Raw genomic sequence first — 144,179 nt, 5'->3', positions numbered from 1 at the left:
CCACTGCGCCCCATGGAAGGGGGCTCTCTCTGTGCCCTCCCAAGAGAGGGGGCCCTGGGTACCCCTGACCCCAGTGTCCTCAGAGCAACATTCCACAGCTCCACGGAAGTGTCTGGCATTCAGGCCCCCTGTGGAGCGGGCCGTCTGCTCGGTGGACTTCACATAAAGATGTGCCCACCCTTGCCAGCCCCCAACTCCACCCACCACCCCAAACATTCAAGTCCCTGAGGGATGCCAAGGCCCTGAGGGATGCCAACAGTGGAGAGCAACCCCCAGGGCCCCAGGTGAGGGCAACATGTGCCGTCTTTGCTGGTGGATAAGTTCGCTCATGTGTGAGAGTTGCAAATGGGGCGGAAAGTCACACCCTGTTAATGTCATGTGGTGGCAAAAACCACCAAAGGACATCTCCCATCTTTAAAAACCAGATTGCAGATCGGCCCTGCTTAGACAGCCAGGAGTGACCTTGCTGGTTACATGCAACCGTGTCTCTGAAAACGGTCACCTTCTTTTTTATTTCTTAGTGCAGGGGCTCCCAACCAGGGGTGATCCTGCCCCCAGGGGACACTCAGAAACTCGGAGAACATTGGTCATCATAACTGGGGAGGGGGGTGCTCCTGGCACCTGGTGGGTGGAGCCCAGGGACGCTGCTCAACACCTTACAGTGCACAGGAGAGTCCCCACCACAGAGAATGATCTGGCCCCAAATAACCCTAATGCCAAGGGTGAGAAGCCTGCATTAATGAGAAGCCATCTGAGTGCCACCAAAATTCCTGCTGACCGGGGCGGGTGGGGGCAGCAGTGTTTCCTCTCCCCAAATTCTCATGCTCTTGACGAAGGACAGGGCTTCCCACCCACAACCCATGACCCACTGTTGGTCCTTAGACCGACCAGCGAGGAGGCACTTGTTTTCAGTACGAGGCTTTTCTAACAGGGTCATGGCCTCTTCCTGGATACAAGCCAGGGCAGCCTCTGTGCTCTCTGAGAGGAGCAGGAGGGTGGGAGTTGACCCAGGTCCAGCCACACATGTGGCCCCTCGTTGTCCCCAGGGCCAGGCTGAGGACCTTGCTCTCTCACATGGAGCCCCCAGGTTTCAGGAGGCACAGCTCGTACGCAGCGTCTCTGTGAAACACGATCTCCTCCGCCAGCCCCTGCACCCACCATCCGCTCTCTGTCCCTGCCAGTGTGACTATTCTCAGGCCTCTTATGAGTGGAATCACATGGTATTTGTCCACCTGCATCTGGTGCCTCCCTGGGCACCCTGTCCTAAGGTTCACCCACGTTGCAGCATGTGTCAGGCCTTGTTCCCATTCATGGCTGCATAGTACTCCACTGTGGGCCCAGCTGTGCGTGCAGTCCTCTGTGGAGGGACACTCTGGGTGTCTGATGCATCCTATTTTTAAAAGTTGATCTATTGCATGGACCTGGTGCATGGCTGTTTTCCTTACTCTGGGGGACTGGCTGTCTGTTCCTCGTAGCAGATCTGCCATGATGCCGTATTTCAAAGCAGCGTTGACAGGTGTGTGTTTGACAATGTGACATTTTAAGTGCTGTGAAAACCAAAGAGGGCCAGGATGACAGTGTCGAAACCCCCTGTCTGCAGGTTTACGGCATCTGTTGAAAGACCAGGCCTGTTGCTGTGTTTCACAGTGACTCGCTGCTGCGCCAGCCCCCGTTTCATGCACAAAATGTCTGGCGATCCCCCTCCCCCCAGGCCGGGAGCCGGGGGTGGGCAGCTCCTCTTTGTCCTCAGCCCCCAGCACATTGGGCCGTCTTGGCGTCTCTGCACAATGGCTCCCTGTCACCCCCATGCGGCCCCGGTTTACCTTGGCAAGTTTGCCAGGAGTTGCTTGAACTCCTCGTGATCACGTTCCCTCACCTCAAATGAAAACCCAGGAGCTGCTGTAGCCGGTGTGTTTGCAGCGCGGCTCGAGGACCCGCCAGTAGCAGGAAGGGGCTGCTGCACGCGGGATAGGATGGGAGAGGAAGGGCACGGGGGTCTTCTCTGAGGGGCTGGACTAGCTACGCAGAGGCCGGTGTTGAAACGGCGGCAGGAGGCCACCATCCCCACCAAGGACGAGCCTGTCCTTTGCAGAGCTGGCGGTGATCGGATGCCTGACGGTCAGGCTACCCCGTGCACAGCTGGGATCGGCTCTCACAGCCCGGGGAGCCCTCCCGGTCTGCTCCAGTGGGGTCTGAACACCGTGCATCTGTCGAGACAGGCCTGGGGACTTCCACGGCCTCTCAGCATCCTTCACAAAAATAGCAAAGGCACATCCAATTTCCAGAATGTTCCACAGCATGCAACTATCTTAGAAATTAGAAGAAAACTGGATAGCTACTGGGAACAATTCACATGGGCATTAGGGTACCCTTCTGTGCCCACAAATAAGAACCCTGTTGTGGGCTTTTGTGGCTATTTAATTTCTACCAAAGAAAAAAGGTTTTTGGGAAAACACTGACAAGCTGGCACTGTCTTTCGGTGTCAAAGCTTGCGTGGGAGGTGGAGTCTCAGAAACCAACACAGCAGTGACTTCTTGCAAAAACGGTGGTGCGTGTGCACGGGAGCCGGCCCGAGTCCAGCTTGGAGAACCACAAAGATACATTAGGCCGCCCTGACATGTCCGGAGGCCCCAAGACACTTGCTTGGCGTCTTCTTGGTAATTATACACCTGGGTTATCAATGCTGTTTTCTTAATTGGAACCTTTGGCTGCAGGAGAAGTTTGTGCAGTTAAGGAAACACTGAAAAACAAATGGAAGCCGTGTGTCTGTCCATTGATTTTAATCTAATATGCCGGATTATCGTTACATCCAGATACCTCTTGTTTTCTAGGGGAAAAGTCAGAAATGCAGTTGAAGTAATGGTTTTATTAAGAAGAGCCTGCAGGGTTTTCAACATCAGTTCTGAGTTAGGTGGTAAAACCGCCTAAAATGGACTGGGTTAGGAGTTGGGGGAGGGTGCGTGGGGTGGGTGGTGATTTGGGATGAATTTAAAAAGCAAAACATTCGCCTCATCAAAACAAGGGAGGTGGGGAAGGGGCCCACTGGTCAGCAGGGGGGGAAAACCACGGCAAAGGAGTAAGTATTTCAAAACTCTGCAAAAGCCTTGGAAGTCAACGCCTTTCCACAGGCTACACTGCAGCCATGTGGCAGTGCGGGGGACAGCAATGACAAACACTTCAGGCTCTGCGCTCTCCTGTCACCGGCGTGGCTCTTCTGTCACCAGTGAGGCTCTCCTGACACTCACGTGGCTATTCTGCAGCTGGCGTGGCTCTTCTGTCACCGGTGGGGCTCTTCCCACCCCCAGATTCTGAGCTGGGCTGGGATGAGACTTTCTCCACCCACCACAGAAGGTGACCCAGGACCCTGTGAGGCTTCGCCACAGCCTCCATGTGAACCTGTTTGGGGAGAAAAACAACCGAGCATCTGTTGTGGTTTTACATGTGTTATGCATTTGGGAGATGATTGCGGAAACTGGGATCTGGACTGCGTATTCTGTGTTTAGGGAATCACTGATTTTCATAGGTGTAGTATAATTATTAAGAGCTGCACACTGAAGTGTTCTGAGCCATTGAAATCACTTTCAAATGGTTCAGGAAAAAAATATATATATATATATACACACACAGATACGTGTACGCGTACAAGGGTACTTCAAAAAGTTCATGGAAAGATTTGTATTATCTTCCAATTGTGTTTTTCCACTAACTTTTTGAAGTCCTTTGTATATACAAATAATCTGTGTGCATATGTATGTGGGGGGGGTGTATACACACATACAGAGAGAGTTAATGAATGAATTACAGGTTGAATTGTGTCCCCCAAAAAAGATACGTTGAAGCCCTATCTCCCAGTAGCTGTGAATAGGAGCTTATTTGGAAATAAAGCCTTTGCAGATATAATCAAGTTAAAATGAGACCATCCTGGACTAGGGTGGCCCTAAATCCAGTGACAGTGTCCTCACAAGAGACAGAAGAGACAGACACAGAGAAGCCACTTGAAGACAGAGGCAGAGACTGGAGTGATGTGGCCACAAGCCCAGGGACGCCTGGAGCCACCAGGAGCTGGAAGAGGCAGGAAGGAGCCTCCCCTGCAGACTCTGGAGGGAGCACGGCCCTGCCACACCTGGACCTCAGACTCCTGCCTCCAGAGCTGGGAGAGAGTAATGCCTTGTTTTAAGCCCCGTTGGTGGTCTGTTGCAGCTCTAGCAGAGTGACACGTGCACACACACACGGACACCGTGGTGTGTAGGCGAGACATCGTCATCCTGTCCTCCAACTTTTCTGTACGGTTGAAATTCTTCATAACAGAAAATGAGGCATAAAGAATATGCACCGCAGGTGAGCGATGTCACACAGCCTGGGAAATGTGTCCATGCTTCACAGACAGACGGAAACCTCAGGCCACAAGATCCTGAAACACTGCAGGGCCCACCTCACACCTCCCTGGCCCTCCCCTGTTCTCCAGCCATTCTGGAGGTTTGCACGTCACTGTGGTCCTTTTCTGCGGGTCTAAAGCAATATTAGCAAACTGTAGCTGATTGATGGAGGTTCTACCCCATGTGGGTCTTGTCACTGTCACCATTTTACAGATGGGGGAACCGGGGAACAGAGAGGTTGAGACAGCTGCCCCAGGTCACACAGCCGGCATGTGGCAGAGCTGGGATCGAAGAGCAGACAGCTGGGCTCTGGACTCGGTGCCCCCAGACACTGCATCATCAGGTCAAAGTCTTCGAGGATGCGCTGGCAGCGGAGGCCCCACGCCCCCGTGGCCGGCCACGGCTCTGTTCCTGCTGCCCCAAGACTCCAAGTCTCCCCGGCACCACAGTTTTGCCCATGCTGTTCCCTCTCCCGGCCATGTCCTGCCTCCACCCCACCCTGCACTCCCAGTCCCATCCCTGCTCCTCAGTCCTGCCCTGCTCTGACCTGTCCTGCTCCCTCACCCCCTGCCCAGACCACGGCTCCTCACACGTGGCCCTGAGGGTCCCAGGTCAACTTCCCCACCCAACAGGGAGATCTGAGGGAAGGCGGGAGGGAGGGTTCCTGGGCATCCATCCTCCGGGCGAACGCTCCCTGCGCCTGCCCTGAGCCGGCCCTGCTCCAACTCTGGGCATAAGCCATGGCCTTGGCCGACTGGACCCTTTGGGGTCCTGGTGTCCCCTGCACCAGAGAAACCTCTGCGGTCGGCTGGGATGTTCCTCTGAGACAGAACCACATTCTGGGCACCCACCTTTCTAGCATCTGGGTGAGGGGGGCAGTTTCTGCTGACAACAAGAATGTAAAACCTTAACCAGTGGTGATGATGGGCAGGTCCTGAGGCTTTGCACAAGCGTCACTCTCCCTCCTGCGCTGTTCACACGACACCTGCTGGGTGGGAGGATGCTGGAAGACACCAGGAGCACTTTCCACGGGAGCGCCACAGCTCAGAGGCCCCACTGTCACCCGGGCCTGTTGCATTACAGGTTGTACAGAAACCAACCGGGAGGCATTTGCCCGTTTTCTGGGAGTCACAGTCACTTGTTGGCGAGGTCTGGTCCTTTCAGTATTGGGTTCTAGAGCTTCTGCTCTTTCAAATCTTTTTGTGTCATCAATGAAAAATTCACATGACATGAAAATCACCACTTCAGAGTGAACAATTCAGGGACATTTTGTGTGTTCACCGTGTTGTGCAAACGCCACCCCTACTGGTTCTGGAACAGTTTCTCACCCCATAAGGAGACCCCACACCCATCAGCAGTCCCTCCCCATGCCCCCTCCCCAGACCCTGACAGCCACTAATCTGCTTTGTCTCTGTGGACTTGTCTGTTCTGCATGTGTCATATAAATGGGATCACACACTGTGTGGCCATTTGTGTCTGGCATCTGTCACTGAGCGTCATGTGTTCAAGGTTCATCCACGTTGCAGCAGGTGTCAGAGCCTCGTTCCTTTTCATGGCTGTGTAATATTCCACTGTGTGGATGGACCACATTGTGTTTATCCATCCGTCTGCTGATGGACCTTTGGGTGTTATGAAGGTTAATTCTAGGCCTCAACTTGATCAGATTAAGGGACACCTAGAAGCCTGGTAAAGCTATCTTTCTACATGTGCCCATGAGGGTGTTTCCAGAACAGACTAGCATGTGAGCCTGAGTGGACTGGGTGGTGGGAAAGATCCATCCTCAATATAGGCAGGAACCATCTAATCCACTGGGGCCCCAAGAGAATAAAAAATGGAGAAAAATGGAGACTCTTTATCTGCTGGAGCTGGGGTACACTCTGCTCTCCTGTGTGTGGACATCAGAGCTCAAGACTCTTCAGCTTTGGGTTCCAGGACTTATAACAGGGACACCTCGGCTTTCCTGGTTCTAGGGCTCCAGTTTGCCAACAGCCTGTCGTGGGACTCTGGCCTACCCAATCACGTGAGCCAGTTCCCCTGAGTCCCCTCCTGTATATTTATAACATATCCTGTTGGTCTGTCTCTCTGGAGAGCCCTGGCTGGTACAGGAGGTTTCCGCCTTCCAGCTGTATGAACACTGCGGCTGTGGACCTGGGTGCACACGTTTTCATTAACACCTGCAGCCATTTTTCTTGGGTACATCCCTAGGAGTGGGTTGCAGGACCGTAGGGTGACAACACGTTAACTTACGGAGGGACTGCCACGCTCATCCCTTCTCTGCCGTGGGATTGCCTTGTGCCCGGGTGTGTGGTGGCTGTCCACATGCACAGCCCTCGCACGGTGCCTTTGCTCAACTCTGGCTAAACCCTGTGCTGCTGGCCTCCTCCCCACCTCTCCGAGAGCTTCTCAGGCATCCAGTGAACGGCAGCTCCACACCCAGATGGCAAAGCCATCCCCCACCCCAAAGATGCCATCTTTCCGACCCAGGGGATGTTTTCCTGCAGAGCTTTTCCATTGCTGGGATCACAGGACACTTGGTGGCTTTCTGGGCACCAGAGCACTATCAAGACACCCCAAGCTGACAACAGGCTGCTGCTCCTGAGTTTCCTACACCTTGTGTGCCTCACTTTACCTACCAGACCGTCCTGGGGATGGAGGCCAGGGACAGCAGAGAGGGGCCCAGGAACACTCATGGCGGGGGTGGGAGGAGTGGAGGTGGCCTCAGCACTGTACCCCTGATTAGAAAGTGTTTGGAAGAGCCTAGTCTCCCGTGGTGAGGAGCCCAGTGTGGCCCGTGGTGGGTGCTGGCAGAAACAGAGACCTGAGACCTCTGCTGTCTGGAGCTGCTGGGGGCCACCGAGAAGGCAGGGCCACAGCCAGCCAGCAGGATTAGGGGTTTCTTTGCACACAGGGGGACACCCCATCGGGGACTGCTGGCCTCTGTACCCCTGACAGAGTGACTGGAAGAGGGCTTCAGTCAGGCTCAGCTCCTGGGAGGGAGGGGACAGGAAATCCAGGAGCCTGGGGAAATCCAACCTCCAGGGCTGGAGGATTCTAGGCAGAAACCGAAGGACGTCCCATCCACCTCCCTCTCTTTCCCCCCTCCTTCCTCATCTCCCGTCGCCTGCCCCTTCTCTCTACTCCGCATCCGACACTGTGACCTCCGTGGGTCCACATTGGAAGTTCACTTTCCCGTCCTCATGCTGCCCAGCCTTGGGCACATTGTGCACAGCCGACCGCCACCTCCTCACGAGCACTCTTTATCTGACCCACTGCACAACCTCCTCTACAAACTCCCCACTGTGGAGTTTCGGGGGCTCGAGCTCTGCCTTCCTCTCTAGTCTCCCTGCAGACTTCAAAACCATGCATGTGAAAAGACAGGAGGTGCAAGTGCTGGCTGAGGGTGTGGGGGAGCCAGAGCACCACCCATGTGGGCAGGAATGCAAAATGGGGCACAACTTGGGAAGAAGCTCAGCAGCTCCTCAAAACGTTACCCCTAGAGGGACGCAGCAGTTACACTCCCAGGCGTGTGCCCGGGAGAACTGAAAACACCTGTCCACACAAAAACCTGTACACGAATGTTCACAGCAGCAGTACTCACAATAGCCAAAGGCAGAAACAACCCAAATGTCTGTCCACAGGTGAATAGGTAGACAGATATGGTCAATCCATATTGTGGAATATTATGCAGCCATGAAAAGGAATGAAGTTATGATTCACACTGCAACGTGGACGGACCTTGAACACATCACACTCGGTGAGAAAGGTCAGACACAAAAGAACATGTATTGTACCATTCCACTTTTATGAACTGTCCAGAACAGGCAAGTCCACAGAGACAGAAAGTGGATTAGTAGTTGCAGGCCCTCCAGAACTGCAAGAGAATACATTTGGATTACTTTAAGCCACTGAGTCTGTGGTAATTTCTTACAGCACTAATAGCAAATTTAAACAGGGAGTGGCAGGTAACGGCTGTGGGATTCTCTGGGGGGCTTTGGGAATGTTCTGGAATTAGTTGTGGCTGATGGTTTCACAACTCTGCACATGTACTACCACACTGAACCATACGCTGTGAAAGGTGAATTTTATGGTCTATGAATAATATCCCCATAAAGTGTTGTTTTTTAAACAGTTAACCTTGCCACTAGCATGTCTTAAAAATCGACCTGTTCATCACTCTGAACATTCTCCAGATGAAATCTCTACCCCAAGCTCCCGAGTTATGTACCCAGCGTGCGGCTCTACCTCCATTCACGGATGTGTGGCAGGCATCTCACGCTGAATTAGAACAGTCGTGCCCTTCCCCATCTTAAAGTCTCTTCCCCCACTCCCCAAAAAAGAATAGCATCACCTTCACCCCTCGATGCTCAAGCTGAGACCCCAGCGGAAGTCAGCCCTGTGCGCTCTCTCCTCCCTTACAACCCACACCCAAACTGCCGGCAAGCGTGGCCATGGCCACGTCCACAATACGTCCATCCCTACACTCAAAATACATCCCACGCGGACCACACTTGCCATCTCTCCCTGGAATGCGAGACAGGAAAGAAAATGACTTGTGCTGCCTCATTCTATCTGTGACTGGGCTAAGGGTGCCCAGGTAGCTGGTCAAACATTATTTCAGGATGTGTTTGGGAAGGTGTTTCTGGAAGAGATTCGTGTTGGAGTCAGTAGACTGAATAAAGAAGATTCACTCTCACCAATGTGCGTGGGCCTCACCCAACTGTCAGAGGCCCAGATAAAACAAAAAGTCAGAGCAAGGGTAATTCATTCTCTCCCCTAAGCTGGGACGTTTGTCTTCACCTGCCCTGGGGCATTGGAGCTCCTGGTTCTCAGCCCTTCAGACTCGGACTGAATTACACTACAGTCTTCCCTGGGTCTACAGCTTGCAAATGGCAGATTGTGGGACTTCTCAGCCTCCATAATCACTGAGCCAATTCCCGTAATAAATATCTTTTTATATATGCAATTGGTTCTACTTCTCTGGAGAACCCTGACTAATACAGAGGTCACTGAAGGGTGTGTTATGCAGACAGTTCCACTGGGGCACCTGGAGTTAGCCACACGGGGGACTTGGGGAGAAGCCACATCTCAGAGCCAACCCTCTGAAGACCCAGGGCACAGGGTACTTATAACCCCTGCCGACAGCCCATGGTTGAGAACGACTCCTGAGGATGGAATTAATTCCATGGTTCTCCCAACCTGCCTGACTGGCTTTCAGTTCTCAGAATGCACCCTCAGCTCAGAGTCTTTGCACATGCTGATCCCTCTGCCTGGATTGCTTTTCCCTGCACATGGCTGGCTCTTCCTCGGGCCTAAATATCATCACCCCTTCAAGGATGCCTCACAACCGCCTAAATGGACACCTTTGCTCCACCCCAGCACAACAACCCATGCGCTCACTCCACCCCAGACAACTCACCACAAGCAGCAGTTATATATGATTTTCTTTGCTCATTTCTGGTCTCTCTCCTGCACTAGAGGCACCAAGTCTCACTCATGCCCCATCGTACACCTAGCACTAGGCAGAACTCCTGGGCTACAGCGAACACTCAAGAAACATTTACTAAGCTGAACTTGGCTGGGGTGGGAGGGCTATTGAAAGAAGAATTTTATGGGATGATTCCCCAGGGACCCGTCCTTATGCCAGAACCACTTCCAACCTGCATTTTCCTTTCCTGACTCCAAGGCCATGCACATGGTAAATCTTTCACCAGATCCGGGGCCCGCAGGTCAGAGCCAGCAGCCACCTACATGGTGTGGCTCAGGGGACACCAGGAACACCCCCACCCTCCCACCCACATTCAGAAATACTTCTCACCCCAAACAGGCCACAGGTGCCCGAAACGCCCTGCTTTCTTCTTCAGGGTGAGAAATGAAAGGCAGCTGTCAAAACAATCGTTTTGTCTGGGGGCGAAACACATTTCACAGGGGCTGGCAATGAACGCCCTTGCCCCAACGAGTTCATCGGGATCCCCCCAGCAGGCCCGGGAGGTCTGAAAGGTCCTGAGAACCAGGGGAGGAGGGAGGCAGGGCGGGCAGGTGTTATGAGAGTCTGCAGAGCGAAGGTTGTCCCCTCGGGCCACTGGCTCAGGAGCCCCAGCCTGGGCACAGCAGGAGGGGCCTCTGTCTCCCCAGACCGTCTCCAGCTGCCCCTCGAGAGACCCCAAGCCCAGGCCCATGCACTGTGCAACATGACAAGAAAAACTCAGAGACGGGGTAGCTTTGAGAAAGGTAACTCAACCTGAAGACTGACACCTAGTGACCGGGTTTGCGCCAACCCATGGCAGAGGGACGGATACTCAGCAAACGTCTCAGCCACATCGCTACTTAGGGCAAAAGCATCGGCTACAGACTCACCCCACAAAAGACAGCAGAGTGAATGTGTGTGAATGAAGGGCTCCAAGACAACATGAGAGCATAAAAACAACTCCAAGAAAACCCACAAGAATGTTTCTGAGCTTCCCACACAGGGAAAGCCTTCGAAATGCAGAAGGCATGACTCACGGTTTGGTAAATTTGATGACACCAAATTTCCAGATGCCCAGATGTCCATAAAATCACAAGGCAAATAAAAAAGTAGGGAAACTTTTTACCAAAGCTGTTTGTGATCAGTATATAAAAGAGCCACGTGTGGTAGCAAAAGAAAAAAGACAGAGAAAGATTCCTATGGACATTGCAAGGGAAAAAATACAACACACCAAAAACATAGAGGAACAGCTTAACCCCACTGGTGGTCCCTCAAAAAATGTAAAGTAAAGCCACACAGAGAACCTGTTGTGAGTTGGGTTCTGTTCCCCAAAATGATGTGTTGACATCCTAAACCCTGGTACCTGTCTATAAAGCCTTATTCAGAAACAGGGTCTTTGCAGATGTAATTAAGCTAAAGATCTCGAGATGACATCATCCTAAATTTAGGGTGGGCCCTAAATCCAATGATAGTGTCCTTAGAAGAGACAGAGGAGGAGACACAGACACAGAGGAGAAGCCACGTGAAGATGGAGGCAGAGACTGGAGTGATGCGGCCACAAGCCCAGGGACACCTGGAGCCACCAGGAGCTGGAAGAGGCAAGAACGACCCTCCCCTGGAGCCTGTGGAGGGAACATGGCCCTGCCACACCTGGACCTCAGACTTCTGCCTCCAGAGCTGGGAGAGGACACAGTCCTGTTGTGTGAAGCCCCACCTCGTGGTCATCTGTTACAGCGGTCCCGGGAATCTAATAGAAAGCCCGTTTTCAGTTATGGAGTCGGCATCAAGGAAGCAGTAACAGAGGAGGACTCACTGTTACGGTCTCTGGGGCGGCCACAGGCTGAACCCTTCTGGGTGACGAGTCGGGTGCTGAGGACCAAAGACTGTAAAAAGTTTCCCCCTTGACTTCCTTCCAGGAATTGATCCCAAAGTCATAAGCCAGAGCTGTGCCCAAAGAGTCAGGCCTGGGCATCTCCTCACTACACAGCGTAATTTATAGTGTTGAATTTGGAAACATCCAACACCAGGAAAATGGTTGAATTCAACTTCTGAACGGCCACATCATGAATGATGATTTTTAACTTGAAAAAGAAAAACTGTTTCCATCGAGTTCTGCAGGAAAGGGAAATGCTCATCACACAATTTAAGTGGAAAAAATCTGGATATAAAAGCACATCCTGTAAATAGGGTGACATCCCCGTTTATAAAACTACTTGTAGCTGACGGTGTCGCTGCTTAGCCAAAGACCAGGAGGCACCCCAGAGAGCACTTGTACAGTCCCGCTATCTCCAGACACCGGGGTTATTTTCACCTTTACGTTTTTCATGATTCTCTCCAATTTCTGGCTTTGTTCCGTTGTTGTTTTCCCGTAAGGGATTTTCTACGAGGAGCCTGTCTGGATTGTCTGCAGTCACAAAGGAGCACCTTGTTATTTTTAAAACCCCAGAGAGGAGTTTCAAGATGGCGGCGGCTGCGGCGGCTGGCGCGGAGTAGCTGAGGTGGAAAAGGTGGCCACTGGGCCTCAGGCAGCCGGGAAACTTGTGGACCTTCCTCTCGCCATCTCTTAAGGGAGGACTGCTGCTGCTGGCCGGTCGTGGGGGCTCAACGCCACTTTGCCCCCGGCAGGAGAGGCTGCCTCATTTACAGGCAACAGCTTTGAAGTGTGGAGCAGGAAAAGAACTGATTCTTAGCTGCAAAAGTGAGTCTTGAAACAGGGAACACGGCGCCAGGGCTGCTGTGGATGCAGCCAGGATCCCGGAGGCTGGGGCCGCACTGAAGGCGGCCAGCTGCCCTATTCAGGATTCGAGGTTTCAGGCCGGCATTAAAGAAGATTCCTGGGAGCGCCCGAGCGGCGCCGTGACTGAACAGCCCGAGGCGGCAGCGCCGAGAACACGGAAGGCAACAAACCAGAGACAGAGCGAGCGCCCGACCTGGCACAGCACTGTGAGTGATCCCTGGCACAGCTCTGTTCGGGGGGTGAATGCCCATGCGGCTTCCGCCTGCACCACCAGGCCACTCACTGCCCCGGTGCTGCCTCCTTTTTCCCAGGTGCGGGCAGCTCCGCCCTGCTCGGCCATCACTGAGCCCATTTGCTTGGCCTGGCGCGGGGCTTTCCGGACCCTGCGGGCCGACCTCCTCTCCCACTCCCTCCGCGGTTCTCTGGCAGGACTGGGGGTGTGGGGCGTCCCGACCAGTTTTGGGAGGGCTAGGAAGTACGGGCGGACCAACTGTCACTCCACCACACCCTGGACTCCGCCCTGGTAAACTTCCTGTTACTGGGAGGCAGATACCATCTCTGCGACCACCAGTTTGGAAAAAAGCCTAACGAATTTCTGGTTGGGAATAGTGTGTGGTAGGAGAGTTCCCAGGTCCGCTTGAACCTGCCGGAGAGCAGGCTGCAGGCGGGCACTAGACTCGGTTTATACCAGGGGGATACAAAGGTGAACAAGACCCGAGAAAGATCTACACAGTGCTACAAAGGCACCCAGAGAGACCGGTCGTCTGTGCCTAGCAGAAACCTGGTAGACTTCCTGGGCGAGGCGGTGCTGAGCAGGGTCTTGAAGGCCCAGCTGATAGACGAGGGGTGCAGAAGACACGCCCCAGCCCAGCACAGTGTGCACAGAGGGGGGAGACGTGCGGCCAGGGAGGCGGAGTCTCGACAGAAACCACACACCCGGTGGGGTCGCCACTGCACGATCTAACAGCCTGGGCCAGAGCACACGGAACGGGGAGAAGTCCTGTACAGAAAGTGAAAGCTCAACAGAGATCACACACCCTGTGGTACGTGATCCACCAGCCCAGCAGAGTACAAGCTGACCAGAAAGGTGGATCCCCGGAGAAGCCCAAGACCCGAGGCAACCACACACACAAGACACTAGAGGCCAACTGAGCAGTCACAGCGGGAGCCATACCAAATTGGCAACCACAGCAACATCCTAGTTAGCCATTAGTCTTAAACCGGTGGACTGTGAAACCCCCTGCAACAATGAATAAACACCAAAAAAAAGACACCAGAAATACAAAAAATCAAGAAAGTACACCAACAAAAGTTAATAAATCTCATACTCTAGATCCTATAGAACAAGAAGCCCTTGAAATAACTGACAAGGAATTTCGAGTGATAATTCTAAGGAAACTGAATGAGATACAAGAAAACTCAGCTAGACATCATGATGAAATGAGGAAAAGTATACAGGATCTGAAAGAGGAAATATACAAGGAAATCAATGTCCTGAAAAAAAATGTAGCAGAACTTGCTGAACTGAAGAAGTTATTCAGCGAAATAAAAAACACAACGGAGAGTTTAACCAGCAGGCTTGTCGAAGTTGAAGAGAGAACCTCTGAACTTGAAGATGGGCTGTTTGAAATAACACAAGCAGACAAAAAGAAAGAAAAAAGAATCAAGGACATGGAAGAAAATCTGAGAGAGATATCAGACAACCTCAAGCGCTCAAATATCCGAGTCATGGGTATTCCAGAAGGGGAGGAAAATGGAGATTCCATTGAAAACATATTCAAAAAAATAGTGGCAGAAAACTTCCCAGGTATAGGAAAAATCACAGATCTTCAGATCCAGGAAGCTCAACTATCTCCAAACGTATTCAACCCAAAAAGGCCTTCTCCAAGACATGTCATAGTCAAATTGGCAAAACTCAGAGACAAAGAGAGAATCTTAAAAGCTGCAAGAGAGAAGCGTCAAATCACCTATAAGGGAGCCCCAATCAGGTTAACATCAGACTTTTCATCACAAACCCTAAAAGCTAGAAAGGAATGGGATGATATTTTCAAAATACTAAAAGACAAAGATTGCCAGCCAAGAATACTCTACCCTGCAAGGCTATCCTTCCGAAATGAGGGGCAAATAGTATATTTCTCAGACAAACAAAAACTGCGGGAGTTCACTACCACAAGACCACCCTTACAAGAAATCCTCAAGGGAGTACTGGGTTTGGTTCCTGAAAAATAACTACCACTGCCATAAAAACCTAAGAAAAATCTAAACCCGCTAGTACAATAAAAATGGCATTCATGAAGAGAAAACAAGCTAACAAAAACACTATCTACAACCTAAGGAACCAACAAACAAAGAAACCAAACAGTAAATCAGAAAGCAAGGAACAAAAGACACCTAAGACAACCAAACAACCAATAAAATGCTAGGAATAAATCAACACCTTTCAATAACAACTCTTAATGTTAAAGGCTTAAATTCCCCAATTAAAAGACACAGACTGGCTGACTGGATCAAAAAGCAGGACCCAACTATATGCTGCCTACAAGAGACCCACCTCACCCATAAAGATTCACACAGACTAAGAGTGAAAGGATGGAAAAAGATTTACCATGCAAACAGAAAAGAAAAACGAGCTGGAGTGGCTATTCTTATATCTGACAAAATAGACTTTAAACTAAAAACCATAAAAAGAGACAATGAGGGACACTACTTAATGATAAAAGGACTGATCCATCAAGAAGACATAACAATCATAAATATGTACGCACCCAATGTTGGAGCAGCCAGATTTATAAAACAAACTCTATTAGACCTAAAGAAGGAAATAGACACTAATACCATAATAGCAGGGGACCTGAACACCCCACTGTCAATATTAGACAGATCATCTAGGCAAAGAATCAGTAGAGAAACTCAAGATCTAAACAAGACGCTAGACCAATTGGAATTGGCAGATATCTACAGAACATTCCACCCAACAACCTCAGAATATTCATTCTTCTCATCAGCACATGGATCATTCTCCAGGATAGATCACATATTAGGTCACAAATCAAGTCTCAGTAAATTCAAAAAAATTGGAATTATCCCATGTATCTTCTCAGACCACAATGGATTAAAACTAGAAATTAATAACAAATGAAACTCTGGAAACTATACAAACACATGGAAATTAAACAGCATTCTACTTAATGACATATGGGTCCAAGAAGAAATCAAGCAGGAAATCAAAAAGTTTATTGAAACTAATGAAAACAATGATACATCATACCAAAACCTGTGGGATACTGCAAAAGCAGTATTGAGGGGAAAATTTATTGCATTAAATGCTCACTTCAGAAGAATGGAAAGATGGCAAGTGAACAACCTAACACTTCACCTTAAAGAACTAGAAAAACAAGAACAATCCAATCCTAAAGTTAGCAGACGGAAAGAAATCATTAAGATCAGAGCAGAACTGAATGAAATTGAAAACCAAAAAACAATTCAAAAGATCAACGAATCAAAAAGTTGGTTTTTTGAAAAGATAAATAAAATTGACAAACCATTAGCATGGCTAACAAAAAAAAGAAGAGAGAAGACTCAAATAACAAAAATTAGAAATGAAAAAGGCGATATTACAACTGATTCATCTGAAATACAAGGAATCATTCGAGACTACTATAAACAACTGTACGCCAACAAATTTGAAAATCTGGAGGAAATGGATAAATTTCTGGACACACACAAGCTCCCAAAACTGAACCGTGAAGACGTAGAAAATCTGAACAGACCAATAACAATAAAGGAGATTGAAGCTGTTATCAGAAGGCTCCCAACAAAGAAAAGCCCAGGACCAGATGGATTCACAGCAGAATTTTACCAAACATTCAAAGAGGAATTGACACCGATTCTTTACAAACTATTCCAAAAGATTGAAACGGACGCAAATCTCCCAAACTCATTCTATGAAGCAAACATCATCCTGATACCAAAACCAGGTAAAGATATAACCAAAAAAGAAAACTACAGGCCGATATCCTTGATGAATATAGATGCAAAAATCCTCACTAAAATACTAGCAAACAGAATACAGCAACACATACGAAAAATTATTCATCACGATCAAGTGGGATTCATCCCAGGGATGCAAGGTTGGTTCAACATACGCAAATCAATAAATGTGATACACCATATTAATAAACTCAAACACAAGGACCATATGATCATCTCTATAGATGCTGAAAAAGCATTTGATAAAGTTCAGCACTCATTCATGACAAAGACCCTCTATAAGTTAGGTATAGAGGGAAAGTATCTCAACATAATTAAAGCCATATATGACAAACCCACTGCCAATATCATCCTGAATGGGGAAAAGCTGAAAGCTTTTCCTTTAAGAACAGGCACTAGACAAGGATGCCCACTCTCACCACTCCTATTCAACATAGTGTTGGAAGTACTAGCCAGAGCAATCAGAGAAGAGAAGGAAATAAAGGGCATCCAGATTGGAAAAGATGAAGTCAAACTGTCCCTGTTTGCAGATGACATGATCCTATATATCGAACAGCCTAAAACCTCTACAAAAAAACTGTTGGAATTGATAAATGATTTCAGCACAGTAGCAGGATACAAAATCAACACACAAAAATCAGTAGCATTTCTTTTCTCCAATAGTGAACATGCAGAAGGAGAAATCAAGAAAGCCTGCCCATTTACAATAGCCACCAAAAAAATAAAATACTTAGGAATTGAGTTAACCAAGGAGGTGAAAAATCTCTATAATGAGAACTACAAACCACTGCTGAGAGAAATTAGAGAGGATACAAGAAGATGGAAAGATATTCCATGCTCTTGGATTGGAAGAATCAACATAGTGAAAATGTCCATACTACCCAAAGTGATATACAAATTCAATGCAATCCCCATCAAAATTCCAAAGACATTTTTCTCAGAAATGGAAAAAACTATTCAGACATTTATATGGAACAATAAAAGACCACGAATAGCCAAAGCAATGCTCAGCAAAAAAAATAAAGCTGGAGGCATAACACTACCCGACTTTAAGCTATACTACAAAGCTATAATAACCAAAACAGTATGGTACTGGCATAAAAACAGACACACGGACCAATGGAATAGAATAGAGAATCCAGAAATCAACCCACACACTTACTGCCATCTGATCTTTGACAAAGGCACCAAACCTATTCACTGGGGAAGGGACTGCCTCTTCAGCAAGTGGTGCTGGGATAACTGGATATCGATATGCAGGAGAATGAAACTAGATCCATACCTCTCACCGTATACTAAAATCAACTCAAAATGGATTAAGGATTTAAATATACACCCTGAGACAATAAAACTTCTTAAAGAAAACATAGGGGAAACACTTCAGGAAATAGGACTGGGCACAGACTTCATGAATACGACCCCAAAAGCACGGGCAACCAAAGGAAAAATAAACAAATGGGATTATATCAAACTAAAAAGCTTCTGCACAGCAAAAGAAACAATTAAAAGAGTTAAAAGACAACCAACAGAGTGGGAGAAAATATTTGCAAAATATACATCTGACAAAGGATTAATATCCAGAATATATAAGGAACTCAAACAACTTTACAAGAAGAAAACAAGCAACCCAATTAAAAAATGGGCAAAAGAGCTAAGTAGGCATTTCTCTAAGGAAGATATACAAATGGCCAACAGACATATGAAAAAATGCTCAACATCACTCAGCATCCGGGAAATGCAAATCAAAACCACATTGAGATACCATCTAACCCCAGTTAGGATGGCTAAAATCCAAAAGACTATGAACGATAAATGCTGGCGAGGCTGCGGAGAAAAAGGAACTCTCATACATTGTTGGTGGGACTGCAAAATGGTGCAGCCTCTATGGAAAATGGTATGGAGGTTCCTTAAACAATTGCAAATAGATCTACCATACGACCCAGCCATCCCACTGTTGGGAATATACCCAGAGGAATGGAAATCATCAAGTCGAAGGTATACCTGTTCCCCAATGTTCATCGCAGCACTCTTTACAATAGCCAAGAGTTGGAACCAGCCCAAATGCCCATCATCAGATGAGTGGATACGGAAAATGTGGTACATCTACACAATGGAATACTACTCAGCTATAAAAACGAATGAAATACTGCCATTTGCAACAACATGGATGGACCTTGAGAGAATTATATTAAGTGAAACAAGTCAGGCACAGAAAGAGAAATACCACATGTTCTCACTTATTGGAGGGAGCTAAAAATTAATATATAAATTCACACACACACATACACACATACACACACAAACCGGGGGGCGGGGAGGAAGATGATATAACAACCACAATTATTTGAAGTTGATACAACAAACAAACAGAAAGGACATTGTTGGGGGGGAGGGGGGGAGGGAGAAGGGAGGGAGGTTTTGGTGATGGGGAGCATTAATCAGCTACAATGTATATCGACAAAATAAAATTTAAAAAATAAAAAAATAAAAATAAAAAATAAAAAAAAAAAAAATAAATAAAACCCCAGAGCCTGTTTCTGTCTTTGTGGGGATGACGGTGGTCTGAGATCTGCTTCCCCCGTGCTCCATGGCTCCCGTTTCAGGGGCACACGTGGTCAGAGTGGTCGTGATAGGATGAGACAGAGCCGGACACCTCCCGAGCCTCCAAAGGGAAAAAGGGGGACCCCTTGGAGAGATGAGCTACAGGATAACCCCACTATGCTACTTGGCAGACAGCAGACCATGTGTGGGCAGGCGGTGGGTCTGGGATTAGAACCCCAGCCACCACCTCCACGGCCACCATACACCCAGAGCCATCCAGCCACGTCTTGCATCTGTGCTGGGCAGGCGCCCCCGCCCAAGGTCGCAGACACTCACCTTCTTACAGGAAGTCGACAGCGTCCTGTGTGGGGAGGTGGCCTGCGAGGCTTCAAGAGGATTAGCACATCCCAGCGTCATCAGACGTGGGCGGCTGTGGCCGAGGTGGCCCCAGCCCAGGCAGAAGCAAGCTGTTTGCTTAAACACAGTCCTTGTGATGTGGGAGCCAGCGCTGGTGTGTCCAGGAGACGAGAAATAGCTCCTCAGCAGCATTTGTGGGGAAGCAAGATCTAGCCTTTGGCTCGGGGCTCCAAGGCCACTAAAGAAAGACCACGGCTTCTGGCTGTCAGGAATGTGGCAAATAACAGGACTGATGGTGTCTGCTCAGCTCTCTCCGGGTGTCCAGAGAGAACATCGATTTGGGGGAGCAGCATGGGGTCCAGCCAGTGTCCCAGCCCAGCCTGATCTACAGGGCATGTAGTATCCCTGGATGGCCTGTTAGCAGCAGTGACCACAGCTGGTGGACACAAGGTTAAAGTTAAAAATTAAAATCAAAATCCATGGCTGCCGGGCAGTCAGGCAATCAGGCCTCCATACAGGGCTCTTCTTGGAGAGGGGGTAGGCTGAGGATCAGACCCCGATGTCGGTCTCCGAGGGGCTCAGCATGGACATGCCACAGAGGCTGGACGCTCACCCGGCACAGGCCACGCTTCCCACCGTGGGCTCTGAAAGAAGTTCAGATGCAGGAGGGAGTCGACTTGAAATCGGCCACAGTGGGTCACCTCTGTTCTCTCAAAACCAGCCCCTGGGCCAGCCCTGGGATCCACCTCTCTGAAGACACCGGGAGGGAGGTTGATTCGGACTTCACTGGGAGGTCTCAGGGGAAGGGCTCATTCCCCGGGTCAGACGCAGCCCTCAGTGTTCCGCAGACACTTCTTAACCGGTTGATGTGGGTCTGTCCCCAGGTGTGCACAGCTCTGCTGAAAAGCTGCCTGGGCCTGAGGAGCAGACATGGCCTGGGGATATCTGCAGGCTCATAAAGGTTTCCACCTGCCCCTGAAGCACTATTCACAGGCCCACCCACCCTTAGCAGTGATGGCCCCTTCCTCCCATTTCTCCCAAATCCCTGGATGGCGTGGAAAGCAACACGGGCACGCGCATCCCCTCAGATCTGCTGGAGATGTGCGGAGCTGGAAGGTGACTCAAAGCCATGTTTGGGAATAACGACCTTCAGGGGGTGGAGGAGTCAAACGTTAAGCAAGAGGCTGAGGGAAGACAAGAGATCCGGGACAGAATGAGATGTGGTTTGAAAATTTAATTTCCAGTCTCTGTATCTTTTGGGGTAAACTGTATTTTTTATCCAAGTGTAAGGCTGGGTCACAGACCCTTCAAACCCATTGTGCAGACTGGGTCACAGACCCCTCATAGGCAGGTCGCAAGCCATGTAGTTGGAAAAACATCCTGGGAACCACTGGAAAGGTTGACTTGCTTTATTCGGACACAAGCTCAGCCCCTCAGGGCTGTTGTCTTTTATACCAGAGTCAGATACCAAGAAGCACCTGCGCGCACATGAGCAGTTAATGTATTTACATCAGACGGGCACAGTCATGCTCAGCCGGATATGAGGTGAGGGACCTGACCATTCTGACTCCACTGTCCTCACACCAAGCATCCCCTTTTGCATTAAAAAAAGGTAAACGCCACAAGGATATACCACCTCACACCCATTAGGATGGCTATTATCAAAATAGGCAAGTGTTGGCCAGGATGTGCAGAAACGGTGGCTCCTGTGCACGGTTCGTGGGAATGTGAAATGATGCAGCTGCTGTGGGAAATGGGCAGTTCTCCAAAAAGTTAAACATTGAATTAGCACTTGGCCCAGCAATTCTCTTCTGGAATTCCACCCCAAAGAACTGAGGCATGGTCTCGAGGAGATACTTACACACCCATGTGCATTGCACTGTTCACAACAGCCAAACGTGGAAGCAGCCAAAATGTCCACCCACGAATGAATGGACAAACACAACGTGCTCCATCTGTGCCATGGAATATTACGCAGCCTTAAAAAGGAGGGAAATCCCGATGCGCGCCACAGCGTGGAAGAACCTCGAGGGCTTTACACTTGGTGAGATAAGCCAGACAGAGCAGGACAAATACTGTGTGATTCTAGTCACATGAGTACCAAGCACCAAAACTGTAGAGACAGAAAACAGACTGATGGTTTCCAGGGGCTGGGGATGCAGAGTTAGTGTTTAATGGGGACAGAGTCTCAGTTTTGCAAGATGAAAATATTCTGGAGATGGATGGAGGTGACGGTCACACAACGAGGCGAACGTACCAGACGCCACTGAAATAGAAAATGCTTAAGATGGCACGTTTTATGTTATGAATGTTTTATCACAGTAAACAAGTAACAGAAAAAGGCGCGAGCGTTAGTTAGCCACTGCGTAAAGACCAGGCACGTCTCGTTTGCTTTATTTCCTTCTTTCACCTGTATCTAATCTTAATGACAGATCTGCAGGGTCACGGTTCAAATCCATGAGTTTCAGGTTTTACTTTAATGATATTCAGTACGTGGCTGCTGAGGTACAATTTTAAAAAGCAAGCAGATTGTGTTGTAACATTTGGATTTTTTTTCCTAAACTTAATTAGAGGAATTTAATTTCTTTTAATTAAATGTTTTTAAAAGCCCATCGCTTTCATTGCTGGGTGATTTATAGCAAAATAAGTACTATGGGTAGTGATTTTATTCTCACCTGTAATAAACTCAAAAAAGTAAACACAATCACAAAACTGGCAGACTGCTCTGAAAGGCTAAATCAAGTGTACACATGAAAGAGAGTCAAGTTCTGTTGTGTCTGGAAAGACGGGGCTGGATGAGGGGACAGAATGAGACTATAGGAAAAAAATTATTGAATATTTGATGTGTGAATTGATATTTCTAGATGTTTCTTTACCAGCTACCATTAAGTATATGGCATCGACTAATATAATGTTTTAGAAACATGGGAAACCCCAAAGCAAATTTTTTGTTTTAAAAGATGACCAGTAAGGGGATCTTAACCCTTGACGTGGTGTTGACAGCACCGCGCTCTCCCAGTGAGCAACCGGCCATCCCTATACAGGGATCCGAACCCATGGCCTTAGTGTTGTCAGCACCGCACTCTCCCAAGTGAGCCACGGGCCAGCCCTCCCCAAAGCAGTTTTAACCACAACTGAGAATGTTAACTCTTCATGGAAAGCAATTTTTTAAATTATAACTGCCCTGTCGCATTTCAGAAAATGTGCAATAAAAAATCTCCTATTCAAACAAATAAATTAGTAAGCTCGGGGCAATTGTTTTATAAAGTAAAACAAAGCAGGGCTGGCCGATTAGCTCACTTGCTTAGAGCGTGGGGCTGATGACACCAAGGTCAAGGGTTTGGATCCCCATACTGGCCAGGGACCAACTAATTTAAGAGGGAAAAAAAAGTAAAATAAAGTACATCGACAGCACTCTGGAGTGAGAGCGGAAGCTCACGTGGTCCGTACAGCAGCGTTCAACACCATTCAGGTGTCAGTCGGAAACCACCGCAGCTCTTGGCTTCCTTCAGACTTATCTTTTCATAGGAAAAGTGTGCATTGTTGTGATGAGTTGAATTGTGTCCCCCAATAAGGTACGTGGATATCCCCACCCCCAGGACCTCATAATGTGACCTCATTTAGGGTCTCTGCAGAGGTAACATGAGGAGCTGAAAGAGGCAGGAAGGATCCTCCCCTGGAGCCTCTGGATGGAGCACGGCCCTGCCACACCTGGACTTCAGACTCCTGCCTGCAGAAATGTGACAGCATAAACTTGTGTTGTTTTAAGCCACCAGTTTGTGGTACTTTGCTGTGGCAGCCACAGGAAAGATGCAGTTGTGTTTTGCAGTTGATTAATTACTCATGTTTTGTCAAAGACTGTGATAGGTGCACTACGGAGGCAGAGCAGTTAACAAAATATCCCCTGAGCAGCCGGGGCTGCAGGACGCAGGATCACCCCAGCATCTTTCTACCAAGGCCTTCTGGAGTAAAAGCAGTGGTGTTTAAAGTGTCATGTAGACCATGAATACAAAGGCTCCAATGCAGATCAGTTTTTCCATCATCCAGTACCTCAGATTCTATCATTTTGCTAACTCCCAACTTTTACACCCACCCATGAAATGTGTCACCCATTCTACATCAAGGGATATTAAAAAGATATGGCAGCAATGTTGGGGGCCATCTCTCCAGTGACTACACGGGGACAGGAGACTTCCAGTTTTTCGACTTGAAGCCTAGAAAATTCCCTTTCATTGCTTGCTTACTTTTCAGATTTATAGCACAGGCTTCAACGTGTGCAGCCAAAATTCCATGGTTGGGTATAAACTGGGGAGAGAGAGTGTCCCCCAGTAAGTCATGGCCTTAATTTATTAAAGAGACTCACTCACTGTCTGAGAAGGTTAAAAAGTTTATCTTTCTTACCTCAAATCTCAAGCAACAAGAGGAAGGTAAAGGTTATTACATCCTGTTGACAGAGAACAGCCGAGAAACCAGCAACAGAAAACAGAAGCTTCCAACTTGCAGCCCTCTGTGTGTCTGGAGCAGGCGTGGGTTAGTTGTGTGTGGACGAGGCCGGCCTGACACCATCCCGTTTCTGTTGCCCATGTTTTTCTTGCTTTGGTTAATTTACTTTCTCAAAGTTGCACATTGCATCACTGGGAAGAAGTTATCTCAAAGTGGACTATTGCAACAGAGAGAAAACTCATTCATGGCCATGAAGATAGAGGCAAAACCTGGATTTAAGCAGCCACGTCTCGTTGGATGGCATCTGAAAGAGAAAAAGGTCCAATTGGCCCGAGTCACGTGCGACAGAGAAAAAGCAACCTAGACAGCCCCTCTGTCGACCCTAACCCTCACCCTCACCCTCACCCTCACCCTAACCCTAACCCTAACCCTAACCCTAACCCTCACCCTAACTTTCTCAAAGGAAGCCTCAAAATCATCTTGCCCCGAGCAGAGATCTTGTGTTGGTCCCCCAGGAGCTGCAAGACCTAAAGGGACGGAGTCTCCCCCGTAGGTGACGCGCCTCCCCGCCAGCGCTGGCGGCCCCCGCCCCCGTAACCAGCTAACAGCCCGGGGGCAGGCGGGGGGCGGTTCAGAGCCCCCACACGCTGCTCTCTTAAACACACTTTTATGACCTAATAAAGTAAGAGCACATTTCCAATACCTCACCTCATTCATGGATGCAGGAAGCCGCAAACATTTATTGGCACGGGGAGATTAATAACAGAATGTTTATTAGCATTGGGAGGGAAATAAGGATTAGTAGTCAGTGCGCTGAACTCACCCAGGCTTTTGTACGCAGCAGGAGATCCAGGAGGCTGGTCAGGATGGTTACAGGTAAGCATGTGGCTTTTATGTGGTCTGACAGTAAGAGGGGGGCAGTTTGAATAGCACCCCAGTAATCTCTTTTCCCAAGCCAGCTGAAAATTTCGAGGAGAAGGCAGAATGGAGTGCTTCACCCCAGCTTTACAGTGAAGGAAAAGAAGCTGAGGTCTTCCTGGGGAGTCAGTGGTGGCCACTGCTGAGCAGCAGAATTAATTCAGCCAGACTGTTGTCCACACTCTGCAGATTACAGTGTGGGCCCTGGACCTGCTCCTGGGAGGTGGCCTGTAAGCCTTTGGATGTCCCATCTGATAAGAGTATCCATGTACACCATAGCCCTCGGGCCATGCCAGATAGTCTGTACTGGCAGTGAGATTTACAGCGGGGGCCTCAGGCCACATGGAATCAGTCCTGGAGGGGATGGAGACCACGGTGGGTCAAGCCGGTGGTCACCTGTGCCTGTGTGACCACCCCCAAGTAAAAACCCTGCACGCCGAGGCTCAAGGGAGCCTCTCCGTTTGGTAGCACCCCCTGCGTGTTGTCCCAGGCTATTGCAGGGAGAATAAAGCACTGCCTACACTCCAGTGGGACAGGACACCTGGACGCTCATGCCTGGTCTCTCCTGGATGCTATCCCCCACACCTCTCCCTGCGCTGATTTAATCCGCACCCTTTCACTGTAATAAACCACAACCGTGAGTCCAACAGCTGAGTTCTGTGAGTCCTTTGTGCAAATCACTAAGCCTGAGGTGCATCCTGGGGACCCCTGAGCCACAGTCACCAACAAGGTCTGCCCCTGAGTGTGTTCCTTCTGCTCATTAACAAGGAGGACTGCAGGTGCCACTCGGGTTGGGGAGGCCACCTGGGGCACCGTGTGGTGAGGCTGTTGGCTAAACCGTGGTGCTTCCCACGCAGGCAGAACAGGTGAGCTGCACGTCCAGCCCGGGTGCTCAGCGAGGTGGCGGCAGAAGAAAGTGGGTCACGGGCTACTCTCTGAAGCGTTCATTCCCCAGGGGATTCCAGATAAGAACTGGGAAACATGTGACAGAGGATGGGTTTGGGAGGCCAAAGACAGGCACAGACCACAAATACTAAAGAAGGGGACAAAAGCTAGACACTGAAGGCCAGGAATAATTTAGGAACAAGAAAAATAAAAGGAAGGCTACCAGAGTTTTCAAAAATCTGAGCCAAGGCTTGCTTACGGGGACAGTAAGAGGCTGGGCAGATGTTTCATTTGCAGGAGGGAAGGATGGTGTCAGCAAGGAGGACGAGGCTGCATCAGGGAGGGCTGGAGCAGTCAAGTAACCTGCCTTGGGCAGTAGGGAGCCATCGAAGGTTCTTGATGAGGCAGGTGCCCAGAGGCCAGCAGGAGTTGGAGAGATACCAGGAGGCGTGGTGTGTGGTCTGAGCTGAGGCCGCTGAGGTGACAGGATGGAGGAGCCCTCGCTGGAAAGCAGAGACACATAGCAGTGGGGATCATCCTTGCAATAAACAGAGACTAGGCACCTTGCCCCAGGAACGCCACGCTGTCCCAAGTGCACTCCAAAGGACAAAGCAGCCTCAGAACATGGTCCTACAGAACCGACGTAAGGAAGACTGAAAACAGCAGATGCCAGATTGCCCACAAGGTGTGTGGTCCTGGAGGAAAATAATAAATAATGATAATAACACTATTAGCAGCAGCTGCCGTGCACGGGGCACCCACCCGACCACTCCACACACTGACTCTGACCCTCACCACCTCCCAGCCACGGGGACCATGAACACCTCACTTCAAGATGGACAAACTCAGCACGGAGATCACTGCTGTATTAGTTTCTTTTTGCTGCTTTAACAAATGACCACTAACCAGGAGGCTTTAAACACATGTTTACTCTCTCCCAGCTCTGGAGGCAGAAGTGTGAGACCCAGATGTGGCAGGGCCGTGCTCGCTCTGGAGGATCCAGGGAGGATCCTTTCTGCCTCTTCCAGCTCCTGGTGGCTCCAGGCGTCCCTGGGCTTGTGGCTGCATCACTCAGTCTCTGCCTCTGTCTTCACGTGGCCTCTCCTGTATGTCTGAGTCTCCTCTTCTGTCTCTTATGAGGACACCTGTCATTGGATTTAGGGTCACCCTAATCCAGGATGATCTCATCCCAAGATCCTTCACTTAATTACACCTGCAAAGACCCTACTTCCAAATAAATTCCCATTCACAGTTTTCGGGGGTCATGACATGGGCTTTTGGGGGCCACCATTCAACCTCTTACAATTGTATCGAACTCCCTCCTGAGGCTGCAGGGAGGATCCTTCCTGCCTCTGCCAGGGCTTGGTGACATGTTCTCCATCGCCTCTCTCCCGTCCCTCATCATCTGGGGTCCACCTTCTCCCTGGAAGAAGGGAGGTGATTTTATCAGCACCTCCACCTGCTCCCACCAGCCCAGTGAGCATTACAGGACAGCACAGCTCGCCTGGTCTGTATGGACTTTCCCAGCCACCTCCCGGGGCATCTCTTCTCCCAGCAAGGCAGCCCCACATCTGGGGCAAAGCCCACCAGGCCAGGGACAAGCGTCCTGGAGATGCCTGCATTTCAAACATCCCAGCAGCTGAGTTCTGAAAAGAAAGTCCAGAGGCTGTGAAAAGTCTATGTAGAGTTTACAAACACAACAGAGAGAGTTGCCTCCAGAAAGGCAGGCGCGTGGGCCAGATACAGACCGGGGAGTTCACAGCTGCCAGCGAAGAGAACCCGCAACCTCTGGAGGGCTCCTGGGAGGAGAGGGTCTGACAATACCCCAGGTTCACTCTCAAACCCACATGCTTGGCCACCCTGGGTAAACAAGGCCACCCCACATACACCCAGGGCTGTGGGTGAGTAGTGTACCCCCAAAACTCATGTTCATCTGGAACCGCAGAGTGGGAACTTATTTGGAAATAGGGTCTTTGCAGATGTAATAAATTAAGATAAGATCATAGTGCATTAGGATGGGCTCTAATCCAGTGACAAGTGTCCTTATAAGAGACAGGAGTCACAGACACAGAGGAGAAGCCACGTAAAGGTGGAGGCAGAGACTGGAGTGATGCAGCCACAAGCCCAGGGACACCTGGAGCCACCAGGAGCTGGAAGAGGCAGGAAGGTTCCTCCCCGGGAGCCTCCGGAGGGAGCACGGCCCTGCCACACCTGGACCTCAGACTTCAGGTCTCCAGAGCTGGGAGGGGATGACTTCCGGCTGCGTTAAGCCCCCAGTTGGTGGTCGTTTGTTGGGGCAGCCCAGATTCTTCAGCCTGTTTAGTCCTGACCACAGCGAGTGGTTTCTCTTCCGCTCTCGCCATCTCCCTTTGCACGAAAAGTCATAGACTCCAGCCTGGTTGGGAGCTTCCTGGGGAGTCGGCCAGTTTAGGGTCATCTGTCACCAAACAGGTGCCCATCACCCCAACTTGCTCCTTGCTTGGAGACATTAAGTAGCAGCTCCTCCGGACTCTGTATCAATCAGAGTATTGCTGGTTTAACAGCCAGGATCATCGACAGCGAAATCACAGAGCCTGGGGGCTCCTGAGGGACAGGGACCCCGACCTGCTCCTGGTCCCACCCCACGACCTACTCCAGGCCCCTGCAAGTGGCGGTCGGATCCAACCTGGACCATTTATGCAACGTTTGAATTCACACCTCATAGAAACAGTTGTTGGAACAACTTCCCACACGTGGGTGTCCACATCACTCAGTACCAGGCTGTGCTGCACTTGTTCTGTTTCATCCTTCCTTAAATAACGCGCCACAGTTACCAGCAGCCTGTGAGCACGTCGTCCTGCCACTGCACGTCCACACCCACGACAGGGTCCAGGTCTTGGGGGTCAAAAGGGAGCCCTATGGGGCTGGATTTGTTAACATACATTGTTGTTTTGTGTGAACCAAAACCATATCAAATCTTATTGGGAGCTGTTCCTGATGTGCCAACTTTTTTTCTTTATTATTTGTACGTAAATACCCTAAATAGGGTATACAATATGATCTCTTTAAAAAATTCTACCAAATATTCACTTTTAATTGTAAAAAATTGTAAACATTTATTGTGTGCAACGTTTTGAAATATGTACACATTTTCAAATGGCCAAATCGAGCTAATTAACACACGCCTCGCCTCACATACTTGCCATTTTTGATGGTGAGAATATTTAAAGTCAACTTTCGGGGATTTTCAAGAATGCAATACATTGTGATCACTGTGGTCACTGCGTCTCGGAACACGGTCCTCCTAAGTGAAAATGTGTATCCTTTGACGTGATGCTGTAATACACACATACACAGTGAAATGATGTCTACAGGTCACCAAATTAACATCCCCACCTCACATAGTTACCTCTTTGGTGATAAGAGCACCTAAACTCTGCTCTCTTGACAGTTTTTCTACACTCAACACAACGTTACGACTACAGTCCTGCAGCGCACGTGAGACCTGAGGACTAACTCATGCTACCTGGGTGCAGGTCGTGCCCTCTGACCAACATCTCCCCATTTCTACACTAAAAATACCTGCACCCCGTACTCACCGCAGCGTTATTCACAACAGCCAAGATGCGAATCAACCAAAGTGTCCACCAGCAGATAAAAGGATAAACGAAATGTGAATATTACCCAGACCTTAAAAAGAAGGAAGGCCTGTCGTTTGTAACAACATGGATAGACCTTGAGGGCTGAGTGACATAAGACAGAATCCAGGGGTAAATGCTGCTCAGGCCCTCCGTAACCCCCTGCCCAGGGTCCTTTGGGGCTGATCCACCCAGCCTGGCTGCTTCCCCTTTCCTGGGATCTTAGACATTCCAGGACCGTGTGACAGTCTTCCATGGGACGGGACCTGGTTATTTCAACCCGTGCAGGTGCCAGGCCCCATACGTGTGGTCTAGGATATTCGGAGAGGTTTGGGGTCACACGTGGGATGGTATCCTGGATCCCTGTGAGGGGATCGTGTGAGGGAATGGCAGCCCCCATTTTGCAGAAGGACCCCCCAAGACTGGATGTCTCCTTGGCCCGTGCCACATTTGACACCCATCGACATCGTTACTGCACAGACACCTGAGCATTCAGCTTCCGAGAAATCCCTCTACGGAGTCCACAGTTTCTCTGAATGCCTCAGCCTCCCTCTCGGGCTAGCGAGCATCCCTCCCGCTGACAAATGCTCCCTGTGTCCTGGCATTCCGACTCTGGAAAATGCAACATCGGCCACTTTTCAAAGGACGCTAAAGCCACTCCGTTCAACCATGCAACAGTTCAGAGAAACGGATAGACACATTTTGTCCAAAGCCTACGCTGAACGTTCAGGGACGGGTCTGCCACGTGCTGCTCCGTCCTGGCCTCAGAAGCCAGGGATGCCTGACCCTGGGCCCCTCTCTGTGACCCAGACAAACTGACCCACAACTATTTGTCCTGTAAACGCACAGACTTGACCCAGACTCATCCCTTTCCTTAGCCTTCCGTTAGGCTTCTGCCTGTGGTTTTGAAAATTGAAGGCAGACGCTGTCTTTGAAACATCTCATGTGTCCCCGTGCTCAGGATCTGTGGGGCTGTGTGGGACTGTACAGGACACATCACAAAACCTCCCTAAATGATTGATGAAGGAGTCATTTGCCAATGCAACGAGCACTGTGCCTTGCGATGGGACCGTTCACAACTCCAGGCCTTGGCCACAGAGTTGATTTATGTCCATGCGGGCCTGGCCCCAGCTGACCCATTCCTATTTATAACCCCCGGCATGTCCCAGCAACCAGAGCTCAAACACAGCTGCACAGCAGAGGCAGGTGCCGTGGGGGTTTCAACGCGCAGATCCTCTTTCTGTCGATGAGCCCAAAAAAAAAGACCCACGCCAAGGGGTCGGGGGAGCTCTGGGCCCAATGGCCCCGGCTGGCAGGCGGCTGGATTCTCAGCGCTCACCACAGAGGGCGTGGAACCGGAGGCAGAAGAGAAGCTGTGTCATGGTCCTCCGCAGGTGGTGTCCAGTTCCCTTCTAATTCGGAGGGTGGCACATTCCTCGAGGCTGAGGTCACAGTCACGCTGGCCAGCCTGGTGACAGGTCTCCAGTCATCATGGCCAGGGGCCTGGCACAGTGGCAGGCTGTGGTTCCCAGTCGCTTTAACCCTTCTTCCCTTTCAACCCACCAAAGAGAGCATTTCGCCGTGGAGACCCCAGAGCTCCTGGGCATCTCCAGCGTTTGTCGCCTGTGCCTTTAAAAGGCGCGGGACCCGCTGTGCCCGCCACTATCTAAATGCGGGGCTGAAGCTCGCATTTCTGCTGCTAATCTTGACCTCGAGCTAATCCCCTCCAGGAGCCGGCTTTCTTGGCTCGTTGGAATGTGTGAACAAAATGCTTGGACCAGGTGAGGGTCTCAAACCCCCTCGCCGGCACCTATTCATAGCCACAGCTTGACAGAGCGCTTTGGTGGCCTGGGGAACTGCGCCAGCCCCTCCGAGCCTGTGGAAAGCAAGAGCTTTGGAATTCCTGGCGGGGCGCAGGGCTGGCCTCCAGAGAAGTCGGGGCCACAGCTGTCCCCAGCCACTGGTTAACTCTTGTGTTTAAATCTCACTCCTGGAAGCCTGTTCTCTTTCAGTCTCACTCTGAGGTCGTCAGTGACCCCATCCTACGGTGGCCACGATAATCTACTCTCCCTTCCGTACACTGAAATCCTTTTCGCTCACCTGATGCCTATTTCCAGTTTCATAAAAGAAGGGACCACAAGCTCCACACTCCCAGCTCCGTCCTGTCTGGTCGAAGGCAGCACCTGAGTCCTGCTGGCCAGGCCGACCTGGGGTCATCCTCTGCCTGGTGCCCACATCCAGACCTCTGGCAAATTCAGGGGCTCCAATTCCCAAAGGTACCCCAAGTCCAGCCACGTCTCACTCTCTCCGCCATCACTCTGGGGTCCAACCTGCCTTCAACTCGCCTGGGCCATGGCCCTCGGCCCCCTTTTCCTCCCCCACACACGCTCCACGACTGTCTGGTCCTGTTGGGAGCCAGAGTCACATCCGGCCAATCCACGCAAAATCCTCCCCTGGTCCCAAGAGCCAGAAGCCACCCAAGTGTTTATCAACTCGATGGACAGATAAACAGAATGTGGTCCATCCACACAGTGGAATATTACTCAGCCATGAAGAGGAATGAGGCTCTGACAACTGCTGCAACGTGGACGAACCCTGAACACATGATGCTCAGTGACAGGCGCCAGACACAGAAGACCACACAGTGTGTGACTCCATTTACATGAAGTGTCCAGAACAGGCAAATCCACAGAGACAGGAGGTGGGTCAGGGGTTGTCAGGGGCTTGGGAGGGGACTGGGGAGGGACTGCTGATGGGGACAGGGTCTCCTTTCGGGATGATGACAATGTTTTCGAAATAGAGGTGACAGTTGAACAACATTGTGAAAACACCAAATGTCACCAAGTTACGTACTTTTAAATAATTACCCTTCCAGAAAAAAATCCCCCACAGCCCTGATCTCACTCAGAGAAAAAGCACAAGTCGTCAGCAGCCCTGAGAGGCCGCACCATCTGCCCAGGCCTCCCCCAGCACCTGTCCCCCACGCCCCGACCGCTGCTGGAGGGCCTTTGTTCCTGCTGGTCCCTGTGCCTGGAATGCTCCGTCCCTGATGTCCACATGGCTCCCTTCAGATCTCTGTACACAAGCCACTGGCCATGCGTTTGCACACACACGCACACACACGCACACACACATGTGCGCACACACATGCACACCTGCACACAAGTGAATGCATGCACACGGACACACGCACATGCACACACGCGTGCACACCTGCGCACACGCACACACACCCTCTTTCTACGCCTGTGTCCTGCTTTCTTCTTCTTCATAGCACGAACGTCCACAGTGGATGGATAGATGGGTAAATACATAACGAATGGAAAGGTAAACAGATGATAGATGGACAGATGTCTGAAGCGGACAGATGTCTGAAGCAGACAGTCCATAGCCTGGGAGAACTGACTGGGGTATTTTCCCCTCTCCCCACTTTCAAAGCTTCCCCCAGAGCCCCCAGATGATGGTCCCCGGGCCTCCACCTCCTGGAATCCCTGTCCTACAGCAGCTCCAAAGTGAGTGGGTTTCCTGAGAGAGGGACAGCGTCCGGGTCACCCCTCACAGAGTAGAAGGGCCACCACCCGGGGGGAGGAAGCAGGAAATGTCACCGGGCGGCAATAGCAACGTCCACAAAGATGGATCAACAAACCCCACAGGCCCCTGCAGTCAGGAAGGAACTGCCAGGCCCCCGCGGCCTCTGGGGTCACGCCGCCAGCTGTCCACAGCCCCAGCAGCTGCTCACTCCCTGCCATCGCCTCTCCTGGGCCACGACCCAGGTTGGAGAGACTTTGTGTTCCTGTGAGATACAGACACACCCAGATTGGCGCCGCGCCCCACATTACTGTCCTGGAATAAGCTGATGTTTGGGGACAGGGTTAGCAGAGGCATTGGGGCAAAAACATGAGCTAGCGTGTAAGGACACTCCCGAGGTGGTCAGCCAAGGTCTCCTCTTAGAGGGACACGGTGGCCCAGCTCAGCTCCTGTGCAGGTGTTCCAGGTCCCTAAAGAATTTGATGCTGACAACAATAGAGGGGTGGAGCCGGGCACAGCCACTGGGTGGCGCCGACCTCCACCGGCTGCCACCGTGCTCCCGGAAACGCGTTTGTTCTGTGGCATATTTTTGAGCCTGGCACATTCCCCATCTCTAAAGGTGACAAGGAAATGAAACGAGATCATTAATTAGTGAAGCATTGAGCAAAACAGACAAAAATGTAGTTGACAATAAGAAATAAGTTCACAGTCCCACAATTTCTTTTTTTCTTTTTTTGCCAGGATGGGGATCTAACCCTTGACCTTGATGTTACAGCACCGCGCTCTAATCAACTAACCGGCCAGCCAGTCCCACGGTTTCTACCTGAACTTTTAAAAAGTAAGCTTTATCGTGCCCTGTTGGAAGGGATGCGAACGGTGCAGTGGCAGTGCAGATCAGCACGTGGTTCCTCAAAACGTCGAATGTACAATTCCCGCGTGACCCAGCAATTCCGCTTGTGGGTTTGCACCCAAGAGACCTGAAAGCGGAGTCTTGAAGAGATGTTCGCACAAACCGTGCTCACAGCAGCATGACTCACAACAGCCGAAAGTGGAAGCAGCCCGGGTGTGTATCGACGACTGATTGGATATTCAAAACATGGTCCATCCACACAGAGGTGTGTTAACCCACCTAGAAAAGGAAGGACTTTCTGACGCACGCTGCAATGTGGGTGCATCTTGAGGACACTGTGCTCAGTGAAATAAGGCAGACACAAACGGACAAACGCTGTAGGATTCCACCTAGATGAGGTCCCCAGAGTCGTCAAATTCAGAGAGACAGAAGGTAGAGCAGTGGGTGCCAGGGGCTGGGGCAGGCAGGAATGGGGCGTTAGTGTTTCATGGCGACAGAGTTTCAGTTTGGGATGATCATGGAGATTTTGTGCAGATGGATCATGGGGTTAGTCACACACAACGTGAACGTACCTAGTGCCATGAACTGTACAGTTAAAGATGATTACGATGGTAAATTTTATGCTGCGTACACTTTGCCACAATAAAAAAAGGTAAGGGATACTGGATTTTCCTTCATTTTTATAATAAATATTCACTGAATTATGTGCTTCTCATAAAGACTTCAGAAATCACAGAAAAGAAAAAGAAAGAAAAACCGCATACATCTGCACCCACGGAAGCACCTGCGGCTCCGAGGACTGCACTTCTGAGGACAGACCGTGTTTGGAGACTGGAGAGAAGTTGGTTTGGGGGTTGCCCTTTCTTCTGACTCTCTGTAGGAGCTGAGCTTCAGGGCATAAATCCCAAAGGCAACCCCGCCCAGGAGGCAGGGGTCTTGAAAGGTTCTGCACAGCAACTTATCAATCTCTCTGGAAAACCTGAATCTGTCGAGACCTGAAAAAAGATCCTCCAGAATCTGGAGAACAACATGCCTCCCAGGGTCCCCACGTGGCCTCTCTCCCTGGGAAGATATTGATGCCTAATAAAGCCACACACGTACACGTCACTGTGAACAGGATCCTGGAACAGATGAGCAAGGACTTCATTTTCTGGTATCTTCTAAGAATCTCTGATGTTCTTCTGAGTTCCATGGTTCGCCCAGGTGGCGGCTCTGAACATGTCTATTCTGGGGCTTGTCTAACAAACTCTCCTCAGTAGACGTGCCGTGGTTTAGCTCCACAATTCTCAGCTACAGGTCGCAACGCCGGCCTGATTCTGGCCTGAGCAAAGGCGAGTTGACGTTAACTGAAGAGGAGCAGGATGGGTTGGAAGGAATGTGCAGGAAGGGAAGAGAGAAAACTTCTGTTTCCTGCCCTGGGGGTGACAATTAAGTCGAAGATCAGCAATCTGCCCTTTGAGAGTCAGCTTTCTTTCTTTGCTTTTAATTGGACCTATTGAGCGTGTACGACTTGATGATTTGAAAGGTGTATGCATTGTGAAATGACCACAAAATCAAGATAATTAACACACCCATTGCCTGACATCGTTACCTTTTGTGTGTGTGCAGTGAGAGCTAAGAGCTACCCTATCAGCAAATGCAAAGTGCAGCATAACACGGTATATCGGCTACCTACAGACACTGTGCTGGACATAGGTCTCCAGAAGTTTTTCATCTTATAACTGAAATTTTGTATCTTTTAAGCAACATCTCCTTATTTCCGCACACCCACCACAGCCCCTGGTAACCTCCGTTCTACTCTCTGCTTCTACGAGTCGCGCTGCTTTAGATCCCACAGATGAGTGAGATCGTGCAGCATTTGTCTTTCTGTGCCAGCTTTATTTCCCTTAACCTACTGTCCTCCAGTTTCATCCGTGTTGTTGCGAATGACAGGATGCCCTTCCTTTTGAAGGCTGAATAATATTCCATGTGTGTATATGCAAGAGAGTCGGCTTCTGACAAGGACAGTTGTTTTACCAGTTGTGCAGCCCGTGCCCTGGAATCCAAACACATCGCCCACCTCAACCCACAGGTTGAAGCCCTTCTAAGAATCAGAAGCTGCTCTCAAGCCCCTCAAAGTGGCATTAGGATTACCGCTTTTTCTGGAAATATCCTTTTAACCACTTTTACAACCATTTGGTAAGAAGCCAGTTTTCCCCCAAAGGGACTAAGTAAAACCACCGGGATTTTAATTCTTATCTCCTTCCTTTCATTCTTCTGCCCCCATATCCCAAGAAAAGATCCTTCTGGAATCTTCTGGAAACAACCAAGACATCTCGGTCTTCACTTAGTGAACCAGCCGGTCTTCTCTCCTCTCCGCATGGGGCCCTCCCTAGCTCAGAATCTCATAATAGTTTCTACGAGCCATTCACAGGACAAGAGCGTAAAGACTTCTCTCTTTTATATATATTTATATATTTTTTAATTATTATTTTTTAATTTTCTTTATTAGAACCTAGTTGATTGCACGTATCTGTGGGGTACAGAGTTGAATGTCAATACCTGTGTGCACTACGTGATGCTTGAATCGGGATAATCGGTGTATTCAACATTGTGCAATGTAAGCGTTTTTTGTGGCCCTTTACCGATTCCCCCCTCACCCTCCCGACTTTCCTACCTCTGTGGCCTCAGTTCAATCTTCTTTTGAAAGTTCAACATATTATTGTGTTACTGTGATTGTTGTATCTTTCTTTCTTTCTTTGTGTTTTTATTTATTTTTAGCTCCCACTTATGAGTGAGGACATTGGTGTTTCTCTTTCTGCACCTGCCTTACTTCACTTCACGTGATTTTCTCTGAATTCCTCCATGTTGCTGCAAATGGCGGTATTTCATTCTTTTTCATGGCACAGTAGTATTCCACCATGTAAAGACTTCTTTTTCAGCATGAGCTGAAGCTGAGAGAGTTGTTTGGTTCATGTTGCGGAAGTGATGGTCTAACTGGGAACCCAGAGGATTTGTCTGAGGGCAGCAATGGGCCATATGTCTAACCTCATTTATATTCTTAACACTAAAACTAGCTGCTTTTAATATTATGACTGAAACCGCTTCAGAACAAACACCAGCAGGAACGTTCCGCTCTTCCTAAGTCTTTGAATGCACCATGGCCCGTGTGTGGCCAGCAGATTCCCAGATAAAAATTCAGCCCGTGGGTCAGTCCTGACACCTCGAATCCTCCTGGCTGTCAAACACTCGCATCCCACAGTCAAGACAGCTGTCCTGGGCCCCGAGGGCTTGGGATTCTCCGGGTCTGGAAATCTCACCTGACCCAGAGTAATTCTTCCTGACAAACCTTCTGCAAACCCCAGCAGAGGCTGGGCTCATCCATCTGGGTGTCGAGAACTGGACACACCCTCACAGGACAGCTGCGGTGACAGGCGGGGCCAACTCTTGGATGAAGGACCCACACGTTGCTTCTGCTCAGCAGCCTGGAGACCCCCACTCAGCGTCCTGCTTTATCCAGCTTTAAAAAGGAAAGAAGCGTCCAGGTTTGATGGGAACAGTATCTGTTTTACAAGATGAGAAAGTTCTGGAGATGGCTGGTGGTGGAGGTTACACAGCAATGTGAAGGTCCCTCGTGCCACTGGCATGGACATTTAAACAAGGTTAAGATGGTAAATTATAGGTTATGTGTATTTTACTACAATAAAAAATAATTCTTTTTTAAAAAGGAATTAAGTTCTGACACACAGTACCACACGGATGAACCATGAGAACGTCATGCTGAGTGAAAGACACCAGACTCAAAAGGCCACATGTTGTGGGACTCCAGTGACATGAAACGCTCACAAGAGGCAAATCCACACAGACAGAAAGCATATTGGTGGTCGTCCAGGGCTAGGGCGATGGGAAGAGAAGGGTTTTGGGGGTGACGGAAAGGGATGTACAGTTTCTTTCTTGGGTCATGAACATGTTCTGAAATCCACTGTAGTGACGGTTACACATCCCTATGAATACACTAAAAAGCCCTTGAATTGAACACTTGAAGTGGGTGAATTATTAGGTGTGTGAGTGAGATCTCGATAAGGCTCTTTTTTAAAAAATCAATCAATGTTGTACACTGTATTAATAGAACAAAGGACAAAAGCCACATGATCCTCTCAACAGATGCAGAAAAAAATGTTTGGAAAAAAGCCAACAACTCTCATGATAAAAACTCAATAAACCAGGAGGAGAAAGGAGCTTTCTTAACCTGATAAAGGGCCTGAGGATTACCTGGGTGCTGAGCCTTGGGAGCGTCCCTAAGCCCCGGGAATAGCAGAGACCACACATGCTAAGCAGACGGGACAGGCAGTGACCCCTGGTCAGTTAGATCATCAGACACACAACTTGTCAGGATGGGTCCGAGGATGCGGGACTTCACAGAGAGGCACAGGCGTTCCGTTTCCCTGGCCTCGCATACGAGTGCTCAGTCCTGCGGTCCCAGAAATGCCAGGTGCCCAGGGAAGAGCCCAGCGGTTTCCCGCCCTACAAAAGAAATGCCGTCGCCCTTCCAAGCAAACGGTACGTCTTCACTGATTTTGACTCATCTGCAACGTGTTTGGCAGAAAACACGACTTTGTGACTCTGAATAAAATAACATCCACGAAGAAAATGAACCATGTTTTACCTAAAACATGTAACAAAGCAAATGTTAAAACAGACTATTTACAACGAAGCACTTTTCGGTTACTTTAAAAACAGATGACACAAACGCCTTCAGTACGTTTTAGATCAAACGGGGAAAATAAATGTTGGTTAAGGGGCTTTTTTGGTAGAACTTTTTCCCATTAAAACAGTTAGGTTTTGTCTAGAATTATTACCTCCTTGAACAAAAAGCACATTTTTGTCCCAGGGGGGAAAAAAACAATTATTTTGTTCAATTTGTGGCTACAAAGATGTGCTGTAATATAAAGTAATAAAAAAGGAAAAGCGGTGTAGAGTCAGTTAGACGATTAAATTACCTAATGGAACACTGAGGGGGAAGCGAGCTCACTTTATTGGGACAGCTTTTACGAACGTGTAATCAATAATAAAGTTTATACGTCCTGTCTTATGACTTGATTAAAAAATTCTTCTATTTATTAAATAAGCCTACGTTATTTTGAGAAGTACTGAAACAGCTGGAATGGATCTGGGATCATTTTTCTTTGGAAGAACAGTCGGGATTTCCGCACATCCCTCCCACATGTGGGTGTCCGTCTCTCAAATGCTGACCCTGAAGATCGGGATCATTCAGGTTTATCTCAACAAGGACTTAATTTCATCCCTGTTTACATTTATTGAAGGAAATGACCCAGAGAAACACAGCTGCTGGAGATGGGACTCCTGCGCTATCCAAATGCTGTCATTTCTGGAAATAAATCACCTGGCTATGATTTAGCGCAATTTCTCTTTCCAACCTGTAAGAAAATAATAAAGAGCTTTAATAACAAAGGGATTCGATATCTGAGCTGGGGAGCTGCCCAGACCCAGCCCTAAGTCCCCAACCAGAGAATGCTCAGGTTGCATTTTTAAGATGTAGTCACAGGCCCCTACGCATTCCTTAGCGGGTGTTTGTACCATCACAAAACTGCTCAGATTTGCACAAAGCTTCAATGACCCTAGGTTTGTACGATGGCAATAACACGTGTGTGGTTCCCACCCACCCCCACCCCGGGTTCAGGAAGAACCTGCCAGCCTCAGCCCGTTCCCTGCCTCACCCGCGCCGGTGGCGACTTCTGGGGAGAAGGGCAGGTGGGAGCTTGGGAGGTCTAACAGGGAGAGCGCCCGTCTGTGCACGGGTCACAGGCCTGGCGTCGGATCTCAGCTCACTGCCTTTTCTGAGGGGTGCCGGCCTGGAGGGGGGCACCATCCATTCACCTGTGAGGGACCGGCCGGGTACACGAGTCACGCAGCCGCTCCCCCGCCTGGCCTGTGGTGGGCTTGGCCTCCACGCCCTCACTGAGTGTGTCAGAGAGGGAGGGGCCAGCGCAGGTTCACCACAGTCTCACCTTGGCAACCCCCTTCCTGCCAGCCCAGCAACACCACACACGCACACACACACACTCACACACACACTCATACCTGTACATACACACACCCACAGATACACACACACAGATATTTTATTCCTGAAGCAAGGGCACAGGTGGAAGGCACCAGTCAGCAGGGAGCTTCCAGGGTGGTGTTTCCTGACAAGGAAGACACTGACCACCAGCCCTACAGGCACTGTCCCCACCTCACCTCATCCCAAGGAGGGCAGGGACACTCCATGAGAGCAGCACTGTCGCTCCTCCGAATGTTCCAGAATGTAGATAACCATGCAATGTCATGGGAGCATCCCACAACATCCATCCATGAGGAGATGGTGAAAAAGATGTTCCATTTTCATTTACAAATACACTTCCCTCTTTTCCCAACTCACTTCTGTTGCCAAATGAATTTCATTTCAGTGCAGAGTGAGGGGTGGGCTTGGGCGTGCTGATGTCTGGCTTGAGCAGGTCCCTCGCTCTCTGTACACGAGGCTCGTTGGAAGTGTGCTGGTCTCCCCAGCTCACCTGAGAAAGGGCAGGGACACTGCTGAGCTGGGAGAGACCTCATGGCGGCACTCGTTAGCATTCTCTGCAGAACATGCAAGCCCATCTCCCTCCTCTATTCATGTGTTGATCAAACAAACGTCCATTACAAACCTACGCTGGGCCAGGCACCACTGTAGAGCCTGGGCTCCCTGCAGGAGAGAAGCAGAGTGAGTCCCTGTCCACAGGGGTGGCACTCTTGTGAAGGCTGGGAGCTGCTGTTGTAGATACTTCACATCCAGCGAGTCAGCAAACACCCACTTAATGCCACTGCACTGACATCCTTCTCTATAAAAGCTTGCACCAGGACTTCTGCTTCCAGCCAAGATGGAGTAATAGGGACCAGATTGGCTCTCCCACTTGAAACATCAAAAGTGCACAAAATACAAGAAACGATGGTTTTCAAGGTGCTGGTCATTGGGTAGGGAAGAGTAGTGATCCCTGCCAGGTGGGGAACAGGCCAGTTGAGCCCCCGTATGCTTCAACTTGTTACTGGAGAGGCAGTCATGGTACTGCAAGGGGGATCCAGGTGGAGTAAGAGTGTTGAGAACCCCAACAAAGAGTCAGAGAGACCAAGGAGCAGAGATTTCCCAAGACAGACAACCAAAGAGGACAGAGCTGTGCACAGAGAGAGAACCCAGGATCGGTGGAGGATTCCCCGCGAGCCTTCAGGTGAGTGTTGATAAGTGCACACAGGGGAGGGACCACCAAGATGGGGGAAGAAAACACCAGTGAGGATCAGAGAGAGCAGGGACTGGTGCTCACCCAAGGCTGGGGACAGTGTATGTGCATGTCCCCATGAGCCAGGTGAGGAAATCCTGTAATTCCTGGGGCATTGGGAAGGACAGTCAGAATGATCTTGCCCCAGTATTGGAGAATAATTAGCCCTCAACTGAACACTGTTTTGGTACCACCTAACAAATCTTAAAATCAAAGCCCAAAAGGATCAAACCATTTCTAAGTAATTAAGTGTACCCCAGAAAAAATCTCAAGAATATGTTCAGGCATACAAAAGATATCCAGCACCCAACAAGGTGAGATCCACACATCCAGCATCCAGTGAAAAATTACCAGTTATACACAAAGAAGCAGGAAAATATGACCCATGTGAGGGGGAAAGTCAATTAACTGAAACCAATCCAAAACTGTCTCAAATGGTAGAATCAGCAAAGACATTAAGACAGTTATTCTAACCAGAATCTATATGCTCAAAAATTAAATAGAGACAAGAAAAACATTTTTGAAATACCCAAATCAAACTTCTAGAGATGAAAACTACAATTTCTGAGATGAAAAATACCCCCAATGGGATTAATAGCATATTAGACATTGCAGAAGAAAAGCTCAGTGAACTGGAAGATGTTGTAATAGAAACTATCCCAAACGAAACACAGAGAAAAACTAGAATTTTAAAAAATGAACAGAGCATATAGGGGTGGGTTTAGAGGGAGACAAAAAAATATTTTTAAAAAACAGTGGCCAGGAAATTTCTGGACTTGAAGAAAACTGTTAACCCAAGATCCAAGAAGCCCAATGAAACTCAGGCACAAGAAACATGAAGAAAAGTACACCAAGGCATTTGGTCATCAAATTGCTCAAAAGCAGTGTTGAGAGAAAAGCTTAAAAGAAGTCAGGGAAAAAAAGGCATCTGACAAACATAGCAACAAAGGCCAAAATGACAGCAGACTTCTCCTCAGAAACTGTGCAAGTGAGAAGCTGGCGGAACACACCTTTAAAGTATTAAAGAAAAAGATGTCAACCTGGAATTCTATACCCAGCAAAGGTATCTTCCAAAACATGAAGGCAAAACCAGACTCTTTCAGGCATACAACAGCTGAAAGAATTTGTCTCCAGGACATCTTCACTACAGAAATGTTGAAGGACAGCAATGATATCAGAGGGAACTGTGGATCTAGTTAAAGAAAGTACGAGTGTGGGAAATGGTAACTATGTGGGTAGATATGCACGCTACTTTTCATATTTAAATCCCTTTAAAACTTTCACCAGCATGGCTGTTATGAACTAAGTGTTTGTGCTCTCCAAAATTACTGTGTTGAAGCTCCAACCCCCAGTGAGATGGTATCTGGAGGTGGGCCCTTTGGGAGGTGATTAGTTATTTGAATAGTGCCCCCATGATAAGATTAGTGTCCTTAAAGGAAAAGAAAGAGACACCAGAGTGCTCTCTTTTTCTCTCTCTTTCTCTCTCTCTCCGTTCCCATGTGAAGACACAGCAAGAAGGCACCACCTGCAGAACCATCTGAGTCCTCACCAGACGCTGAATCTACCACGCCTTGATCTTGAACTTCCAGCCTCCAGGACTGTGAGCAATAAATATCTATTGTTGAAGCCACCCAGTGTGTGGTATTCTGTTATGGCAGCCCACATGGATCATGGACTTTGAAAGAAATCTGGTAAAATTAAATGATCAAAAGATCGCCTTTTCCCATCTTCAGTCTTTCCTCTGAAATTGTTGGTAAGCAGTAACACTCCCTAAAAGCCATCAGAGAAATGAGAATAAAATATCAGGCATAAATAAATGACCAACTGCCCAAGTCATCCCTGGTTAAAGGATTTTCCAGGAGTTTGGCAAACTCCCAGAGTTTTTCCAATGTTCAGTTGTCCCTGGAAGTGTCTGGCTTTGCCCGTCCCTTTCAATGTTGTATGCACGGCTGCCTTCATATGTGGGGTCTTAGTTTCACCAGGTTCTCCTGAGCACCTTGGCCCTATAGTCACCCTGTCCCGTGAAATATTCTATGAGTTTCCTGGGGCTACTCTAACAAAGTACCATAAGTTGGGTGGCTTAAAACAGCAGGAATTTAGGCTCCCACAGTTCTGGAAACCAGAATCCCATAGTCAAGACATTGGCAGGATCTGGTCCTTCTGAGGCCACGGGTGAGAATGAATTCCACACCCCTTTCCCAGATTCTGGTGGCTCCAGGGGTGACTTGGTTTGTAGACATATCACCTCAATCTCTGCCTTCATCTTCCCCTGGTATTCTCCTTGTGTGAACACCTGTGCCCAAATTTCCCCTTTTTATAAGGATGCCAGTCATATTGGATTAGAGCCCACCCTAATGACCTCATTACAACTTGATTACGTCTGTAAAGACCCTATTCCCAAGTAAGGTCACATCCTGAGGTCCTGGGCATCAGGACTTCAATGTATGGATTTGGGGGTGCACAATCCAGCCTTTCACAACCATAAGCTACACCCACCTCTTTCCTACATTCATGCTGCTGCAGAGCCGTCTCTTCTTTCTGGAATGCTCTTGTCCCAGCCACTCCTCCCGGCCCCTTCCCTTCTTGGGCTCCGTGGCACCTTATCCATGGCACTGTAACAGCAGACAGTCCCCCACGTTAATGTCCACCTCTGCATCTGTCTCCCACCAACCACGAGCTTCAGGAAGGCACATCTCGCAGAGTCCTGCATCAGCACACAGTAAGTGCTCCACTGGAGTGTCGGAATGCTCTGAGACCCTGAATCACCAGGATCATTTTATTCCTTTAACACAAGAAATGATGTTTAATTGCACGTGCTTCTGTTAAACATGCCGGTCTGTCTGGGAACCCAGGAGGACAGCGGGGGTGAGTGTGGGGTGGTGGGCACTGATTTAACATAGAGCAAGGGTGAAGGCTGCTATCCTTGGGATTTCACATTTTTTTTAAAAAATCCTCATGCAGGAAAAGAAAAAATAACACATTTTTGCTGTAGTTTTGTGCTAGAGAAGCTATTTATCTGCTTTTGCTTGAGCTAGCTCTCCTTGGGGTTTATGTGAGAAGATGATTTCATGAGCATCTCTGAAATTCCCATTGGACTACAGTGGTGGAAGAAGGACCAGGATGAGAATTAAGACCCAAAGAAGGTAGATCTTTGGGGAATTGTTGGCCATCAGAAGCAGCTCTGCATCACCAGCTCAAGATACAAACCTGGGCCACAAGTTATCACAGATGAGTTTGCCGGGTGGGAAGGGGAGACTTACCCATAAACGTTGGGTCGGGCTCCACTAGATTTATTGCATGCCACAAAGGGTCCCCCCCAGTAAGTGAGTTAGCATGCCAGGAAAAGTATGGGAGTCAGCCCCCGAATGCACAGCAGGAAAACCCAGGGAGCCCTTTACAACCTGGAAGGAAAAATCTTAATCTTCTGCCACAAGAGAAGGAATCGCCACTACCAAAAGCTGTCTCAGACAGTAACTCCATCCCAGCTGTCCAACCCTCACAGCAGGGGCTTTTTGCGTCCTTTCATAAACTGAGTGGAAGAAAGCTAAAAAAAAATGTGAACAAGGCTAGGAATCCCTTCGTCTTCCCGCCCGTAATAGCAAAACCACACCAATTCATCCTCCCCACCAGCTGCCCTGCAAAAATAGAACAGCTCATCAGGCCACTATCAAGTGACAGGCACCAAGGTCTGCCCGAAAAATGCCATCTACACGCTGTGCACGGGATGTTTTTAGAGTGTGGATTCTAGTTCCCTTGTCCTGCCACCAGAAATAGCCTCACCTACCCAGTGCCTGAGGTGTCCTAGGAGAGGTGGGAAGGACATCTGGTCTACCTTGTTCCTCTGCACAGATGTGGCAGAGTGCAGAGACCATGCCCTCCATCCCGCAGCCTCTGACAGATAACACTGGAATCGGATCCATCGGCTGTGTCTGGACATTAGCTGGTTCATGTGGACGATGTCACACTGGCTGTTTTCAGAGGGTTTTTTTGAGTCTTCTCTCCCCACTCCCCCTCTGTGGTTCCTTTCCTGTGTCTCCAACATCACCTTTTGTTCCACGCAAGAGCTGAGCTACAGCTCAGGAGACCTCTTGCCTCTCGGTGTCCCTCAAGCGCTCTGTGCTCTAAGCTCCAATGGCACACTGAGGCTTTGACCGCTGCACTTAATTACACCATGATTATGCATTTGCATGCCTGCAGCCCCTGCCAAATGAGGCGCCCCGATTACACCCCATCACAGACTTTAGCATATTACACCATGGCTGTCCACACAGATACACTCCCCACCAGGAGAAGAGAGTCACAGTCTCCCCCATACGCTCAGAGCACACAGGACGGGGTCCACCAACTGCTTGTGGAGGAAACTGCTGACCACAAGAGCAGGTGAACACTGCTGCTTATGAGTGGAGGATTTCAACTTTCCGTGAAAAGTCGGTTAGTAAAAGAGGTGGACGCAAGGCTTGGCCAACAAGCAAGCATGCTGCCCGTGTGCCTTGTGCAGCCCGTGTGCCTTGTGCAGCCCTGCGGCCTGCAGTGCAAGTCCTAGTGGACGCTCGCTGGGCACGCCAGCCTCTGGAGTGAGTGGCTGTCTCAGTCCTGCTCCTGGTGAGGCCTGCCCGGGCCATGTGTTTCTCTGGTTCTCTTCACTGCAGCCCACCTGCAAAGCGAGCCCACCTCTCCCCGCACCTGGAGGTATGGCATAGCTAGCACCTTACACCTCTAGATTCAAGCGACATCAAGCAACGAAGAAAGACAGGAAATCTCTGATGGGCGAGACACAGCCCGGCCCCAGTGGAGGGGCCGCTCCTGCCCACCGCAGCCCAGAGTGGCCCTGGGGAAGGTCAGCTGCTGGAAGGCTCTGGAGAATTCGCTCTGTGGGACAGGTGTGAGGTCGAAATCCATACTTGAAACTTTGAAGCCATATTGATAACTATTTGGATTATAAGAGCAATGCAAAAAAAAAAATCGAATTCTATAATATCGTATAATATGTTGCCTTGTATTACATATTATGTATCATAATATCATGTTCATATTGTAATACATTATACACGTGTACATAGATGTATAAATAGTACAGTATTGTTAATAAACGTATATAATCAAAACAGTATTATCATATTATACCAAGCATATAATGTATGTATATATTATATGTAGTTGTGTCATATAGTATGTTACATATGTTCTATCATGTTACAGAGGCATTATAGAATGTAACATGTCACTAGAGTACACATCATTTTATGTATCTCAGCAAGCCCCTGGTTGTCTCCTGACAGTAACACCTCTGTTTACAGCTGGCAGATGTTCTCCCAGGCTCTTCTCTGTCCGCAACAGGTGGCACACACATGTTTACCTTAAAGCAAGCGCAGTATGCAGACCGCTGACAGATCCCTTTTCTCACCTGCAAGCTCTCTACCCACACCCTCAGCCCTCCGAGCCCCCGTGGGTCCACCTCAGTCTTTTTCCTGTGTGCGTAACGTGCACCCCAGTTCCAGGAGCACGGCTCTGTCCTGCTCCTCTTCCCTCGGTCCTCTCTTGGCCTCCCGCCCCGTCATGTGCTGGGACCCTACCTCGTTCCTGCTGAATCCTCCTGCTGCCCTCCCAGACCTTCCTCCTCACAGCGCATGTTGAGGTCAGGGGCTGTGTCCTGAGACGCTCACATCCTGTCAGTCATTCTATCAATTCATCTGTCTTTTGACTATCTGTTTGTCTGTCGATCATCTATCATCTATCTCTCTGCCAACTATTTATCATCTGTCTATTCACCTATCAATCATCTACAACGGTACTTCAAAAAGTTCATGGAAAAATAGAATTGAAAGGTAAGATGAGTCTTTCCATGAACTTTGGAAGTCCCTTATCTGTCATCTATCTCTAGCTGTCACTATCTATGAGTCACCTCCCTATAGCCTATATATATCTGCCTCCCTACCTATATCTCCTGACTTATCGGTCACCCATCTATGTATCTTTCACCGATGTCTCTTATTTATCTTCTTTCCACCTGTCTATCATCATCTACCTTCCTTCCCCATGTCTGCAACGAAAATCAAGGTCACAAATCAAGGACTGAAGTGTCAACCATCTCCATGCATTTGCAGAGGGAGAACTTAAATGGTTTGGAGCAGTGAAATCAGGTCTAGGTTTAAAATGGGTCAGAAAGCAACCCCACTTAATAACCCACTTTGTGTAACCCAGTTTTGGCTCTGCCATGCCCCCCATCATTAGAAAACAGCAATTCAACAGAAAAGTTCACTGAGTATAGAGCAAGCGGTGTCTTGGACCATTTGCCCCTAACAACTGTGGGAACATGACTACGGGGATTTCCTTTTGCTCCTGAGGAGGGCAATTACAGCTAGAAACACCAACAACTCTTAGCAAGCTTGATACCGCATCCCCAGAAAGGCAGGGCCTCTCCCTCGCCACTGAAACCCATCTCGTCCATCTACGTGACTGTGCTTGGCACTGTAAGACGGTTCCACAAACACCACCTGTGCTCTGAATCCATAACAGTCCCTGCGTCTGCCTTGACCAGTCAAAGGCGCATAAAACCGTGCATTTCTGTCATGAAAGTGCTTGGCGGTGGCTTGAAGCTGAGGATTAAGAGTTCATTACATACCTCAGATTCTGGAGCCAGACAGTAATGCAGCTTTAATACCACATGTGGCTGTGACTTCCTGAAATGTGCTGGGACATAACCTCAGAGGCATGGACAAGGGCCCTAAAATAGCCCAAGTTATGTGCTGCCAAAACAGGACCTGACTTCAGCTGTTCCCGCAGGGGCATCCTTCCCACAGCGGTGTCTTAGGAGAACACACACGCCAGCTGGATCCTGCTGAGTCGACGTCCTCTTGGACCCTGGGTGGGGAGTGGCGCGGACAGGACCACGGTGCCTGGGGCAGCCTCTTCCAACCAACGTGCGGCAAGACACCCCTCTGCGCTACTTTAGAACGTCCTCCAGGACTTGTGCTCATGCAGGTTGAGGTCCCATCACAAACTCTCCTACTGTGTGTGTCCTGGGGGCTGCCATGACAAATGACCACAAATTGGGGGCTTAAAACAGCAGGAATTTATCCTCTCCTAGTCCTGGAGACCAGAAGTCTGAGATCCAGGTGTAGCAGGGCCGTGCTCCCTCCAGAGGCTCCAGGGAGGATCCTTCCTGCCTCTTCCAGCTCCTGGTGGCTCCAGGTGTCCCTGGGCTTGTGGCTGCATCACTCCAATCTCTGCCTCCATCTTCACGTGGCTTCTCCTCTGTGTCTGTATCTCCTCTTCTGTCTCTTATAAGGACACCCGTGATTGGATTTAGAGCCATCCTAATCAAGGATGAACTCATTTTAATTAATTACATCTGCAATGACCCTATTTCCAAATAAAGACTTCCTACATACCAGGGGTTAAGACGTGGGTGTATCTTTTGGGGGACATGATTCAGCCCACGACACCCACTTAATTTTCAGTCATTACTTCATGACCAGGTAAAGACATTCAGAGGTTTCTCGAGCACGCGTGCACACACATACTCCCCCAGAGCTGAGCAGCCCACAGCCCCAGCTCAAGTGTCCACATCATGTTTCAGTAATGCTCACCGACCACGAGCCTGAGCAACTCACAGACACGTTCCTTCACGCAATGGTTACGGAAACCTCCACCACAGTGAAGCTAACATTTCAGGCGGTGCTCCAGGGTCCCCCTTTGCTGCAGCACCCATTGCGGGAGCCCTGAGACCACCACCTCTGAACCCAGCCCGTTTCCGTCCACCACTCCCCCGCCAGCTGCCCACGACCACGTCCAAGCCATATCATCTTCCCTGGACATGTGGCCATCTTGTCAGCACTCTTTTTCCCTGGTCTCATCTTTTCTTCTTCTAAACAGCTTTACTGAGATATATGACATATAAAAAGTCTGTGGAAAACTGAACTAAAAGATTATTTGGATCCTTCAGTGACCTTTTCGAAGACCCCTCATAGCCCAAAGACCATACCGTTTGCCTACGTACGTGGGCAATCCAGCGGTGTTCAGAGCATTCACAGACCCGTGCAACCACCCCCACAGTCAACTTCAGAACATTTCATCACCCCCAAAAGAAACCCCGTTCCCTTGAACTATCACTCCCCTACTCCCCCAGCTCCCAACCCTCAGAAACCACTGCTCACCTCCTGTCTCTGTGGATTTGCCTGTTTTGCACATCATATTAATGGAATCACACACCCTGTGGTCTTTTGTGTCAGGCGTCTTTCATTGGGCATCATGTTTTCATGTGTCGATGCCTTGTTCCTTTTCATGGCTGTATACTACTCCACTGCATGGACAGACCATGTTTTGTTTATCCATTTGTCTGCCGATGGGCATTTGGGTTGTTTCCACTTTTTGGCCATTGTGAATAATGCTGCTATAAACACCCACCTAAAAGGTTTTGTGCAGATGTATGTTTTAATTTCCTTTCGGTATATGCCTAGGAATGGAATTGCTGGGTCACATGGTAACTCCGTGTTTAAGGGTTCAAGGAGCTCCAGACTGACTCTTGTCCCCTCTTAAAAATGCAAATCAGAGGTCACCCCTTTGTGTCAGATTTACTGGTGGCTTTTTGTCCATTACTACAAGGTCACACTGACCAGCCCAGGCTTACTGGTCTGGACCTCACCTCATCTCCCTCTCTCCAGCCTCCAGGCCATGGCTCTGCCAGATACACCCAGTTCACTCCAGCCTGGGGCCACTTGCCTGGCTATTACCTCTGCCTGGGACCCTTCCCCATATTTGCGGGCTGACTCCTAGGCCTTCGTATCTCTGGACTGTCTTCTGAGCCACCAGCTGAGAGGAGCTGCCGACACCTTCTGGAGCACACCGCAGATTCTCATCTGGCTGGTCATCTTCTCCCCTGGAGAGGGGGACTCGATTTCAGCCTTCACCCGTGTGTGCAGTAACTGGCCAATGTCCTTTATTACAGTGATTAATGAAATCTGGAAGAAGAGCTGAGCCCACTGTCTTCATGTCTGGATGGGATCCTTACTGGTGAATTTTTGTCCTCTTTATACGTTATCTACATTTCCCAAGTGTTCTCCAGTCAGCACCTACAACTTTTGTAATCAGAAAAAAAAAAAAAAGTTTTTTGTACTGTAATGATGTTAATCACAACTACTGGCTATCAGAAATACAGCTCTGTGTCATTAAGAAAGCTGTGCTTCCCACCACCTACAGGGACTCAAATGTAGGTCTTAAGCAGGAAAAAAAAAAAAAAAAAAAAGAGGCTTCTACTTAACTGAGTAATCCAGCCCCTGTTTCCAACTTACTTAAAATTGTGCTGACTGAACAGAAGAGTGTCACTGCTGAGATCCTAAGAGTTTCTGCCTCATTTAAGTTTAGGGGGAAAATGTATTCCATAGCCAAAGTCCTATAGCTAAGGTTTTTAGTTACAGAATTGTCTAGAAGACGTCTTTTTTTCTTAAAGAAAAATTTGTAAATTATTTTCTAGAGCCACGCATTTCCGACAACAGTAAGACTGTCTTCTCCGCTTTCATTTACTACACTTATTTATAGTCTAACCTTTTCCAAAGTAATTTTCACATAGACTTATTTCTAACTCATGAGGGTATCATTGCTTAAGGTTTGGAAGGTTGTGACCCATTCTGACCTACAGCACTCCTCACACCAAACGTGTGGTTTTCCCTCCCCCTGACCAATTCTGACCATCTCTGGATGTCAACTGGGTGTCCTCCAGTTCAGTTCAGTTCTGACACCGTCTACCTAGAGTTAGCGCAGACCACACAGGTTAAGGGCTCAGTCCCACAAGACCACAAGACTGCCACCCTGCCCCCAATGCCAATTGCATGGCCCTGGTGCCACCTGCACTTCTAATTGACTGGCTATAAATGTGGGGGTCCCACGGACCCTGCTCAGCACTTCAATGTATTCACCAACCCAGAAGCTTCCTCCCACAGTTCAGGGTTTTTATGGGGGTTCCATTATGTAGACATGATTGTTGACATCACTGGCCAAATGGGGATTGAATTCAACCTCCAGCCCCCTCCCTTCCCAGGCCCTCTGGTCACGCCTTGGCCTTGCTGGAAACCAGCGTCCCTTCTGAAGCTTCCTGCCCCACCCCCACCCCCAGCCATCATCACCTCATTAGCATAAAAAAGTCAGTCATCACTCATGAGATTCCAAGGGCCTTAGAAGCTTTGGTGTCAGAAACCCGGGGCTGAGACCAAATACCACAACGACAACGGAGATGCTCCCATCACCCTAATACTCGGGAAATTACACGGATTCAGGGGTTCTGTGTCAGGAACCAGGGCTGAAGACCAAATAAAGATATATTTCTCATTCATCACAACACCACAAGGTTAAGATACTTTTAAAATCACTTCTCAACTCTACCACCCTGACAGACATGATTTTCTTTTTTGTGTGTTATTTTCCAGTCTTGTCCAAAGGCTATTCTTATGGAGGAAATGTTCTATTCTGCTACTGACCTTTTTTGCTCCTATAACAAATGCACGTACCATAGGGCTTCCTTCTTACTCTCTGCAGCACGGCAGAATATTTTGAGTGAATACACTGTAACTTATTAGACCACTCTTCTATCACTGGTCATGTTCATTTCTTTCCATTTTTCCTTGTCATGGATCATACAGCGCTGAATGTCTGTGCTCACTTTGCGGGGGCTATTCCCTTAAGAGAGGTTTGCGGTGAGGACTATTGAATCACGGAGCATGAATATCTTTACAGCTGTCAAAACATTACGAAGTTGCCTCTGAAGGGGTCTAAAGTAACATCAAAAAGGGGTACAATGTGTTAAAGTAAAATGGAGGTTGTCTCAGTCTGTTTGTGCTGCTATAACAAAATACCATAGACTGAGTAATTTATAAAGAACATAGATTTATTTCTCTGGGTTCTGGAGGCTGGGGAGTCTAAGATCAAGGCATGGCGCTGGTGTCTGGTGAGGGCTGCTCTCTGCTTCCAGGACAGGGTCTTGCTGCTGCGCCCTCACGAGGGGGAAGGTGGACAGGAGCAAACCCACTCCCTCGAGGCCTTTTTACAAGGGCCCTAATACATTCATGAGGTCAGAGCCCTCACCATTAAATCAGGACACTTAATCACTTCCCCAAAGTCCTTACCTCTTAATCCCACCAAAATGGGGATTAAGTTTCAACATGAATTTTGGAAGGAACATGTCTTAGTCCATTCCTGTTGCTTATGACAGAATACTTGAAACTGGGTAATTTATAAAGAAGTGAAATTTATTTCTTACAGTTTGGAGGCTGGGAAGTCCACAGTTAGGGGAACACATCCAGTGAGGGTCTTCCTCTTGGTGGTGACTCTCTACAGCAATGCAGGGTGTCACATGGCGAGAATGGGCTGAGCAAGAGAGAGCTGACCTGCTCACTTGCTGTCCTTGTAAAGCCATCAGAACCACACCCATGACTTCATGAATGGAACAATCCATTCACGTGGACACAGTCCTCATAATCCAATCACCTCTCAAAAGCCCCACCTCTCAAATACCATAATTGGATTTCCCACCCTCTTAACACTGTTACAATGGGGGTCATTTCCAATACATGATATTTGGGGGGACACATTTGGCCCACAGAAGATCACAAGCAAACCATAGCAGATGTAGACCTTGGACTGAGACAAGAGGAAAACTTGCTACCACTAGGTTAGTTAAATTCTGTATATCGTCCTTGTCAACACAGGGTGATTAATTCACAGGGATCTGCAGGGGAAAATGGCCTGGAGCCTTTGAATTTGTCACCATGCTATGATCTGAGTTAATGATTCAAAGTCTATCCTTCTTCAAGTGGGTGATATGGTCTGAAACTTTGTGTCCTCCCAAAATTCACATGTTGAAACCCTCACCCCCAAAGGGATAGTACCAGGAGGTGGGGCCTTTGAGAGGTGACGAGGTCATGAGGGTGGATCCTCATGAATGGGATTAGTGACCTTATAAAAGAAACCCCAGAGAGCTCCCTTGCCCCTTCCACCATGTGAGAACACAGAGAGAAGGTACCATCTATGAACCAGGAGGTAGGTCCTCACCAGACGCTGACTCTGCCACACCTTGATCTTGGACTTCCAGCCTCCAGAACTGTAAGCAATAAATGTCTGTTGTTTATAAGTTACCTGTGGTATTTTAATCAGCCAGAACAGATTAAGACAATGGGTAAGTTAGTTTATACAATTCAATTGTATTTTTTGGCTCAGTGTAATGTATTCATATAGAAAACATTTTTTCTTAACAGCCTTTTCTTACTGACTTTACCTAATGACCCCTGGAGCTCACAGTGGAGTGTCTCCTACCTTCTAAGGGGGACAGAAGGGACTAGAGGTGTTGGTGCTGGTGAGTGAGGGCTCATGAGTCTGCATGTCCCATGGCCAAATGGAGATGCTGCTGTGCATGAGACTCCTGTGGCTGCTGCAACCAAGAACCACAGACCGGGGGCTTAAGCAACAGGAATTGATCCTGTGCCAGCTCTGGAGGCAGACGTCTGAGATCCAGGTGTGGCAAGGCCGTGCTCCCTCCAGAGGCTCCAGGGGAGGACCCTTCCTGCCTCTTCCAGTTCCTGGTGGCTCCAGGCGTCCCTGGGCTTGTGGCCGCATCACTCCAGTCTCTGCTTCCATCTTCACGTGGCTTCTCCTCAGTGTCTGTCTCCTCCTCTGTCTCTTCTAAGGACACCTATCACCGGATTTAGGGACCACCCTAATCCAGGATGACCTAGTCTTACCTTAATAACATCTGCAAAGACCCTATTTCCAAATATGGTCCAGGTGGACCTGAATTTTCGAGAGACATGATCAAATCCACTACTGGCAGCGTGTGTTCAAGGTCACTACCTGCAAGAGAGGGACAAGCAGTCCGGAAAGATGAGGGAATCCCCAGGGCTCAGAGCTGGCTCACCCACGGGTCTCAGAGACTCAGAGGTTGGGCGGCTGTGAAGGTTTCGGTTGAGTCAAAAATCCACTAAAGAAGCAGAATGACCCAAGCAGGGTGCCTCACACAAGGCTCAACAGGACATGCTTCCTCGGAGGCAGATGTGCAGTGAATCACACTCTAGCACTCAAGAGAAACTTCACCTGGAGGACCTCTTCAACAGGAGGTCATATTCCTACCCTGTACCAAGAGCTGTTCTGAGGGCTTTTCCCAAGTCCGCTCATCAAATGCTCCTCAGAGCGCCTTTAAGGGAGGACAGTAATAAAGGCAATGTCACAAATGGGGAAACTGAGGCTCAGGGCAGGTAAGTCAGAGCATGGCTGCCAGGTGGAAGGCAGTATGACAGCAGAATGAACCGCTCCCTATAAAAAGAAAATTCTTCCACAGAAGCACCATTCATAACAGCCAAAGAGCAGAAACAACCCAAGTGTTCACAGGCAGGTGGACAGGTAACAATTGTGGTCCACTCATGCAGTGGAATTGTCTTAGTCTGTTTTCTGTTGCTTGTAACAGAATACTGAAACTGGGTAATTTATAAGAAAACGATATTTATTTCTTACAGCTTTGGAGACTGGGAAGTCCACAGTCTGGGGGTCCTGTAGATTGACTGAATCGTGTCCCCCATAGTCCATATATTAGAAGTTTAACCCCCACTGTAACGTTGAGGGTGGGAAATCCTATTATGGTAATTGAAAGTTGGGGACTTGAAGAGGTGATTGGATTGTAGGACCTGCAGTAGTGAATGGATTAATAATGGTGGTTCGAGGCGTGGTTCTGAGGGCTTTAAAAGGAGAGCTTATGAGAGTCTCTCTCTCTCTGCTCCACCACTCTGCCATGTGAGACCCCTGCATTGCTGTAAAGTCACCACCAAAGAAGACCCTCACCGAATGTGGTCCTTGGACTTTGGACCTTCTAGCCTCCAAAACTGTAAGCAATAAATTTTGTTTTCTTTCTAAATTACCCAGTCCCAGGTATTTTGTTATAAGCAACAGAAACGGACTAATACAGGGAGTGCATCTGGTGAGGGTCTTCTTCTTGGTGAGGACTCTGTACAGAGCCCCATGGTGATGCAGAATATCACGTGGAGAGAATAGGAGAAGCCCATATCATGGGCTCTTCTTATGAAGTCACCAGTCCACACCCATGATAACCCATTAGTTCATTAACCCACTAATGGGTTAACCCATTCATGAGGGCCCTCAAGATCTAATCACCTCCTATGTGCCCCACCTTTCAACACTGCCATGTTGAGGATCAAACTCCCAGGTGAGCTTTGGAGGAACAAACATTCAGACCATAGCAGGAATATTACTCAGTCATGAAAAGGAATGAAGCTCTAACCCCTGCTACAACATGGATGAACCTTGAGGACATTATGCTCAGTGACAGGCACCAGACACAAAAGACCACCTAGTGTATGATCCATTTATAAGTGTCCAGAACAGGCAAATGCACAGAGACAGGAAGCAGACCGGTGGTTGCTGGAGCTGGGGAGAGGGGACGGGGAGGGACTGCTTCATGGGTACAGGGTCTCCTTTTGGGGTGATGAGGATGTTCTGGAACTAGACAGGTGGTGGTTGCACAACCTTGTGAATGTGTGAATGCCTCTGAACCGTTCACTTTAATATGGTGAGTTTTATCTTCTATGAATTTTACCTCAATAAAAAATTTAAAACAATAGTTTTAAAAACAAACTGAATGGTGTTTTGCAGTATCATCGTGTTCTGAGTAGTGGACGAGAGGGAGGGGTTTATTAAAGGATATTCCACAGCCAAGGGAACTGCAGGGAGGGATGGAGACCGGGTATCCCAGGTCGGCACAGATAAGAACAGTCAGGGTGGCCCATCCACAGAAGCTCACTTGGACCACTGAGGCAGGGATGCTGGGACGAGGTGGGGGTCTCTGGACATGACCTCTCACCCATAGGGTCTCCCCACAGTCCTGTTCTGCTACCCTGGATCACATGTCAAGCCCAGGAAGGAAGGTGTGAGGAGCAGAGGCTTGGCAGCCTGGACTCCCACCTGTGCCCAGGTGAGGGGGGGCAGGGCAGAGCTGTGTATGGAAAGAAAGAAACTGCCGGGCAGCTCGTGTACCATGGAGGCAACTGAGGATGGGCGTCCCTGGCCCAGACCACTCTACCCTTGATGCCACCTCTGAGTCTGCAGGGATGAGCGCCACAGTTTTGGGACCTCAGATGGGCATTCCCCACATCCAGATGAAGACCCCCTGTGACAGGCCAGTCCCATGTGTGGAGATACAAGAGTCTGCTCGGCCATCGAGCCCAAACAAGGATGAAGCTGCTCTGGCACCCCCACTTTTGTAGCCAAGAATGCTGAGGAAATCTCACCTACCTCAGTGGCACGTTGGGAGGGAAACAGACATTTCCTTCTCAAAATACCACCTGGATACTCACTTTCCTTCCCTAAGCTGCTCATTTGCACTTTATCTATCCTCCAAAACGTCTTCAATGACAGGAGAATGGAAAAGACACACCCTCACGCCGAGTATTAACCAAAGAAAGAAGAGAGGGCATGTGGAAAACATGTTCCCAGAAAGCTCCTGAGTGGGTCAGGTATAATCAGAGACATGCACAATGTTAGTTATGATCGAGTCTTCTCAGTCTTCTAGGTTGCCAACTCTCTGCAGGTGCAGCAGGATTTATAAAGAATGGTGAGCTTTTAATTCTCCATTACCATGAAAGAACTGATCTTTCCACTTTCCTAAGCCCTTCTTAGGGAAGGCTTGGCGGGATCATTAGGTGCAGTAGCTTTTTCCGATTCTGATGGGGACCTGCTCCCCTCTGCAATCTGTATTTGTTCACCTAAATGGTGGCCCTTGGTCGACTTTGCTATCCGCAGCTATTCCATTTTACACGTTCTCACTCAAATTAATTCTTAATTTTTGACCACACTTCCTTTTTTTTTTCTTTTTTACAATGGAGATGTTACGGGTAAGGTAATAAGAGAAAGCCAGGGTCCCCGCGATGTAATGTGCATTCCTGCACCTTATGAGAATATTGAATAGACCTCATTATTCCTTTCAATACCAGTGCGCATTCTGCCATTTGATTACCCGAACCACGAGCATTTCGATATGCCATCCATCACCCTGGCCAACGCAGAACACTGAATATTCAGATTAAATTGGAACTTTTTCCCTATGAATAAGGAATTTGATTCTATGCTATAATATACACTGTCTCCGGGGAGAGGAAATTGAGTTGAAGGCTGCTGAAGGCAAGTGAGAAAATTGTATTATCCAAATACAAAATTCTTTCCCTTATCATCTAAACCTGAAACACAGCCGTGGGGAATGAAGGGGTCAGGGGAGAATTCAATCAGAGATGAAAATGGAAAAAGGGGCATTTTTCAACGTACCTTTTATTTTTCCAAACAAGGCAGCCAGGAGTGCACAGGACAGAGGGGATCTGTCAAAGGCTTTGGCTTTCTTGAAGATGGATCAGGAAGCAGATGAGTTGTAAAGAAACACTAAAACATCCACAGGGCACACTTGCTCCAGAGAGCTCACGAAACCCCCTCGTAGACCCCAGGGAAAACCCGTGGTGAAGCACACATTTTCTTTCCTGTCTATTGGGGTTTGCAGAGGAGGCACGCGTGAGCTCAGGACCTGCTCCTGCTGCAATTAGTGTCCTAAATGTTCGTGCAGCACAGAGGGGATGCGCCTGACTTTTTCCTTCCAGTTCCCTCAACTCAGGCAGTGGAAAAGTAGGAACCTGTAGAACATAGATCCACAACTACTTTTAAAAAACAGACAAACAAACAAAAAACCCTGTGCACCCTCAGGAGATCAGGCATGAGGCTTCCTGGCTTTATTTGGAAGGATTGATCTCCTTTGACTTGCACCCAACATTTAAAATACACCAAATTAACAAAAGAAACTCATTAGGCAGAGTTTCTCAGAGCACTCTTGGGGGCTCATCTCTCCAAGGCTGAATGAGAACACAGACTCCTGGGCCTTATTTCACCAGAATCTGCCAGTTTTAACAAGCTCCGAGTGTATGAATGTCCTGGGTCTGTCATAACAAAGTACCACAAAATGGGAGCTTAAAAGGAATTCATCCTCTCCCAGTTCTGGAGGCAGAAGTCTGAGATCCAGGTGTGGCAGGGCTGTGCTCCCTCCAGAGGCTCCAGGGGAGGATCCTTCCTGCCTCTTCCAGCTCCTGGTGGCTCCAGGCGTCCCTGGGCCTATGGCCGCATCACTCCACCCTCTGCCTCTGTCTTCATGTGGCTTCTCCTCTGTGTCTGTGTCTCCTCATCTGTCCCTTATAAGGACACCTGTGATTGGAGGAAGCACAGCCCTGCCACACCTTGATCTCAGACTTGTGGTCTCCAGGACGTGGAGAGATAAATTCCTGTGGTTTTAATCCCCAAGTCTGTGGTACTTTGTAACAGGAGACAGACACAGGTTGTTTCTTGGGCTGTGTCCTGCCACTGTGTGCGCCTAGAGAAACATCAAGCCATTCATCAGGTCTCCCCCGGCTTGCATGTCTGGACACGGCCTGCTCCTAGGTGTGATCATTCCACACCAGAGAATCTGTAAGAAATAGAGTAATGATCTGTCTCGCCAGAAGTGTGGACAAAGAAGCACACACCAAGTTGACCGCTGTGACTATTTAAGAGTCAGTGCCTGGAAACAACTTGCATTTGTCTCTTGTTACAAAGTACCATAGACTAGGGGCTTAAACCCACAGCAATTTATCTTTCCCAGTCCTGGAGACCAAAAGTCTGAGATCCAGGTGTGGCAGGGCCATGCTCCCTCCAGAGGCTCTAGGGGAGGATCCTTCCTGCCTCTTCCAGCTCCTGGTGGCTCCAGGCGTCCCTGGGCTTGTGGCCACATCACTCCAGTTTCTGCCTCCGTCTTCACGTGGCTTCTCCTCTGAGTCTGTGTCTCCTCTTCTGTCTCTTATGAGGACACCTGTCACTGGATTTAGGGTGATCCTAATCCAGGATGATCTCCTCTCTAGATCTTTCCCCAGTTGCATCTGCAAAGACCGTATTTCCAAACACAGCTACCTTCACTGGTTCCAGGGGTTAGGATATGGATATATATTTTGGGGGGACACCACGGAACTCCCTACACCCAAGCTGGTGGGGGAACAGAGCAGTCACACTGGCTTGTGTACTTATGCTGGGTTTACACTCACACAACCTCCATGTAACACCCCCTGCAACTTTCAACTCTTTTCAGATGCCTTGGTTTCCTCATCAGTAAAACAGAGCTGGTTAATCAGACCTACATCTCCAGATGGTGTTAAAGATTAAATGAGAAATCCCATGCTAAACACACAGCAATGTGGGAATTATCAATGTGTATCACTCGGAAACCTCTAGTACCCACAAAGCAGCAAAGAACACAGAAGCAGAGAAAACGGTCCCAGTCCCAAGATGGGCATTGGAACGTTCATGTGCACTTGTCTTGATACCCGCCCCCCAGGCACCCTCTGATGGAGGCCTCTCTCCTCCCACATCCTTCTCTGATTCCACCGATGCCTCTCCTTCCTGCTCCTGACCCAGGGTTTCTTTCTCGGATGTATTTAGTCCGTTTCTGTTGCCTATAACAGAACACCTGGAACTGCGTGATTAATAAAGAAATGAAATTGATTCCTTAGTTTGGAGGCTGGGAAGTCCAAGGTCCAGGGAACACATCTGGTGAGGGCCTTGCTGTCGGTGGTGACTCTACAGCAATGCAGGGTGTGACATGGCGAGAACGGGCTAAGCAAGAGAGAGATGACCTGCTCACTCGCTCTCCTTATAAAGCCACCAGAACCACGCCCATGACTCCATGAATGGATCAATCCACTCACCAGGGCACAGTCCTTGTGATCCAGTCACCTCTTAAAGGCTCCACCTTTAAAACACTATAATAGGATTTCCCGCCCTCTTAACACTGTTACAATGGGGTTGAGTTTCCAACATGTGAACTTTTGGGGGACACATCTGACCCACAGCAGATGCCTCTTGTTTCTTCTACATGCATCCCCCACCCCAACTTTTTTTAATTGAGGTAAAATTTACATAACATAAAATTCACCATTTTAAGGTGAACAATTCAGGGGCACTTAGCACATTCACAATGTTGTGTGACCACCTATCTAGTGAACCTCTATCTAGTTCCAGAACATTCTCATCACCCCAAAGGAGACCCCATAACCATTAAAAGTCATTCCCTCCTCTCCCCTCCCCGGTCCCTGGAGAACACCTCTGCTTTCTGTCCCTGTGGATTTGCCTGTTCTGGACTTCATATCAATGGAATCGTACACCATGTTCCCAGACATTGGACTTACTTGACAGACTTTAAAGTGATGGCCTAAAATATGCTCAAAGAACAAAAGGAAACCAGGAGAACGGTGTCTCACCAAATGGAGAATCTCAACAAATAGAAAAAAAGTATAAAAAGGAAGCAAATAGCAACAGTCTTTTCTCTGCTTCTGCGTTCTTTGCTGCTTTTTGGAGTGTTGAGATTTTCAAGTAGTACCCATTGCTCATGTTTATAGCATTCATTCATTGTTGCCAAGCCCCCTCCCAAAGCCCACCCTGGGACCCTACTATGGGCTGAATTGTATCCCCCCAAGTTTATATGTTGGAGACCTGAACCCCAGGACTTCAGAATGTGACCTTATTTGGAGATGGGGTCTTTAAAGAGGTAATTAAGGTAAAATGAGGTTGCTAGGGTGAGTTCTAATCCAGCAGGACTAGTGTCCTAGTAAGAAGAGGAGATTAGGACACACACACACAGAGGGATGACCATGTGAGTTCTCAGGGAGAAGACGGTGTCTACAAGGCAAGGAGAGAGGCCTCAGGAGAAACCAGCCCTGGCACACCTTGATCTCAGACTTCCAGCCTCCAGGACTGTGAGAGAGAAATGTCTGTTGTTTAAGCTGCCCAGGCTGGGGTACTTTGTTATGGCAGACCTAGCAGGCTGATAAAGAGACTTTGCAGGTATGATTAAAATAAGAATCTTCTGATGGGGAGGTTATCCTGAATTACCTGGATGGGTCTTCAGTGAAACAGCAGGGCTCCTCAGAAGTGGGAGGCAGAGGGAGATTTGACGACAGAAGAGAAGGCATGAAAAGGGATTCCCCCCACAGCTTCCAGAAGGGACCTGCCCCGCCAACACCTTGACTTTAGCCCAGTGAGACTGATTTTGGACTCCTGAACTCCAGAACCGTGAAAAACATGTGTGTGGTTTGAAGCTATGAGTTTGTGGCACTTCATCACAGCAGTCCTAGGAAACTAAAACAGCCTCTAAATCCCAACTGCCTCCTAATGTATTTCCAGACTCCATGCCTCTAATTAATTGATCTTCCTCCTTGCAACCAGAGTTAAATACCTCCAAGGTTATTTCAACCTTGGGCTTGAAAAACTTTGATGGCTTTGCATTTTATGTATCAGTCAGCTGAGGGTGCGTAACAGCCACCCCCAATCTCAGCAGTTAAAATCACCATCATGAACTTGAGCATCTACACCGTGACTAGGAGCTGGCTGATCTGTGCTGGCCTTTCCCCCTGAGCTCAGTTATAGGAACTCTGGACATGTCCAGCTTCTTTACCTTTCTGGCAGCTCATGTGTCCAACCTCAATTTTTTCAGAAGTCTTAACAAAGGGGGGTTCATCTGCATTTGGTCTTTTTCCCAATGTTGTAATGGATTCATCTTTGATTTGATGAGAAACCCACTCATCTTCCAACCCTACAATTGCTGGGCCTGTTTTCTAAATTCTGCATGCAAACTGGCCCATTTCTTTTCCTTCTTGTGGTAACATATCAAATGCAATCAGAAACAACTGGGCTAAGTTTCCGCTTTCAGATCCTTCCCCAGCACTACAGATACATACCTGGTACTTTTTCTGCTTCCCAAGCAACAGTTTCACCAAAGGTTTTGCCACTATGTAACACGGATCTCTATTATTCCAGTCTCCTAATTTAATTTTGTGTACATGACGAAGTCCAAACTTCTTTGCAAGGCACAGAAGCCCCTCACAATAGAACCTCAAAAGATCTTTCCAGCTTCCTTTGCTATGTATCTCTTCCATGCATTCTACTACTCAGCATCAATCTGCCTTAAAAATTCTTCATACACAGCACCACCCCTCTGAGGCTTACCTTCCCTCCCTCTGGCATTTCTTCCTTTTCCGTGTTTCTATTACAAATTCCACATTGTGCCATGAAACCGCACAATGAATTACATAACTCCCCCTCCCACCCCATTAGATGCTGAAGTCTTTGAGATGGCAAACTGTTTGTTTATATCCTTGGGCTTATAGCATACACTCATAGGACCCGATAGGAACCCATTTAATTGTGCTGTGTTTCAGTCTGTAAATAAATTAAAACAGACTGATAGAGGCAGGTACACTGATAGAAAGAAGGTACAGCTAATAAGCGTTACAGCTGAAGGCATACAAAGACCATAAAAAGTCCCAGAACCCACAAAAGTGCAGTTGTCAAAGGCCATTTGGAGAAGGTCTGGGGTGCTACGCTGCTCCACAGCATCTGAGCTCCCAAGCCCCCCAAACATCATGTTTAAAACTGGGGAGTTTGAATAAAGAAAATGGGTTGACAGTAAATGGTAAAAAACCACACACGTTCACTACTCCTGTAAAACTCTTTCCTCGTTAACAAAGGTAAGGCAAATTTGAACACTCCCCATTTTTTATTTAACATTTGGGATTTTTTGGTTTTGTTTAGTTTGGTTACGATTGCTATGAGTTAGTTTAATTTTTTCTCTTTTGCTCAACACCCTTATTCTTGTAAAGCATATGTACACGGGTGCTAACAAAATCTTTTCTTAAATGATCAAGTCCATATGGCATTTTATGTAAAACACTGCTTTAGATAAGAAAGTTTCAATGAAGGTTTTTTTCCCCCTCTTTTTTGTCCCAGCAGCAGCATGGATGTGTAAGAAATCACTATAAAACCATCTTGGCTGAAGAAAAAAAAAAAAAAAAAACCTTCAAAGGCCATTTGATCCATTAAACCCATCACCAAAAACCACTCTGCTTTTAATCAAGTGAAAAGCAGTCTCGCTGGGTCCTGGGATTGCCCGAGTCTGGGAAGGAGGGGGGTGCAGGGGTTACCGTGGCTCACAAGGAGGAAACATTTCAGCGACAATAATGCAACGTGCAATATTCCGCTAATAGAACCCATCTGTCAGTCAGCTCAATCCGTCTGTCCCACCTTTACATACAAGTAAAGACAAAAGAGCAAATTCCTCCACTTTAAAATTTCACCAAAAGACCTTTTATGGAGCAACAAACAAAACCACATGTTGAAAAGGAAATCTATCAGTAAATAAAGGAAAGCAAATGAAAACGAGGAAGGGAAGAGGGAGAGTCAGAACTCACCAACAGCAGCAAAACAAACCAGTCAGTAAAGACCCTAACACAAAACTTTATTCGACTCCTCATTAGCTACCTGTAGAAGGAATCACTTGAAATGAAATACACGCACATTTGTGGACGTCTTGGAGTCAGTTTTAATGGGAAACAAAGATGAAGTAAAGAAGAAAGCCATTAGGTTGAACATGATATAAAGATGATCATCTCTTGGTCTGTAGCTGCACACACCGAGTAAATCTGGAGCTTAGGGTCAGCCCAGGACCAGAGAGATCCAATTCCTAGGGCACTTTCTCTCCAGAGTCTTTCCAAGTTTTAGTGTGCTCCAATCAACCTCCTGGGGCTCTGGTGAAAAGGCAGACTGAGATCCAGGTGACGGGATGGAGTGTGTGATTTTGCATTTCTGAGCAATCCCGGTAGGGTGTGGGGCAGGACTGACACTGCAGGTGTGCGGACCACGCTTGGAGGGGTCCTGTGGGCTGTAGACACAGTAGCCACAGAAGGGATCTGGGCTCTCGCAGGAAAGGAGCTGCTCTCCCTCTCCAACCATCCTCTTCTCCCACCTCCCTGGGATCTCACCCAGAGAAGCCATCCCAGCCCTTGTTGCTAAGCTCGGTGTGAGAGTCCTCTGGAATTTTCTTCTCCACTTGCACCCCTCCCCACCCCCGCCTTTCTTTCCCTAGGACCGCTCGGTGGTCTCCTTCCACCCTTGCAAGATGGCACATGGAACGGGCAGAGCTTCCATTCTACCACGAGCCAATGAGGATTAAGGCCTTCAGCAGAATCCTGCTCCTGTTTCAGGGCGAACTCTGTACATCCCAGGCTCGCCTGCCTCAGGGTCCCACAGCACCTCTTTGTTCTCCCAGGGCAGGGCCTTCACCAGAGGGCCCCAAGGCCCAGGCCCAGGCTGAAGGGGCATTCTGTTTCTGCCCCCAGTTCATCTGTCAGCCTGAGCACAGGCACTGCCTGAAGCCCCACCACTGTGCTCTGGGCATACAAAGCTGTCTTGTGCAGGAGCTCAAAGAAGCCCTTTACCCCCAAAATCACACTGATGAATCCAACAGTGACTTACAGCTCACTTAAAAGACCCAGAGTGAAAAGCACGTTTGTCCTTTGCAAACATGTCTGTATGTGATAAACTCAGGCATTGATCTGAACTAATATTTACTTCCCTCCAGAAATTACAGCATGGCACACACAAACATTTGCCTCCCAATTAATAAAAATAACTTCATAGCATTCCTGCAGTGATGGCACTCTCAGGACCAAGCATACACGGGTTTCTATCTCCAGTCATGAAACACGGCTAAGTTTGAATCATTGCACATACAAAATAAAACCATCGTTTCAGTCATTTCAGTGAGACTAGTTGGATTTAGGCTGCTCATAAATAGGACAATCTAGCTCATAAAGGACCTTGAAATTACCCTTCAAAACGGGTCAAAGCCAGCGAAAACATTTCTTATAAAGTTGTTAAGAAAAAGGAAATATCTTACAAAAAAAAAACAAAAGCAATAAAGCGAGACGTGGGGAAAGAGGTGCATCCGCGTGCTGCTAAAAGCAGACACTGCGATAAGCTCGCCCTCGGGCAAAAAGTCACTTCCCTTAACACAGACTATGTTTGCAATTATCAAGGCAGCTAATTCTCATCCTAAAAAGCCACTGTTTAAAGGAGTCGCACTTCTCCGGCCTATCATCACTGCTCGATAAACAAAACTAACCTAAAAGGGAGCCTTGGGGTAGCGCAAAATTACATTTCCAGGGCTCGCACGCGCTCCCGGCGCCCGCAGCGCGCATGCTCGCTCCGGTACTCGGCAGGCACGCAGTGCGCACGCCCGCCTGCTCCCGGAGCCACTCACTGCGCATGCTCACTCCCGTTCCCCGCTTCACTCTCGCTCGGACAAAGCCGGGCCTCTTGCTCGCTCCCGGCGGGCACGCACTGCGCACGCTCGACCGACAGGCCTCAGAATCACGCCTCCACGGGCACGCACCGCGCATGCCCGCGCGCTCCCGGGGCCATCCGTTACACAAGGTCGCTCCCGTTCCCCCTCCCTCCCGCTTTCTCTCGGCGGGCACGCACTGCGCACGCCCGGCCAGCTGGCCCCCAGAACCCTGCTTCCATGGGCACGCAGTGCGCATGCTCGACTCCGTATCCTGCCCCCCACCCCACCAGTGGGCACCCACTGAGCATGCTCAACGCAGCGGCTGACCCCTCACCCTCTCCGGCGGGCACGCACTGCGCATGCTCGCACCTCCGCGCCCTTACGGTCTCGTCAACGGCGTGGGCCGCACCCATAAAAATCCTAAAAGCAGAAAGACCTCGAGTGGGGACGCCGCCACCCCACAGTCCCCGTCCCCGTCCCCGGGCCCCACTAACGCCCCCTACAACGGCTCCAAGGGCAGACAGGATCTCGCGCGGCGGGCGGCGTCGTCACCGCTGTGATGACGTCCCCTCCGTGATGACGCACGACGTGGGCGCCCTATTTGGCGGCGCGGTCGGCGCGCCCGTTTTGAAGCCGCCCTCAGCGGGGCGGGCCTCGCGGTCTCCGGCCGCCGCCCCCCTCCCAGGCCCCGGGCCCCCACGAGTCGGCGCGGCCCCCAGGGGAGGGGTGGGCTCGGGCCTGTGCCGGCAAGGGGCGCGGGGGCCGGGTCGAGCCGCCGCGATGGCTCCCGGCAAGGTCCTGCAGCCGGTACTGAAGATGAAGGTGGACGAGCTGTTCCTGCGCTGGCTCAGCGAGGCCGGCACGCAGCTCATGCTGCAAGACTGCCTGCGCAGGATCCAGTCGTCCGGGCCAGGCGCCGGCGACGCGGGGCTGCCGGGGCCCTGGACCCCCGCCTCCGGGCCCAGCTCTCCCGACCCGCGGGGGCCGCCCGTCGGGGCGCCCAGCCCGGCCCCTGCGCTCCCCCTGGGAGCCCCCACGAGCCCCAGGAATGGGCCCCACGCGCGGGGCACTCGGAGATCCGTCAGCGCGAGAGTAGTAAGTCACCGTTCTCTGATGCTATCGCAGGGCACACTGGGCTCCTGGCCAGGGCGCCCCAAAGTTGATACCGAACTCACAGGTCCGCTGCCTGCCCCCAAAGTCAAATGTTGGTGGAAATGGAAGTCACCTTTTGTTTCGGAATACTGGTGACCCGAGGAGAGATGTTAGGCTAACCCATCTCTCCGGTAAACCTGAAGGGGACGGCCAGGCTAAAGGCATCTCCCCAGAAAACCAGGAGAAGGGTCAGGCTAAACCCGTCTCAGAAACTCAGGTTCACAGAGGGGTTCCTGAAGAGGGGAGTGAGGAAGGGAACGTGGGGAACGAAAAGCAGGAGGGAAGGTATGTGAGCGGCGAGGGTTTCGTGCAAGTCTCAGGTGCAAGGCCTCGCCGACACTCGTGAATGCTTGCGGCCTTATTTCAGAGTCTGCTTAGTAGTGCAAGTGCGTAGCTTCAGGCTGGCTGGAAAACAACTTTATATTCCCGTAAATGATGTCATCTTGCCCCATAACCAAGCTTCGAAATATGAAATAACCATGGGGAAAGAGGGAACTCAGAGAAATGTATGTCAAGAAAAAAACTGCCCTTTTAAAATTTGCCTACAGCCCATTCGGTTTTAGGTCCCAATACGGTTTCAGTCCTGCTCTCTGCAGCGGTACCACAGGTGAACGAGGCTGTCGAGAGAACGTGAGACACGACACGGTTTCACACTTAGTCTGTCCCTGTCCCCGACCCCAAGAAAGCCCTATGTACTGAACATCTTATCACTGGCAGTTGTAGTCCCACGTGGGAAATCCTCTAGGTTCGTTTTTGTTACCCACTTCTTAGCAGTTTCTTTTCCTCGGCTTACCGAGTGAGCCTAGAGGTTTTATCCCTAATGTGTCTGGTATTAAATCTGTGATAATTACAGCTGGACATCAGTGTGTTTGGGGGAAAAAAAAGATGCTTTCTGTCATTTAATACCTAGTCAGTTTAAAGTATGAAACGTTGTCTCCAGATGTTACAGAAGAATGTACAGTTGGTGTATGTTGTATGTCCAGAATACTTCTTATTTTTTTAAAGATGACTGGTAAGGGGATCTTAACCCTTGACGTGGCGTTGTCAGCACCACGCTCTGCCAAGTGAGCAAACCGGCCATCCATATATAGGGATCCAAACCCGTGGCCTTGGTGTTGTCAGCACCATACTCTCCCAAGTGAGCCACAGGCCAGCCCTCAGAATACTTCTAAAGCATGAAATAGTAAGGATATTCCTTTGGAACTTGTTGATAACATCGACAGTCTTTCAGTTCGACGTCAGCATCCCACCTACAGCACTAAGCATATCATGAAGCTGTATTTATGTAGTCTAGTAGTTTCCCACCCCAGATGGGCTGTCCACTAAGTGGTGAGCAAGAAGTGGGTGTCAGTCCCAGGACAGCCACTTTTTCCCCCAACAGTTTCTTTCCCTGCCATCTCTGCTTCCTTATTCTGAGAGGGGCTCCCTGCTCTGCATTCATTCTGACCTTAACTTTTTTGGTTGTAAGTTACTGGTGGTTGTCTGACGTACTCTAATGGATCTTAGAACATTTTCCAGAAAGTAAGTGTCTGACGATAATGTGAAGTAGAGCTGGAGGCAGCCTTGGGGGCCATCTGGCTCAGGCCCTCCACCAGTGTCCAGAACAGGGCTTGACTGGACCCACAGGAGCTCATGGCCCCAGGACCCCCTGCAGCTCTGACCCAGTGCACTTTCCCAGTAATAAACTGCACAACCCTGGCACTTTAGAGAGTCCTGCCTAAATTCCTCACTTGCTAAGGAAGTAGGATGTGTGAGGAGGGCCAGGGCTCGGAAGGCTTACTCTGATAATGATGGCCCCCCTTGATGCTTACTCTAGTGATGACAGCCCCCCTTGCTGCTTACTGTAGTAATGACAGCTCCCCTGCATGGCATACTTACTCACTGGGGTCGCTAATAAGCTGCCCCTTTTGTCATTAAATATTTCAGTGACAGAAGTCCAGACACTAAGGCAAATTCTTGTATTTCATGACCCCGTGACTTTGTGTGAATCCCCTTAGGGCTGGAAATATTCTCAGAAGCTCAGCTCTGTGAAAGGAGGGCAATTTGGATGTGTGTGGAAAGATCATGTGTTCTGCAGAGTGGAAGTTAAGGGAAATGAAGTTCCACAGGTGTTCAAAGCAGGGAGAGGTCTTTTTTCTGTGGGACTTGGGGAGTGTAGTGACACTGTGCCTGGTAGAAATGCTACCTGTTGAGTGAATGTTTGTTAAAAGTTAAGGTCAGGGGCCGACCCCGAGGCGCACTTGGGAGAGTGAGGCGCTGGGAGTGCAGCGTCGCTCCGCCGCGGGTTCGGATCCTATATAGGGATGGCCAGTGCGCTCACTGGCTGAGCGCGGTGAGGGCGACACCACGCCAAGGGTTGCGATCCCCTTATCAGCACACACACACACACAGAGTTAAGGTCAGAATGAATGCAGAGCAGGGAGCCCCTCTCAGAATAAGGAAGCAGAGATGGCAGGGAAAGAAACTGTTGGGGGAAAAAGGAGAATTGAAAAATTTTTTTGACCATTGACTTAAAAAAAATCAACCTTGTTGAGTTGTAGTTGACACAGTCAAAAGCACTGATTTAAGCATGCAGAACAGTGTGTTCCGACGAATGTGTAAGCCTGTGTAGGTAGCCTCACAGTCAAAATACAGAATCCCTCTCTCCCCAAAAGTCGCCTTGTGTCTCTTGGCCCCAGGCAACCCCTAGTCTGCTTTCTGTCACTTTCTGTACTCTTATGTCACACAGATATTCTAATTCAGCATAAACTGTGTGAGATGCAGCCCTGAGGTTGATCATTCTTTGTTCCTTTTGGTGGCTGAGTAGCATTCCATTGTGTGTCTGTTCCACAGTGTATCAGTCCAGCGTTGATGGCCGTTTGGGTTGTTTCCACTCTTTATTATGAATCAAGCTGTGTGAACATTTGTGCGTAGGTTTGTGTGAACAAATGTTTTTATTTCTCTTGGGTAAATACCTAGGAGTGGAATTGCCAAGTTGTATGGTGAGTGCATGTTTAACTTAGAAAACATATGCAAACTAAAATCTTTAAAGAGCCCCATGCTATTCCAAAATGCTCTTACCACTTAATGTTTCCAGCAGCTGTGTGTAAGGGTGCCTGCTCTTCCACTTCCTCATCTGTGCTAGTCTTGCTAGTTTCAGCCGTGCTGATGAGTGTGTGTGCCTCATGATGTCAATGTGTGCTTCCCGGTAGCTGTGCAATGTTGGGTGTTTTCTCATGTGGCCGTTCACGTGGCTTCCATTTCAAAGCATCTGTTCACATCTTTTGTCTACTCTTTAAATTGGGTTATCTTCTTACTGAGTTGTAAGAGCTCTTTATACATCATCTGAATACAAGCCCTTTTAAGATAATACATTTTGCATATATTTCTCTTGAGTCTGTAGCTTGTGTTTTCATTTTCTAGTCTTTCAAGGAGCAGAGGTTTTAATTTTTTAGTTTTTTCTTATTTGATTCTTACTTATGTCCTGTCTATGAAATGTTTGCCTATCCCAAAGTCTCAAGGATTTTCTCTATTTATCTTCTAAAAGCTTGATGGTTTTAGCTTTTATACTTAGGCCTTTGGTCATTTCGGGCAGATCTTTGTGCGTGGTGTGAAAGGAAATGTCCAGGTCCTCCAGCACCGTGTGTTAAAAACTCTTTCTTTTTCCCATTGAGTTGTTTTGTTGAAAATCTATTGACTGTGTATGTCTGGGTCTGTTTCCAGACTCTTCCTTCTAACCCACAGACGTGTGTGTTTATCCTCTCACCAATGTGTCACTATTTTTCAATCTTTTTTAAAATTTATTTTTATTTTCTCTTTTTTAAAATTTTGCCTATGTGGCACTTTGTAGATTAATATAACTTTACAGTAAATATTGAAAGCAGGTAATGTAAGTACACCTTCGTTCTTTAAAAATTGCTTGGGCTATTCTAAGCCATTTGCATTTCCATATAAATTTGAAAATCTGTGTCGATTTCTACTCCACCTCACCCCCAAAAAAGCCCATTGGAATTGGATGGGGATTGTGTTGAACCTGTAGATCAATTTGGGATAATTGATACCTTAAAAATATCTTCCAATCCATGAACATGGGATGTCTTTCCATTTGTTTAGGTGTATCTTAATTTTCTCTCAGCAGTGTTGGGCAATTTTCAGTGTACAACTCTTGTACCTCTGTTTTGCCTCCCACAGATTTGTCACCCCTTTCCCCCTGGGTGACTGAGCTGCCAAAGATTTCTCAAAGCCCATCTCTTCTAAGCAGTGAGAAGCCCCCAAAAGGGGTTAATCTCCCAGAGCTCTCAAGATAGAGGCATTCATTCCATTTGGGAAATTAACCATGAATTGGGGTTCTCTTCCTGCATTTATTCTCCCAACCAGGAAGTTACAGGAAGAGAACATAGGTGGGGTTTTTGCTAAGTACAGTTTAACAAGTTTAACAATAGACATTCCTTAAAGCAATTTTCAAGAAGTTAAGTTGATCTACCAAGAAAAGCTTGATCTTAGCAAACATTCCCTTCTTACTACAATTTCCCAGGATCTTTACATATCAATCAGTAACTTGTCTGTCTTTGAGCCAGCAACCTTGCTCTGTTACAATTCTATATCTTACAACAGAGGCTATAGTCTGGGGAAAATTTTCTGTCTTTTGCAAGGTCAATATTTGAAATTGCAAGGCTTTGGAAAACCAGGCCCTGTGAAGTACAGTTGCTTTATGCATACTTCAAATACCTCCTTGGTTAAATTTATTATCCATGTATTTAGATCTTTTTTAATTTCTTGTAGCCATTGTGTAGTTTTGGTATTCAGTTAACCCTTGATTTTATCAGGATGTGGGCCTGCATTTTAAAATGTTAGAATTGGGCTATTTGGAGGTAAATGTGTGCCTGCCTGAGCACACACATACACACATATGTATTTATCTTAATGTCTCATCTACATGTTCATGTAATGTTTCATCAACATATTCATAACCAAAGATGTTGGAAGACAGAAAACTACCTGAAAACCCTTGGGACAGGACTGGGATTTTGGAAGGTTTCTGAGTGGGAGCCTTGCACTTGCTCTGAGACTGTTACTTTTACATTAGGTTTATGCCTGGCTATATCCAATTCCTGTTGGCCTTTTCACAATGATCTGTTCATATTTTTCATAGTCGGCACTGATGAGCATTTCTGTGCAAGTAGGAGGGAAAATGCTCAAAACCCTTTTCTGTAGCCTTCAAAAATCTGCAACCATTGAAATCGTTTACAGATCTAATTGCTCTCCCTTTTCTTTTATTAAGTGGAATGATGAAGTTTCTTGAGGTAATGTGGGTGGGTTTTGAGTCCACTGGAGCCTTTCCTCTCAGGGCCTTGAAAAGAGGGAGGAAGCTCCGCTCTGCAGACTGTGCCTGCAACTTGAGGTCAGGATGTGCTCACCAAGAGGGCACATCAGCACGTTACCCACTGTGGTTGGTGACTGAGCTTCAGGGCTGCTGTCTGGAGCTGCCATTTCCCCTGCACCCCATCTGGCCCTGCTGTGGGTTCTGAGGTGCCCTAAGGGCCTGGGATACAGATCCTGCCGCAGTCTCCCTTCCATCCCTCACTGGCTTTCTCATACACAGTGGGAGCTACCTGCTGAGCTGTATGTCCACGTCTGGGCCAAGCCCTCCTTGCAGTGGCAGCAAGCTCTTGAGTTCCTTTGGGGATACCTTCTGCAGAGCTGGGTCAAAGCCCCTGGGGCTTAGAGGGGGCCATTGTGGAGCCTCGATCCTCACTTGGCTGTCCTGAGGTCCCAGGGGTCACCACCTGGCAGAACACAGTGGTTTGGGAGCCCTGGTTTAGGAGGGAGGTTGGAGGTGAGGCCGAGAGAATCTAGGGTGGGCTCTCCAACTAAGACAGAGCCCACAGCCACTATTCTCTGACCCCGCAGTCCCCAAAGCCTCTGGGAGCTCGAGCAAGGCCGTCCACCCCTGTGTGGGTGAGTGGAGGTGTCACCTAGGGGCCTACAGAGGGCGTCAGAATCTGAGCTCTCATCCAACAGAAAAAATCCCGGACAAAGACATGGAGGTTTGATGTCCCCCACTGGAGGTCATGTCGCGTTCAGCAGTTACGTAGATCCCCTCAACTTTCAGGAAATTGTGTTCTTTGAAGAGATTTTAATGACTGCTGACATTAGAAAAGAATGGTAGACCCTACCCCCACTCTCATCCCCCAGTTTGCTGATATTGCTGCCCAAGACTTAACTTTTTATTGGCTTATACATACAGAGTGTTCTTTCATCAGCAACTCAAGGCAGCTTTATGGGAAGGGCTCAGGGTTTGGGGCTGGGCTGATGGGTGCTTTCAAAACCCATCACCTGAGTGTTTTCAGAAAAGTTCCACAGCAGAGACCTGTAGCAATCTCTCATCTCCATTGGGACTGTCTGTGAGCTCTTGGGCACACGTGATGTCGGTCTTATGACTATCCCTTGACCCAGCCTGGGCTCTTACCCAGGCGAGCATCAGGAGCCCTGGGAGGGCCTCTGAGACTAGATGGGGACACTGGGCAATGTATGGGAACATTTTTGGTTGTGCTGCTGGCGTCTGGTGGGTGGAGCCCAGGGACACTGCTCAGCATCCCACAGCACACAGGACGGCCCCACCACAGAGAATCATCAGCCCCAAATGTCAGTAGCACTCAGGCCGAGAAACCCTGGTCTGCAAAGGGCCTGTTCCTATATACTTTTATGTAATTTCTGTAGTCACACTTCTGGGTCTGCGTTGGCCTTAAAAAGATACCAGTGTCAAGAGATGTGTTGATCATATGCTCAGATTCTGGGTCATCTTCATATTTCATGGGTTTACCTATTACTAATTATGCTATTAGGTTTGGGTGTTCAGAAAAACATTTTCTCACAAAAAGTAGGTTCCCCGTGATAAGCCTTTCAAATGTAGAATGTTCCAAAATAACATATGTTTGCTCACTGATTTTTTATTCTAAAATGAGCCGTTTGAACAAATACACTTCTAATTAGAAGATGATGAAAACTGAAGAGACTTTAATGAATTTTCTGTGTAGAGGTCCTCTGGGGACATGAGTTTCAGAGGTCGATGGTGCAATTGTTTTGTGTCCCCACAAGGAGTAGGAGAGCAGAGTCATGGTGCTGTTCTTGCTTTCATCTGCCAAGATTAGAATTTTGTCTCATCAGTGGAAGAATTTAGGGGAACCACCAGCTTAAGAACAATTCTAACAGAGTCTGTGCTCCTCTGTCATGCAGAGGTAGCTCTATCACTGCTGGTGGGTGCAGGGCTCCATCAGGAGGTGGGTTGCGGGGGGAGTTTCTGTCAGGAGATGGGGTATGGGGGGCTCCATCAGGAGGTGGGGTTTTAATGGGTATTGTGTTGATCTCAGATCGTTTGGGGGAGAGCTACTGTGTTAACAGTACAGAGTCGTCTGTCCACAGACATGAACATCCTTGCGTATATTTAGGTCTTCTGTGTGTTTTCTCAGCTGTGTTTCTAGGTCTGTGTACCCATCTTGCAATTCCTTTGTTAAGCAAATTCCTGGAGTGTTTTGTTCTTGTTGATGCTATTGTGAATGGAATTGTTTTCTCAATTTAATTTTTGCCCTGTTCATTGCTAGTGTATAGAAATACTATTGACTTTCCATATTGATCTGCATCCTGTGAACTTGTTGAACTCGCTGTGAGTTCTAGTAGTTGTTTAGAGAGTCTGCATTCAAGATGGTCCTGTCACCTGTGATTAGAAACCATTCTCCTCCTGTTCTAATCTGTGTGCCTGTGATTTCCTTTCCTCACCTAATTTCTCTGCCTGGGCCCTCTAGTTCATAGTACTGGACCAAGAGTGTACACATCCTCACCTTGCCCCAAGCTTAGGAGGAGACATTCAGTCTTCATCATTAAGGAGGATGTCAGTTGCGGTTCTTTGGCAGATGCCCTTTATAGTTGATGTGAGTTACCTTTTATGCCTAGTTTGAGAATTTTTAACATGAATGGGTGTTGAATCTTATCAAATTTTTTCCACATGATTATTAATGTGTTGTTTTGTTTATTGGCTTTTGGATGTTAAACCAACTTTGCTTTCTTTGGATAAACCCCTTTTGGGCAAGGTTAATGTTTTTTATGTGCAGTTGGGTTCTGTTTGCTAATATATTGTTTAAGATTTTGTGTCTGTGTTCGTGAGGAATGTTGATCTGTAGTTTTCTTTTGTTGAAAAGTCTGTGGTATCGGGGAAATGCTGTCCTCGTGAAATGTGTTTGGAATTTCTCTTTCCTGAAAGAGATGAGACAGGATTGATGGTCTCTCTTAAAATGCTTTCTAGAGTTCAGGCATCTGCTTCTCCATTGTGTCTGGCAGGGGAAGTCTTACCTTCAGTTTTGAAAGCTGCTTGTGTTTTCCTGGGTGTCATATCCTAGACCACAGAGCAAGTTTGAAAAATGTGAGGAACTTGCTGTCATACAGACCCCATTCTGTAATCAATGTGATTTATTTTTATTTTTACTTATTTTTTGTGTCTGGCTAGTATGAGGATCTGAACCCTTGACCTTAGCGGCACTCTATCAATGTGATTCAGAAATCAGTGTTGAAAGATAAATTCAAAGACTTAAAAAATGAGCTTTTAAAAACTTATTGGTGAAAAAGGAAGTCACGGTGGGCATTGTAAAACTACTCAGAATTGCACAATAATGGAAACATTTCCTCTCTCCTATCATATTCCACCCACTCTTCTAGAGCACGTAGCCTCCCTTCCTCCTTTGTCCTTCTGTTTAGGAGCCAGAGGGACAGGAGATGCTGCCAGAGCCAGGTGACCCGCTTGGGCAAATAGTGTGACTACATACAGTCATCTTTAGATGGGTCTTGGAGCTGATTTTTGGCAATATTTATTTCATTTACAGTAAATTGTGGGAGATAAATCACTTCTTAGTATTTCTGGACAACACTTGGCTCAGTGCTCAGAGGATCATAGAATGAATACCTAAGGAAAGGTAAACCTGTGTTGTGTCTATTGAAAGCCTAGGGAATTTCGTGCCTGCAGAGGGCCTCAGGAATCCCCAGTCTGTGTTGTCAGTCTCAGGGTCTCTCTGTTGTCACAGGTAGTGGGCCAGGTCCAGACACAATTAAATAATTTTTTCACAAGCATTTTTCCAGCGAGCATCTGCCTCCTGTTGCAATGGACTCTTCCTGCTTCTTGTGATGACGTTGTCTTCAGAGCAGCTCATGGCTCAGGTGTCTGACATGTGTTGGCCAGGGCTGCTTTAACAAGGTTTAAAAAATATATATGCAGTGAGTGATACGCTGCCCTTTCATGCGTTGAGTTTCTCCATGTTTCTGAAAGCTTAAACAGTCGTGCAGCTTTCAAAAGTAGTCACTACAGGGGGAGGTAGATGTTCTCTGTTTGGCAACGAGGCCTTGAGACCAGGGCCACCGGCCTGTCCCCAGTCCAGCTCCAGCCCTGATAGCTGAGTGTTAGGAAAATAGCATGGTTTGGTCAGGACCCTCGCCCCGTCCCGCTGGGTGTGGTTTTAGCACATCCATTGTAAGCAAATTGTGTGTGTGTGTGTGGAGTTAGTGTGCATGTGCGCCAGTGTATCTTTTTGGTTTTGTTGCTGTTCTTGTGTTCTTGAAAGAGAGAGTCAGAGAGGTAAAGGGAGAGAGAGAGAGTGTGTGTTTTAGTGAAGCAGGCGGGCAGGTGTCGGCCTCGGGTGTCTGCCCGGCACGGCCATACTTTTCCAAACTTACGGCTTCCAAGGATCTTTTGGCTGGTTACCTAACTCATAGACCTGCATGAAGGGGTCTGGTGACCCAGCCTGGCATGTGAGGGGTCTGAGGACCCAGTCTGTGAATGGGCTTGAGGGGTCTATGAGCTCCAGACCCAGCCTTAGCTCGACAATCAGTCCAGTCGGTGCAGGATTACCAGCAGGTAAGAGAGCACCACAACTGGCATAGGCATCACAAACAGGATTAAGAGCTAGACAATTGGTGCTGTGAGGATTCCAGGCCTTAGCCTAGCCAGACACTGAGTGACTTGGGCATGGCATTTAACTCCTTTCTGCCTCAGTTTCCTCGTTTGAAAGTGATAATGTGACCTACCTTCTGGATTGTGCTGAAGGTTTAGGATATGTCCTTTCCAGGGATGCTAACGGCTTCTACTGACGGTGGCAGGATCTAGGCTCTCGGGGGTAGGGCAGCTCAGTGAACAAGTGTGCAGCAGCGATTACAGCTGTTCCCAGCACTGGGTTTGCAGTCGCTTTTCGTGAGAAGCATTTTAAAAAGTAAGTCAGAAGGCGGGGGCTGGGGGTCTTAATTTCTGTCTCTTTCCTTCTCTCTCATAAATGACATTTGAGAGTTTGAAGAACCACAGTCTTTCCCCAAAGTTTATTTAGAAGTGGATTAATGAGTGCAAGTTTGTTTGTTTGTTTGTTTTAATTTGGATTTAAGTTCCTGGTTTGTAGCACAAATTTAATTGCACACATTTGGTTCTGTCCTTTGCTGTTTCAGTCAGCACCCTCACTATTCTAGTTGGTGCATATGTGCTCACACCAACTACAGAAACTTAAAAATAGGATTAGAGGAACTAAATTCGTATGACAAAGTTTTACAGAACCTGGCGATGCTGTAAACGGTGAACTGTGACCAGCTTGATCCTCTGGCTTGGTTTCACTGTCTGTGTCTTGCACCATTCCTCGCACGTTTATCGGCGTACCTGTTAGCTCTTGCTGTGTAAACACATCACCCCCAAGCTTACTGACTAGAACCCGTTCACTGAGCTCACCACTCTGTGGGCAGGCAGTTTGGACCAGGCTCAGATGGGCGATCTTCAGTTGGGCTGCTGCTTGTGTCTGTGGTCAGGGGACGGCTCTTCTCTGCTCCGTGTGGTTGCCATCCCCCAGCCCTGTGCACACACAAGTGCATTCTAGGCACAGCAGGAGGACGTCCCACATCCAGGAACACCTCCAGGCTCAGCAGCCACCTGTTGGCCAGAAAGGTCCTTGAGCCAAGGCCAATTTTGAGGGTGAGACATGGACTCCACTTTCTGGTGGGAGGAGCTGCAGAGCCACGTGGCAGAGGGGCTGCGAGTGGCATGGCAAGGGCCAAGCTACACAATAGCATCTCTTCCGAAAGGTTTGTGGAAAAGAGTACAGCACAGGAATACGGTCAGCAAGGGTGGCCTGTCTTTGGCAGCTCATGGCACACAGGTGTAGAAACCCCACATGGCACAGCAGGTCACTGCCTGTGAGAGGTGTGCCTCACTCACCCCTGCACACCCAGTTTTGTTGATGTGATCATTGATGTGCGTCATGAGGTCACAGTAGATTGGCTCCTGCATCTGGCTCATCCCAGTGTGTTTGGGTGGCCGGCCCGTGTGTGGTGTCTGGTCTGAACAAAACAGACAGGACTTGGGTGCTGTGTGCTCGTCCACCTCACGGTTTACTCGGTGCATTTTGTTTTTAATTGTCACCTCGTAGTTTGAATACATTTCCCCTGGTCCTGTCTTTCAGCTTCTGTTTGGAGAACTCAGAGGGGTCAGAGGCAGAGGACAATAAAGAAATGGGGAAGACGGCTGGAGTGGGGAAAGAGACGCAGAGGAGAAAGAAACGCGGGAGAAAGACCTCCTCCTCCTGAACAGGAGTTTGAGAAGTTAGTGAGGGGTGGGGGTTATGCTTAGGGGCAAGAGACAGTGCCAAAGATTGAATGAAGAAAGAAAGCCAATCCGAAAAGGCTACGCACTGTATGATTCCAGCTATAGGACATTCTGGAAAAGGCAGAATGGAAACAGGAAAGAGTCAGTGGTTGCCAGTGGTTGGAGGTGACGGAGGGACCAACAGGTGGAGCACAGAGGGTTTTTAGGGCGGAGAAACTACTCTGTCTGTAGTGATGGGGGATACATCATATGCATTCGTACAAACCCATAGAATGTTCAGCACCAAGAGTGAGCCCCAGTGTAAGCTGTGGACTCTGGGTGATGATGATATGTCCATGCAGCAACTATAACAAACGCAGCACAGTAATGCAAGATGTTAATAATGGGAGAAACCGGACAGAGGGTCCTCAGTATTCCTGTAAACCTACAACTGCTTTAAAAAAAAAAGTCTTAATTTTAAAAGAGAGAGAGGAATACAGGAAGGTGGATGAGGAAGTCTCTGTGCTTCGGCTTATGCTTTGCGACTACTCAGGGTTGTGTCCTGGGCATTGTCATCCCCAGGGCACCAGGAAGGGCTGTGTCTGCTGGTCAGGCACTTAGCTGTGTGCTAAGCCCAGGTGAGGTGTCGTGGGGGCACTGAGACTTCTGGGGGGGCTTTTCTGATGCTTGTGTGGGATGCTGTTCCCACCAGGCCGTGCTGGTGAGGCAGATGTGACATCGTCATTGCTGACCAGAGCACAGCCACGCACACAGATCACGTCATCCACCCTAACAGGTTCTCTCTCTGGTTTTTTTGTTTGTTTTTTTGGTAAAGTCTCTCAAGTTTACTATATCCTTACCCGTTTCATTTCAGGCAGGACTTTTGTTGCATGTGAGTGAGGACTGGTCCCTGAAGTTCTGCTCTGCTTTGGTGTTGCGTGTGTATTAACATCTGTCTTAGTTTTGACCCAGACCTTGAGTGAGTCTTCTGGAATCCAGTCACTAGATGGGCCCTTCCAGGCTTTGTGTTGACAGCACCGAACGTGGGCACAAGTTCTATCAGCTTCTATGTCTCCTCTTCCTTCCTGGTGGGCAGGAAGGTGGATGCACCTGGAGTGTTCTTTCATCCTCACCTAGAGTTCCTAGACCTCCTTTTCCCACTTCCCCTGCTTTCTTGTTTTACATACGACCGCAAACAGGTGCAGTTACCAAAATGTAAACTGGCAAGGAAAATAAAATCCTGAATGCTCCCTCATTACGGAGAAGAAAATGTTACAGTACCCTTGCAGTTCAACTATATTTTTCAGACTTTTAAAGTTTAGGGAGGACGTGGGGATGCAGGCAGACCCTTCTGTTTCAGGTGTGCTGCTCAGATGCAGAGGAGCAGCTGCACTTGTCTGCATCTGGGATCTCGGCTCAACCTTTTCCCACATTTGGTTTTGTCCTGCACCGACTTCATGTTTCTGGGGAGCGTGCTTTTGTCTGGGTCCCCTAGGCTGGCCGTCTTTCCCAGAGATCTGTTCCTGCCTCACTTGTTTATATGCTATCTGGGGTGACACGTGATGGGGTTGCTGTGCAGAAACTCCCTCCTGCCTGGGACATTCCAGGCTGGGGAGAGGAGTGAGGACAGTGGAGTGGAGCAGGCAGCGTGTCCCCGGTCCAGGCTCCCTCTGCACAGCCGCGGGTCGGGGAGGGGCGGCTGCCGCCTGCCTCCCCCACCCTCCTTCGCCATGCGCCCTCCTCAGCCTGTGGAATGCGCGCGGCCCAGGGCCGGTCCCCAGAGCGCCAGGAGGGTGACGCATGGAGTGCGCTGAGCTCAGCCACCACCTGGAGCGTCCCGCCGGCCCTGTCCTGCCCCAAGAGTGCAGCGCCTGGCCTGGCCCCCGGAGGCCCATGCGAGCCGACGGCATGCGGCTCAGGGAGCTGTCCCTGCGCCAGGACCCTGACCTGCGGCAGGAGCTGGCCTCGCTGGCCCGGGGCTGTGACTTCGTGCTGCCATCCCGCTTCAAGAAGAGACTGAAGGCCTTCCAGCAGGTCCAGGTCAGCTGGGCTGCCCATCTGCCACGCTGTGTCCCTGCGGCACACCCTTGTGTGAGGGCATCTGTGGGCTTGTGGCGCTCAACAGTGGCTCTGCGTGCCATTCTCCCGCAGCGTGCCTGGTGCCTGTCGTGTGTGAAGACCCAGGTGTCCCGTGTGGCGTGGCGTGAATAGGGGTGTTTGCGGGATTAGCTGTGTGTGCGGTAGGCAGCTTACCGCAGAGAATCAGGCGCTTGTGTCTGGGCCTCCCGCCTCCCGGGCTTGTTAGGAAGAATTCTCTGAGAAGAGTGTCGCATCGCCTTCTCTGTGGTTATAGCTGTGACCACCACCCCTGCCGTGAGGGGGGAGAAGCTCAAGTGCCTGTCTTCTAAGAGGGCTATCTGCAGAGGTTTGAATTTAAATAGTAACTCTGTTAGTGATAAACGCTGGGGGGCTTCTGGATACGAAAGTGAAGCTTCCCCTTCTCCTCTGTTATTGGGACACACAGCATTCTTTACTATACACTAATTTGTCTTTCAGAAGGCTTTGTTGAGATATTGTTCACATACCATGCAATTCACCCAGCGTGGTTTTTAATAACTAATTGGCTTTGAGATTTAATCTCAATTCTCATAAGGGCTCGAAGAAGTAAAATTTGTCTTTGTGTCTATTCCTTGTGTGTATTTTATATATTAGTTTTGAGAGTATCGAGTAATTTAAAAGTATGAGACTTTTCATATGACAATACTGGTGTCGTCTGGTAACTTTAGGTTTTGTCTGTGGCTGTAACGTCCTCACACGCCCTGGGCCCTGAGAATAGAGGCAGGGTCTCCGCCTGACAGGCTGGGCTCACTTTCTCACTAAAATGCCTTGCATTTTGGTTCAGGGACATTTGACACGTTAAAACTTGCATTTTTCTCAGTGCAAGGAGTTAAGCAGCCTAAAAAATCAAATTGAATCAAACCATCCAGGGGGCGGGGCAAGACCTGCTTTCTGCTGATATTTTAATCGGAATTTTTTTCTGAGATCACATCTCAACTTTCACATAGTTTCTGGGTTTTCTATCTGAGCTTTCTCTTCCAAATTCTGAAATTTTGTCAGCAAGAGGATAGTGGTTGTAAGTTTGTTTCTTGTTTTTAAGGAAAGTCTCCTTGAAATCATCTTAATTTGGAAGTGAAATTGGCTGATGAACTTGTTTTGGGTGATAGAAAAATAGATTTTTGATAGAATTTCTCTCGAATGATTAGCTAGAATGTTTGGTGAATTTGGAGATCCTTCTTCCTTCCAACATGGGTGTCACTCTTTTGTTCTGCTGTTGTGACTTGGGAGAGCCTTTTACCTGTGAGGGGGTTCCCAGCTCCAGGCAGAACCTTTTCACAAAAGTCTGGATTGTTTTAGGATGACTTTATTTTACAAAAATTACTTTTTGGGAAACTGTGAATATCTTTAACAAGATATTGCTTCATTTTACAGAAAATATGTTTTAGCAGTGCTCTTTGGGAATGAGAATACATACATGTATACAAAGGCACTTTTAAAAGTTCATGGAAAGATTTTATTATCTTTTAATTCTCTTTTCCCACGAACTTTTTGAAGTAGGCTTGTATTGTCTAAAGTGAGTGTTCTCTACGGTATAGTGGGTGAATTATAGGTTTATTTGGGGGTATTTGGGGGTGTTGGGGAGAAGGGGTGAGTCTCCCAGCTCTTTGCATGAGGGTTCTGCCCATTGGGGGGTCTGACCACAGCTGCATGAAGCCCTGGGTGGGTCAGCCCTGGGTGGGTCACAGGTAGATGTCTGTGGTGAGACTTCTGCCCTCAGACTCCCCGCAGAGTGGCCATGGCGTTGTTTTCAAGGTCCCGTGATGGACACCACCTTCCTTGCTAATGTCAGTCACACCCATGAGCCCCTGATGGATGTGTTTCCGACTGCCCAGAACCTCCCGCCTTGTTTCCCTTCCACTTAACCCCCTTACTGCTGCCACCCGCCCACCAAGGTGGGGAGGCCAGAGCTCAGCCCCTCCCTGCCAGTGCTGCCACTTATGGTCACCATGAAAAGAGCCCATCGTCCTCACAGGACCCAAAGTCCTGTGGGGATTTTGGCAGCTGTCTGCCTGGGTGAGGGAGCAGCTGGTCCTTGCTCTGACCATCGAATCTGTGGAGAGTGGGGTCCCCCATGCAGTAACACCAAGGTGTATAGAGATGTGCCGTGGTCAAGCAGCATCGCGGGTTCCAATCCCACCCTTGAACTCTGCCCTGTCCTGGCCATCGCCTGTGTCCTCGCACTAGTGATCTGTGCCCGCTGGCCTCAGGACGCATCTGGAGGTGGCTGTGCGGGCTCCGGGCCACGCTTCTCTCACTCGAGCTGTTCTCTCTGTCCTCGAGCTGTTCTCTCACTTGAGCTGTTCTGTGTCTGCCTGTCCACCTGCCTGGGGACCTGTGGGCCTTCCGTATGCTGAGAAGCACTAAGACTGTGCAGACTCTGTTCCCTGGCCCCGTGGGTCAAGACAGCTGTGCTGCCTGCTTCAGCCCCAGCACGATCCTGGCCTTTCCCCTTCTAGGAGCCAGCGTCTCCTGCTGGCCACCTGCTTGCTCCATGCATTTGGCTGGTGTGTCCACTCTCAGACTCTCCTCCTAGAACAGGGGACAAAGTCCTAGTCCCATAGACACTGTCCAGCATCTCCTCAGGGTCCTTCAAGTTGGCCTGCAGACCCTGCACAGCACCACTTGAGACTGAAAGCTGCACCCGGTGTGGCAGTCTCCTACATGTGGAGCTGACCTTTGTGGTGACAGCCTGGTCTCTGGGCTCCAGCCACTCCAAGTGTGCAGGAAGGGTGCTGAATCCCCCTTGCGCTCTGCCCCTGGGACCCTGGGAGTCTGCTGTCACCCCATCCCGCCCCCAAGATGGTGGGTGCAGGTGCCCTTCACACATACTGCCTGTAGTCGCTGCAGTGGTGGTGGCTGACCTTCTCTGCATCCCACAACCCTGCCTCCGGGGCCTCTGCAGAGACTCACACTGTGCACGTGCTGTGCAGCGCAGAGATAGCGCTACTCCTACAGATGTGGGCACAGGTGAGCTGGCATTTCAGCTGTGATTGGAGCCCTGACCTGTACCTTGGCCTGCATGCACAGGTCTGTCTGGATGTCTGTCAGCCCACATCAGCCCTGTGGAGCTCAGACACCTCTGAGACTTTCTGTGTAGCCCTCTGCAAGCCAGTCCTCCCCAGTTTGCTGAGAGGACTTTCAAACATATGCACAGGCCTGGCTTTTTCATCTTCATGTTTGGCCCTGTTGTTTTAAGCTTTGGCCGTTTGGCTCCTATTCGGCCATCCAGCATGTCGCTTGCAAGTTTAACTGTTGAACCTTCTGCGAGCACTGTGGAGGTGGCCCACGAGGAGTTGAGTGTGGGTGGGGAGGAAGCTCATGGCCTGCAGTAGTCCCTCCTGTCTAGGGCAACGTCCATCATCTGGGTGGCTGGCGACCTCACCTGGAGTCCATGAGTGTCTGTCTCAGCTGAGCTCTCCATGTCCCATACCACAGGGACCCCGTGCTTCATACTGCCTGCTTGGGCCGGTGGCCAGCCTGGGTGGGGGTCGGCTTGTGTAGGGAGCTCCTCCCAGGGATATAGCTGTGCTTGGCCTCCAGCACTGAGCGGACCTCTCCCAGCCTCTTGTGGTCCCGTCACCCCTTCCGTGGTTTTCAACGGGGCACCATCTTGTTGGGATTGGGGCAAGGGCCGTTTGCTCTCCTTGAGGCACTCTCCCTGCTCTGCTGTCACCCAAGCACCCCGTCAGGGTGTGTCTGTCTGAGGCTTGTGTTTGGAGAAGATGTGAAGCCAGCCACACACCTGGCTGTCTTGTGGAACTTCTCTACACCCTCACAGGGCACTTAACATCTGTGCAAAAAGAGACAGTTGTTTTACACTAAGGCTTTGTTTTCAGTCGTCTGTGGACATGTTTTGCAAACCCGTGTGTGTGCTGGGGAAGCCAGCAGATATAGCTGTGATTGCTGGAATTGTGACTCAGTGAGCTCTCTTCTCCATGCCCTCTACAGAAATAGCTCTTCGTGAGGCCGGCACTGCCTTTATCAGCATACTGTGGGTGACAGAGGCTTTACAAGGCACGCATGGAGCACACACTGAGGAGGATTAAAGGGGGGATGATTTGGAAACCAAATGCCCTCTTGTTTATCTGTCTTAAGTTTTTGAGAGGACTGAGATCTACTTTAGAATTTTCTCTCCACACATACACAAACACATTTACACACAAGTCTTTGCTAGTTACGTTTTTATCACTGATGTCTAGCCTAATCCCACTGAGGTCAGGGAAACGGTCTGTACTATTCCTTCACAATCTGCTGAGACCTGTTTCATGGCCCACAAAGTGGCGAGTTCCCAACTGCGACTTGGGTGCTGGGAAAGAATGTGTTCTCTGCAGCTGTGCTGGGACTGTGGTCTATTTATGTCCACGAGATTAAACTTGTAAATCTTCCGTGTCCACACTGGGTTGTTTTGTTTTTTGCTGTTTGGTCTGCTCCATCTTGGGTGCCTGGGTGGCTGAGCCAGCCTTCCCGTGGGCTGCATTTCGGCACTTGTCTAGTGGGGTTTGCCGGGCCAGTGCTGAAGCTGCATCGGCAGGGCAGGCACAGAAAAACTCAGCGCTGTCTGTCTTCCCCACGACTGACCTCTTCAGCTTTATGTGGGGCCCTCCCTGTCTCTAGGAATGTCGAGCCCCTTTGTGTCTACTTTACGGATGTTAACCTAGCTACGTCAGCTTTCTTGTGTCTAGTTTGCCTGATATATCTTTTTCCATCTTTTTAAAAAAAATTCAACTTCTGTGTCCGGTCATATATGCGTCTCATAAATGAATATTATTTTTCTTTTCCAATCTGATTCTTGTCTTTTACCTGGAACATTTACTCCATTTAGATTTTTTATGACAATCCATTTTATTTATTTTTACTATCTTCTTTTGTGTTCCCTTCATCCTCTCCATTCTTGCCTCCTTTTTTATCTTTTCATCTTCCAGTTTCTAGTATGCACTTCCTGCTAGCTCACTAGAAATATAGCTCACTAGTTTATCCTATCAACTACGTGATTTTCCCAGATCCAAAGTTAATATCTTTTCCTTCCAACTCACAAACTCTCACACACTTCCTACCAGTAACTGTTTCACTGATAGCTATTGTTGTCATCTTAAGGGAGTGTTTTACTGATTCCTGTGGCCTGCGTGCTGAGACTTGCACTTCCTGCCTGGGCCCTTGCTCCTTCTTGCTGTTCAGACCTTCCATTGGGAGTACTTCGCTTCCACCTCAAGTACATTCCCCAGCATTTCTTTGAACAAGTGTCTGCTGATGGCAAACACACGCCCCCCTCCCCCTTTTTTTGGTGTAAAAACGTCTCATTGTTAATCTCGTTCTCAACTGGTACCTTCACAGACTGTGGAGGTCCAGATTAGCAGCTGCCTTCTTTGCTTCTGTAGTGCAGTTGGCTGGAAACCCTTTCTTCACTTCTTTCTTCCAGTCACTACATCTCCCTTAACCTGTGCTTGATCTGCTCTTTAAACCATCCAACAAGTCTGTTTTCTCTTATCTATTTTTCATTCCTAGAAGTTGTATTTGGGTCTCTTTTTAATCTGCCTGCTCTTTACTCATATTTCTAAGCCTCTCTTTTATTTCTTAAGATATACAAAGCAGATTTGTTTTATATTCAGATAATACCAGATTCTGAAGACTTTGAGGGTTTGATCCTGTTCTCTCTTGTTGCTGCTGGCTTTCATACATTGTGCCTTATTTCTGTGTGCATTTTGGGGAGTTTTGACTGTCAATGGCTCATTTTCCTTGACACTTTGGGGGGTTTTTGAGTGCTGGCTTTCGCCTGAGAAGATCTTGCTGCTTCCAGGGCCAGTGTGGGGATAACTTCACATTTTCGGCTTGAGGTTTTTGCGCCATCCATCCGGGTGATATAAATTCTGTTTGCAAGCCTGAGTGACTGGCTATAGCTGAAAGATCTTAGGGGAGGTCCCCACCCCACCCTCCGCATCTCCCTGATACAGCACCAGGTTTGTCCTTTTATTCCCCAGGGGTCAGGGGTGGGGTGGGACTTATTTTTAGTTCATTCTTCTCACTGAAGGTGAAGCCTTCTGGGATCCCCACTTAGGGGCAGCCTCCTTCGAGGAAATGGGTTTTGCCTCCTTTCCCCAGAGCTCTACAAGGCTGTGAGTATGATCTCAGTTTACCCCATTTGGCCCATGCTCCTGAAGGCAAAACCTGCTCAGGCTCCACCACCCTTGCTGGGTTTCTCCCTCCTGATGTCTGTGGCCTGAGAAATCCTTCCTTTCTTGCCACCTATGGATGTACTCGAGAAGTTTGTAAAATAGTCTATCCAATATTTTTAGCCGCTTTCAGAAGAAGGATTGTTCTGAGTACCTCAGTCATTGTGTTGCCAAAACAGGTGTGTGAGAGCCCACTTTAAGAATTTATAAATTCATATAAATTCTGTGAACCTCATACCAGAAATGTGTCAACCCATATTGTGTTTTTTTTAAGGGGAGGTGAGTTGTTGATAAGAGGCCCAAGAGGCAGGAAGTTCTGTTTAGGGAGGATGCACTGTGGACACTGGGAAATGCACTGTCTCTTGCTGTGGCTCACTGGGGTCACTGTCTCAAACAAAGGGGAAGGTGTTTCCCTTCAGGTAAAACTCTTTTGGGCATGTATTCACTTGAGGTATACTGTTGAGGCCCTGATCTGTGCCAGGTGTGGGGAGGTGGCCTTTGCTCCTTCTAGTTGAGGGACTGTTGCTTTGCCTCCCACGGATTTGTCACCCCTTTTCCCCTGGGTGACAGAGCCACTAAAGATTACTCAAAGCCCATCTCTTTTTGAGCAGTGAGAAGCCCCAGAAAGGGATTAATTTCCCATCACCCTCAACAGCAAAGCATTTCTTCCATTTGGGAAATTAACCACGACATGGGGTTCTCTTCCTGCATTTATTCTCCAGACCAACAAGTTACAGGAAGAGACATAGGTGGGGTTTTGCTAAGTACAGTTTAACAAGTTTTACAATAGAAGCTGGTAACATTCAGTAAAAACAAGTCAGATGACATTCTGTTAGACAATTAAGTGATCCACTAACAAAGGCTTGATTTAGCAAACATTCCCTTCTTACCACAATTTCCCAGGATCTTTACATATCAATCAGTAACTTGTCTGTCTTTGAGCTAGCAAGCTTGCTGTGTTACAATTCTTATCTTGCAACAGAGACTCAATAGCCTGGGGAAAATGTCCTGTCCTTGCAAGGTCAATATTTGAAACTGCAAGGCTTTGGAAAACCAGGCCCTGTGAAGTACATTTGCTTTATGAATCTTCTACAGGGGATGACAGAAAAAACTACTGAGCCTGACCAGGGGTGAAGGGGCAGCCTTGGTGGATAGTGTTTGTGTTGTCTGTGGAAGACAGCCTTGTGACCTTGTGACCTGGGGTGACAAGGATCATGAAGGGGCAGCCGTGGGGGGAGGATGTTTGTGTTGTCTGTGGAGGACAACCTTGTGACCTTACTTTGGGGTGATGGGGACCGTGAAAGAGCAGCCATGGGGGTGGATGTTTATGTTGCCTGTGGAGGACAACCTTGTGACCTGAGGTTATGAGGACCGTGAAGGGGCAGCAGGGTGTATGTGTTGTGTGCGTTGTCTGTCAGGGACGCCCTTGTGGTAGGTGGGGTCAGAGCAGGTCTTGGGTGAAAGCAGGCAGGGCAGTGCATGTGTGGGTGCACAGGCCCTGCATCAGGCAGTGAGTGGGCTGAGCTGGAGCCCCACACACCTGCCCTCTCCCAGGCACTGCAGTCCAGTGGTTCTCAGACTTCTTACCCGGGAACCCTGCTCCCGTAGCAGCGTGTTGGTGGAAGGGCCCATGTGGCGCCCATGCAGAGGAGCCCTCCTGCTGGCAGGGCTGGTGAAGCCGTACCATGCCCTAGTGCCTTTGCCTCACAGCCTCTCAGGCCCCTCAGTCACTTCCCTCCCTGCCCCAGACTCCTCCTCCCCCTGCCAGATGCCCAGGTCTAAGCTCTTGGAAGGCAAGAGCATGTCTGTGTCCGATTTCTCAGGAGTCAGAGAGACGCGTCTAGGGCAGGAGTTCTGAGGTGCTCTCGAGAGTGGGCTGAGCGGCACTGTCCACCCCAGGAGGAGATGGATGAGCCAGTTCAGATAGACCTGCAGCACCTGGCTGCAGCAACTCAGGTGGGCACTGCCATCGGGCAAGGTGTGGGCAGCAGGGCTTGAGGATGGTGGTGTTGCCATGGCTGCCTTTGCCTGGGAGCCTCGCTGCTGCACGACCCTAGGTGAGCCCGAAGGCAGCCCTGGTGTGCCGGGGGTGGCTTTAGTACATCTGAAATGCTGCTGCTGGTCTGATGGTAGACCCCTGAAGCCTGCCGCGGCTGTCTGAGAAAGAGGAGAAGACGGAGGACTGGATCTGTACTCACCATGAGTCTGTCACATTGTGACTGATTTGGGGGCTCTTTTCTGCCAACACCACACATCCGTCATTCAAGGCCAGTTTGGCTGTCTGGGCTTCATTCCCTTTCTTTCTTCTTCCTGTTACGCCTGCTGATTCATTTGGAGATAACCAGACCAGCAGATAGATAGCCCAAGAATATTTACGAGGAACACTCGGGAAACTCTAGTCTGACTAGTAAGCCAGTAGCTAGTGTTACTGCTTGTGGTTGGAATCTCTAACTCGTGTGCTTTAGAACCATCAAAGACGTAGTTGTATTCTATAGAGGTGAAATATTACCTTCTATAATTGCTTTGCAGTTTTTTGGAATTTGGGAAGCCACATGCACATATGTCTTCATCTGCCTTCAGGAGATATGGTGAATGGTGATAGTGGGTCCTTGTGTGTGGCTCTCAGCACCATTCACCTTTCACGTCCCTTCAGAGTGCCGGGGATGTCAAGGCAGTGGACCCTGTGGTTGGATACACCACGTGGTGGGCTCCAGCTAAACTGCAGATTTTCTCTTTTATCCCCATCACTTGTATGTAGGCACATGTCTGTCGTGTTGAGATTCTTTCTGACACTGACTCACTGTCCATTCTTCAGCATCCTCCCTGTCTTGGGTCCTCGCAGTAACATGAACTGTGGTGTAATGGGAGGTCGTGAAGGCCTTGTGGTGGGCAGGTGAATTCCAGCTGTTCATATCTCCCTCTTCCTCTGTGTTTGCAGGTTTCAGTCTCTCTGAACTTCTTGCTGTGCCCAGACAGGACTTTAACTTCCCTGTCTTCCTGGTTTTCAGGCTGTTGCCTCTGCCTGGAATGGCCCATCTGGCTCCTCTGTGACACATGGCTGGGCCTGTGACACTCGGGTCCTCATGAAGCTCATCCTCTCTCCCTGTGTCGGTCAGTCCATGTGTCTCCCTTGTCAGGCTTGGGCCTCTCCTCATCTCCAAAGCCTCTCGTGGCTCAGATGGGCTGTGGAATGGTTGGTAAGCCACTGAGGGAGTTCAGTCTTATCCCACGGCATAAGTTTGCAAATAGAGAGTGCACAATCAGATTTAACTTTGCATGTAGCTCCTGGCATTGGCCATCAGGTGAGAGAATAAAGGTGACTACTAAAAACTCCTACATGTTAACAGACATCCTAAACCAAAGACAGATAGTGACTGGAGACAAAGGACTAAACTCTCGACATCTAAAATGTAAAGTATATGGTCCCTGGAAATTGGTAAGATGATGACCAAAGATAATGGGCAAAGCATTTGTCAAATAATTCACAGGAAAGGAAGTATTCTTGTCTTTTAAACATCTGAGGAGATGCTCAACCTCAGTCATAGTAAGATAGGTGTAAATTAAAATTGCCAGTAGATGTCAGTGTCCCCATCAGACTGACAAATCCCAGAGTTTGCACATGTGCTCTGTTGACGGAGGTGGTGGAGGAAAAGGTGCTCTTACTAATAGTGGGGAAAGTGAGTGGTGACCCTTTGGCAATGTCAGAAAAATTGCAGATGGGTGCGTCATTTGATCCTGCTGTCCCACTGTGGGACTGTGTGCAGGACAAGAAATGTGGAAGGGTCTTTATGGCTGCACTGTCTGTAGGAGCAAACGCACCACCCTTCTGCAGAGGACTGGCTGTATCAGCTGTGGCCCTTCACACGGTTGTCTCCTGTGAAGACAGAAAACAAGGAGGAGGGCCTCTGTATGGAAGTGGGAAGGCCTCAGGGATATGTGCTTGAGAGAGAAAAGCAGAGCCACGTTCATGGCTGCCTCCCCTGTGTTTCACACGGGGTGTAGAACATGCTCGCTTATGCAGAAGGAACTCACGTTACCGTGGGTGGGTGTGGGACCTGCGGAGATGAGGGACAGGGTGAGCTGGAGATTTTTTCTTTATCCCCTGTGTGTGTGAATGTTTGAATGAATTACTGTTTAGAAATCAAAGTTAAAAAATAAAGGGGAAGGACATTGAAAAGCAGTGAGGGGCTGCTCAGTCACCAAATGGATGATCATGTGAGTTTCCTGGGGCTGCTGTGATGAAGGGCCATAGACAGGGGTACTCAGAACCACAGGAATTTACCCTCTCCCAGTTCTGAAGACCAGAGTTTAAGATCCAGGTGTGTCAGGGCCATGCTCCCTCCAGAAGCTCCAGGGGAGGATCCTTCCTGCCTCTTCCAGCCCCTGGAGGCTCCAGGAATGAATCCTTGGATTCAGTGGCTGCATCACTGCAGTCGTGTGGCTGTTTTCTCCTCTATCTTCACAGCCTCTTCCCTCTGTGTTCGTGTCTGTCAGTGTCCACATTCCCCCTTTTTAGGAGGACACCAGTGATATAGGATCATGACCTCAGTAAAGGCCCAAATAATATCCCCTTCACAGGTACAGGGATGAGGACTTCCACATCTCTTTGGGGGGACACACTTCAACTTGTACCAGTAAAGCTGAGAGCACTGTCGTCACATAATTGGGACAGTCATGAAGGGAACCGAGCAGAGGGGATTAAGGACAAGGTCCCTGAACTTTCTGAGCATGCTTAGTCTTGTCATTTGTTCACACTGCTTGCTGGCTGCAGGAAAATACCCACCTTTCCATTGATTAAGTAGTCAGGGCCAAACAGCTTACCAGCCTGTGAAAGAAATTAACACACGTATATTGAAAGAAAAAATCGTACTTCTGATTCTTAAGTACCTGTGATTTCTTGTTAATGGGACGTGTGCACCTTGGGCCTTGCACAGCTGCCCAGACCTTGGAGTCAGGTGGGACCTACACCCCCATTTCCTGTTCCCTGCTGTTCTTTGTGGCACTATGCTGTGCACCACGGCAGCACTGATGACCCTGCTTTGCAGAGAATAAGAAACTGAACTGCCTTGAGCTGGGAGCTCCCGTGAGCTGCCTTGGTGGGTGACAGTTGTCACTTCTGTGTTTCCCTTGAAAGTTAAACCCCTGGCACCCTGTGAGTTTGCTTCAAAGCCCAGGCTGCCTCAGCGCACAGTCCACTAGCTGGGGGCTCAGGAAGTACAGTATCTGGGACTTGAGAAAATGTGGTGAGACCATGGGCTTGTTCCCGATACTGGCAGTTTGTGTCTTCTCTCTTTGTTTCCTGATCAGCCTGGCTAGAGGCTTATCAGTTCTATGGATCTCCTCAAACAGCACATGTGGATGTGACTGAGCATGTTCCATAAAAAAGCTGCAAGGGAAGCTCAGCTGTTTCTCTTTGTCTCCTCTGATCTTGGGTCCCTCGTTTCTCTCTCTTGCCTGATTGCACTGGCTAGAGCCTCCTGCACAGTGATGAGTAGAGGTGGCACGGCACACGTCCTGTTGGTCCCTCTTAGGGAGGACTTCATGGCTGCCACTCTGAGTATCCATGTTTTGCAGATGCCCTTATCCCATCTGTTCATAGTTCGCTGAGTTTTTAAGAAGAGTGGGTGTGGATTTTATCAAATGCTTTTTCTTCATCTATTGACATAAGTGTATATATATTTTTAAAGGTTGTTACATGTGGATCACAGTTTTGTTTTTTTCCAGATGTTAAACCAAGTCTGGATACGCCCCACTTGGTCATGATGTACTTACATTGTTGGAGTCAATTGCTAAAATTTGTTTAAAATTTTTTCATTTGTATTCACGAGGGATGTGTTTTGGAAAAGTCTGGCAGGACTGTGCGGGGGTGGGGGGGGGGATTGCGGTGCCCCTTTGGCTTGAGGGTTGAACAGCCGGGAGGATCCTATGATCGTGAGTTAGGGGAATGACCTGCTTGTGACATGTGGCTGCATTGTGCATGTGGGGTTCAGGGTGAGGACTTGTACATCCTGGGAAGTGGGAAGCAGGCAGTTGGATATTGTATGGAACTCACAGGGGAGGTCCGGCCTGCAGGATAAACTTGGGATAGCATGTGAATGTGCTTAGAGCTGAGAGTTGGGTTTGGGCCCACCGTCCCACCACTCAGAGGTTGGGCCCTGGAGGAGAGAAGGGGGAGGGGGAGGAAGGGAAGGGAATGAGGGCTGAGGAGGTGGGGGGAGGAGGGGGTGGGGTCTGAGAAGGAGGGGGAGGGGAGGAGGGCCTGAGCAGAGTAAGAGGGCTGGGTAAATGGGGCAGTGCAGGGAGGTGCTTCCCACAGGCCCGGTCAGCCAGGAGTGCTTTGGGGAGCTGGGCCTGGGAGGGATGGGGTGCCGCTGGGCTTGGGAAAAGCTCCTGTGGCTTTGGCTGTGGTGGAGGTTTGGGAGGGGGCTGAGCGTGGCGCCAGCAGAAGGGGCTGGAAGGGCTGGCCATGGGCTGCAGCTGCCCTTCTCATCTGGTTCTGCTCCAGGCGTGAGGGGCCTCCTCTGGGTGTCTTCGGGGCCCTGCTAGCTCTCCCTCTCTGATGGCTGAGGGGCCTTAAACAGGGTGGAGTTTTATGATGGCAGGGACGGGACCCTCCCCACACCGGCTTGCACCCAGTGGCGGCTCCCCCGCTGGCCCCAGCCCTCGGCCTGCCATGTGCGGCCGCAGGACACAAGGCCAGGTTAACTCAGGGTCTGGGCCTCTGTGCCCCCAGCTTCATCTCAATAGCTGGAGAATTGCCAGCCCAGCTAGGGTCCAGCTGTAGACCCCAGCCCAGCCTGGTTCTGATGTGGTGGCGTCAGTGACAATCCACTGACCCTCAGCCTCTTCCCATCCCACCTCCTGGGTGTCTCTAACCTCCCCACCTCTCTCCAGTGCCTCTTGGACACTGTAGTAGCTGCTCACCCAGCTCAGAATTCCCTCCCTGTCCTCCTCCCTGGAGCACCACGTTCTACCTGCACCCCTGTGTCCATACCCCAGCACCCCTCATCCCCTTCCTCCTCCCTCGTTTCCCCTGTCTCCCCCCATGCCCTTTTCCTCATGACACATGAGCCCTGCGCTGTGCGGGCAACATGCTGTCCAGTCACCCTCTTCTCCTTCAGGGTCTATTGGCCGTGCAGGGCATCTGCAGGCCCCCACTGCCTAACCCTCATCCACGCTCCCCTCACCTGGGCAGGGCAGCAACATGCAGCCTGGGCTCCCTCAGCTGTGGGCTTCTGTCTCCCTGCCTGCCCTGGTTGGCTCCTTGAGGGTGGAGGCCCCTTTGTATCCCTGCCCCTCACATAGGCGGGAGAGGTGTGCATGAGGGCTGTGGATAGCCTCCAGATGCATGAGGATGGGGCCTGTACCCCAAGCCTCTGTTGCAGATCGGGGCAGCTGTAGGGCTTCTCACCCTTTGTCTTAGTCTGTGTTTGGGTTGCTAGGAAACAGTACCTGAGCAAGACTGGAACAGAGGCTTCTTTGGCTCAGGATTCTGCAACAGCTGCATCTAGCACGGGCCTCAGGCTGCTTCCATTTGTGGCAGAAAGTGATAGAGCAGCTGGAGTCAGCTTCACTATGAGCTTTGAGGGGAAAAACACATCTAAACTGTCACCCTTCCTGCATATTTAAATAATGCACAGCAGGAGCCAGCCTGTGGCAGTGACAGCTCACTTTAGGACTCTCGGTCAGTCGGGGCAGTTGCCAGCATGAGCACCAGGGACACCAGGCCATGTGTCCCCCTCTTTGGAGGTCCTCTTGCACATGGTCATGGTGCGACTGTACAGGAGCCATGGGCATTTGTTCACACAGGTGTCCACAGACAGCGCTTTGAGGGATGTGCTGGGGCCAGTTCTCACTCAGTCACCAGGACAAAGACACTTGTTCCTTCCCCAGGCAGAGCCAGGTATCACAGTCTTTTGTCCTGTGCAGGCGTGTTGGTGCTCTTGCAGGAGGAGGTGGGGCTTGCTAGCTGGCTGTCAGTGTAGACTCTCATTTGCAAGTGCAGAGTTGAGTTCCTAGAGCTGTCACTTGCAGCTGCAGAGCAGGATGTGTTCGTAGGTCTCTGCAGAGGGGGGAGAGGGACACAGTGGCAGGCATGAGCCACTTGGGGCAAAGCCCCTGACATGATGTCCAGGGTGGCCCGGGAGAGGCCGGTACCCCCAGTGGCAATTGGGTTTGGCACGGTGGAATTATCATCTCTGCTTGTGCCATATGGTCACCAGTGTGCGTGTGTGTGTGTGTGTGTGTGTGTGTGTGTGTGTGGCCATCAAGGCAGGGGAGGGACCCTACCATGTCCCGAGGGCAGCTCTGGCATCAGGAGGCCAGGGTAAGCTTTGTGAGGTCCTTAGCACCCATCGGCCAAATGGGAAAATTTGCTCTGGCAAAGGAGCTTTTGTTTGTTTTATATTCTTCGTGACAATATGTCCATTTTGTAAAGTCTGAGGCTCCCGAGGCTGGGCCTCAGTATTGACCCTGAAATGTGTAGGTATAACCCAGGGGTGAGCATGATCATCGTCATGAGGAACCGAAAGTCTTTGCAAAGAGGAGGTGGCAGTAACGTCATCCCTGTGCGCTGCATTTGTCTCACTTTGCCAGGTATGACTGATGCTGATGGTTTCTCCGTTCTGGCTGCAGAGGACAAAGTTGATTTTGCTGAGCACTGTTTGTGTGTCTGTCCAGCCATGAGCTGAGGGGAGAGGCCGTGCTGGGTAAGAAGTGCCTCAGGACAAGGCCAGGCCCAAGCTGCCACCCGCCTCACTGTGGGCCAGACTCCCCAGTGCCTCAATTTCTCCACTGTGAATATGGGGCAGCAGTGGTGCCTTTGCCACACAGCTGTTCTGAGCATTAATGTTGAGTGACGTCGTGTGTGGGAAGATGTTGTGGGTGCTCAGTAAACACCAGCATCGTCTTCACACAAAGGCAAAACAGTCGGTGCTGCAACGGACAGATCAAGGTAGTTAGCACCATTTTCTTTCAGCCTCTCCAAAAAAGGACTCGGAAAATTGAATAGGCTCCACAGAGGAATTTGAAATGGGCTCTCGGCATCATTGCAGAAATTAGGAAGTTGTTTTCCTCACAGCAAACCCTGGGCATCCACACATTGGTCTTGGTTGAAGAATGACCTTGCAGAGGGATTGGCTGGTGGTGTCTGGGTTCTGCTCGATGCTGTCTATTGTCACTTGGGTTCTACTCTGCAGTGCTGGCACGTCACAGCTTAGGAATTCTGACCACGAAATCTAATCCCCGTGGAACAGGACCTCCTAGGGCATGGAGGGTGATCAAACTGTGTCCTTGGGCAACGACAGGCTGAAATATTGGCCCATGGTCATCGGACAGTCCTCTCCTGTGGTCTGGGGCTACGGCCCACAACGGAGCTCCTCCCGCTTCCCAGTGTCCACTCCCAAGTCCACCTCGCTGACTGCAGCCTGTCCAAGGGCGTGTCCCAGGGCCCCAGGGGCCAGCTCTGTTAGCAACCCTGTCCATTCACCTGGCCCTTGAGGGCACCTGGCCTTGCATCTGTCACAACAACGGTAACCCTGTGTTCAGTGCCTGACAGATCCCATTTTGCCTGAGTGATCACCCAGCTCTTGCCAGCATCTCCAGGGTCTTCCCATTATTCACCAAGTACAGCCAACCCATGTTTGCACACATGACCTCTGATATGGAGCCACCGTCTGAGTCCCCTCCACTGATACCAGGTCCCTGAGCCTTTACCACCTGCCTACCATGTCATTGTGTTGCAGCAGCACAGCTGAAGAGGATGTGGTACCTCGTCCCAGGCTGTGGGCTGAGGAGGACGTGTGCCATGTGACAGGGTGTGGACTGAGGAGGATGTGGTACCTCGTCCCAGGCTGTGGACTGAGGAGGACGTGTGCCGTGTCACAGGGTGTGGACTGAGGAGGACGTGGCGCCGTGTCCCAGGCTGTGACCTGAGGAGGATGTGGCGCCGTGTCCCAGGCTGTGGGCTGAGGAGGACACGGCGTTGTGTCCTAGGCTGTGGGCTGAGGAGGACGTGGTGACGTGTCCCAGGCTGTGGGCTGAGGAGGACGCGGTGCCGTGTCCCAGGCTGTAGGCTGAGGAGGACACACCCCATGTCTAGGTGTGGACTGGGTCAGGACATAGTCCTCATTGCAGGATGAGAAGTAATTACAGGAGCAGACTCCAAGCGGGCATGGGGGCCCTCCCTTTCCCTGTGCTGCGAGGGATCTGCCATGGCAGCCCCGGGACTTGCCCCAACCTCCCAGCAGGGTCACGGGTGGACTCTCCAGAGGCCGCGAGAGGGGTTCTGTCTGGCCTTGGCATGCTAGGCACTCAGCTGTCCCTGTCTGAAGGATGACACCTACAGCAGTGTGGGGGGAAGCTCTGTGGTACAGGTCAGCGATGTCATGTAGGAATCACTCGGGGGACAGAGTGACCTGCTGTGTGTAGGGAGACACCATTGCAGTCACACATGTCCCATCTGCCTATGGGCATCGTCTAGGGTTCCTTGTCCAAGTTCGGATTACCTGGGCTCTGCACATTCAGTCTCAGACAGCTTCCCTTTCCGTTCATAATGAGGCAGCGTGAAGAAGGTGTTTGATGGTCCGAGTTCTAGCTGAGGCCTTGCCTGTTTCCTTTCTCAGGTTCAGACAAAGAAGGAAGAGCCTCTGCCCCCAGCCACCAGCCAAAGCATTCCAACCTTCTACTTCCCCAGAGGACGCCCAAAGGAGACGGTGAACGTGGATGCTGTCATCGCCAAGATCGAGCGGACTTTCGCCCAGTTCCCACACGAGAGAGCCACAATGGAGGACATGGGCAGAGTGGCCAAGGTGGGTGTCACAGGTGTATGAGCATGACACGGGTCACCGGTCTACATAGGAGGGCGTGGACAGAGTGGCTGAGGTGCGTGTCACAGGAGAATGAGCATGACACAGTCGCCCCCTCAGCTCCACATGGGAGGACGTGGGCAGAGTGGCCAAGGTGTATGTCACAGGTGTATTAGTTTGTTTCTGTTGTTTATAACAAGATACTTGGAACTGGGTACTTTGTAAGAAAATGAAACTTACTGCTTACAGTTTCTGAGGCTGGAAAGTCCACAGTCCGGGGAACACTTAATGGTGAGGGTCTTCTTTGGTTGTGGCTTTACAGCAACGCAGGAGTCTCACATGGCAGAAAATGGTGGAGCAAAGAGAGAAATATCTTCTCATGCAGTGTGCTTCTAAAGACCTCAGAACCACACCCCTGACCACCATTATTAATCCCTTCACTACTGCATGGTCCTACAATCCAATGACCTCTTCAAGGCCCCACCTTTCAATTACCGTAATAGGATTTCCCACCCTCAATAGTTATAGAGGGGATTAAGTTTCCAATGTATGGACTTTGGGGGACACAATTCAGTCAATCCATAGCAACAGGCATGTGAAATGACACAGCTCACCCCGCAGCTCCACACAGGAGGACATGGGCAGAGTGACTGAGGTTGGTGTCTCAGGCTTGTGAGCACGGCACAGGTTTACATCTGTGGTTATAATGATGTTTAGAGGGTTTGTAATTTGGTTCCTAAATCTTGAAAATCTGGAGCACTGGATAGATATTGCATTAGTGTCATCCTGATATACTGAAGAGCACAGACCCTGTGTGTCGCCCTCCCAGAGGGAGCATTAATGCTGTGGTCTTTTGGAGGGAATGCGAGTGGCGGGGCCTCTGTGCACCGGGCCATGGCCTTCTCAGCTGGATCTACGTGTCCATGTGTAGTGATACATGGGTGGTTTTTTAAATTTAGCCTGAAGCCCCTCGAGCTGTGTACATGGTTCACAATTTGGTTTCCTTCGGTGGTGGGTGTTCAAGCTTGCCCCTGCGGCATGGGTGGCTTCAGCATATTTATTCTCATTTCTGTGTGCTGTCCTCTTGTGGGAATGCCCATGACCTGCAATGTCCACCCTTGCTGGTGGTGTGCGTGTTGCGAGGACGTGTCCCCTGCGTCCTCTGCCAGTTCTCCAGCACCTGACCCTGGGGTGGGATTGCTGGGGCAGAGGACATCCTCCCCTCAGTTAGATGGTGCCCACGGCATCAGCCAGCATGTCAGCCTGCGTTGAGCAAGGCTCTGCTCCCTGCCTTCCCATCTCTGCTGGTGTGCTGCGCTCATCACAGGGGCTGAGCACAGGCAGACCTTGGGGTAGGAGTTTGCATGTCGTGATGGCCCACAAGGCTGAGCCACTTTAGAATGTGCTTCTGGAGTCGGTTTTCAGGTTTCTTCTGCAAATTGTTTGTTCCTGTCTTTCGCCTGTTTTGCTACAGGGGTGACTCCCCCATACCCTCCCCTCCCATGTAGAGCATATTTTTATGTCCTGGATGCTAACTTCATGTACGAGGGCACTTTGAAAACTTTGTGGAAAAATAGAATTGAAAGAATGCAAATCTTTCCATGAGCTTTTTGAAGACCCCTCGTATTTCCTTTTGCTTTTGAATTTTAGGGGTTGCCTTTTTTTCCTTTTTGTAGCAGCTCTATTGGGATATAATTCACAAGCCATACAATTCTCCGTTCAAAGTGTACAGTTCGGTGGCTTTTAGTGTATTCAGAGTTGTGCAGCCATTACCCCAGAAAGAAACTGTATAGCCTTTAGCTATTACCTCCCAATACCCTCATCTCCCATCTCTAGGAAACTGCTCATCTGCTTTCTGTCTCTGTGGATTTGCCTGTTCTGGCATTTCACGTAGATGGAATCCTACACTGTGTGGTCTTTTGTGTCTGGCGTCTTTCACTGAACACAATGTGTTCGAGGTTCATCCATGTTGTAGCTCGTGTCAGTGCCTCGTGCCTGTGCCTCGTGCCTTTTCATGGCTGAGTGATATTCCATTGTATTATCCATTCATCTGTTGATGGACATTTGAGTTGTTTGCACTTTTTGGCTGTTGTGAGTAGTGCCGATGTGAATATTTGTGTACAAGTCTTGTGTAAACAGACATTACGTTTCTCTTGAATATAGACACCTAGGAGTGGAATTGCTGGATCTAATGGTATCTGTGTTTAGCTTTGTGAGGAACCACAAGACTGCTTCCCAAAGCAGCTGCCCTGTTTCACATTCCCACCAGCAGGGTGTGAGGGCTCCATTTCCTCACCTCCTCTCCAGCACCTGCCTTACGTCTTTTTGATTGCAGACCTCCTATCCCAGTAGGTGTGAAGTGGGATCTCAGTGATTTGCATTTCCCTGAGGACTAATAACATTGAGCATCATTCTGTGAGCATACCGGCTATCTGTATGTTGTCTTTGGAGAAATGTCTGTTCCAGTCCTTAGCCTATTTTTACATTGAGTTGTCATTTTGTTGTTGAGCCCTAAGAGTTCTTTTTTTTTTTTTTTTTTTTTTTTTTTTGTCGTTTTTTCGTGACCGGCACTCAGCCAGTGAGTGCACCGGTCAGTCCTATATAGGATCCGAACCCGCGGCGGGAGCGTCGCCGCGCTGCCAGCGCAGCACTCTACCAAGTGCGCCACGGGCTCGGCCCGAGCCCTAAGAGTTCTTTATGTATTCTAGATTCAAGTCCCTCGTCAGATACATGATGTGCAAACATTTTCTCCCATTCTCTGGGTTGTCTTTTCACTTTTTTGGTAGTGTCCTTTGATACACAAAAGATTTTAAGTTTGTTGAGGTTCATTTGATCTAATTTTTTCTTTTGTTGCCTGTGCTTTTGGTATCATATCTAAGAAGTGATTGTCAAATCCAAAGATCATGAAGATTTATCCATTTTTCCTAAGAGTTTTATAGTTTTAGCTGTTACATTTAGGTCTTTGATCCATTTTGGGTTAGTTTTTGTGTACAGTGACATAGGGGTCCAATTTCATTTTTTTGCATGTGGAAATCCAGTTGTCCCAGTGCTGTTTGTTGAATAGACTATTCTTTCTCCATTGAGTGGTCTTGGGCCCTTGTCAAAAATCAGTTGACCTTAAATGTGAGGGTTTGTTATTGGGATCTGATTCCATTCCGTTGATCTATATTTCTACCTTCATGCCAGTACCACACTGTCTTGATCACTATTGCTTTGTAGTAAGTTTTGAAATAGAGAAGAAGTCCTCCAATTGCCTTCTTTTTCAAGATTGTTTTCACTCTTTCAGATCCCGTGCAATTCCATATGAATTTTAGAATCAGCTTGTCAATTTCTACGAGGAAATCAGCTGGTATTCTGATGGGGATTGCATTGAATCTGTAGACCAATTTGAAGAGTACTGCCACTTAACAACATGACGTCTTTGTCATGAGAGCCCCCAGCTAATTTGAAGTTCCAGCAAAGACCGGCTGGCATCCCTGCCCTAACAAGAGATGGACGGGAGCTGGGCCTGGGAGTGTACATGTGCCTTTCAGGGGATACTTCTTGTACCTGGATGATGGCCTCATGCCTAGCTATGTGAGCTGTGATAGGGTGCCCTCAAACAAGGAAACTTGTTTATGCTGGCAAATGCCCTGTGGCTCTTGGCTGACCTGTGTCCAGTGCCCACTGCCCTGGTGCTGGGAGCCCACCCTTGTCTTCTTTCTGGTCCTGGGGAAAACCAGCCTGTGGTTTCCCTGATTCTTCAGGTGGAAGGCACGAATTCAGTACACCACCAACGATAGGAAACAAGTTCAAAGAGTCATCACTCATATATCCTGGGCAGGGAGGGCGCCAGGAGTCGGGAGGGCCGTCCTCTGTCCCAGGGTCATGGGCGCGGGAAGAATCAGGCAGAGAGACACAGTGTGTGGCAACCACCAGTGTACATGAGGGAACAGGATGTGGGTCCCTTCGAGTTCACAGGCAAATGGATGAACAGCCCGTGTAAAGCAAGTGGCAGGAAGGCAGGTAGCCCCTTCTGCCAGGCAGGCACTGCACCTCTGGGTTCTTGTCTGTGGCCTCCAGCTTGGACCATTTGGATGTGAGTTCTTCATCCAATCCCCAGGCAGCACCTGTGCTGCATGGTTCCCATCACAGGCAGATGGCGATGGACCATGTTGAGGAACTGGCCAAAGTGTAGCACTGGAAAAAGAAACTGTCGAGGGTAGCTGAACCCTACTACAGTATGAAAAAGTTAGACTGATATCCTTTCTAAATGGATGCCAAGGCCACACAGAATTGTGAGACTTCACTCCTGTCTCTGATCCATGCACACGGGCTGTCTTTCCGTTTATTTAGATCTTCAATTTCTTTGAAACATGTCTTTTATTTTTTAAAGTATGTGTTTTACACTTTCATTAAATTTATTCCACAGTATTTTTTTCTGTTTGATGCTATTGTGAATGGAATTATTTTCTGAATTTTATCTTTGGTTGTCATCACAAGTATATTTATTATATGATTGATGTATTGATCTTGTATCCTGTGATCTTTCTGAGTTCATTTATTAGTTCTTATAGTTTTAAGTGGATACAAAACTATATCACCTGCAAATGGCAATAGTTTTATCTCCTTTCCACTGTTTACGTCTTTCATTTCTTTTTCTTGCCTGGTTGCTCTGGCTGGAACCTCCAGTGTACTGTTGAGTAGAGGTGCAGGAGTGGATGTGCTTGTCTGCTGCCCAGCTCGGGAAGAGTGTCCGCTCTTTCACACTGAGAGTGATGTCAGCCGCAGGGTTGTCACAGAATCCTTTATCAGGTTGTGGACAATTCTTTCTATTTGTAGTTAAAGTGTATGTATTGAGAATGGATACTGGATTTTGTCAAATGCTTTTTCTGCATCTATTGAGATGATTTTTTTTTTAATCTCTTGATATGGTGTATTACATGAGTTGGTTTTTGGATGTTACACCAACTTTGCATTCCTGGGATAAATTTCACTTGGCCATTATGTAAAATTCTTTTTATATGTTGCTGATTTCAGTGATTTTTGCATCTGTATTTATAAGAGATGCTGGTTGGTCATTTCCTTGTATTCCTTTGTCTGATTTTGGTATTGGGGTAATACTGGACTCAGAATGTGTTGAAAGGTTAGAACCTTCTCTTCTATCAGGAGTTACCTTTTTAAAGTATTTTCTTAATTTTGTTTTTTAGGTATGTAAAACATACATGGTTCCAAGAAGAAAACTAAAAAAACACTTTCAGATAAGTCCAGATTCTATCCCTGTCTGTGCTCTTCTAACCACCTATAAGTAATGGTTTTTATAGCTTTGGTTTACCCTCTTATTATTTTATTTTTTAATATGAGCAAATACATACAAATACATGTATGCGTATGTGCACACATTTTTAACTTCTTCCCTTTCTTAGATAAAAGTAGCATACTTTTCTACACTGCGGGGTATTTTTTCACTAAAGATTGTATCTTAGAGATACTCCAGTAGAGGTGGTCCTTGCTTTGCACAACCCTCCTTTCACCACATCGTTCACGTCTGTGAGACCCCAGCCCCATGCCCAGCCCCAGCATGCCTGCCTCAGCTGCTTCTCTGCAGCCCGTTCACGTTCCTCTCAGATCCTGCGAAAGCATCGTGCATGTGGTGTGGCGTGTTCCTTGCTGCCGCTTCCCGCCATGAAGCCTGTTCTCTCCGCATGCTTTGTTGTGTTCTTCCAGAACACAGCTGGCAACATCACCTGCCTCCAGTGACATGTCCCCAGCTGTCTGGAGGTCCCTCTGCAAGAGCAGGCTGCAAGAGTTGGAAGAACTCTTTGGTCCACCGGCTGGATGGAGAAGTTGCATTTGGTGATAAAAAGCAAATTTTCACGTTTTCATTGAGACTCCCACAGAAGCAGGGTGACCTGGAGCAATATCCAATGGGGAATGCTTTGAGAATTAAGTGATTTGCCTGCGGCATCTTTGCACCTCTGGAAGACAAGCACAGACCACACACTTCATGTCTGAGCATGACCCGAATAGCATGTGTAGACACAGTCCCAGCAGGCTGTGACAGTGTGTCGAGCTTGGTCCCTGCTGTGGATCAAGTGTGCCCCCACAGTTCATGTACTGGAAACGTGACCCCCGACTGTAACAACATGAAGAGGGTGGGAAATCCAGTTACGGTGATTGAAAAGAGGGGCCTTTGAGAGGTGATTGGATTGTGAGGACCATGTTCCTGTGACTGGACTGATCCATGCATGGAGTCATGGGCATGGTTCTGATGGATTTATAAGGAGAGCAGTGAGCGGGTCGGCTCTCCTGCTCAGCCCATTCTCTCATCGTGTGACACCCTGGTTGCTGTTGAGTCACCACCAAGAACAAGGCCCTCACCAGATGTGTTTCCTGGACCTTGGACTTCCCAGCCTCCAAAGTATAAGAAATAAATTTTATTTCTTTATAAATTATCCAGTTTCCATATTCTGTTATAAACAGCAGAAATGGAGTAAGACAATCCAGTCACAGCCAGTCCTGAGGTGGACTGAGGAGCTGGCAGGGGTGTGGCTACTTCATGCCGTCATTCACACTTAATGTGATGACACGGTGGAAATGTGAACCTGTTAGTGAACTTCTTTTATTTAACTAAGCCATGGTACCTGAACACTTTGGCTGTAGACAGAATGTTTCCAGTTCCTTTTCACAACTGCATAGAACTCCACAGTGTGGATGGCCCATGGTCTACACGGAGCTCTCGCCCACTGAAGGGCTTTGGCTTGTTGCAGTGGTGCTGGGGTAGACAGCTTGTTGTGTGCATTTCATGCGTGTCTGTGTATCTCTGGGGAGCTTTCTGTGAGCAGGTTACCAGATCACAGAGTGAATGCACAGGTGGTTTTGCCAGGTATATCAGATTCCCACCACAAGGACTGCTATTTTGGATTGTCACTGACAGCATGTGAAAGAGGTGGTGAGGGGCCTGTGGTCCCTTCCCGCAGGTGTGTCATCGAGAAGTCGTGTCTTGGGCACGGTCAGTTCACACCTCTCTTACGAGTGAGGCCACTGCTCTGTAAGGTTGTATCTCTGGAGTTTTAACCACGGCTGTTCAGCAAGGTCCATACACTCCCAACTTACCTAGTTGTTATTGTCCAGTTTGTGAGTCGAGGCTAATGAAATAGGTTGTTTTATTTCCTTCACCGTTTTTATTCCTCAGTGTTCTGTCTGAAACTGTTTGAGAAGGAAGATTTTCTGCTCCATAACCTCCACCAGAATTCCACCCTCACTGGGCTGTTGCCTATCACAGGAAAACACACTTTTCTCTTTGACTGCTCGTTCCTTTAAATATTGGTGGCTATCAGAATTTTAATTTCTGGGTCTGGATTGCAATCATTTTTTTGGTAAATTGTTTTATGATTTTTTTGCGTGACTTATAAATTTATTACCCTAAAGCTTTTCCTTGTTTTCTTGTAAAATTTTGAAACCTTTATCGTATCTACATCTATGACTCTTTCTCTTGACAGGATTATTTCTGCTTCCTTTCCTGATTGGTCATGCTAGAGTTTAATTTATGTTACCTTTTTTTCAGATAAGCATCTGTCAGCTTTATGGATTATTCTTTAATTCTTTGTCTCTCTCATGAACTTCTGCTGTCTTTGTCACTTTCTTCTACTTCTGTTTGGCCATGTGTTTCTATCTTCTTGGATTCAGTGCTTTTGTCAGGTTCATTAGGATATAATTTACATACACTAAGACTCACCAGTTTCAAGAATGTGGCTCGCACCTCTGTCCACTGCCACAGTCGGGACAGGCAGTGCTTCGTCACCCCCAGACACCCTGCCCCTCCTTGGTCAGTCTCCCCCACAACCTTTACTCCCAGCCAAGCTCTGCCACAGACCTGCTCTCCCTTGTGTGGTTTTGCCTCTTCGAGAATTTCACCTGAATGGAACCATTCAGTATGGTGTCTTTGGTTTTTGACTTCTTTCACGTAGTATATATTTTTTTAATTTCTAATTTTGTTTTTAATTGACAAGTAATAATTGCACGTATGGGGTACAGTGTGACATTTTGACTGTGTGCACTGTGGAATGATGAAGTCACATGGCGTGGTCATTGTGAGATGCCTCAGTGTCACTGTGTTGATCACTGGCTGGTTCCTTTGTAGTGCTGAGAAGTGTTGTTCCATCATGTGCCTGTAGCATAGCTCGTCTACTGACTGGTTGAAAATCATCTGGTGGTTTGCAGTTTCTGTCTCTCATCAGTAAAGCTGCCGTATGTGTTTCATCGCTAGGTTTGTGTGCACACTTGCATTTCTCTGAGGAGATAAATCCCTCAGTCGAGCTGCTGGCTCCTCTGGTGGCCAGGTGTTTAATTTGATGAGAAACTGTGAGAGTGTTTTGCAGAGTGGTGTGCACTGTGCATGTCCAGCCTAGGGGACGACCACACCAGTGGCTCTGTGACCTCACCAGCACTTGCTGCTGATGCTTCAGTTTTAGCCTTTGACCACGGGCGTAGAGGCGTTTTTCACTTCCCTAATGTATATATGATTATTTTTCATTAGCGTATAGTTTGTTTTTTTTGGCAACTTTCTTGAGGAATACTTGATATGGGATTAATGCCTCATGTTTAAAGCGTGCAATTTAATGAGCTTTGATGTGCACGTACACCCATGACGCATCGACACCATCAAGACACTAAACACCTCCAGCCTCCCTGAGCCTCACAGGCTATTCCTAATGCACCCCCACACCCAGGGTGCCACTGCTCCGCTGTCACTTACAGATTGCTTGAATTTTCTAGAATTTTACAAGTATATAAACCGAGTCATACAGCAGGCACTTTTTTATTGTGGAATTCATATAACAGATTTCACCCTTTTAACCATTTGTAAATATATAATTCAGAGGCATTTATTATTTGTACAGTGTTGCATGACCACCACCTCTGTCTACTTCGGGAACACAATCATCACCTCCTCATTAAGTAGTCCCTTCCCGTTTTCCCTCCCCAGGCCCTGACAATTACTAGTCCACTTTCTGTCTCTATGTATCTGCCTCTTCTGGATTTTGTATGTAAATGTAATCATACAACAAATGACCTTTTATGTTTGTTTTCTTTCATTTAGCATAATGTTTTCAAGGTTCATCCAAGTTGTAACACGTATCAGGGCTTTATTCCTTTTTCTGGCTGAGTGGGAATCGTTTGCATGCGTAGATCACGTTGTGCTTATCTCTTCGTCCACTCATGGATGCTCAGTTTCCACCTCTCGGCCATTGTGTATAGTGCTGCTGTGAACGTCAGTGTACAAGAATTTGTTTGAGTTCCTGTTTTCAGTTATTTTGAGGGCATGTACGTAGGTACACACACACCTAGGAGTGGAACTGCTGCGTCATATGGTAATTGCGTGTTTAACTTACTGAGGAGCCTGCAGACTCTTTTCCGCAGTGGCTGCTCCATCTCACATTCCTGCTAGCAATATGTGGCTTCCACTTTTGCTGCACGTCCTCACCAGCACTTGCTATGATCAATCTTTGATTTCAGCCATCCTAACGGGTATGTGTCTTGTTGTTTTAATTTGCATTTTTCTGATGACTAACAATATTGAGCATCTTTTCATGTGCTCATTGGCCACCGTGAATCTTCTTCAGTGACACAGCTATTCGAATCATTTGCCATTTTAAAAGTTGGGTTGTTTTCTTATTACTCAGTTATGCATGCTTTTTACACAGTCTAGATACAAGTCCTTGTCAGACGTATACATTGCGGATGTTTTCCCCCAGTCTGTGGCTTGTTTCTTCCTTCTCTCAAGAGTGTATTTGGAATTGCAGGAGTTTTTAATTTTGACAAAGTCAAGTTTTCACATTTTTTTCTCATATTTTATGCATTTGTATCCCATGTTAGTTAGAAATATCAGCAAACCCAAGGCTACTGAGACTTTTCTCTTGTATTTTCTTCTAGAAGGCTTATAAGTTACCTGAGTTAGATCTGTGCTCCCTTCTGAGTAAATTTTTTGCATGTGGTGTGACATAAGACCCATGGTACATTTTTTGCATGTGGCCACTCGGTGGTTCCAGAACCACTTTTTGAGAAGTTTATCCTTCTCCCATCAACTTGCTTCGGCACCATCTTCAAACATGTATTTACTGTAGGTGTGTTAGTCAATTTCTGGGCCCTCTGTTGTGTTCTCTGCTGTGTATGTCTGTCTGCCACACCAGCACGACACCGTCTGGATCACAGTAGCTTCTTAACAAGTGTTGATTTCAGATAGTGTCAGTCTCCCTTCTTTCTTCAAAAGTGGTATGGCTTTTGTAGTTTTTTGCCATTTCTATGTGAATATTATTTTTACTTTTTACAGCTTTTTTGAGGTATGATTGATATACAAATACCTGCACATATTTAATGTGTACAGTTTGATGAGTTTGGACATACACATAAACTCGTCCGTGACACCAATCACCACAGTCAAGGTGATAAACATCCATCACCTCCACAAGCTTCCTCATGTCCCTCTGCTTGTGCACGTGTGCATGTGTGTAAGAACATTTACTTCATGTCTACTCTATAAACAAATTCTAAGTGCACGGTGCAGCACTGTTAACTGTACGCACTGTGTTGTACAGCAGATCTCTAGAACTTTTCATCAGGCACAGCAGAAACTTCTTACCCATTGAACAACCACCCCCATTTCTTTCACCTGCCAGCTCCTGGCACCCACCACTCTGTTTCTGCTTCTGTGAGTTTGACAATTTTAGATTCGTTGTGTAGGTGGAATCATGCCATGTTTGTCTGTCTGTGCTTATTTCCCTCGGCAGAATGTCCTACACGCTCATCTGTGTCATTGCATGTGGCAGGATTTCCTTTTTTTTTTTTTCTAAGACTGAATAATCCATTGTGTGGCACGCCGCACTTTCCTTATCCACCTGTCTGTTGATGGACATTTGGGCTGATCCCATGTCATGGCTGTTGTGAATAGTGCTGCAGTGAACATGGGAGTGCAGATGTCTCTTCCAGCCCCCAAAGATCTTAGTTCCTCGGGGATTTGCACCCAGCAGTGGGATTGCTGGATCATACAGTCATTCTATTTTTTTCTGTTCTGGGAACCCTCAGATTGTTTTCCACAGTGGTTGCCCCATTTTACATCCTCACCATATGAGTTTTAGAATCGTTTTCTCCGTTTCTACAAAAACTGTCTTCTGGGGTTTGGGCTGGGACTGTGTTGACTTGATAGATCAACTTGGGAAGAACTGACATCTTCACCATGTTGCGTCTTCTGACTTACGAGCATGGTGTGTCTCCCTTTGTTCAAATCATTTTTAAGTTTTCTCACTACTATTTTGTAGTTTTTCTATATGTAGGTCTTGTTCATCTTTTATCAAATTTATACCCAAATATTTCATATTTTCAATGATATTGTAAATGGAATTTTTATTTCAATTTATGATTATTTTTGTGAGTATTGGAAATACTGTTGATTTTTATATACTGACTTTGTATCTTGTAACCTAACTAAACTCCCTTATTTCTTCTGCTAGTTCTTTTTAGATTCTATAAGAGTTTCTAAGACATAGTCATGTCATCTTCTAATAAAAACAATTTGACAAGTGGAGGACTTTCCCTTCTGTTCCTAGTTTGTTGAGAGTCTTTTTTATCTTTTCTGTATCATGAATGCTTGTTGAAATTTGTCCAGTGCTTTTTTCATGTATGGAGATGAAGATTTATTCTGCTTCTGAATGTCACTTTGCCCAAGTAGTTTGAGCACAGTTTCAAATCTTTACTTTCCTGCAGATTTTCTACTTGCTCTAGCAGTTAAGACAGAGCTGCTGAACTCACCACCTGTAACTGTGGGTTTTCCTCTCTCCCCTCCTGGAGCTGTAGTTTGGCATCCTGTGCCTTGTGCCTCTGTTAGTGAGTGAGTGCACGTTTAGGACCTTTGTGTCCTCTTCGTGAATCGACCCCTTTATCATCACGACAGGGTCCTTTGTGTCCCTGGTAATATTTCTTGCTCAGAAAGCTACTTTGCCTGAGATCAACAGATCCATCATGGAATACAGCCCAGCAATAAAAAGAAAGACTGTCGATACACAGCACAGCACAGATGAGTAAAAGAAGCCGCACCTAAAAGCTGCAGGCCTGCGATTACGTTTATGTGACATTCCACAAAAGGCAAAACCAGAGGGACGCCGAGGAGGACATCGGGGCAGGGGAGGGGTTGGCCACAAAGGGGCCTCCGAGGGTGTTGCTGGGGTGACGGTGTTCCCTGTCCTGTGTAGGCAGCACACAACTCTGCCTTTGTCTGGCTTTGCAGAGTGACTCTTACCGTATGTAAATGATAAAAGGCTGTAAAAGTTAGAATCTTTTTATGACAATTTTATAATATTTCTTAAAAACTATTTTTGTTTGTATCTTTTCCATTTTAGAGGTAAGCATCCCCATTCAGGGAATATTTTTAAAAAGTCATGAGAGGTGATTTACGTCAGAGGCACTTTTCTTAAACTCTGAATCTCTGCGGTGAAGGTTGTGATTAACCTGCCAGGTGGCCTATAGGATGGCATAGACTTGACCCTGAGCCTTGCCATTTTGTTCTCAGAACTCATTAACTGAGGCATCACTCCCGTGCAGTCAGGAGCACAGATACTTACAGATGAGGTGTGCACATCTCTGCTGAGGACACACACATGGAGTCCTGAATCTGCACCAGCCACAAGACAGGGCAGGGCCATCCCCCACATCTGAAGTCTGGCGAGTGTTCACACACACACACGTCACCAGCACCCAGCAAGGTACTCAGTGCTCTCGGTACCCCAGCTCCTTCCTTGCTCTCTCTCAAGCGACCCCCTCCAGGTAACCGCATCTGACTCCATCATGGGCCGCTCTTCCTGGATCCCCCCGTGGGCATCTTCCATATTAGTCTTCCCCAGCCCAGCATTGCCTCCTCAGATTCTACTGTGTGTCTGGAAGCTGTCTTCCCACCCCCCTTCCTCATGTACCCCTTTGTGGTCACCTACATCTCTTGGTCTGAATCTACCAGTTCATGTATCAGTCCTCTCTCTGCTCGTGGACACGTGGGTGTCTCCATCGTGGGGCTGTTGTGAGTAAAGCTACTGGAACATTCCCATCTGCACAGCTCTCCTGGGCATGAGCCTCTCCCTGTGGGTGTTTCCTGCAGGACAGCTCCCAGGCTGCAGGATCTATGCTGCTCAGCCACCTTTGTGGATCCTGCTGGCAGCTTTCCCAGGCAGCTGCACCGCTTCCAGCCCCACCAGCGGTGTGGGGACTTACAGTTGCCTGGCGTGCTTGCCTCCAGCTGGCATTTTGAGTCCTTTTAGTTTAGCTGATCATGTAGGTGTTCATGTTGACATCTCACCATGCCTGGTGTTTGTGCCATCCTTGTGCGTGATGCTGGCCCACCTCCGTGTGTGTCCTGGGGGTGTGGACACTGCTTTGCAGGGCCTGTTGGGTTCTGTGGCTCTGTTGTGGCATCTGCCTTTTTCTTACTGATTTGTTAGGAGTGCATTACAAGTGCTTTGTCAGAAATACGCATTGCAAATACTTTTTCCCAATCTAGGACTGGTCTTTCCCTCCTCCTAGTGATGTCCTTCAGTGAACTGAAGTTCTTAATGTAAAGTAGTCCAGCTTACCAGACTGTTCCTTTGGGGTTAATGGATTATGTGTTTTGTTTAAGAAATCTGCAATTTGGTCCCCCACTGCACAAATTCTTTTGCATTTTCCTTATAAGTTTTAAAATGAACTTGCCAATTTCTACCCAAAAAACCTCCAAAACAATAACAGTAAAACCTCTGCTGGATGTGGATTGGGATTGTGTTGAATCTGTAGATCATTTGGGGTGAATAACTGATGTTTTAACAAGGTGCAGTCCTCAGATCCAGGACTGAGGCGTGTTCCCACTCTCTGGGGTCGTCTTTACCTCTCCCAGCAATGTTTTGTAGTTTGCTTTGTAGAGATCTTGCATGTTTTAGTGAGATTTGTTTTTCAGTTCACTGGATAGATTCATTTTCCGAGTGTTGCCAGTGTATTGAAAATTTAATTGAGTTTTTGCTTATTTTCCTAAGATCCAGCCATGTTGCTAAAGTTATTTATTAATACTAGTGTTTGCACCTCGTATCATGTGCTTTGTGAATTATGACAGTCCTGCCTCTCCCTTTCCCATGTCTGGACCTTTCACTTCTTCCTCTGGCCTGCTGTGCTGGCTAGGCCCTCCAGCACAGTGCTGGGTCCTCCTCTTGTCCCCACACAGGGAGGACATGCTGATGTGTCACATTGTGTCTGACTGTCTGACGGTGTTTGTAGATACTCTGTATCTTAGTTTGTTCAGCTGCTATAAAAGAAAACCATAGACAGGGCGGCTTATAAACAACAGACATGTGTTTCTATCAGCTCTGGAGGTTGAAAGTCCAAAATCAAGGTGTGGCAGAGTCAGTGTCTGGTGAGGACCTGCTTCCTGGTTCATAGACGGCACCTTCTAGGTGTGTCCTCACATGGTGGAAGGGGTGAGGGAGCTCTCTGAGGTCTCTTTTATAAGGACACTAATCCCATTCATGAAGCTCCAACCTCATGACGTCATCACCTCCCAAAGGCCCCACCTCCTAACACCATCCCCTTGGGGGTAAGAATTTCAACGTAGGAATTTGGGGGGACACAAACATTCAGACCATCGTACCCTTTGTTAGAATAAAGGTGTTTCCTTTTTATTCCTGGTCTATTTATTATTATTATTATTTTGAATTCTTTAATATTGCTGACTTCAATTTGCTAATATGCATTTTGTGTAGGATTTTTTGCACCTGTGTTCATGAGAGGTAGTAGGCCTATAATTTCTCTTGTGTCCTTGACAGGTTTTGGTATTCAGGTTTTGCTGGTTTCATACCAAGAATTTGGAAATGTTTCTTATTTTTATTCTCTGGAAGGGTTTGTATATGACTGTTTCCTGAAATGTTTGGTAGAATTCACCAGTGAAGCCTTCTGGGTCTGGAGTTTTCTTGGTGGGAAAGTTTTTATTTTGGGATTTAATTTCTTGAAGAAATGTAGGACTGTTCAGATTTTCTATTCTCATGTAAGTTTTGGTTAGAAGGGTTAAGCAAGGAATTTGTCAGTTTCACCAGAGTTGTCCAATCTATTGGCATAGAGTTAAGCACGAATACCCACTGACTGTCTCTCCATTGTTTATGGGGTCTGTAGTGTCACCTGACATTGGTAATTTGTGGTTTTTTTCTTTTGTTCTTGAAGACTTTTGCTAAGTGTTAATTTTAAAAAATCTTTTCAAATCATTGAGGTTTGATTTTATTGATTTTCTGTTAAACGTTTATTTTTTCCCTTTCTTAACTGCCCTTCAAAGTTTCCTTCCTTCCTCTTTGAGATGGAGGCCCAGGTCACTGATCCTCAGCCTTCTTTCCATCATACATATTTAAAGCTGTAAATCTGCCGCTCTCATTGGCTTAGGTGCAAGCCACGGGTTTTGACGTGTGATGTTTTCAGTATCATTGCCTTCAAATCATTTCCTAAGTCACAGAGTCATTTATTCTTTCACTCGTGGGTTACTGGAACTTTGCTGCTTGATTCCCAGACTGAGGCTCTGCCAGTTACCGTCTTTTGTAGGTGCTGAATCCTGACTCTGGTCCCTGTGCACTCTGCTCCTGAGCCACCCGATCCTCAGCTGCTAAGCACACGCCCTGGGCCGTTGTGTTTCGTGGACACAGTGGCGCTTGCCTCCATGGTGCTGCGAGTTGAAGGTCGCAGTTTGTCTTTCTGCTGCAGCGATTCACTCTGTCCAAGCCCCCCATGTGGAGCGGGGGCAATGGAGTGTCTGGAACTCACTGACTGCTCTCTCTGCCCTCTTGCGCGCAGGCCTGCGGCTGTCCGCTCTACTGGAAGGGGCCACTCTTCTGCGGTGCTGGTGGGGAGCGCACAGGCTGTGTGTCCGTCCACAAGTTTGTCGCCATGTGGAGAAAGTAAGTCCAGGGCCTGGGCAGAGGGAGCGGGTGTTGGATGGTCAGGGGCATCCCCGGGTCCTTGTAGCCAGTGGCTGGGCCTGTCCTCCTGTGGCCGCATTGGCAAGGGAAGGACACTGACACTCCAGACGCGCGTCCCTGGCCTGGGCGTTCTGATGTGTTTGCTCATAGGCCTCTCTCTTGCTCATGCTTTGTCTTTCTGCCATGTGGACGCCCGTGTGTGTGAGGACAGTTCAAAAGTCCACTCGTGTCGTTCTAGAATCCTCCAGACCTGTCATGACGACGCTGCCAAGTTTGTCCACCTGCTCATGAATCCTGGCTGCAACTACCTGGTGCAGGAAGACTTTGTCCCCTTTTTACAGGTGAGTGCCTGTGTGCAACACACACTGGCTTGGAGTCCCTCGGGTGCTGCCTCCCACCAGCCTTACGCGCAGTCAGCGGCAACCTCGAGCGTGTGCTGACAGCAGGCACAGTAGCACTTGCAGCGTGCTCAACCTGCTGACCGTGCAGCCACCAAGTTGAGGGCCGTGCAGTCATTGGGCACATCATTCTCCACACAAAACAGGTGACAGCGTTGCAGAACACTGGTCTTCCAGACCCTATTCCAGTTCCTTTTAGAATAGTTCAGTGCATTACACTCCTGGTAAAGGTGGTTCAAAGGTGAACGTTACTAGCTGTTTTGGAAACGTCCTGAGTTATGTGAACTACCAGTGAGTGCACTTGAGTAGAAGCAATTCGCAGTATGTGCTGTCGTAGCTCTTTACTTCCGTCAGACGTCATGTTGGTCCTTGTGTTTTTAAACTTGACAAGATACTCTTCGTCTGGAAAGGTTATATATTGATACTCTGATTTAAACTGAAGCTTCCTGTGATTTTCCAGCGTGTAGGTGTCGTCGTGCTACTTCACGTACAGAACTGTGTGACTTTGAGTGTTTTGTGAACGTAGCTTCTCTCGCACAGCCCTTGAGGGCGGGTGGTCTCGCGTGTGCAGCTCCGGTGAGCTGCGCGTCCTCAGTGCTCGTGTCTTCTCCCTGTGGGTACAGGACGTGGTGAACACCCACCCAGGCCTGTCCTTCCTGAAGGAGGCGTCAGAGTTCCACTCCCGCTACATCACCACGGTGAGTCCCCTAAGCATGGACGGCCCTCCTGACGCCGACACCACAGGCATTCCCAAAAGGCTTTGTTTTTCTTTGCCTTCCTGGAGGCCCGGCTGTACTTGTAACGAAGATCCTTTCACAGACCCCGTTTTCCTCATCTGTAAAATAAGATATTAGCACTTTCTCTTTGTGCGGTTTACCTGAGCATTGAGAGGTGGACCTCTTTACCATGCACAGAGCGGGCAGCTCTACATACACGCTGGGGGTCACACTCCAGCAAGCGTCAGGACAGGTCAGGGCATGTTTAGAAGGTAAGCGGGTCGTCCTTCCTGAGCAGTAAGGGGTTCACTTTGGGATGTTCATGCTGAGATCTGTCAGTTTAAGAGAACGCATCTGCCCATTCCTTGGGCGAGTCTTCCCAGAGCCTCCGTGTGCAGACCACTGCCTGCCCTGGGGACACAGCTCCCTAGCAGGTGCAACATGTCGGGAGGTCGGCTGCTGTGCTGAACGACCCCAGAGAAACACCTCGGTGCTCTCTGGACAGTAGAGACACAGCTTAAGGCTCGGCTGAGTTAGCAGGCAGGCAGTGAGCGAGACGCTGAAACGCGTTGGCCCCATCAGTGAGGACCAGCCGTGAGCGTGTGCACGAGCCTCTGTCTGGTCCCCGGCGGCCCGGAGCTTCTCTGTGCGGGAAGGTTAATATCGCAGCAAAGGGCTGGAGGTCTCTTGGCCTCATCTGGCCTGGAGAACTTCTGTGGTGTTCAGGTGGTTTGCTCCTGGGGTTCACTGAGTCTGAGAATGAGAAGCGTCCATCTCCCGGTGACAGGCCTGTGCCCGGCTGCTGTGACACGGTGATGGCGGCTCTTACCTCTGACTGCTGGTGCTCCTGGGTAACCCAGCTCCAGCTCTAACCACAGGTCACATTCTGCTGTAGACACGTGAGAAAACGCAGAGAGTAAAACAAAACTTTTGTAACATCACCTCTGAGACTGGGCCGCCGCTGGCTTCGGAGTGTGCTGCTCACCGGGACCTTTCCCGCTCCCAGCTTCACTAGCACCGTTAAGAGTCACACACACCAGCAACGGCTGTGAGCACCATAACCGCTCCAGCATTTTCAGTATCACGTCTGCTACCTCCGAAAACCAAAACAACACAAAGGAAAAAACAAAACCTCGTGCGCTCCTTGGGCACAGGCCTGTTACAGTCACCTTCGGAGGGGCAGCAACATTCCTGCCATCCACGTGACATCACAGGGCTGCCCACAGGACAGACACATTGGTCTGGAGACAGCCCACTTGGGCACCCCATGGCATCCAGTCACAGAAGAGCAGCTTTAGAAAGAGAGTAGTTTGTCAGATGCCTTTGCACTGGCCTCGTTCATACCTTAACATCCTCCATGGCCAGGCGTCCTTCTGCCTCAAGCTCCTGAGGGCATGGGTAAAGACGGTGTCGACAGGTCACCGTAGGCTTTGCAGGGAGGGGATCTCAGGGACGTGGGTGCTGAGGGCACATCTGCCCTGTGGGGACGACTCTCATCGCTGTGGGAGGCAAAGGTGTGTCTGCCCTCTGGGGAGGACTCGGTAAGGTGGGGGAGGTACGTCTTGAGAAGACATGTGTCAGGACGTCCTGTGATGGGGACTGGTGAGGTGGTATGTGAGGATGAGGACGGGTTAGAGCATCATCATTGTGGGACCAGAGCTGAGCCAGGTCAGCAGCATCAGGCTGGCTGTGCAGGCAGGCGAGGTGCCCGGTGCTGCAGTCATGTTTACGCTTTTCTATGCACTGGTCAGTTGAGTGTTCCGGGCATTTCCAAGCAGGCTGTCAGTGACGTTCCACTCTCACGTGCACTCCCAGCCTCTCTGGAGTTCCTGTCTGGGGCACTCACCCATGTGCAGTCAGTGCGTGGCTTGGGCATGTCCTACCTTGAACACACCTAGCCTAGTGTATTGCAGGTGTGGCCGAGTCCTGGGTGCAGACAGCCCCCCCCTTCACCAGCCCTCCCTATAGCCCCCAGTCCACCTGTCGAGACCTCTTTGTGCTTGGGCCGGGGCTGGGGCTTGGCCATCCTTCCCTCCGCTGTCCTCAGAGTCCCCTACTACATTCTGCGTGCCCTCTCAGCGACTGGGGTCTTGCGGCATGGTCCCCGTCCTTTCCCCACATGCCTGCCCTGCACATGCTGCACCGACAGGCCCTCCCCCTGCAGGTCATCCAGCGGATATTCTACACGGTCAACAGGTCCTGGTCGGGCAGGATCACTTGCACAGAGCTCAGGAGGAGCACCTTCCTACAGGTAGGCCACCACGGGGGGCGGGCGGGTGGGTGTCCTCCCATCCCCACACCACTGCCTGGCATGGACCCCACTCTCACGTGCTCCAGGCCTGTGATGCTCACGGCAGGGTGCCCACTGCCCAAGTCAGGGCCCCGAGCTGGCTGCGTTGGCACTGAGGAGACCCTCACGCTTCTCTGTGATGCTGGGGGCAGCTGACCTGGGTCATAGGGGCTGCCGTGGGGTGTGCCCTGCTCTTGGCTGCCCCGCCCCTAGGTGCCCCCTCTTTAGCTGTCCTCCCACAGGGCTGCCCCATCCCAGGCACCCACACCCTCCAGCCAGCCTCAGGATCAGAGCCTTGAACCCTGAGGAACAGGAGTCCCCCGGCTGAGGCGCCAGCCCACCTGCAAGAGGCTTGCCCCTCACGGCCCATCCTCTCATGTCTGTGGGTTTATGTTCCAGAATGTGGCCCTGCTAGAGGAGGAGGCAGACATCAACCAGCTGACTGAGTACTTCTCGTACGAGCACTTTTACGTCATCTACTGCAAGTTCTGGGAGCTGGACACGGACCACGACCTGCTCATTGATGCACAGGACCTGGCCCGGCACAACGACCATGGTGAGTGCACTTGTGGGACTCCCAGGCCCCAGCCCCCGCAGCACAGATGCTCTCCCTTCCTTGAGGTGGGCTGCAGCCCCATATCCACCTGGCCCTGAGCCTCCCCATCTCCCCTCCCACCCTCCCAAAGAGTGGCATGGCACTGAGGGACGTACGGGACACTCGGTTTCTGCAGAGGAAGGGTCTGTGCTCTGCAGGGTGCAGATCAAGATGCCCTGGCTCTAGGTTCCTGTCCCCAGCATCCCCTGCCCTCTGCATCCCAGCCCCAGCACAGATGCTTCACAAGACCTGACCTATCCTCACCTGCCCTGTGTACCTCACACCACTTCCACCCCAGGCCTTGGTTGGTTCCTGAGGAGTTTGGGGACCCCCACCCTTCAGGTTCATGCCAAGCTGGATGGGCAAACCCTAATTTGGCAGAGTCTCTGGGTATAGCCCTCTAGCTTTCCTCGACAGGCTTCCCTTCACTCTGAGCACACAGTCACTGCCCCCCAGTGAACACCTGCACACCCAGGTGGACACCCGTCCACACAGGTGCACATCTGCTTGCCCATTTGGAACCCGCTTAGTAGGTGAATGTTTTCTTTCCGGCCTTCCTTGCAGTTCCTGGCTTCCAGCCTCCTCCCCTCCTCCTTCCCATGTCCCCCTGCTCAGTGCTCTGTGCTTCCACACTCGTGTGCCTGTGGACGAGGTCTCTGCGAGGCGGCCAGTAGAGGGGGCACTGGCACCAGTCCTGAGACTGCTGATCGCTGAACCTGAGACCCACCATGGTGGCTCCCATACCAGCATCCAATTTAAGAATTTTCATTATTAGCATGTTACATGGAGATACCTTTTTAATAAGTTTTTGTTTCCAGCTTCCAGGGTGGTTCACGTCATAGATGGGATCCTAAAAATGTGACTAGTGGTTTAATCACAATTTAAATTCAGCATAAAGGAACTGTTCATGAGTATTTTTTAATAAAAGAATATTGCTCCCACCTTCCCTTAGGAGTAATCAGAACTTCAAGGTATATGAAATGCTAAAATTCACATGCCCGTGGGTTTTGACTTTCCTACGGCATTACCTTAAAACTGCATCTTTGGGTGTAATTTTTCAGATAGCTGCTCATGAGAGTATTCCTAAATCCTCCCAGGCAGCCGCAGGTGTGTCAGCCTTGACCATAGTGTCCCCACATGTGAGCTCTGCGGGGCGGGGCCTGTCATACCCTCTGCGGCTCTCCCTGGGACTTGGCTCCAGGGGACCATGGTCCTGGGACATGTGGGTGGACACACAAGCAGACACGGCCCCTCACCTTGTCTGCGCTGAATTCATCATGCTCCGCAAACAGACCCCTATGCCACATCTTCAGTGAGAACACGGCTGAGCATACCCGTCTGCAGGGTGGAAAACACGCCAGCACCAGGGGCCCGCTGTCACTGTCAAGCCCCCTCCCAGCTCCCACTTCCCATGTCCCTGTGAGCTGCTGCCACACCCACTAACAGCCTCACATCCGAACAGCACACGGGGCTTCTGGAATGATCTCTGAAGGCCGAAGCATGCTTTAATGTGTTTCTTCCCTTTCACATGCCACGTCCACCCTCCTCCCTGAGAAATCTGGAGGATTTTATAGGCACGTAGCAGATCCTGTGTCGTAAAATGAAAAGGCGGTGCTGGTCAGGGCTGACTCTGGTGCAGCTCCACAGAGGGCGTGTTTCCAAAGATCAGCAGACTAGAGAGGTCCAAGTCCGCTGGACTAAGTCCCCAGGGTTTCCAGAATAAATTAGCACAAACCAGGCAGCTGACAACAGCAGAAACTTCCCTCTCCCAGTTCTGGAGGAAGAAGTCTGAGGTCAAGAAGTGGCGGGACCACACGCCCTCCAGAGGCTCCAGGGGAGGATCCTTCCTGCCTCTTCCAGCTCCTGGTGGCTCCAGGCATCCCTGGGCTTGTGGCCGCATCACTCCAGTCTCTGCCTCCATCTTCACGTGGCTTCTCCTCTGTCTTTTCTCTTCTAAGGACACCTGTTATTAGATTTAGGGTATAACCTAACTGATGATCTCATCTTGAGATCCTTAATTTCTTCTGTAAAGATTCTATTTCCAAATAAGGCACCGTTTTCAAGTACCAGGGATCAGGATGGGGACATACCTTTTTGCGGGGATACCATTCAACTCATAACACCATCCAGTCATTTGTCATGGGGGTGACTTTGAGGCAGGATGAACTGGGGTGTGGGCAAAGAGACTTTATTTCCCCATCTTCTGGGCATCATACTGTGGACTAAATTTTGTTCCCCAAAATTCCTGTGTCGAAATCTTAACCCCCAGGACCTCAAATATGACTGTTTGGAGACAGGGTCTTTAAATAGATAATTAAGTTAACATGAGATCACTAGGGTGGGGCCCAATCCAATCTCACTGGTGTCCCTATAAGAAGAGGAAATGACACAGATACAGAGGGACAACCATGTGAGGACACAGGGAGAAGACGGGGTCTACAAGCCAAGGAGAGAGGCCTCAGGAGGAACCAGCCCTGCCACACCTTGATCTCAGACTTCAGCCTCAGGACTGGAGAGATGAACGTCTGCTGTCTCAGTGCCCAGGCGGTGTTGCCTGGACTGGAGGCCCCCAGCCGAGGCTCCGCTTCTCACGCTCACCTCCTGTCTGTCAGGTGTTACGTGAGGTGCTTCTGTGTTCACAGTCGAGGTCAGGGTGAGCGCGTTTGCACCGAAGCATGAGATGTGAACATGCGTTTGCTGCGCTCTTCGCAGACCTGTCTCGGAACCCTGGTCGGCTTTTCACTCTGTGGCTTTGACTTGGGGCTCAACCCTCCGGGACTGGAAGCTCAGTGAGCACCGGGGGAGCCTGTAAGGGGGCGTCAGGTCCCCTGCCCAGTCCCAGGCCTCCTTTCCACTTCAGACCCAACCCTGCCAAGGCTCTCCCCCGCAGGGTGTGACATGGACTGAGGCCACCAGGCAGGCTGCTCACAAGCCCGTTTCTTCCTTTGCAGCCATTTCTACAAGGATGGTCGACAGGATATTCTCGGGAGCCGTGACCAGGTATGCACAGCCCACCCTCCGCCCAGCACTCCCTCCTTTGACTACAGTGGTTCACTTCCAAGAGGCCAGATCTCTCTCATTTCCTCCCTAATGTGAGCTGCTGCTGTTCTGACAGGACTGTCACACAAGGTCACGAGAAGGGGGGACACACGCCTGTCACTCAAGGTCCCATGTAAGGGCCAGTGCACGTGTGTCATGCAGTCCTAAGTAAAGGGGAACACGCATCTCTCACACAAGGTTCTCAATACAGAGTGATATACTCATCTCTGTTACTCGAGATCCTAATATAGGGGACACACATGTCATTGTCAGGTGAGGTCTTAAGTAAGGGTGGGCGCACAGCCCAGGCCTCAGGTTGGTGTCCTCCTCAGGCACTGGCCTCTGAGCAAGCCCCGGAGGAGGAGTGTCTGAGGCCTCGGGGACTGTGGCAGTGACTAGTTGGCTGCTCCAGATGTCCCTGGAAAAGGGTGGAGCCTCTGCCCTGGCCCTTGAGGACCCCCAGGCTCCTTGCAGGAGCAACCAAGTGGGGAGGGACTGTGGGTGCCCATGCCCGAGCATGTTGGAAGGGACCCCACTGCTCCATGCTTTTCTCCCCAACATGCATCTTTGTCTGCATGCTGCGCCTGAATCCAGAGGCAGAAAAGTACAGAAGGCAGGCAAGATTAGCTACGCGGACTTTGTCTGGTTTTTGATCTCTGAAGAGGACAAAAAAACCCCGACCAGGTAGGTGTTTGGGAACTCCTTGTAGGAGTTGGAAGCGTGTGCTCAGCAGTCACCCCACGTGTGCACTGCCCGCCCAATGGTCAGTCCCAGGCAGGGTTGGCCTGGTGGGGGTGACCCGGGTGGGGTCCACCTGGGGAAGGGTGTCTTTGGCCGTCTGGCTGACAGGCCTGCCGCGGTCTCAGCATAGAGTACTGGTTCCGCTGCATGGACCTGGACGGGGACGGGGCGTTGTCCATGTTCGAGCTGGAGTATTTCTACGAGGAACAGTGCCGCAGGCTGGACAGCATGGCCATCGAGGCCCTGCCCTTTGAGGACTGCCTCTGCCAGATGCTGGACCTGGTCAAGCCCCAGAATGAAGGTAACACCCCTACAAGGGGATGTCATGGGGGAGGAGGTGTCTGTGGTGAGGGGACATCCAGTGTGAGGGGATGCCCGGGAGGACATCCCTGGATGAGGGGTCACCCAGCTGAGGGGACATCCCACCGTGAGCAGGCATTCGGGTGAGGCGACATCTCGAGTGAGTGTACCTCCCCTTGTGAGGGACTGTGGTTCCAGGCCTGGATGCAGTCTGTGGCATGTCCCAGCCTCAACCCCTACTCCCCCCAAACTCCCTTGAAGGTCAAAGGGTCTGTAGGGAACTTTCTGTCAGCTGCTGCCTCCATCCATTTTGTGCTCAGTGTTTTGGAATCCAGGTCTGGGAATGTTTAACTTTAGAAATCGTTCTGAAGCAGCAGGCACAGGCCACCTGCAGCCGGTTCTTCCTAACCCTGATTTTCTACTCGTGTTTAATGACCCCTTGAGGAGCTCGGGTCCTGGAGCAGATCCCTGTCATCTAAGATCCAGGGACGCCCCCTGGTGGCCTGCATCTCCCTGTTCTGTCTCTGCACCCCATCATCCTCCCTGCCACACAGGGCCCCACGGCACTCCTCCCTGCCCGTGGCCTTCCACGCTTCAGGCCGTGCCCAGAACTACCTCGTATGTCTGTTTCTCACGTCAGAGTGTGGCAGAACACATAGTACTGTGCTGCCTCCTCGAGGGCAGGTTATCACACACGTGCCAGCACACACAGTACAGACCTCTGCACATGCAGCCGGGCTCATTTTGTCTTTGAAATGCTCTGTCTTCCACAGGGAAGATCACGCTCCACGACCTGAAGCAGTGTAAGCTCGCCAATGTCTTCTTTGACACGTTCTTCAACATCGAGAAGTACCTTGACCACGAGCAGAAAGAGCAGGTCTCACTGTTCAGGGTGAGTATGGCAGGGCACGTGGGCTCACCACTGCCACCTGTGCCATGCCTGCAACACTTGTGCTTCCTCCAGGAGAGCGAGAGCGACGGTCCCGAGCTGTCAGACTGGGAGAAGTACGCTGCCGAGGAGTACGACATCCTGGTGGCCGAGGAGGCTGCGGGCGAGCCGTGGGACGAGGGGTGAGTTTGGGACGTGGGAGCAGAGGGCAACGAGGTGGTGAGGACGGGAGGCAGACAGCACGGCGTCCTGGCCTCACCTGAGCGCGCAGCTCAGCCCCGTCCTGCAGTGCCTGCGTGGGATCTCGTAACCCTGGCTGCAAGTCTGTTGTTTTTTTTTTAATTTATCTATTGAGTCAAAATTGATTATACATATTTTGGGGGTTGAACATTGATATGTTGATCAAATCAATATTACTAGCATATGTATTGTTACAAATCATAATTATTCTTTATGCCCCTTGCCCAATCTCTCCCCAACCCCCATTCCCTCCCCCCTCTACCCTAGATTTCTTCTCTCCTCCTGGTTACTCTTAATTTGTTGCCTAGATGATCAGGTCCCCCAAAATCATCATGCAGCAGATGCTTCTGTCATTCTGGAATGGGCTTTGTGGAGAGCGACGTCCTCTTTTCTCTGTCTCTGCTGGTGACTCCAGTGGCTGGCGGACCACCTGTGTGGGGGTTGTGGCGTCCAGTCGCTGTCGCAGCTGCTGCCAGTTCTTGCACATGAGGCAGAGAAGCGGGAGACTGAGTCAAGGCGTGTTTTGCTAATGATGTCCGTCCTTACACCTTGGCTGACACCGAAGGGTCGGAGGTGGGCAGCCTGCCTGGGGCTGGTGGCCAGTCACAGGCCCCATTCCCGCCTGGGACCTTGGAGACACCAAACCACCCAAAAGGGCTTCTTGGTTTCTTGTTCTTATTAAGTTAAAGGTTCTTTACAGCTTCTGGGAAAAACTCGTTTATCAGATAGGTGTCTTTTCATTCTCTTGACATTGTCTCTCAGAGATGTTCTTAATTCTGATGACACGCACTCCACTTATCAGTTTGTTCTGAGCGTGCTTTGGTGTCATGTCTAAGAAATCACTGTCTGATCCACAGCTGCAAAGGCTTTCTTCACAAGTCTTGTTTTACGTTTTCCACTTAGGTCTGTGATGGGTTTTGAGTAAATTTTCCTGTGGGGTGTGAGGCGTGAATCGAGGCTCAGTTTTTTGCATCTGGATGTCCAGTTGTGCCATTTTTGCAAAGCCACTGAATTGCCTTGGTGTCGCTGTTGAAACTCCATCGACCTCGTGAGCGTAGTCCGTTTCTAAACTGCCTTCATCTTCTGAGGTCCACGTGTGTCCGTTCCCCAATAAACACTGTCGAGTCCGCAGCCTCATCATGAGTACCAAAGTCACATGGTGAGAAGCCTCCAACCTCGGCCTAGCGCAGGATGGTCTGGGTGTGCGGATTTTAGATGCACCCGTCCGTTTTCTTTGTTAGAGGGTTTGGGGGGAGGGGGGGATAGTTTTTTCTTTTAAGCAGCTGGTGGGTACAGGGATCCGAACCCTTGACCTAGGTGTTCTCACACCACACTCTAACCGGATGAGCCAGTGGCCAGCCCACCATCACTTTCTGCGAAGTCCTATGGAGACATTTGTGGGAACGGTGGGTCTGTAGGTCTGTAGGCCGTGAGAGTCAGCATCGTGACCACACGGAGTCTGTGCCCGTCTGCAACCCCCTCTGTGTGGCCAGCTGTAGAGCATGCAGTGACTCTGCAGCCACAGGGTGAGGAGGTCCTGTCAGCGCTTCACTTCTCTTTCTGTGTTGCGCTGGCCGTGCTGGATCTCGGCCTTTGTTGTAAATTTAAAATAAGCTTGTCTACTACAAACCATTCTGCTGAAGGCTTGAATGAGATGCTGATGACTGAATACATCCACGCGGGGACAGTGGCAGCTCCATAACGTCGAGTGGCCCGCTCTACAGACATGCGTGTTTCTCCTTTTACTTAGGTCTCCTCTGGCTCCATCTGTCATCGTCATGTAGCTTTCCCTGTACAGACCTCACACGCACGAGGGGTCCTCAAAAAGTTCACGGAAGTGTTCGTTTATCTTTATTTCCATTTTCCACAGACTTGTTGAACTAACTTCGTATTTCATGAGAGTTCTATTTGAATAGTTCATAATTTTGGCCAGTTGTTTGGGCTGTAGAAATATGATTTATTTGCACTTATCGATCTTGTGTTTGTTTGCACCTTTATTAAATGCATTTGTTAGCTCTAGTAGCTTTTAGTAGGTTTTGGGGGGTTTTCTACACGGACAGTTACGTTGAGTGGGCTGGTTTTATTTCTTCCTTTCTGCTCTCTGCATTTTATTTTTTTTGCCTGTTGCACCAGCCCAGAACCTCCAGTGCGAAGTGGAGGAGGAGGGATGGGGACAGCCTTGTTCTCGGCCTCAGGTGGAAAGCAGCTGTGAGGCTTCCTGCAAACGTCCTTTCAGCTTGGGGACCTCCCCTTCTGTCCCAGTTTGAGACTTTGTCACGAAGGGATGCTGAATTCTGTCAGATGCATTTGCTGAAATGATTTCTTTCTGCAGTCTGATGACACACGGAATTACACCAAATGGTTTTTGACAGTTGAACCGTTTCCAGGATAAGCCTGCGCGGGCGGTTGTGACGTCTTTCTTGTAGGTTAGTGGATTACACTGGCCAAGCTCACCCGTGGTCTGTTCTCGGGCTGCCGTTGGCTTTAGTGTCGGGGCTGCCGGCCTTGTACAGGAAGAGACGAGCTTGCGCTTCCCACAGAGTTCGTGTGGCGGACGTGTTATTTCTTCCCTGAATGTTTGGCAGAATTCACCAGAGATGCCACCTGGGCCAGGAGTTTTCTTTGATGGAAGGGTTTTCATTTTTTACCATCTTTATTAACTATGCGTTTCAAGCATACATTTGTGTCCAGGAGGCCACCCCACAGTGGGATAACATGTGCCTCCGTCACCCTGAAGGTCTCCTTCCCTACTCCCCGCAGACCTGTAGGTGAGCTGGCATTTTCTACACTCTTAGACACCCGTTTGGAATTTGTCCTCTGGGACTGGAGGTCTTTCTGTGAGAAGTTCAGACCCTGGGCTAGGTTATCCCTTCCTTCTTGAGTGGTTTGTGTCTTCCATTCACCTAAGTGTGTTATTGGCCATAGTAGTCCCGGACTTTAGGGTTAATATCTCCAGAATCCACACCAATCACCACCTCCCGTGGTCCTCATATTGATTTATCTTTTATCTTTTTTCTGCATTGGTATGGCCGGGGGGATATCAATTCTAGATCTTGTCAAAGCACCAGCAGCGCCGTCCCTCTGCTCTGCTGTTAGGTTTCCTGTCCTGTCGGTGTCTATGTGACCTTCCTTTCTGCCGCTCACCTTCTCCAGTTTCTTTGGGTAGAGGCTGAGGTCACTGCTTGGAGACATTTCTCCTGAGTAGGCACCGACTGCTCTGTGCCAGTCAGCACCGTGGGTTGCCTTGTGTTTTCACTTGTGTTCAGCTCAGGATACCTTCTAGTTACTCTCTGATTGCCCAGACGCACAGGTGTCCCAGAGGCACGTTTTAACCCCGCCCCATGCACACACGCTGGGCACGTGGCCTTCCTGGGCTGTCTGTCCCCTTCACCCTGCTGCACCTTGTAGAGCAGCTGTAGCCCTATTGTATCGACCCCCACCTCATGACCATGCCCACCCCAAGTTCTTCTCCACCACATATCTTTCCCCTCCTGATGAGGCCCCTTGTCCCCTGCCCAGCCACCGTGTCCCCCTGCCCATAGTGATGACTGGCTTTGAGTCCAAAGCGTGCGGTTCATGGTCACCATGCCCTGGTCACCATGTGGCTGCCCTGCCCAAGTTCACTTCTGCTCCTTCACGGTACGGCTCAGGCCCACCGGGGGAGCCAGGCACTGGGCAGGGCAGGAGCCCTGAAGGAGGGCTTTAGAGGGTTGGAGGCTTCACTAGTTTCCGAGAGACGTCAGGACATTTCCAGTGTAGAGGCGCAGGGAGTACTTGTCATCACCCATAACAGAAAGGAGGTGTTACCGTCCCTTCAGGGTGAGGATTCTGTTCAAACTGTCATGGCATCACCTGGGCAGCCTGCATATACGTCTTGAAAGACTTTGCCTAAACCAAGTTGAGTCTTACTTTTTATGAACAGCATCTTCACTGTCACGTGGGCTCTCACCATCTGATCGGCCACGTGTGGACAGACCAGTCCAGTTTTAAAACAGGCCACACACTTACGGTTTGGAGGTTTGCTCTGAAAGAAGCACCATCATTAAGCTTTGCGGGACAGTGTCACCCAGTTGCCACCACTGCAGAGAGATGCTGAGTGTACAGTTATGCCGACCCCGGGGTAGCACCCCATCCCATGTGACCCCAAAGGGTGGGATCCTTCTGCTGGTGATCCTCAGGGAGGCTGCCCCACCACTGAGCGTCCACACACGTGGCTTCACGGTGGTGCAGTGTTTCAGGGAAGACTCTGGCGCTGTCCCGCGGGGGGGCATGAATGTACATCTCCGACCCAGGAGAGGGCCCCGCGCTGTGAGTGCATCCAGGTGCCCTCCCCTGTCCTGCCTGCTGTCCCCTCATTATGCCTCTCCTTGCAGATTCGACACAGAGCTTAGCCCTGTGGACCAGAAGCTGAGCACACTGCGGTCCCCGCTGTCCCAGAGGCCCTTCTTCGAGACACCATCCCCCCTGGGTGCTGTTGACCTGTACGAGTATGCCTGTAGGGACGAGGACCTGCAGACTTTGTGACGCACCCAGGGATCGTGTGCGGTGGCCCATGCTACACGCCAGGGTGATCCGCTGAGAGGTGCCAGTTTTGGTGTAAAAAACAAAACCGTTTAATCGTTGAGCTCTCTTTTGTGGAAGATGAAGTGCGTTTGTACGGAATGATAAACTTTTATTTACACGTCGCTAGTCACAGATGTCATTGGTGGCGCAGATTGATTCCTACCTGACCTTGAGGGGCCGACGCTGGCTCAAGAACTCTGCAGTCTGGCACGTCGGCCCCAGGGTCCCTTGTAAATTGGGACAGGCTCCTGTGCTAACACCCTGGGCCCCACCCACACTGCAGCTTTTGGAGTGGAGGTGTCGACTTACCCGTCCTGGCCGGCAGATCACCCCAGGATCTGGCTGCTCTGGAGAGGGCCACGGTGATGTCCTCTGCCACATGCTTGCTCCTCGGCGCTGGGCGCACGCCACTCTCTCCTGGGGTCGTCATGAACATTCCACGAGCTCCGGACGGGCCCAGCTGGCCACACCCGCATCTCCCACGTGCGGGGCGTGGGCAGGGAACCCGGCAGCGCCTACATTGGGATGTTTTTACATAAATGTACAGAAGTATGTAAAGGTAACCTTCATTTGCTGTGTATAGCGGTTTACGAATGTTTTATGTGATCACGTTTGTATTTTCAAATAAAGAATTTAAGGATTTTCAGTCAGGAGCATAGTTCTTTCAGCCACAGCCCAGGGACACAAACATGACATGCTACGTGGACTCAGGTCCGTTTACGAGGCCATCAACATTTCGCAAACAGTAACAGCAGATGGTGATGCTGCCTGGGGACACAGCAGCAGTGTCACCTGCAGACACCACCATGCTGTATTGGGGGGAGGCCTGGGTGTAGAAGGCCAGCTAAGCGTTTCACAGGCAGCAGGACGCAGCCCAGGTCCAACACGCTCGCGGCGGGCCCTCCTCGCCTGGCGCTCCCAGCCACGGGGGTCCACGCCCCCAGAAGCCAAGGCTGAAAGAAAGTGGGGCCGTGGCGGGAAGGGGTGTCTGTACGGGGTCTAGGGCAGCAGCGTCCCAGGGATGGAGGGGGTGGGGCTCACATGGTCTGGCCCCAAGATGAGGTTTAATGGCCTGGACATTCCCACAGGGACATGCCCCAGACAGCTCTGCCTCTATCCATGCCTGCTCCCCAGGCTCCACGTGGCGTGCGCGGCAGGTAAAACCATCACCATGACAACCACAGGGAGTGAAGTTTGCCCTTCATCGGACAAGACAACAAGACGCTCCCAACCCAATGCATCCCCACATGACAGGAGGCCCCCATGGCCAGCAGAGCAGGAACACGCGTCACAACATGCGGTGCGTGGGCCCCAGGCCACCCTCCTGTGAGGCCTCTGTGCCCCTCTACCTGTGCTTGGCTCCACAGGCATGCAGGGCAGGGCCGGGGTTCCCTCCAGAGCAGCCTGTGTGGAGGCAGCTGGTTCCACCCAGCCATGGAACTGCTGGCTGTGGACACAGGACGGGGACATGAATGACGCAGACTCCCAACTTGTCCCTGTGGGGTGTGGGCTCCTCAGAACCCTGGAGGAAGAGACAGAGATAGGTGCCCAGAACGGAGACACGTGGACACACACACACGGGATGGACAGACACAAGAGGCACCTTCCACAGGATGAGCTGGGCACCCTCGCACATTTCCAGTCAAAACAGGGCAGCTCCCAGAGGAAGAATTCCCAGAGGATGGGGGGGGCAAGGGCAAGGGCCTGGGCCTGCAAGTGGATAGGAGTCCCGTGGAGCTGGGGCTCCCTAACTGCCCCCCGGCCACGTGGGCCCATTGAGACCAGGACACGCACCGGGCCCTGCAAGGATGGACTTAGGGAACCAACTCTGCCTCGGTACCCTGAGGACCCCACGTGAGCCCAGAAACTCCTGTGAGCCTGGAAACCCGAGGTCAGAGCTTGGGTCAGCTGGGGGGCTGGGCGGCTGGGCTTCCCAAGGGTCAAGCCAGACCCTGGAGATTGTCTACTCTGAAGCCCCATGACGTCTGACCCTGGGACCCACAGCCCCCTGCGCTGACCATGGAAGGAAACTGCTCCCACCCCACGTGAGGCACGAGGCCAGGACATCACAGAGCTCCCTCTGACATGGGCAGCACCTGGCTGGAGGCCCCCACCTCCCCGACTGGTGCCACCCCCACTGTCTGATGTCCCTGTATGCTGCTCCTGCTGATGTCCTGGTTTACCTACCATCACCCCCGGAGGGCCCACACGGACTCGCCGAGGCCAGGATGTGCTCCACAATGACACGGTCACTGGAGGACAGGCTATCCACATCTTAGATATTCCTGTGGGGGAGACAGAGATCCCAGCTCCATAATAGTTGCGCCTGGGCATGCCTCAGAGGGACCTACCTACCGCCTCATCCAGGGCATTCCCTCACCAAGAGCCTGTGTCAGGGTGGGCCGGGGGCTCTCCACAAACACATGCCCACTGGCCCCAGACTATGATGGGGGGTGGCATCCCGCGAGGGGCATGTACTTCTGCACCTCAGCCCAGGCCAGGTCCCCTGGCCTGCAGGTCTCCATGGAGCAGTCCCTCCTGGTAGATGCCAGGACATCTCCTGCCTACAGCCACCCAGCCCAGCTCACTTTTGTGAGTGACCCCAGATCTCATGGGACACCCCTTGGGGAGACTCGAGGGGATCCTGTCAGCCCCTGGGTGTTAGACCCGAAGAGCATTAACTGGGCAATGGCTGAGCACGGGACAGCCCGGGACAGAGTGGCTCGAGCCCCATCCCGGAAGGTGGCCGTGAGGGGCTGCTGGCTGTTCTCTCTCATGAGGTCCCCACCCCTTCCTGCAGCCCTGAGGTCCAGGCTGTCCCGGGCTACTCTCCACTGGGAGTGAGCCAGTCTCCTTGAGGCGGGTGGGTGAGGTGGGGGTGGGCACCATGCACTCTGCCTGGGACACAGCAGAGGGCCTTCCAGGAGAGGAGTGACAGGCACAGCGGGTCCCCAGGGGCTCCAAGAACAAGGGGAGCACGGCAGGTTCTGGGGTTCCATTGTGGTTGACCCATGACATGTGAGCCCTGGGTGTTCCCAGGGGACCTGCAGCACCAAGTGAGCCTGGTGGGTTCTGGGGGATTCTGGTGGGGTAGGGGGCTTCATAGCACCACATGAGCATGGCACCACATGAGCATGGCACCACATGAGCATGGCACGTTCCAGAAGGTTCTGGTGGTTGCAGTATGTGGCAAGCCACTATATTCAGGTGTTCTGCCACATATGAGGCGACAGGGCAGGTCCCAATGAATTCCACTGCGACTGCAGGAGGACGGAGCCACCCAGGGCCACTAGAGGTAAAAGGACACCAGGTCCCTGCTGAGGGACTGAGGTGGGAGAAGAGTCAGGAGCAGGAGTCGCAGAGGGTCGGGGCCTATACAGCCAGTAAGAGATGAAGGAGACAGCGGGTGGGGAGGAGACAGACGGAAGGGGCACAGAGGAGGACACGAAGGGGACGGACACGAGAGCAAATGCAGACAAGAGATGAGGACGAGGAAGGAGGGGGAGGCCAAGGCCCTCAGGAGCCCACGGGGTGCTGCCCCAACACCCTGTTGACGCAGGCGCCCTGGAGGCTGAGGGAGAAGGTGACACAAGGAGAGGGGGGCAGAGCTGCGGTGGCTGCGCCCCCCCAGGTAGGGCAGGCCCAGGAGGGTGGGCCAGGCCCAGAGGGAGAAGAAAGGGACCTGGTGGCTGTGAGGACTGAGACGGGCAGGTCAGTGGACCCTGCAGGACGCAGACCAGCACCCCCCTCCCCACCCCACCAGACTCTCCCTAATGCTGCCTCAGCAGCCACACAACTCTGGGCACACACACAGCCATCGCTGGGAATTTGTGGGCCCAGTGTCCCCACCTGCGAACCCTTGTGTTTCCCAGCTTTGCCCTGTGCACTCTGCACCCCGAGCTCTGTCTCCTGGGACTTCCAGCCTCCCTTGGACCCCCATCCCCCCGCCTTTGTCCTCAGCCTCACCCCGAGCTGTGGCCCCCAATAGGGTTGACCCCCCTGCAGCAGGCTGGGCTCCAACTTGGGAGGCACCTCCTGCCCACTCTCCCCCTGCACAGTCTGTCCCCCACAGGACAAGGCCCCCACACTGGCCACCACACACACCACCCACCAGTCTCCCGCTGCCTCCTGGGCCTTGCTGTTCCCGCCCCAGCCTCACGCTGGAGAAGCAAGACGTGATGGCGGCCCAGCGTGGAAGGTGCGGTGTGTGCACGTGGACATAATTCAGCTGCGAGAGCTGTGGCCGGCGCTGGATGCAGAAACGAGGCAGTCGCAGCCGCCCTGGGTGACAGACCCGGCCACGTCTGGCAGTTCCTGGAGGAGACGCCACTTCCAGGACGCAGGCACAGGCGGCAGCAAGTCCTCAGCCTCTGGGTGCAGGGGGTCTGGGGTGGGGAGGAGGAGGGAGGACAGAGGGGGGAAGAGGCCTGAAATCATCCCCCAACTTGGTGCCCACGAGGCGGTCTTGGCCCAGCTGAGACCGTCTGCAGCAGTCGGAGGACTATGCGGGCAGCACCTGTATCTGTGCCACCAGGGCCAAGGGGTACACACCCTGCACGGTGCAGGACACTCGTCCACTCCCTCCCTGAGGCTGGAGCGGAAGCAGCCTCCGGGGCGGCACAAACCCCGCCTGGCACAACACACTCAGCTAAGTCAGAGCCAGCAGACGGTGCTGGCAAGAGCTGATGTTCACAGGTCGGGATGCTGCCGCCTTGGCTGCTGTGAGGGGGCTCCAACCCTGTCCCCGGGACCCATCACAGAGTCCTTGAAGGGTGTGGAAGCCCTATGGCTCTGCAGCACCGGCGGCTTCTGTCTGAGCCCATGAGCAGCACCAGGACAACAGGGCCACCACCCAGGTACCCCAAGGGCACCGCACATGTCAAGGCTTGCTCACAACGCACCCCACTCAGGCCTGGTGGGACGAGCACCTCAGATCTGAGTAATGCAGCAACCTTCATGCCCCGCAGCCCAGACTTGCTCAGGGCGGGCCCCTAGGTCATTTCTGGCCTGGGTCCCTGTGCACACTGGCCTGGATATCTGGCCCCCTCTGTGCACACCGACATCCTGTGGAGACCCTCACCTCACCGTCCTGCCCATGGGGCAGCTGTCCTCACCCTTGCACCTGGTCCCATGATAGCCCTGACCACACATGGGACTCTACCCATCTGTGCTCCCCAGGGGAACAGGACCACCCTGTCTCCCTACAGCGGCATGGCTTGTCCTCACCCAGAGCAGCAGAAACAGCAGCATGAGCAGATGAGAGGCCAGATATCAGTGGGGGAAGAAGACCCTGACGTGCAGGGACAGTGGGCCCAGCCCCAGACGAGACCCAGGAGTGCAGGACCCTGCCCAGCAGTCCAGGCAGGCTGGATGCTGCCTGTGGTCTGTTTAAAGCTGTGGACCCCGGCACAAGGTGGCAGCCCCCCCCCACACTGAGTCACAGAGCCTAACCCTAACCCTAACCCTAACCCTAACCCTAACCCTAACCCTAACCCTAACCCTAACCCTGACACCCAGCAGGGCTGCTGTCACCAGCACTCATACGGCCCCACGCTCCCACTAGGGGATCTTGCAGGAAAACTCGCTGGCCAGCAGCAGGGAGCTGATGTTGGGGAAGTGGCTGTCCCCCTCCCCCAGCTCCAGGCCTCCGAGAAGGCCAACCCGAACAAGGCGCCACGCCTGTCCATGGCACAGGTGTCAGACCAGGAACCGAGGCAGCGCAGGGCGTGAGGGAATGGGCCCCCCACTGCGGATGAGGCAGCGCAGGGCATGAGGGAATGGGCCCCCCCACTGCGGATGAGGCAGACAGCGTCCCAGGCCCGTGGCAGGCAGAAGCCCAGGTCAGGGGGCAGATGCAGGGGGCCGCGGGTGGGGCCATAGGTGTCTGTGCTCTGGTACAGCCGGGAAGGCAGAGGCAGGAGCCGAGTCATAGGCAGGTGATGGGGGGCTGGATGTGTCTGGGGGCCCGGGGGGCCCTGAGTCCCAGGTCTGGGGTGCAAGAGCACTGTATCCCCAGGCCAGCACCCGTGTGGTCACTTGCTCAGTGTAACTGAGGAGGGGCGGCCAAGGCCTCTGACCCTGCTATTCAGGTAAGGTGGGTGGGAGGGACCTGGCTGCTCCCCCCAGCAGGCCCCATAGAGGCTGGAAAACCTCTGTCTCTGCACCTGGTTGCAGACATGTGGGCAGCGCCCCCCAGGCAGGCTCCATCTTGGTTCAACCAAATCCTGAGAAGAATCTGGAAGAATCTCCCCCATCTTCAACTTCACCAGAAAAAGCAGAAATAAATGACAGGGTTCTGGAAAGTTGTTTCCCTCTCAAGAGAAAGGACGGCTCAGGCCTCAGAAGGACGAGAAGGTGCTGCCTCAGAAAGGAAGACAAAAGACTCTGGAGGGGCCGGTGTGGATGTTTGACCTTGGGAAAGGGGCGAGGACGGAGGGATGGGGAGGGGCAGGCAGTGGGGGAGTGGAGGCAGGGCCGCCCCTGGGTCTGCAGACCACGCCCTGTTGAAGAAGGTTGCAGGTAAGACCCACACAGGTGAGCGCCAGACCACAGCTCTAGGCAGAGCTGAAAGGCTGGACCTGAGGTCAAGGACAGACCCCCAAAGGGGGCAGGAATGCACACAGCAGCAGCTCACAGGGGGGGCGGACAGACGACGGGTGGCGAAGACCCAGGGACTCGCCAACGCTCGGAGACAACAGACCCTGTACGTCACGTTCACTCAGCAAAAGCTCCTAACACGGCTGTGGTCTGTGTGTGTCCCTCAAGTTCCTGTGGTAAAATCCTCACCCCCAAGGTGATGGTGTTAGAGGTGGGGCCTTTGGGAGGTGATGAGGTCATGAAGGTGGAGCCTCATGAATGGGATTAGTGTCCCTATAAAAGGACCCCAGAGAGCCCCCTCACCCCTTCCGCCATGTGAGGACACAGTGAGAAGGAGCCGTCTGCGAATCAAAAGATAGAGATTAGCAGCATGGATAAAACACATGACAACTTTACGCCATCTACAAGAGACTCACTTTAAATACAAAGACACAAACATTGAAACTGAAGGGATGGAAAAAGATTTTATGCAAACAGTAACCAAAATAGAGCAGAGGTGCCCTATATTTCAGAAAAAACAGTCTTTCAATCCAAAAGGTTTCAAGAGACAAAGAACTTACCTATTAACAGAAGGTTCAATACAGCAAGGAGTATAATAATTATTAACATTTACACACCTAATGATAGACCTCCAAAATATATAAAGCAAAAAATAAGAGACCTGAGGGGAGAAACAGACATTTACACAGTCATATTTGGAGACATCAATGTCCCCTCCTCAATAATGGATTGAACAGCCAGACTGAAGGTAAGTAAGGCAACAGACGCCTTCAGCAACACTGCAAACCAGCTCGACCTGAAAGTCACATACAGGAAATGCCACCCAACGGCACAGCACACACAGGATCCCACGCTCACCATTTCCACTCAACCAAGTCCTGGAACTTCTATAGCCAGAGCAATTAATTAGTCAGGAAAAAGATATACAAGACATCCAAACTGGAAAGGAAGAAGATTGTCTCTATTTGCAGATGATATGATCTTACATGTAGAAAATACTGAAGATTCCACAAACACCTGTTAGAGGTAACGAATCTTCAGCAAACCAGGGACATACAAAGTCAGCACGCAGAAACCAGCTGCATTCCTACGTGCTCACAACGAACTTCTGCAAAGGGAATTACGAAAGCAATTACATTTACCATAACTTCAGAAGGAGTAAAATACTTAGGAATAACTTAACCAAGGAGGTGACTGCACAATGACAATTATAAAACACTGCTGAAAGAAATTAAGGAAGACATAAGCAAGGGAAAACACACCCCAGTTCATGGCTGGAAGACTTCACACGTTGTCAGTATTACCCAAGGCAATCTTCACATGCAAGGAAATCCTTATCAAAACCCCGATGTTTTTTTTTTGCAAAAAGAAAAAACCCATCCTAAAATTCATACAGAATCTTAAGGGACCCCAAAAGATCCTAAACAGTTAAAAAAAAAAAAAAAGCTGGAGGACTCTCTCTTGCTGATTTCAAAACTTACTTCAAAGCTACAGTAATCAAAAGTGTAGTACTGCTGTCAAAAACAGCATAGCACTGGTGTAAAGACAGACACACAGACCAACAGAGTAGAACAGAGTCCAGATGTGAACTCTTAAATACATGCTCACGTGATTTTTGACAAGGGTGCCAAGACCATTCAATGAGGAAAGGACAGTCTTTTAAACAAAATAAATCAAAGACCTAAATGTAAGACCTAAAACTATAAAACTCTTAGAGAAAAACACAGGGCAAAAGCTTCACGACATTAGACTTGGAATTGTTCCACCAAAAGTGCAGGCAACAAAAGTAGACAATTTGGATCTTGTGAAAATTTGAAAATTTTGTGCATCCAAAGACAGTATCAATAGAACAGAAGGCAACCCACAGAATGGGAGAAAATAATTGCAAATTATGTATCTGCTAAGGGATTAATATCTAGGATATATAAAGAACTCCTAAAAATCAACAACAAAAATACAACCAAGCTGATTTTAAAATGTGCAAAGGCCTTGAACAGACGATTCACCAAGACACACAAATGGCCAGTAAGTGAAAAGATCCTCCATGGCACTAACCATGAGGAAAATGCAAATCAGAACCACAGTGAAATATCACCTCACACCCATTAGGGTGCTACTATCAAACAAACAGAAAATAACAAGAGTCGGGGAAGATGTGTAGAATCTGGAACCTTCACGCACTGTTGGTGGGACTGTAAAATGGTGCAGTCACTGTGGAAGACAGTGTGGCAGTTCTTCAAAAAGTCAAAAATAGGATGACCATATGACCCAGCAATCACACTTCCAGGTATGCATCCAAAGGAGCTGAAAGCAGGGTTTCAAAAAGGCCTGATGTTCATGGCAGCCCCGTGTCCACCCACAGGTGCACGGGTGAGCAAAATGTGCTCTGTCCACACAGCAGCAGAATGTTACTCAGCGTTGACAAGGAAGGAGACTGACACATGCCACAGCATGGATGACCCTTGAGGACATTAGGCTGAGACAAGCCGTCCATAAAAAGACAAGTATCGTATGATTCCACTCACAGATACTTACAGTCCTGGAGGCAGACAGTGGTGATGGTCGCACATTATGAAGATATTTAATACCACTGAGCCGTATACTTAAAAATGGCTAAGATGGTAAATTTTATGCTATGTATGTATTTTACCACGATAAAAAAAATAAAAAAAAAAACTGGGGAAAAAGTCCTATCAGATGTTAATGCTAAATGCAGTCCACAAAGAGCACATAGGGTTTTCATCCTTACAGATGACCAAGAAATGACTGGAAGAAAATACGTCCCACTGACCCTGTAACACTGTGGGTGACTTTTCTGCTTTTTATACTTATTGTACTTTTGAATTTTTTTTAACCACATTCCATATTTTATGCTAGAAAAAAGTAAAATAGAAAAGAAGCGAGTGATGAACGGCTGGAGTGTGGAACTGCAGGTGAGACCCATGAGGTGGGACGGCTGAGCGGAGACCTGCAGCAGGAGCAAGGACTCAGTGGCCGCGGTCACCTCCAGCTGTCACAGATGAGCAGTTCACAGAGCATGTCTCTCTTGACCGGACCATCTAATTCCTCCACATCTTCTTCCTCGTAAACTCCTCCGGGGTCTAGGGGACAGTTCAGTGTCTCTGTCAAGTCTTCCAGTGGCCGCTTCACTCACGGACCCCGAGGTCTGCCTGCTCCCCACATCCCACCCTCCTCCAGGACAGACACGCGGCTGAGCGTACTGCCCACCGGGGTGTCTACACAGGAAACCGTCTCCCTCCTGCACAGCAGCCTGGAGCACAAGTGGACCAGCAAAATATACAACCCAAGAAATATACCAGCTTGAACCCACAGGGTCAGCACAAGGGCTGGTGGTGTCACTGTCAAGACTGCCTTGTTCACCTGTTCAATGGTGGAGAAATCTCTGGAAGAAGTAAAAGCTTTACAAGACGTTCCCAAGGGAGCATTCCACACCGTCAGAGACACGACCTTCTGCCACGTCATGAAAGGATCTGCCCTGGTTCTGCAGAAGCCAGCCTGGACACATGCCAGGGTCAGAGGGCAGCCTGGCCATGCCCAGGGAGGGTCTCAGGGACAATGGCTTGTGCCCCCAGACTGCAGTAGCATGAACTGGGGGAGGGACACAGGCAGGACCCACTGTCACTCGGCAAGTCCCCTCCATTGTCACCATGAGGGCCCAGAGGATGCCTGCCTGGAGCAGCCTGAATCCCAGCAGACAGATTCCAGGAGAGGCAAGCCCACCCTCAGCAGGGCTGAGAGGCCAAGACAGGGAGCGTGCTTTCTGAACTAGTCTCCAAGGGCACCATGCCGGCTGGGGACAGGGCCAGGGGACAGCATGCGGGGCCACATCTGGAGATTCCTGACTCAGGGTGGGGCTCGGGAGGCCCCTACATCCTCACCTGTGTCTGAGGTGGGGTGGAGGAGGAAGGCTGGAAGCTGTGATGGGTGAGACCTGCTGGACGCTTGCCCACGGGAATGACCCAATGTGTCTGTCCCTGAGCACAGACCTGGAGCCCACTGCAGGAAGCCCTCTGAGGGCCCCAGAGGTTGCCTGTGTTTCCCTGTTTTGGCTAACCTGGTTGAGTCCCTGAGACTCTAGGCTTCAGGGATCCCTGGAACCTTTTGTGGTGGTATGAAATGTGAGGCCACCCGTGAGTGCCAGTCAGCAAATGCCCAGCAAGGCACCTCTAGGGACCTCGTGGTGGTGGGGTGAACCTGTTGAGGTGGCAAACCCTGCCCCCATCTCCTGGCCCCTCAGACCCTTCCACACCCACCCACCAGGACCACACCTGGGAAGGGCTGACCTGTGGCCTTTCCACGAACACATGTTCCTTGAAGAACGTGAGCACCGCGGACCTCAGGCCACGGTCGGAAGAGCCGCTGTCCAAGGCCCAAGTCCTCGTCCAGTCACTGGTGGCTCAGAGCCAGCAGCAGGTCATAGAGCAGACTGATAGCCCAGATGTAACGGTAGGGGGCAGGGTGCAGGGGCAGGCCTCATCCACCCTCTCCCATGTGAACAGGCCCCACCATCCCGCAATGGGGACAGGGTCCATCTGCCCCCTCAGTCCCCTGGGGACTGAATGAACCTCCCCCCACATCCCCTACAGTGCCAGACAAGACCCACCACGAGGGGAAGGGAAACACAGGGGCGGCACCTGGAAAACAAACCCTCCCATGTCCACCCCACCTGCCCAACGAACCAGGACCAAAACATGACCATGCAAACGAGACCAGAACACAAGGACGTTTAATGATACTGATAAACCTGCTGTCAGATGCCAGTGAGCAGGGCTGATGGGCAAAATGATGTATGAACACGCAACACGCACCCCAAATGCGGGAGAACGCCTGCAGCACACAGGCAGGACAAAGGTGAGCGCCCTGCACGTCGCCAAGACTCGCACAGAGGAGGGCGCTTCAGAAAGGCCACAGAAAGGTTCGTAGCACCTTTTAATTCTATTTTTCCACAAACCTTTAGAAGAACCCTCATACGCCAGAAGAGGACAGACGGAACAGGAGGCTATTTGCATGGGGACAGATGGAACAAGAGGCCATTTGCATGAGACGTGCACACGGGCACTTAACCTTCTGTGCCAAGGTCGGAAGCACGAGACACATTTCGTCTTGTTTCGGCAGCTGGCTGGTAGGGAGATCGAAACCTTGACCTTGGCATCATAACACCAACCTCTAACTAGCTGAGCTAAGAGATACATTTTTAATATAAGATCCTTTATCTAGAGATTTTTTTTTTTTGTTTTTGTTTTTGTTTTTTTGTCGTTTTTTCGTGACCGGCACTCAGCCAGTGAGTGCACCGGTCAGTCCTATATAGGATCCGAACCCGCGGCGGGAGCGTCGCCGCGCTGCCAGCGCAGCACTCTACCAAGTGCGCCACGGGCTCGGCCCAGAGAGATTTTTTTTTTTAATTGGCCTCCAAACAGGTAGGAAACAGGCACCTGGTGGAGCAGGGAGGGTGGAGACATCTGTCCGCGGGTTGGCCCTGCCACAGGACACCGGAGAGGGGCGGAGCCTTCGATGCACAAGACTGAGCTCTAAAGACCGAAGCCACAGGAACACCCAGAGACGTCCTCGAGCAGGGACCCGTGAGCGAGACATGATGTGAATCCGCCATGGGCAGGGACCTTTCCATCAGTAGGGGACATTCGTAGACAATGTGTTTGAGAAAAAACGTGTTGCGTGAAGACACGGTTCTGAAACGGTGTAGGGCTGCCAGTTCCCAGTTGGTTAGAGTGCAGTGTTGGTTATGCCAAGGTCAAGAGTTCGGATCCCCGTACTGGCCAGCCGCCAAAAAAATACAGTGGTGTAAATACGACACGATACAGTAAAGGCGCCGATTTTCACAGCACATGGGGCATTTTTAACTTCCTCCCTTCTTGATCCCCGAGGAGGACAGAACCGCATCCCCACCTCCTCGCTCAGCCCCTTGCTATGGTGGCCAAGATACATGCGGCAGCCCAGGCAGAACCTCAGCCTCTCGCTCACCCCCAGGGAGCCTCCCATCAGTTAACACCATCAGATTAGCCAGGGTACAAGGCGCCTCCTGCCAGACAGCAGAGAGTGTGCCACACGCCCGCCACACCAGCTGCCCGGGTCTGTGCGACGCAGGCAGGTGCACATGGTGAACAACGTGAGGGAGACATCCCCACCCAGCCCGAGTGTGGCCACGCGGGGTTGGGGCAGGGCCTTGATCCGCCCACAAGCCCCAAGGACCTAGGCAAGTGCCCGACCAGCAGGGCTGGGATCTCTCCTCGGTGACTACAAGAACAAGCTGCTGGTGGTGGAAGCTAACGGGATAGAAAGATGGGCAAACCTGTGATGAGCTGTGGGCACCGCTCAGACCCCAGACCCCTGCAGAGCAGGTCGCCCCCCAGGAGGGCATACAACACCCAACGGCCCCTCAGGACACCCTGCTGTTCCCTCAAGGCCAGACTCAGCAAAACCCACCCTTCTAGAACAAAGGTGTTCCAGGAACCGTGACGGTCAGTCTGTGTCCACATGGCAAGCTTCGGCGTTAGGCCACTTAAACATACTCACTTCGGGGCTGCCGTAAAGGCATTTTGTGAATGTGGCCCACACCCCAGCAGCTGCCTCCACTAGTAAGAAAACAGATGGCGCTCGTCCGGCCAGACGCCTTACCAACAAAACGGAGGTTTCTTGAAAAGAAGGAACTCTGCCTTAAAACTGTAACGTGGAAATCCCGCCTGAACCTCCAGCCTGCCGACCTACTCAAGGGATTTCAGAGTGGCAGCTCACACGGTCACACGAGCCAAAGCTCTCCAGTAAACCTCTAGAGAAATAAAGCTTCTGTTTCCTGATGGACACGGTGAGGCCCCTCGTCCCATCTGTCAGATAACCAGGACTTTAAAATGGTAAAGAAAGCCAGTTCAGGACAAAATCCTCAACACATGGACCGTTCCCAGACCTAAGCACATTCATCTTCTGAAAACCCACTTCCCTGGGGGAAGGGGACTGAGGGGGAGCCACGGCACGCTGGGCTCTCGGCAGGTGTCACAAAAGGGTGACAGACCTGGAGCACTAGCTGCAGGCAAAGGTCTCCTGCAGGAACCCTCAAGCCAAACACGCTGTGCTATCCAGGATGGAGACAGGGATTCCAAGATAGAGGTGCCCCGGCCTCAGCATCCTGCTGAGTCCTCGCAGGTGGGGCCAGCAGGGACGCAGGGCTACTGACGAGGTCCCTAAGGGCAACCTCAGGAGGTCCCTGACCCCACCACCTCCTCACACCTTCCCAGCTCCTCCATCACCCCTCACTCGTTTCCCCCCAACATCCCCATCCCTACCCCTCAAGATAGGCCCCTGGGGCACAGCCAGGAGGCTGTGGAGTCCCCACTGGCCCAGGCCCCAGGTCTAAGCAGAGGAAGCAGCATGACGGCTGCCGAAGCTATGTGCCATGTGCTCAGCTGCAGCTTGGTCCTTCCCCGTCAGGACGGCACAGACTAGTTATGACTGGTTTCTGGCCTACACAGGTAAGGGCCAGACTCTGGGAAGACGTGGGGGCCACATGGGGCTTCAAATGCCAGCACTGTGTCCCATGAGACCTGATCATGGCAGATGGCCTGTGCTGTGAGTCAGTGGGTCTGGGCCCTGAGCATCTGCTGAGGACATGGGCATCGGCAGCGGAGGTCTCAGAGGAGGAGGGGGAGGGAAGGGGAGGGGAGGGGAGGGAGGGGGGAGGGGGAGGAGGGACCCAATCCTCAGGGAGCTCCTGGGTCCATGGGCTGACCCCTCACCACGTCCAACTCCCTACCTGGACAGCAAGTTCCCCCCAAACCAACCTCACCTGGCTTGAGACCCTTGACCTTAGAGACCTGCTGCCCACAGACCCCTGACCCTGCAGACCCTCGGCCCTCAGGCACCCTGACCTTGTGTACCCCTGACCCAGGAGCCCACACACCCCTGACCCTCAGGGACTCCTGAACCAAAAACCTGCAGATCACTGACCCTGCAGACACCCCACCTTCAGGACTCCCATAATTAGAACTTGTGACCTGGGCTGGAGGTGCCAACACGGGCCAAGCTGAGCTACCATAGGTCACACAGCAGGGCAGGATCCCCAAAACACCCAGGTCACAGTGCAGGGTAGGGTCAGAGATGATGACCCCAGGTCACAGGTCAGAGCAAGATCTCCAAGAACAACCCCAGGTCACAGGTCAGAGCAGAGTCACCACATCAACCAAGCTATGTGGTCACTGTCTCTGGCTCTGTGTGGCCTCAGCAGCAGGGCAGTTATGAGTTCCTAGTCCCTGAGAAGAGCAGGCACCAGGTCCCACAGGCTGTTCACCAGGCATGGGATGTGTCTGTGGAACTGAGATGACCATGCCCACAGCCTCCTGTGTACACACACAAATACACACACAGTCAGCATGTCTGCTCCCACGGCCTCCTGCATACTCAGGAACATCTTCCACTCCAGCCTGAGGCCTCCCCATCCCAGGACACCAAGAGTCACCAACCATCCACCAAGCAGCCACATCTAGGCTCCTAAGATCCCACCTCTGCCCTGCCTGACTCCAGGTCCCCTCACCCCCTGCTGCCCATGAATTCTGGGCGTCAGCTCTTGGGGAAGGGGCAGCTCCAACACCCGCACTTGTCCTCAGACCCAGCGTCACCAAGGAGGACAACCTGGCTGCTGCTGACCCAACCTCCACCCACTGCAACATTCCTGCAGCCAGGATGCCAACGTAGCACCACAAGGCTGAAAACAAGCTGTGTCCAGGGCCCCCGCTGGGTCCCAGGGCCACTCACAGACACACTCGTGGCCAGCTCAGTCCCCACCTGCAAGCCTCAAACACTGAGCTTCCTACTGTTCTGCCCCCCACCACCCAGGCTGCTGTGTGGACGCAGCCCAGCAGACACAGCCCCTTGTGACATCCCCCCGGGCGGGATGCTGGGGCCTCGGGTGCTGCACCCGCCACTAGGATCCAGCCACCCATACCCATCCGCCAAGGGACAAGGCATTCAGAGCCCAGTCTGCAGGTAAAACATGATCCAAGCCCAGTGCTAACCCTGCAGCGCAGAGTGGCAGTCCATGGGGGACCTCGTCCTCCCATGAAAGCTGCCCGGGATGCACATGGCTCCTTGTGATCCCAGGGGTGTGGTCAGACGTCCACATTTCCCAGCCGAGGCACACAGACCCAAGCAGGTGGTGACATCAGGAATTACACAGGAAACATGCTCCATCCCAACCGCAACAAACCAGGTCCTCACAGCCAACCCCACAGGGAAGGACCCAGGGCTACCCTGATCCCAGCTGACCCCACAGGGAAAGATGCAGGACCACCCTCACCCCAGCCAACATCACAGTGAAGGACACAGGTCCACCCTGCCCCTATGGGGGACGCAACACTATGCTGACCAGTGTGACTCCAAACCCCCTGACATAGGACCTCAACATCATGAACCAAACAAAACCGCAGCAGGATTAAACATTTCGAAAAGCAAGACAAGCACATACCAGCTTCTCCAGCCAGGTGACGGTCAGGATGCAGGGGAGGCCAGAACTTCTTGTCATAGAAGCCTATATTCTGCAAAGGAAAGCGAAAAAGTGCAGGTGGGTCTGAGGTCCCTGGCATCCCTCCATGTCCCTGGTGCCCTGAGGCGGCCTCAGCTAGATGCTGGGCAGGACAGAACCCGGCACCATACAGGAGCATGTGACGAGGTCTCAGCCCATCCCAGGCCGTGTCCTGTTGGGAGGGAGCCCTCCCCAGGGAGCGCAGCACATGTCAGCCTCACACATGCGGCGTCCATGCCACCCACCCAGGGGCCCAGTCACGTCAGCTGCCAGGTAGGCACCTAGCGTGAAAACCCGTGACCTCACAACAGGCAACACTCCCCACACAGGGTGGCCCATGTCAGGGCTCAGACAAGTTCTGCGACACCTTGGAAGTGGAGCAAGGGGAAAGAGAGTGGTTCATGGCAGATGCCATTCTGAGCTGAGGACAAACGAGAACAAGAGCTTTGGGGCTTCCTCGTACCTCTTCACAGAGTGCCTGCTCCAGCCTGAGCGCCCCACCCACTGTGGGCCCACACACAGTGTCACAGAGTCTGCTCCTCAAAAGCACAGGCCCTCACAGGAGGGAACGGAACAGGGTGGTAAACTGAGGCACAAATCCCACACTACATGCTGAGAGACAGGAAGATAAAGAAGGGGGCCTCCTGGGTGACCCTCCATGGACAGACCCTAATGGGGGCGTCCTCCATCACAGCAGGCCTGGGCTCCCCAAACCACCAACCCTGCAGCTTAAAGGGAACTGCAGACACGGCCCCCAAAAGTAGCATATGGCCCTTAAGTGGACCCTGAAACCACAGGGCTTAGAGAAAGTTGTAGGACGCTCCTGAGAGGATAGAGATCCGACCCCCCATCAGTACACAGCGCTGCACTGATTTCAAGGTGCCCAACTCCTGCACGTGTGTAAATATCCTCAGGTGTTCCTTGTTACTGCTTAATGTAATTGCATATGGGCACCCAGGTGTCCAGGGTTGTGGACTTAAGTATAAAAGACTAAAAGCTCTGATCCACGGTGCTTCTCAGAACTCTCAGAGAAGCCGCTAGGACAGTTGCTCCTAGATCTGAATAAAACCCATTCATTTTTCTATACCTACGGCTCCCAGGACCTTTTTTTTTCTATTACCTACCTCACAGACCTGCAGTCTGTGGTCACATCAGACAGTCCACAGGGGACACATGGTGAAGTGGTGGGCCTAATTCAGTCTGCCCCTCACTCTCAAGTGGTTCAGGCAAACACACGTGCGTGCACGCGGGACAATGGGAACGTAGCAGCACGTTAACACCTGCTGACCCAGGTGTTCGCCATTTTTCTTAGGTCTGAGAGTTTTCCAAATAA

The 144,179-nt window shown here is 50.1% G+C and overlaps 1 protein-coding gene across 3 annotated transcripts; it reads left to right on the top strand.

The window, feature by feature from the left end:
- The first annotated feature begins 65,765 nt into the window (after positions 1-65,765).
- PPP2R3B (protein phosphatase 2 regulatory subunit B''beta) lies at positions 65,766-127,348 on the top strand. Of its 3 annotated transcripts, none has more exons than XM_063083130.1 (13): positions 65,766-66,262; positions 96,805-96,990; positions 112,807-112,910; positions 113,170-113,272; positions 113,953-114,027; positions 116,195-116,296; positions 116,735-116,891; positions 119,882-119,930; positions 120,564-120,653; positions 120,836-121,011; positions 121,784-121,902; positions 121,975-122,081; positions 126,513-127,348. In XM_063083130.1, the coding sequence occupies exons 1-13, from the start codon at positions 65,948-65,950 to the stop codon at positions 126,661-126,663; spliced, it is 1,734 nt and encodes a 577-aa protein (XP_062939200.1). In that variant the 5' UTR covers positions 65,766-65,947; the 3' UTR covers positions 126,664-127,348. The 3 variants fall into 3 exon arrangements, with proteins under 3 accessions (XP_062939200.1, XP_062939201.1, XP_062939202.1); XM_063083131.1 differs by having other exon boundaries at positions 65,768-66,262; positions 116,210-116,296; XM_063083132.1 differs by lacking the exon at positions 65,766-66,262 and adding an exon at positions 79,499-79,937.
- The last annotated feature ends 16,831 nt before the right edge of the window (positions 127,349-144,179 follow it).

Source organism: Cynocephalus volans, chromosome X (assembly GCF_027409185.1).
Source record: "Cynocephalus volans isolate mCynVol1 chromosome X, mCynVol1.pri, whole genome shotgun sequence".
Taxonomy (NCBI): domain Eukaryota; kingdom Metazoa; phylum Chordata; class Mammalia; order Dermoptera; family Cynocephalidae; genus Cynocephalus; species Cynocephalus volans.
Note: the sequence above shows the minus strand (reverse complement) of the source record. Positions and strands in the feature narration are given on the sequence as shown.

Coding starts and splice junctions, on each gene's coding strand:
- PPP2R3B (XM_063083130.1), top strand. CDS start 65,948: ATGGCTCCCGGCAAGGTCCTGCAGCCGGTACTGAAGATGAAGGTGGAC. Junction 116,892..119,881: donor GGCCCGGCACAACGACCATG/GTGAGTGCACTT, acceptor CTTCCTTTGCAG/CCATTTCTACAAGGATGGTC. Junction 121,012..121,783: donor GGTCAAGCCCCAGAATGAAG/GTAACACCCCTA, acceptor TGTCTTCCACAG/GGAAGATCACGCTCCACGAC.